The sequence below is a fragment of the Tubulanus polymorphus genome, chromosome 4, assembly GCF_964204645.1.
Source record: "Tubulanus polymorphus chromosome 4, tnTubPoly1.2, whole genome shotgun sequence".
NCBI classification, from domain to species: Eukaryota; Metazoa; Nemertea; class Palaeonemertea; order Tubulaniformes; family Tubulanidae; genus Tubulanus; species Tubulanus polymorphus.
The window spans coordinates 16,767,207-16,911,385 of record NC_134028.1 but is presented as its reverse complement, the minus strand read 5'-3'; the positions used below and the strand labels follow the sequence as shown (position 1 = coordinate 16,911,385).

The 144,179-nt window shown below is 33.2% G+C and overlaps 2 protein-coding genes and 2 long non-coding RNA genes across 4 annotated transcripts; 2 read left to right on the top strand and 2 right to left on the bottom strand.

The window, feature by feature from the left end:
• The first annotated feature begins 3,637 nt into the window (after positions 1-3,637).
• Positions 3,638-4,622, top strand: LOC141904720 (uncharacterized). The gene is made up of 3 exons (XR_012619184.1): positions 3,638-3,881; positions 4,261-4,429; positions 4,514-4,622. It is a non-coding gene; the product is annotated as an uncharacterized LOC141904720 (long non-coding RNA).
• A 28,571-nt stretch (positions 4,623-33,193) lies between these two features.
• Positions 33,194-67,439, bottom strand: LOC141904195 (pre-mRNA-splicing factor RBM22-like). Its single transcript, XM_074792745.1, has 9 exons — positions 67,297-67,439; positions 63,907-63,960; positions 63,216-63,378; positions 62,784-62,884; positions 61,360-61,529; positions 45,935-46,132; positions 44,778-45,019; positions 34,385-34,597; positions 33,194-33,496 (listed from the first exon to the last, which is right to left on the bottom strand). Exons 1-9 carry the CDS (start codon positions 67,426-67,428, stop codon positions 33,288-33,290), a joined length of 1,482 nt encoding a protein of 493 aa, XP_074648846.1. The 5' UTR covers positions 67,429-67,439; the 3' UTR covers positions 33,194-33,287.
• Positions 67,440-71,546: 4,107 nt separating this feature from the next.
• On the bottom strand, positions 71,547-77,894 carry LOC141904662 (uncharacterized). The gene is made up of 4 exons (XR_012619170.1): positions 77,833-77,894; positions 76,281-76,445; positions 72,154-72,319; positions 71,547-71,611 (listed from the first exon to the last, which is right to left on the bottom strand). It is a non-coding gene; the product is annotated as an uncharacterized LOC141904662 (long non-coding RNA).
• A 46,899-nt stretch (positions 77,895-124,793) lies between these two features.
• LOC141904343 (uncharacterized) lies at positions 124,794-125,954 on the top strand. Its single transcript, XM_074792928.1, has one exon. The coding sequence runs from the start codon at positions 124,794-124,796 to the stop codon at positions 125,952-125,954; it is 1,161 nt and encodes a 386-aa protein (XP_074649029.1).
• Positions 125,955-144,179: the final 18,225 nt, after the last annotated feature.

Below are 144,179 nucleotides of genomic sequence, written 5' to 3'. Positions count from 1 at the left end.
TATGAATATATATAAAATTATGTACCGTACAGTAATATCAGGATACACAGCCGACATCGGGGATTGGTGATTAAATATTCACATCTTAGATGAATTCTAGAGGCCATAAGAGCTAATTTTGACCACTTTGACCAATTTTCTAGAGGCCATAAGAGCTAATTTTTTAAAAAATACATTTTCTTTTCTTCCAAATTTCCTAGATCCGCCTGGTTATGAAAATGTCATCTTAGGTACCGGGTATACGATTGATACTATTGAGTCAAAACTTCATCAAAATCGAAAACAAATGGTTCAATTGGATCGAAGATTTAGATTTGTTTGAATCCGTTTACTGGGCAACTTTCATGAAAAAACCTGCCTGGTTCAGTGCGGCCGCCTACCGTAAACACTTGTTTTTCTGGTCATTCCACCTGATGATGGCTGTGGTTTCATAGTAATAAATTTGATCGTATAATTTTAAATTTGAAGTGTGGGATTTCTTCATTTATCTACAGTATACACGGATTATAGTGTTTATTCGACAACTATTAAGCAATCCTTTAGCTAAGACTATCTCAGTGGTTATTATTGTGGCATTTCACTGTCAAAGGGCTATGCTTACAACAACTTAAATTGGACAGCTCATATATGACCAAACTCAAACTTGTTCTTGTTGCAAATGGCCCGTACACAGAAAATCACAACTGCTTTAATATCACCGTATTTGTGCCTCAGAACAAAATGCTGCTGTTTGCAATTCGGACTAATTAGATACTCCCCCCCCCCCCTTAAATGCAGAATAACATTTATTATGGCGTCTTGGGTTATTCAATTATTGGTGCGGCATGTCGCTTTACGGTCGCAGGTGGCACGTCCCTGATCGAGTAGCTAGGCGTTCGCGTTCGGTATTTTTGAAAAGCGTCGGCTGTTTGCGAGGCCCGTGGTGTATCGGAGGGTACGAGGCTGGTGGTGTATCGGGGGTGTATGGAGATGACTATTACAAAGGAAACACACCGTTCTGTTGGTCTCGAAATCATATACCGGGTACCCGATATACCGGTATGCTATTTAAGTTTATACAAGACCCAATAAGGACTGTCGTGCCCCGAATTCTCTGCTGGTGCTTGAGTCCCAGGTCTCAAATGGTCGTTCTATCTATCATGTGGAATGGCATGCAATGGGCTATAGCACATTGAAAACCCAATATTCGAGGGACTGTGTGTGTATGTGTGTGTGTGTGTGTGCGTGTGCGTGTGCGTGTGCGGGCGCGTGCGCGTGCGTGTGTGGATCAGTTTCGTATAAAAACATGACCCACTAATACTGTATCAGATTAGTGTGGAGTATATATTTGTTACGAAAGCGTCGACTTATTTCGCAATATCCGAGTCTAAATTCATTTATTTGTCTATCCATTAATAAATCAGCCATACCTTTTTCATCAAAATGAAGAATACATGAAACAGCATATTTGTATAACAAAATCGTCAACCGGTCGCATAACGAAGGCCCCCTTATGAAAATGGTACACGTGTATTTAGCTAAATACACGTGTAATATGAAATTACACGTGTACTTTTGACGTGTATTTTGAAATACACGTGTAACTTAGGACGTGTATTTTAAAAACACGTGTAAATTCATATGTGGCTTCTGAAATACACGTGCAATCTGGATGCATGTACTAGGCTAAAAAATTATACATGTACCTTGTTTCTCATAATTGGTCACTTTTGTAAACTGCAATAAAATTTGTAATTACATCATTTAGCTTCACATGATTTTATAAAAAGTAAGATTGTGCATGTAATGTTCGAGGATTTGAATGAATCTCCTGTCTTTTTAATTGTTTGATCCTCATTTAGTAGTTTTTTCCAGGATGCCGTGTCAAAAAAGTCATGTTGTTTGTCCTGTATTGACTAGATTGGATCCTGTATGAATGAAGCACATGTCTTTGTTGCCCCTTGAATAAATCCAAAAACTGTTTCACAAAAATCATGATCTGAACAAAAAATTTTGGATATTTTTCATTTATTATCAAGATAACTAGAGGCTTAGGGGACTGCCCAAGCCCCGAATTACAATGTTATTTATGAAAAATGTTGAATATATTGCTGTCACCAGCTCGAAGTGTTCTGCTTTCCTTGTAGGCCCATTCATTAATGTTGCTAGCTAGCTCTTCTTAGCCGAGGAGTCTTTTCAGTTGTTCATTAATGGGCATGTACACAAAAAAATGTCCTTTTTCCTCTAATGTTGCCTTATCATACTGTATATCACATAATGAACATTTGTATCATACCTGCAGTTTTTTGAATAATGTCTTATATACAGGGCAGTAATATTTGTTCACCTCCGGACATAGAGAAAATCTTTTGAAAATAGGCTAATTAGAACTGCGTAGAACCGCTTCTCAGTAACAGTAAATTCAACTGATCCAACAATCCAGTCAAAACAGTTGATGTGGATCCAGCTTTGAGGGAGAACGCCATAATAGTAGTAACAGCCCCACGATGGTTCACCTCAGCATTTGTGTGGAGAGGATCATCTATTTCCATCAATGAGCTGTGGCTGCAAAACAGATTAAACATTTTTGTGATTGGTCAAGTTCATATCGGATGAGTAGATTGGCAATTAAGATTGCATTTTTAGTCATAAGGCACTGTATTACTAACTTAAGTTGTCATAACCATTGTCTGCATTATTGGTGGATTGTGGCCATTTTCAATTCTTAAATCTTCCAGATTCTCAAAATCCACTTCTTGAAAAATCGAAATGTCCATCATTTAGCAACATATTACCATCTACAAGACAAAAAGTAATTTGAGATTAAATTATTCCCAAATAGAACAGAACTTAAGGCTACAGTAGGCCTATACGACGTAGGTTGATTTCCAGCTAGCGATTTTGTAGCCTATTGTTGCGATGAACAGTAAACCTCATGCATAACATACCAGATCGGACCTGGATTAAAAGATTAACTAACAACATTAACATTAAACTAAACAATTGACCTATGCAATTGACCTATACATTTAAAATGATCTTACCTTCAAATGTTTAACATGTAGGCCTACTCGCGTATTTTAACTGGCCTTTTTACTTGCAATTTCTTTTTCAAACTCCATGCTTACAAAAGACGAATTCGGTTGGTGTATATCGATATTTACGGGTAATTTTCCACTAAAAAGCGCATCTTTGTGTTAGGCCTATTTGTCTTCCATTTTGGAACACTACCAAAATGAAAACCTCACTGACGAACTGACGAGCTCTAGATAAATGGTTTTCATGAACAGAAAAACAACCTAGACAAAATAATCTCATCTAAATGTTGAATTAAATAGTTAGAGGCCTTATTCATGCACCTTTTTGTGTATTTTTATAATACAGCGTATATTAAAATGATCGTCATTTCTTCACTGAATCGTTATTTTCAATTTACTTAATTGATTTTGCCTTAGCTTCATAATAACCCTTAGTATAAGTAATTTTTGCTAATTAAATATCACTTAACACGATTATTTTTTAATTCTAATAGAACTAAAATGCAGACATAAAACTTATTAATAATTAAATAATTTATTTCAATTAAACTCCCAAGCACCCCTGCGCGGTGGCAGCCATATTGCCATTGTTAAGCAACACGTTTTCACGATCTATTCTATTCTCATAATGATTGCAAAACGCAATAATGGATGACAATCAGTCCATAAAAGGGGATCATTGACAACTGGGCCGAAAGTGACACTGCTTCTTTGTTTGAGGTCAAACACATAGTGGATCATTGAATGGATCATTGAATTAGATTCATTAGAATGGATTGGAATGGAATGGAAGTGGAAGAACAAAAAAGTCGAAGGCCATTTATTATTATCCCGCGTATAAAGGACGCGTTGTGGATTGTTCAGGTATGATTATTGTTATGTAGTAAAGTAAAGGTTTATAGGTCACTAAAAGAATATGTTTATTGGAATGAAAAGCAACATGACCTAGCATTGAATTGAATTTGAATTAGTTAGCATAGTATTAGTAGGCCTTAAATGATTGAATGTCCAGTGAAAAAATTGTAAATGATCATTTCAATTGTGAGGGATAAAAACGGAGTGTCTTTGGTGTTTATGCATCCAATCTAAAAACTGCAGGGTCATTTAGATTTTGTTGTGCGCCCATCATCGCCATTAAACTTGTATGCTGGACATGAAATTAGGTCGCTGTCGGAGTTTCGACTGGGGGCAAAAACGACGTTAGTGCAATCAATTCTTGACCATTTTTTTTCAAACTTTATAGGGTCTACACCAATAAGAATTGATCCAAGGACAGACACTATAAAATTGGAATTCCTGTTTTTTTGGCTTAAAAATGTGTCCACTGGGGGATTGTTGGAAAACGATGTTAGCGCGAGAGAGCCTTCAATTCTCCACTGATTTCTCAACAACGACAGCGTGATGAAAATCAGGTATTTACATTATATATTATATGAGCGTCGGAATGGTTTTAGTAAAGATTATAGCGTAAGCATTGTAAATTCTTCTCATTTTAGGATGCCTACTCACTATTGGATGATACAACAGCTGCTGCCATACGCTGATTAGTCGGAAAACCTAATACTGTTGGGTGCATGCATGCTGCTGTCCACTCATTTTAAAGAAATTGGGCCAATTTTACACGTGTATTTTCATTTACAATTACACGTGTACCATTTTCGTAAGATGAATCTGGCTCGATGATATCGATATTATATTGATATTGATGATATTGCACTTATTTTAAGGGATTTCTGCCACTTTTATCTAATTTAAAGCTATCGCGACTACGGATACATGATCCTATCAACAAATCATATTATTAGAGAGCATTACTTCAATATTTGCACTTTTTGCACTTATCCAGATGTTAAAATTTAACGAAAAATGAAAGGCAATAATGTACTCACAATAATTGTTGCATTTCTCCATTGCACACAGTAAAATTTTGTAAATTTGTTGGAAAAAATAATGTTTAATCATTATATGTTTATACACTACCCATGGTTACTGGTTTTAAACTGACAAGTCTGTGGTCCCCTTGAATCAGTAAAAAGTATCAACTGTGAGCACTGTTAGTACTGTGAGCATTTGGCCTCTAGAATTGTTCCAGACTGTATTACAAAATCAGCGATGAATGAATCAAAACTGCAATGGAATCACGTTGCAGCCAATTCGGTACCGTCACAAAAATAGAGGCTACCCAGATTTCCTGGATCCAGATACCTGCACGTTCGATATAGTCAAATTTTCTTAAAATGGGTGAAAAAACAAATTAATCCGACTGAACCAGCATCTATTTTGGCTTCAAGCTGGGATAGACCGATTCGAATTGAGCAAGCTTTGATACGAACGATGACCAATGAAAAACGAAATAGAAGAAAAAGAAAGCAGAAAAGTTACGATCTATATAATTATCACTCCATTTAATTGCAAAATAATATTTCCGTATAAAATATGGCCTCAAACAATGAAACAGCATCAGGATAAAAGGGTAACACTAAAGTATATAGGCTACATATATCTGCATGACACAACTCCAAAATGAGATACAATTGGGATGCAGATTGTCGGATGCAGTTCCGGCCGCACCTTTAAAGCATTTGCGTGACGGAACGGCCAATCGGCGCGCACCATTGTATGCCAACGTCACGATATGATTTTTCTTACGTGACAAATTTAGCCTCTACTAACAATTTGTGAATTCTCAGCAATCTTGCATTATGTGTCAGCGGCATTTTATTTAGATTACCCAAGCCCAAAATTAACTAGTTCATCATTAATCATTTCGTTGGTCTAAGGATCTCTAAGGCTAAGATAATGATACCATCTTTCCTTTTAAATTGGCCGAGTAATTTTGTAAACTGCAATAGAATATGTAATCTGTTCATTTCTATAGCTGCCGGGGGTGTTATGGTTAGCTTGATGATGATTTAACGGAAATTTAATATTTTTTTTTAATAAAAAATTTTAGGTGTGAAAGGGTTAAAGACCCAAAGGGATTACGGGGACAGGCCCAAAAAATCGCTCATAAAAAATAAAAAATAAATTCTCGCAAACTCGAATTTATTTTTTATTTTTTACTCACTCGCCACTTCAACCTTTGATATGAAACAACTTATTCCCTATTACTCTTAAAATATTCATATATATATGAATAAAATATAAATGAATAACTTCTAAAATCAATTTTAATAAAAAATTTAGTATTAAAATGGAAGCAAATAAGTACTACTGTCCAACATGTAATATCAATATAGATAAATCCCAAAAAGCAAGACACAATAAAACTAAAACACATTTAGAGAATAAATTGAAATTAGAATATGAAGATGATATATTAGAAACTAAATTAGATGAATTAAAGAATGAAAAAGAAACATACAAATGTGATACATGTAATCAATCATTCAGTGATAAAAGATATTATAATGAACATTTAAAATCTAAAAGCCATATTAGAAATATGAATAATGATATTTTAGGTGAGGATTATTTTGATAATGATAACGATACGAAACAGAAGACAATTAAAAGCATAAAAAATAAATTAAACAATAAAAGACCATACATGGAAGATGTAAGAAATTATATTAATTCATTAGATAATAAAAAAGATATAGAGATAACCGAAGCATTTAAAAGTGATATTGGTCCAGCAGCTATTGAGTTTAAATTTCATAAAGGAAAAACATTAGAAGAAAATAAAAAACATTCAGAAAATATGAAAGAAATAATAAAAATAACTGATGTTGAATATCCTAAAATTAGTATATCAGTTAAAGTAAACTTTAGAAAATCTGAAGATAAACCAATATATAATATAAATTCTCATTCACAACATATTATATCTAAACAACATATAGATGATAAATTAGATAAATGTTATAATGAAGTAAAAACTAAAATAGAAGATAAATATTTTGAAGGATCTGGTTTAATATTTGATGAAATAATATTTATGACTTTACACGTTTATAACACAAAATATAATAAGTTAACTAAATCAAAACCAATTGATGAAAATAATGTATCATATTATAAAGAACCAGATATTGAAGCATCAAAAGATTATGATTCAAATGGTGTTATAGATATACTATATTATGGGAATCATTATATGTGGATTAAAAGAATCGATTAATTTTTCAAATCAGAAAATGATTTTGATAATAAAATATACCTATGTAGAAAATGTTTACATAAATTCAGAACTGAAAGTGCATTATTAAATCATAAACAATTATGTGAAAATCATGATTATTGTAAATTAGTTTTACCAAATGAAAAGGATAAAATATTAGAATTCAAAAAATATGATTACAAAAATAAAGTTCCATTTGTTATATATGGAGATTTTGAATCATTAAATAAAGAATTAACTGATCAAGATAGAAAAGAAATATATTATAAGAGAAAGAAATTAAATTCTATTGAAAATGATTATTCTGAAGAACCACCAAAAACAAATACTATTAAAAAGATTCATCAATCAGCTGCTGCTTTCGGGTTATATATAAAATCTGATTATCCAGAACTAATTAAAAGTGAATATTATCATTATAGAAATGAAAATGTTATCAATCATTTTTGTGACTTATTAATTGAATATGAAATCAGATTTAGTAAATTATTGAATACAAATATAGAAATTATAATGACAGAAGAAGATAAAGAAGCATTTGAGTTTGCAGATAAATATTATTATTGTGAAATGATATTTAATTATAAAGATAAAAAAGTAAGAGACCATGATCATTTGAATGGAAAGTTTAGAGGCGCAGCGCATGAGAATTGTAACTTACAAGCTAAGAAAATTAACTTTGTACCAGTTATATTTCATAATCTATCAGGATATGATGCACATTTATTCATCAAACAGTTATGCCATAAAATAGAAGAAATTAATAATGAAATAGAAATATTAAATTCAAATAGATCAAAAGATAAAATACCAACTTATAAATTTAGAATGTTAGCTAAAACATCTGAGAATTATATATCATTCCAATTTGGGTGTTTAAGATTTATAGATTCATATAGATTTTTAAATAGTTCATTAGATAACTTATCAAAATCATTAGTTGATGATGAATTAAAAATATTAAAACAACACTACCCAAATAATGATGATTTCCAATTAATGAGATATAAAGGAGCAATTCCATATTCTTTCTATAAAAATCATAATGATTTTAACATAACTGAATTATCAAAAGAACAATTTTATGATGAATTAAAAAATGAATATGTTAAAGATGAAGTATATAATAGAACATTGAATATTTGGAATCATTTCAAAGTAGAAAATCATGGGCAATTAGTAGATATATATTTAAAATCAGATGTATTATTATTGACCGATATATTTGAAAGGTTTAGAGATGTAAACCTAAAATATTTTAATATTGATCCATGTCATTGTTATTCAAGTCCAGGTTTAACATGGGATTGTGGATTAAAATTTACAGATATAAAAATGGATTTGTTAACAGATATAGATCAATTATTATTATTTGAAAAATCTATAAGAGGAGGAGTTTCTGGTGTATTAGGTGATAGATATTTCAATGTAAATGATAACCCTAGATATAAGTTATTATATATAGATGCAAATAATTTGTATGGTTGGGCAATGATGGAACCACAACCTTATGGAGTATTTGAAATAAGTGAAGTTTTACCGCATGAAAATGTAGATAAATTTGATTGGAAGAAAAGAATTCTAGATATTGCAGATGATTCAGATACTGGTTACTTCTTTGTTGTAGATTTAGAATATCCTGAAGATAAAAAATTTAAATCTAGAAATCTAGCTTACTGTCCCGAACATAAAACTGTGACACATGAAGAATTATCAAATTACCAAAAAAGAATCAAACCCGAAAATCATATTCATACAGAAAAGTTAATGGTAACTCAAGAAGATAAATATAATTATGTAGTACATTATAGAATGTTAAAGTTTTATCTAAAACAAGGAATGGTTCTAAAAAAAGTACATAGATATATTTCATTTAGTCAATCTAAATGGTTAGAAAAATATATAGATTTTAACACCAAACAGAGAACTGATACTAAAACTGATTTTGAGAAAGATTTCTTCAAGTTAATGAATAATGCATTCTATGGTAAGACTTGTGAAAATATTAGAAATAGAAATGATATTGAGTTAGTTAGTAATGGTAAAAGAATTAGACATTTACAAACATATCCTAAATTTATAGGTAACAAAATATTTGATGAAAATTTAGCCGCAGTTAAAATGAGAAGAACATCAATGAAATTTAATAAACCAATCTATGTTGGCGCTTCAGTTTTAGAATTATCAAAATTACTAATGTATGAATTCTATTATAATGTATTACAACCACTTTTTGGAGAAAAACATAAAGAAATATTATATTTTGATACCGACAGTTACATATTAAAGATAAAAACTGATAACATAACTGATGATTTAAAAACATTAAGACATCATTTTGATTTCAGTAATTATCCTAAAGATCATGAATTGTTTAGCAATGATAATAAAAAAGTTCCCGGTAAATTCAAAGATGGATAAGGTGGTGAAGAAATGATTGAATTCATCGGTATTAGATCTAAAATGTATTCATAAAAAAACTAAAGAACATGAAGCTAAAAAGTTAAAAGGAATAACCAAAAGTGTAGTAGAAAAGAATATTCATTTCAAAGATTACATCAATTGTATATTCAATGAAGAAGTTAGAAAACATAAGATGAGATGTTTAAGAGCTGAGTACCACGAAATGTTTATTGAAGAAATAGAGAAGACAAGTTTGAATCCATTGATGATAAACGATATATATTAGATGATGGTATACACACAGTCGCGTATGGTTGCAATTTAGATGAATACTTAAAATTTAAAAGGGAAGAAGAGAAAGAAAAGGAAATAATGAACAGGATTATAACGTGTTAATTCAGTTTTAATAAAAATATGTATTATAAATGGAGCCGGAACAATCACAAACTATCAATATTACAAATAGTGTTATAAATATATATCATAAAACATGTTGCAAATGTAAAATAAGTAAGCCATTTACAGATTATTATAAACGTAAGATTGGTAAAGATGGTTTACGCCATAATTGTAAAAGCTGTTATAATCAGAATAATCAACAATATTATAGAGATAATATTGAAGCACGCAACGATAAAATTAAGCAATGGAAGGGAAATAATCCAGAACGCGTTAAAGCGTATCAAAATAAATATCATAAAGAAAGATATCAAACAGATTTTAATTTTAAAATGAAACAATGTCTAGGTAATAGATTATCACAATTATTCAGTAAAGAAGCGCATTCAGTTACACTATCTAATTTATTGGGTTGTTCAGATGAATTTCTCAAATCGTGGATTGTATATCAATTCAACGATAAAATGAATGAAAAAAACTATGGTGAATACTTTCATATTGATCATGTGTTACCGATATCTAAATTTAACATGAATGATGAACACAATCAGAAATTAATTTGGAATTGGAAGAATCTAAGACTTCTTGAAAAGAAAGAAAATCAAATCAAATCTAATAAACTAGATTTTCAGTTATATTTGGATCAATTAGATAAAGCAACGAAATTCATTGAATTATGGAACAATGAACCAAATAATGAACAATATGTTGAAGAAATTGAAAAGATAAGTCTAAACCCATTTGATGATAAAAGATATATTTTAGATGATGGAATTCATACAGTTGCTTATGGTTGCAATTTAGATGAATACTTAAAATTTAAAAGAGAAGAAACAAAAGAGAACGAGATAAGGAAAAGAATTCTAACGCGTTAATCAAATTTTAATAAAAATATGTATTATAAATGGAGAGTAAACAAACGCACAGTGAGAACAACAAATTATTTCTAGATAGAATAAAAGATACTACTAATGTCAAATCAGTAGATTATAAATTTAAGAAGTTAAAAGAATTAATAATCCATAAGAAATATCTAATTACAAATATTGATAGAGTTACTAACAAATATGGAGATAAATTAGTTATACACTTAGAATATGAAGGATTAAAAGGAAATACACATAAATTCAGAACATATTTACCAGATAGATTTCATAGATTATCAAGTGAAGATTTAGAAGAATTATGTTCTGGAGATTTCTATTTCGTATACAAAGGTAAGAATGAAAAGGGGCACCATGAAATAGATTTCGAATAAGAAAATATGTAAAATAAATGGTAGAATTAAAAGAATACAGAATATTTGTTGATTCAAGAAAACTTACAAATTATAAATCACATAATTTACTAGTACAATTAGATAGAGAATTCAAGAATTTTGTTGATTTTAAATTAGTAAATATAAGTTTATGTAATTCTTTTTATAATATATCGGATAAAACTTTTGAACATAGAGGGTTTATGATTTATATGAGAAATAAAGATAAATGGTTTCATATATTTTTAAAACCAGGATTATATAATTTAGAATCATTAGCGCAGGAAATTAATAGAAGAGCTCGGTTGAAAATTGGGGGCACTTCTGTATTTGAAATTAAATTTAATAAAATTGATAGTACTAATAAAATAAGAATAAAGATATCTAATGAACAACATAAATTTATGGTAAACAAACCACTGGCTAAAATGTTAGGAATTAAACCGCTTACAGTTACTGGAAACGCAGAAGGCATCTCAAATATAATACCTTTTACGCACTTTTATATTTATTGCAATTTAATCAATCCTACAAAAACTTTCGAAGCAACTAAAGAAACAATTTGTAGTTCTAGTATACTAAATATTTTACCGCTAAAAATGTTAAACAATTTGGAACTCAAATAAATTATAATTTAACAGAATGTGATTTTAAACCTTGCATTCCTAAATTTAATAATTTTAGATTAGAAGTAAGAAATCATAATGGATACTTAATTGATTTGAATAACTTTCCTGTAATTTATGAATTAGTTATAAGATGTAAAGAGTAATTTTTTCATTATATAAATGAATATAACTGTTGGACCGAGAATATGTTTTGGGTTTGATTTTAAACATGAGAAAGAAATGAAATTTAACGTTAATGATGTAATTACACATATCAAAAATATTGCATTTTCTAATGAAACAACATTTGAGTATGAAACAACAATAGATAAAGAAAATTTAAATGTAGAAAAGATTACTAATTTAATTTGAGAATCTTTAAGATTTTATGAATTAGATGAAGATTTTATCATCGATGATATTAAAAAAATAATAATTGAAATATATACAAATGAAACTAGTAATGAAATAAATGTTGAATTAATCATAAATAAGTTAACTAAATATTTTGAAGATAGTAATTTTTTTGATAAATATATGAGTGATAATAAGTGGATAATAACTGGATTATATAATGGAGCATTTCTATCAGTTGGAACTGTTGGTTATTCAATGGTATTAAAAAAAGTATTTAAAATGGGAAGTGTTAATTTTGATAGATTTGATATAAATGATATCTTAAAATTAACATTAGCAATTACTTTATCTAATTTAACTATTGATTATTTAGAAAAACAAAAATATATTCCTCCCATATAAATGCATAATTTTTTTGCTAAATAAATGGCTTCTGCAATTATAACTATTATAGGATCGGCAATTGTTTACGCTTTAGTATTTACTGGTGGTGGATATTTATTTAAGCATATTGATAAAAATGGATCATTAACAGAACAAAAAAGACATAACTTAGCATTAGAGAAATACAATAAAGCAGCAGAAGAATACAGAGAAAAGAAACAAAACTATATGGATTATATTAACAAGGAATTATATGATCAGAAGATTTCACGCAGAGATTTTCAATCAGTTGATGATGCAATGAGTTTATATAACGCATTAACCAATAAAGAAAAATTACATCTATACAAACCTAAATTATCAGATTATTATACCCCAAGTAAAGAACAACAGAAATATGAAATCATTTGGATTTTAGGTGGAACTGTTATTGTTATATTTGTAGCGTATAGATTTACTAATTAGTAATTTTTTTTGCTAAATAAATGGAAGATAAAGTTGATAATATTGATATTATTCCTCATGATATAAATAAAACTAAATTAAAAATATATTTAGAAAAACAAATATTAGAATTTGAAAATGACTTAAAGATAAAAAAGAAAAAATATTTAAAAAGTAAAATTATATATTATCTTATTATTAGTGGTTCGGTTACAATTAGTTCTGTAATAACATTTCTAGCAATATTCAGTCCATTAACACCTTTAGCTATATCAATTGGTGTGTTAGGATTATCATCAAGTGTATTAACCGGTATAAGTTCAAAATTAAATATAAAAAGTAATAAAGAAAAAATTATAACTAATATAAAATAAATTAATAAATTAAAAAATACACTAGATTATATAATAAGTTTAAATGGCCATATAACAGTTGAAGAACAAGATAAATTATTAAAATAATTAGTTAATTATTAATTTTTTAATTATATAAATGGAAGATAGTTTTCCAAAAGCTTTCCAATATATAAAATCAATTAAATATAATATTCCAGCAATAGATTTTAATAAAGATATCACATATAGAAATGAAGTTTTAGATTCATTAACTAATTTAGAAATTTATGTTACTGAAACTAATAATTTTAATGCAAAGATGGAAAATATATTTCATGTATATTTAATTGATTTTAAAAAATTGAAAGATGAAAAACAATGGTTATTAAAATCTAATATGAAGTATTGGCAGAACCAATTAAATTTTGCTGTTTATTGTGCAACAACAGGATGTGGAATTAGTTGGAATGATCATTTGAATAATTTTAAATATAAATTAATTCAAAGTTTATTTAGATTTCATACATACTTTCAAATCAGAAATATATTAAATGAATTAGAGTGCACTTTACCAGGATCTAGGTATTTTAAAGAATTAGATAATAATATTAATTTATCAAAGTTTTATAAAATTTTTAATGAATTTAATATAGATATAAATAATTCTGATTTTAGAACAAAAATTGGAACAATAAGATCACTTCTTTGCCCTAAAAAGATTGCAGAATATTGTGCACTTCCCATACCATCTTATAGTTTGTATAATATCTATAGTAATAAATTAGGTTATGGTAAAATAGAAACTAAGGATTTAGAAACATTAAATTTCAATAAATTACCGACATTTTATGATAATTTAAAACAAGAAAACAATAATGGTTGGGTTTATTTCATTTTAGAAAATAATGAAGGTTTTACAAAATCAGGTATACAAAGAATATATCAATCTATTAGAACTTATTTGATATGTATTTTAGGCGCGCAAGTTGAAACAAGATCCCCAATAATTGGAAATTTAAATACATCATTTGATACACAGAAACAATTCAAAGTATTATTTGAAGATTCTATTCATAATGATAAAAATAGATCGATTCCAGAAAACATTGTAAGATATCAAAATTATTTAGATAAATCACATATTAGATTAAATTATTGTGTAGGCCCTAATCTATTTATTATTTCTAATGATTTAGTATTAAAGATGGGAAATATAATTGGTTATAATAATCTAATTAAAACTGCAACAATAAATAATTCATTTGGATTGAATGATATAAATAAAGATAATTACTGCTCCAAAATTAATGGAAGGTGAAAAAAATAAAAAACATATTCAATCAACAGAAACTAAAACTAAGAATATTAAATTAAATAATGATTCTAAAATAAAAGATTACAATACATCAGAAAATATTAGAACTGATAATATTCAACATGATATAATTAAACTAAATGATGATAATAAATCCCATGAAAATGCTAAATTAGCTATAACTTGTATAGGAATTGTAATCGGAGGAATATTATATTTTAAATTTTAATTTTTTTATAATGTAAATGGCAGAAGGTGGAGAAGATATTCCATTGGATGACATGGGAAATAATAATGAGGGATATATTGATGATGATTATGATGATGCAGAAACTAATATTGATGATGGTAATGAATCAGCATATAATTCTAATTTAGCAGATAGTGGTTCTAAAGGCCAATCAACAGATGAATTTGATAGAAGAACTAGATCGAAAATAAATCCTGAAAATGAAAATCAAGGTTTAGAAAAGAAAAATTTAGAATATAATGAATATATCTATAATTTTAAACCTATATTTGAAAAATCTGGATATAATATAAATGCCAGAGGCGCCAGACTTTTAGTACAAGACTTAAAGTTTTTAGATGGTGAATATTATTATCGTTTGAAAGATGATTATTATATTGATATCTCTCATAAAAAACAAAACAAAATATTAGCAGAATCAACTTTGCTTAATTTAAAACCAGATAGAATTAAGAGAATAAGAAATAGTAATGAACCAGAAGATGTAACACAAGAAGAAATTATTAACAAGAAAATTAATTTTAGAAAATTATTTGACGCCTGCGAAAAAATTGTATAATTTCTGGGCTAAGCTAATGTGGAATTGCAAATTTGAAATCGAAGTTTTAAGAAATTTGGGGAATGATGAGATTTGGCGATTGGGTAGATGATACAGCGGGTCTTCGACTCTAGTAGTGGTTTAAATTTTTTTATTGAAAATTCTCAATAATTGATCGCGAACTTGCGACCGACTTCATTTACTTATGCCTCTAAGCTGGTCTGCAACTTCATTGCCTCCATGGTTGAAGAACGAGCTCTTCTGATGTCTGCTTCATCATGACTTCGAGCATATCGTGTGGCTAGCCAGCCGGCCCGGGCCACGGGTTTGGCTGTCACTCGATATCCTAGAGTCTTGAGTCTGGGTGGGTTGAAGTAGACATTGTCATTTAAAATAACATGCTTATGTTGTTCTGTATGAATTACCCGTGTGTCATGTATGTTGTATTAATTTATTTTAAAATTTGTATTTATTGAATTTGGGAATTTTATCCCGAAATTTCAATGTAATAAGGATCAATAAAGAATTGAATTGAATTGTCACCTAATACACATGCCATCAGAGGACGCGGAGCCGTATATGGATAGCTATGCTATTATAAATTGCTAATCTCACGAAACCTGCATACTCCTAATATCAAACATATTTTCTAAAACGTTTGAATATTGAAATTATATGTTTACACATTTTCATATTGACCGCTTTTAGCCGCTGATGAAATTCACGCCGGCCCTACACACATCGTAGATAGCTTCGTCATTCCACCGGCATGCCCACGTCAGGGTCTGACTTTTATATCAGACTTCCAAATCGAGTATACATCCGCCATTTAACCGAATAATCCGATTTACTTATCATTTCTATTTATGCCTGCCGCTTCTGATATAATCATACATCCTTTACTATTACAATACGTCTTCTAATGATATTCAATGCAATATAACATTTCGACGTTCAAATATAGGTCATTATATAATCACAGGAAGCCATTCTACATCTATGTCAATAATATTTTGCCAGATAGCTTGTTTGTGTACACATAGACCTGTGACGTTTTGCACATCGATTTACGGCTGTCGTTTGTAAAATGACGCTGAATGGTTAACATTGTTTAGGTTTCATAATGGTAACGTTTTATAAGGCGTCAAAAAATGAAAGAGTATTTAAACAAAGAATCAATAAATTTTTTGAAACAATCGATAATTATTTAGAACCAGAAACAACTTCTGAACAGAATATAACTTCCAAAACTAGTAGACCTAATTCAAGAGAAGTTCAAACTGAAAAACTTTTACCGAAGGGATTACTTGATGCAACAGATCAACAATTAGAAGATTTAGATATATTTTCTAATAAAGCAATAAGAGAAATTATTAGTATAAGACTTGCATCTGATAAAATTATGCATGATAAAAGTATAAGAGATTTTAAAATTAGAACTTTAGAAAAAGAATTAACTGATAAAAATGAAGAAATAGAACAACTAAAGTCTGATCTTGATCGTAAAGCAATTGATGAAAATGAATTTAGAAAAAGAAATGCATATTTAGAAAAAGAAAAAGATGATTTTGAATATAACATAGAATTACAAAAAGAAGAAATTAAATTATTATTAAAATCATATGATTATAATATTGATAGATTAAAAGATGTTTTTAGAAGATATCTAATAAAACCAAATTCTAAAATATCATTGAAAGATAGAATAAAATTATTATTTAAGTTTGAAGGAATAACAATTCTTTCAATTCTAACAGCTGTAACTATGGTATTTACAACAATAGGTTTAGCAATATCAAATGCTTTGAAATCTACTCCTACTCCCAATAAACCAGATAAACCCCCAGATAATAATTCAATACAAGATAAAGTTAAGGATGGTTTAAAGAAATTAGCAAAATATTTATGGGAACTATCAAAGAAATCTGCTGCAGCATTGCCAGGAGTTATTGCATCCATTGTTGGTTTTATATTGAAATCTGCAGGATACATTATTAACTTTGCTGCTGAACATATTATTTTATTTTTAATTACAGTTGTAAGTGCTATTATTTTTGGGTTAGTGAATATGATATCAGAAAGATATCAAGAAAAAAATAATAAAAAATAAATAAATAATTTTTTTGTTAAATAAATGAGTGGGAGTTATATAAGTCCTTCTAAGATTTCTAGAATATCTAATGCTATTTAAGCAGAAAGATCACATCATATAATTACACATAATCCTTCAAATATTAATCCCGATGAAACTTTATATGTTAGAATTCCTAGATTAACACAAAATACTTTTTATGTTCCAAATAGTATTTATTCATCAGCCGATATAAAAGTAATCGGTAATAATAATAATTATGTTGTCGATAATGTTGGGAGGTATTTGATTAAAAAACTAACAATAAAGATTGGTCCAGAAACAGTTTTCTCATTAGATGATTATAATTTATTTATGCATTATAAAGATTTATGGTTAACTAAAGAAAATAGAAATAATATGATATTTCAAGGAATCCAATCAGAAAACCAAAACAAATAAAGATCAGAAGCTAATAGCGCAATATTAACTAATGCTGTAGATAAATTGATAAAAAGTATATATGGAAGCAAATATAAAATTCCATTAGACTTTGAATTGATAAATAACAATGCACCTTTATATAAATACGCAATTCAAGAAGACATTATATTTGAGATAACATTTGCTCCTGTAAATGAAATTGTAATATCTAGCGTTAATAAAGATATAAGTTATAAATTATCGAATATATGTTTAGAATATGATACAGTTACTGATGAAAATATTTCAAGTATAATTCAAACTAAATACAATCAAGGATTTTCATTATTATATGATTATATTGATAAATTTAAAACCGTAACTATTAATGCAAATGATGAAATTATTAATGAGAATATTAACTTCCCAAGAAGATCTATTAAAGGTATATTAATATTTTTTACCATTGCAACATATACTAATGGTGCAATAAATGTTGATAATTATTATAATCCTGAAATAACAAAAGTAGAAATAACTATCGAAGGAATAGCAAATAAAATATTTTGTCAAGGAATGAGAATGATTGATCAATGGCCAGAAATTAGAAAACATTTTATGAATGAAAAAGTGAAATCATCTGAAAATTGTAACATTAATCAAATTGATTATTATACCGGCAATAAATATGCATTATGGTTAGATTTTAGAACAACAGAGGATAATTCATTACATGGTTCTGGAAAAAAATTACAAAACACTAAAGATTGAATACAATTATTCATGACAAAGAATAAAGGAATCAAAAATTTTAAAATGCACATTTATATTATATCTGACGCGCAATTAAATATTGTAAATTCTCAATTAGATAGTGTTATGTATTAAAATTTTAACTTTAATAAAAATATATATAATAAATGGAAGGAGGTAAAGTATATAAACATATTCCATACATCGATACACATGAAAATAATGATGGTTTGTATTATGTTATACCTTGTAATATAGCTTTGATATTTGATCCTATTTTCAAAATTTATAAAACTAAACTTATAGAAATCGATAATAATAAAAGTAGTGTTGTTGATAATTTAAGTAATGTAATACCTACTACATCTAATAATGTAATACCTACTACATCTAATAATGTAATACCTACTACATCTAATAATGTAATACCTACTACATCTAATAATGTAATACCTTCTACATCTAATAATGTTATACCTTCTACATCTAATAATGCAATAATATTAAATGTTAGTGAAAATAGAAATTATTGTGATTATTGTAAAGGTGAATTTTCAAACGCTCCATCAAATTGGAATAAACATATGAATACAAGGGTACATATAAATAATGTAATAGATCGTGTTGGTTTAAAAGAATTTATAGAACACCCATTTAGATATGTTACAAAATTTGTTTCAAATAAAAAAGTAAATGGTAAAGAATTATATGAAGATTTTTTATTAGCAACACCTAATAAAGATGAATTAGATTTAACCGATGCTAATGAAATATTAGGATCAAACACTGTAAATGAAATATTAGGAGCAAACACTAATAAAGATTCTATGAAACATAAAGTAGAAAATAATGATAAATTTGATTGGATGAATAAGCATAACAATGAAACAACTATTGATGATTCGGTAAAAAAGGTGAAAAATAAGTATAAAAATAATAGAGAATTTGAAGAAGAAAATTCGGTAGAGAATTTGAATAAATTGTTAGGGCCTGATAATGAATTGGAGAGTGATGATGAAAGTGATTCAGAAATTAATTATCTAACAATCAAATAATAATAAAGGTTGAAAATTGTATAAAATAATAGTACATAAAAAGGGGGTTTTAAGTATTTAAGGTATTTAAGGTATCTAATACATATCTAATACAATCTAATACATAAAATATCTTATTTTATAAACTTATATTCATATGGAAATTGAAACCTCAGTAATAATAAATAACCTTTATTATTTTCAAACTTATTCATATATTTGTTGAAAAAATAAAAATAAATTGGTTGAAAATTGTATAAATAATATTTATTTCAAAAAAGGGGGTTTTAAGTATTTAAGGTATCTAATAGGGTATCAGGTATTAGGGTATCTAATGGGGGTATCAGGTATTAGGGTATCTAATAGGGTATCTAATACATAGATATACAAATAGTTATTTTATAAACTTATATTCATAGGGAAATTGTAGTCTCAGTAATAATTTTGAACCTTTATTATTCTTTAATTTATTCATATATTCATCATGTTATTCAGTTGGTATAATTTGATTTTCTTCCAATGATTGTTGCATAGATTTTTTATCTTTGTTATAAAATAAAACTAGAAATCTTATATTCTCCCTAAAGTCTTTAACAATTGAATAATATTTTTGATTTAAAACCCATGTTGTTATCCCGAAATGTCTTCCAGAGAAAGCTAGATGACATAACTCACTTTCTCTCACTTTTGAATCATGTAAATTTGCGCAATCATCTATAATGAATAATGTATTTGATTCTTTATAAGTATCAATTGCTATTTTATACAATTATCTAAATTTTCTTTTACTGTTTTAGGGTCTAATATAATAAACTTTTTCATCTTAACTATATCTCTATTATATGTTTTATTCATTTCATAAGTAGGACAGAATAATATTATATTATCAAAATGATTCTTATAAATAGTTTCTAACAAGTCTAATATGAAATGTGTTTTACCACAGTTGGTTACTCCAGTAACTAACATATTATGCGGTCCAAATATAAATAAATCTTTATTCATTTATTCTTTTAATTTTACTAGATAAAATCCATTCATTAAATTTATCATCATACCCTTTATATTTCACTAAAGAATACTTTTTTCCTTTTAGAGTTTTTGTTTTCAATACTTTTTCTATTTTGTATTCTATTTCATCTGGATTTGGTACAAGTGATAATTCTTGTTCATAGAAATAACCTAATATTTCTTCATCTTTTAGATCTTCTAATTTATAAACAAATGGTTTAGTTAATATTATCTTTTTAATTTTAAATATTTCTTCAGTAAAATTTGGGGTATAACCTTTATAAAAGGTATTTCTATATTTAGATGTGCAATTTTAAATTTAGGTTCTCCAAAATCATGTGTAACAAACACACCATACAAATTATTCCAAACTATTTCTGAATTATCTTCTTTTCTAGCTTGTATTGGTTTCATATTTATAGAACTATGTTTAGAATTATTATAACCTTTCACTAAATCATCTAATATATTTATAGACTCATCGATATATTTATATATTTCATTAGCAGTAAAATATTTCCACATTCTAGTTTTCAATGTTTTATTAAATCTTTCTATAATAGATGCTTTTTTATCTGAGTGTGTTGAAAAATATTCTACATCGTTATCAGATAATAGTTTTTAAAAATGTTTGTTATAGAATTCCTTACCTTCATCAAATTGTATCTTATCTGGAATAGCTTCTTTAAATATAGATTTAAAAGCATTTGTCACTTCTATTCCAGTTTTATTTTTGATTGGAATTGACCATGCGTATCTACTGAATATGTCTATAACATTTAATATCCAGAAATATCCTTTGTTGTGTTCTTCTAAGTTCTTCATGTCAATTAAATCTGCTTGCCATTGTTGATCGATATATGAAACCATAACTTTTCTTGTTAAATAAGTTTTATCCATTTTCTTGTGAATTTGATATGTTGGTTGATTTTGTAACCATGATCTTAATTCACTATATTTTATATTACCATTTTCTTTATCAGATTTAATTTTACCCCATAATTCTGAAACGTTAGAATATGATACTTCACTTTCTGGGTTATAATATAAATCTCTTAAATATTGTTCTTTTTTCATCTTATTTTAATCCATTAATAATAATTTAAGATTTAGTTTCAATGACTTGATTTGACTTATTTTCTGGTATGATAGGTTTATTGTCATTGGAATCATCTTTATCATCAGATTTGAATTTTGATTTATATATTACACCGGACAATATAATAACTGTTACTAATCCAATTGTAATATATAATTTATAATTACTTCCAGCATTAGAAGAATTAGATGGATTATTATTTGAATCAATATCAGGTGATTCATTTATATCAGTTAATTTCTTTTTCTTAGCTTTTTTTAATTCTGAAGATCTTTTACCTAATTCTCTTGCCCATTTAATTTGTTTTTCAGATCTAGGCTTTTTCTTAACTCCATCACTCATTTATTTTAGTTAATTTTTGTTCTGATTCATTTTCTGTTTCGACGTTTGGTTGTAGTACAGCGTCATCTGTTTCGTTCTTACCTGATTTATATTCCATAGGTTTGATGTTCGAAAATGTTATGACACCAGTAGAAATTAATGTCATAACCGATCCTAATTGAAATGAAGCATAACCAACCCATTTTTGTAATTCAGTCATAACTAAGTAGTCATTTTTCAAATCACTATATAATTTATTTTCATCATCAATTGGTATTAACTGGTTACATAACTTAGAATAACATTTGACAATGCCATCTGAAATAGAATCATTTATTCTAGCTAATCTTCCTTCTTCAAAAATCTTAAAATATTTTATTACTTTATCTGGTTTCATAACATCTAATTCTTGAAAAGTAATGATTCTATTTAAAAACTCCTTAGTTTTTCCACCGGCAATCAATAGTTCTAGATGATGCTTACAATATAAATAGTATTCATAATCTATATTACAATTAACTTGAATATTATTTTCAATTTTGGCCGGAATATCCTTATTATCACTAATTCCCAAATCATCTAATGTTTTTTCAATATCAATACTATTCTTATTAGATTTCTTTGACATTTATATTAGAGAAATTTAATAAGAAAAATATTATAAGTATTCTTCAAATGATACTAGCTAGTTAAAGCTAAAGAATTTTAGTATTAGTTATCGTTTTTTTAGTATTTTTTATTTGTGATATAAAGTATTCTTTTTTGAAAAGAAAATATTAAAAATTAAAATAGAAATAATAGATAGTTGAAGGTATGTATTTTTATAATATTTTATTTAAATTCTATTATTCTTCAACCACTCAATAAAGATTCAACATATTGTTCATTATTTGGATCATTGTTCCATAATTCAATGAATTTCTTTGCTTTATCTAATTGATCCAAATATAACTGTAAATCTAGTTTATTAAATTTAATTTTATTTTCCTTCTTTTCTAAAGGTCTAAAATTCTTCCAATTCCAAATTAACTTTTTATCATATTCATCATTCATGTCAAATTTAGAAATAGGCAACACATGATCAATATGAAAATAATTGCCATAATTATTTATATTCATTTTATCATCGAATTGAAATATTATCCATGATTTGAAGAATTCATCCGAACAATCTAGTAAATTAGATAGTGTGTATGAGTGACTGTCTTTACTGAATAATTGTGTTAATCTATTTATCAAACATTTTTTCATTTTAAAATTTAGATCTGTTTGATATTTTTCATTTTGATAATTGTTAATATTCTCTCTATTATTTTCCCTCCATTCTCTCATATATTCTGGGTGATTCTCTCTCCATTCTCTCATATATTCTGGGTGATTTTCTCTCCATTGTTTATTATAAACTTTCCACTTTTCTGGATTATTTTCTCTCCATTGTTTATCTTTTTCTTTATATTTTTCTGGATTATTTGCTCGATATTGTTTATTATATAGTTTATTACAAGTTTTGCAATAACAACTTTTACCATCTTTAGTTCTTTTATGTTGTTAATGATTTATTCAATTCACACTTATTACATTTCTTATAGCATATATTTATTACACCATTATTGTTTATATATTTATAGCTTGTGATTGTTCCTCCATTTATAATATATATTTTTATTAAAATTGATTAACATTTTAGAATCCTCTTCCATTTCTTCGACTAACGTCATCCTTTTTCATTCCTTAAAATATCATTATTCATATTTCTAATATGACTTTTAGATTTTAAATGTTCATTATAATATCTTTTATCACTGAATGATTGATTACATGTATCACATTTGTATGTTTCTTTTTCATTCTTTAATTCATCTAATTTAGTTTCTAATATATCATCTTCATATTCTAATTTCAATTTATTCTCTAAATGTGTTTTAGTTTTATTGTGTCTTGCTTTTTGGGATTTATCTATATTGATATTACATGTTGGACAGTAGTACTTATTTGCTTCCATTTTAATACTAAATTTTTTATTAAAATTGATTTTAGAAGTTATTCATTTATATTTTATTCATATATATGAATATTTTAAGAGTAATAGGGAATAAGTTGTTTCATATCAAAGGTTGAAGGGGCGAGTGAGTAAAAAAAAAAAATAAATTAGAGTTTGCGAGAATTTATTTTTTATTTTTCATGAGCTCGACCCTTCGACCTTTGGTATGAAACAACTTATTCCCTATTACTGACCGATGAAACAATGGCCTGTAGAGATACATCATATCAAAAGTTCATTTCTGATCATATGGGCAGTAATGATGAGAAACAAGCGCCATTCACTCACAAGGACGTTTTAATCGTCGAAAAGTGATCTGTACTTGGTTTTTGATTAATCAACAATTAGTATATTACCGGTATATATCACCAAAAACTGTGACAAACAATTTTCAGATGGCTTTCAAGTCAAACAGTAGCACTTTTGTGAAAAGCAAGCACAAATCTCAAGGTACCATGTACTTACAAGCTTCTCCCAAAAAGTAGCACTTAATAGGCTCGCTGCAAACAACGCAAGGCTTAGTCTGCCAGGGGCGGATTAAGGGGGGTCCTGGAATATCGTCGAGCTTTGTCTGCGCCCCTTGGAGAAGGAGATGCCCCTTTAATCAATGGATTTGAGGTAAAAGTTCCCTCGTTTTGGCATGATTTGGCGTAGTAACTGCCCCTGAAAACCACTTCGATGTTAAGTGCCCCTTTGCCGCGGTTTGGCATAGTAAGTGCCCTGCCCATTAGAGTGTGAGTGCCCTTATACAATTCGGAACCCCCTCGAGATAGGGCCCTGCATCCGCCCCTGTCTGCGTTACATTTCAAAGCTATGACTGCGCAACTGGATGCTGGAGATAAAAAAACACATTATGAGAATGCCGGTTGGCTAGCGTATCTATTTAACACCCGTATTGCTCGGGTTAGTTTTACTACCAACGGGTGGCGCTGTATGTAAATTTCAGATAAATCAACGACTTTCGGCTATTAGCGGTACTTAAGACCACTTGAAAAACATCATAGTCAATTACGGTAGTAGTGAAAATAAAAAGTTACATTTCGGTGTACAGCACCATAGCACCCATATAATACCACATACATTTTATTCAGACTAAGGACTATTGGTTAACACCGATCTTCATTTCCATTAACTATCGAACCAGGGCTGACCACAAATTGCCGAACAGATAAATTTTTGGAAACATCACAATCATGTTTAGTATCAAATAACTCGTGGCGTGGACCTTGGTCTAACCAATGCATGACCAGTACTGGCTATATAGTAAATTATCTGTTTTGCAAACAATTAAGTTGTTTGGTGTCAAATAACTAGATATGATGTGGACATTAAACTAAAAATTGTTTAACTGACCAATGCTTGACCAGTACTGACCAGTTACCACTAACTAGAACCCACCATAAGTAATTTATATGTTTAGTAAAGCAATAAAATGGTGTTTGGGCGTCCAGCTACTAGATACGGTGCGGGCTATGATCTAACAACTATCTAACTGACCAATTTTTGACCAATACTGACCTTAAAGTAATTTGTCTATTCTAGAAGCAACACAGTCGTGTTTGGTGTCAAATAATTAGAAATGGTGTGGGCTTTCATCTAACAACTATTCAACTGACCAAATCTTGACCAATACTGACCACATAGCTATATTTATCTGTTTCGGAAACAACTTAGTCGTGTCTCGTATCAAATAATTTCATTCGGCCTGAACGTAAATATAACAACTCTTTCACCTGTACAAGCTACACCAGTACTGTCTACCGGTTATATGTTTTTAGAAATAACACGGGGTATTGCCTGAATCCTTCGTTAGTACTACTCTTGTTAAATTTGTCGCTTAAAAAGTCTTGTCTGATTTTTATCGTAGGAAGCGAGCTAACTTTGAAATTTCCCACTAAATGCAAAACATTTTCACGTGGGGTTTTGAACGAACAACGTTTCGATTTGTAATTGTAACGTGCGCATTTGAGCCTGTAACGTGCACATTTCAGTCGCGTGAACGGGCGTATCGTTGTTACCATTATGCGAAACTTGTCAAACTTTTGCGTTCAAGACGTTTAAACTGTACATTAAAGAAGATATCATATCATATCATATATATGAATAATGAATAGATGGAAGATAATGTAGTAGTTTTAAATGTTTCGTAGCTGCTGTCCACTGACCACAGATCAAAGTTAATCGCCTAATATGAAATATATATTTGTTATAAGGGATGTAGTAGTTCAGTGAGAGTTCAAACTTATGGGTAATTTTGAGTGATCACAACGCTGACCAATAGAGAAAGCTGTATCACAACAAAAGTGCGACTTATGTTATTGAAGCAATTGTAAAATACCGGAGAGTCAATGGGAGAACCCTGAATTCGAAACGATTCCACATTCGAATCGTTTACTTTGAAAACACAATTTGCAATTTATGGACATGCATTATTTCTGCACCAAAAGCATGAAGTATATTATCTTTGCTTGTAAAAATTTGAAATTTTGAGGAAGATTTTTGGCCTCGTTAACCTGCGAACACGTCCTTCATATATTTTCTAAGACCGACCTTGAAATAATGCTGAGAGTTTAGAGAAAATTATGGTAGGATGTAGGAACTTAGGCAGCTTCGTATCCGTGGAAGGTTGGTAATTATTGATCTTATACACAATAATCATAAGTACGTAACATGAGACTCCATAGAATATCGTTTTTCAATCATACGTACACAACTTATTGCGATATAAAGATAAATAGTACTTTAATATACTTTTTACTTCTTATACTGTATATTTCTTTAGTAGTATTAATAAAGAGTGGATCAGCAGGCCACCTGAGCCCATTCCATGATCTAAGGTCAGTTGCCAAAAGTTAGTAAGTTTATTTACCAGTGGATAGTTATCATTTAAAATGACAATTAAAACTTCATTGCTAAAATAACTTTGTATTTGTAGAAAAGTCACACTCAAATGCGGAGAATTGATAATACGATAATACGATACGAAAACCCACTGTGTACAAATTCAAAAAGATGATCTCTAGTGAGAGATCGAACGTTGTGTCGTAATTTTCTAATGATAAAACTTGGTTTGAGATTTGAAATGTGTACATAGTGGATCTTTTTCATATTAACAGTGTATTTGGTCATGTATCATATTGTATAATGGTTAATTTAATCTAACTGGTCCCAGAGTTGTATCCTTAATTCCTGTAATAGAGGATGCAATCTTTTTGCGGCAAACAGTACAAATAGCTAGAAAAAGCAACGATAGTACATTGGATGTTTAGGTATTTCGTTGGGAAAATTAATGTTTAATCATTATTGAAATATCCGAGGCGAGCTTTTCCAGGAATTAACAAAGCTGAGCTTTGGAATTTTTTTGCAGTCCGATATCCGTGATTACCTCTGCCGCGGAGAGATACAATCTAAAACCAACCGTAGAGATTAGTAAAAAGATTAAGTAATAGACATAGACATGCAAACAGTAATATCTGAAGTCCACTCCATTTCAAACTCATTCATCTTTAGACAAACTCCAACTTGTTGAACAGTTCAATATCGCGTGGCTTGAATTATTACCATAACTAAAATCAGGGACCACGATACTTGCTCATCTACACTGGCTACCAATTTAACAAAGGATTGAATTTGAGTGTTTGATGTTGTAACAATAGGCCTACCATACTGAATTATTGATTCAATTTCTACTTTTTGATTGAACATTTATATCACATACTGGGTCATTTCATTTTTAACCAGTATATATGGAAGAACATATCCGTATACAAGGCATTACAATAGACCAATGAAGGGTTTGTGGTAAGGGTTTGTGTTGCGCTTTGGCGGGAGACAATCAAACCCTGGCAAGCGAGGATGACCTCCGCTGTGATAACTCCATTATTCTTAACTGTAACTCCATAACACTAAAAGATAACTATATTAACTCCATAAAACATCCATTACCCAACTTGATGGTGATCTGAAAAACACTGTTTTAACACTAGTAGCAAGTCAGAAATACCAGCCTAATCCCTAGGGCACCCCTGTCTACTTGGCCTGTGTTTTGAAATACTGAACAATCTGACAATTTCAATATTCAATGCCCCTAGGTGAACATTTAAAGAAAACAATGACCATGATGAAGGTCCTAACTGTACTGGTTAAGGCGGAGTCTACTGTACTTTCAAGTGGCGTTAGAAACGCTGTATTTCCATATCATGTTGGCATATTTTGTTACTACAATCAATTGTTGTAGTTCATGACACATGTTCACTATGTTTGTGGTTTCAAGGTCATTGGTTTCAGTATGGGCGTTGAATATTGAAATAGTTAGATTGTTGAGCATTTCAAACCATTTCCCAAGTGGGCATGGTGTCCCTAGACCCCTAGTTTTTGAGTTGAATCTCCTAGATACATACCATAATTCACAAACTGGTCCCATACAGTTTTCAAATTCTGCTATCAACAACAACCTATCATTCAAACAACTTCCAGGTACATGAGTGTTAGAAAGACTTCACCACTCAGATTCATCTCCATACAACTCACTGTAACATAAGATTCAATGACAGCTGAATATTATCACACAACATACTATCAATGCCAACAGGCTTGGAACCAGGAGGTCGCACCTGCGGGACGAGCAATAGCCAAGGTTTTGAAATGCCATTGAAATTATCCAATCATGTGGCATACTTACTCAAAAGGAGCAACTTTCGTATCCAGGATTTTTGAAGGGCTGGCCCAGACCTTTGAAAAAGGGCACTTAATTGTCCATTGAATTGCTCTGAATAGGGCACCATTTTGCTCCAGAGGGAAATTTTTGATCCAACTGCTCAGCTTTATAACAAGGGCATATAATAATGGAATTTTGTTGTAAATATTTTGTGCGATTCTATGCCAAAAAGGCATAGATGATTCTAAATGGTCAATATCATATGGTCTCACTCAACTGTTTGAAAATTGCATCTATCTCACACACTAAAATCTTAAAAATATTTGGGTGGTGATGTATTTTTGCTTCTGACTGTTAGCGCTGGCTATGCTTGCATAATAGACTTTTGGTAAGATATAAAACTTTTTATTTAGGTGCTATAGTCATCGTTTATTCCTCCAATGTGATTCATGGTACAGTTCAGAAATGCTTCAACTTTAAGATGTGGCTATCTGCTACACTGGTTGTATGGTAAAAACCATGAATTCAGTCGGTTCACTCTCACTTGATGATATCAACAGTATACGGTAATCGGTAAATACTTCAACCGTTTTGCAAGGGCCGTCTGCCTTGTCTTATTAAGCATGACCAACAAAAATCCGTAGATCAGCATCGTGAGAACAGCAAAATCTACAAATAAAGATAAGCTTATAAAGTTGATTCCCAGTCAAATAAAACAATACCATCGACAACCGATAATCCATATCATTATCAAGAATATAACTTTCTTTAACGCTTCTGCTTTAACGCAGGTATCGGGCTACTGTCCTAATGCGGGTTCCAGGCTACTACCGTAATGCGGGTATCAGGCTACTGCTCTTACGCGGGTACTAACCCGGGTATTAAACTACTGTCATTATGAGGGTAACAGCTACTCCTCTAACGCAGGTATCAGGCAACTGCCCTAACGCGGGTATCGAGCTACAGCTTTAACATGGGCATTAGGCTACCGCCGTAACGCGGGTATCAGGCTACTGCCCTAATGCGGGTACCAAGCTACTGCTTTAACGTGGGCATAAGGCTACTGCCCTAATGCGGGTATCGAGCTACAGCTTTAACGTGGGCATTAGGCTACTACCGTAACGCGGGTATCAGGCTACTGCCCTAATGCGGATATCAGGTTACTGCCCTTATGGGGTATCAAGCTTCTGCTTTGACGCAGGCATTAGGCTACCACCGTAACGCGGGTATCAGGCTACTGCCCTAATGCGGGTATCAGGCTACCATCGTAACACGGGTATCAAGCTAATGCTCTTACGCGGGTACTAATGCAGGTATCAGGCTACTGCCGTAACACGGGTATCAAGTCACTGCCCTAATGCGGGTATCAAGTTACTGCTTTTATGTTGGCATCAGGCGACCACCGTAACGCGGGTACTAGCGCGGGTATCAGGCTACTGCCCTAATGCGGGTATTGAGCTACAGCTTAAATGTGGGCATTAGGCTACCACCGTAAAGCAGGTATCAGGCTACTGCCCTAATGCCGGTATCGAGCTACAGCTTTAACGTGGGCATTAGGCTACCACCTTAACCGGGTAATAGCGCGGGTATCAGGCTACTGCCCTAACGCGGGATCAGGCTACCATCATAATGCGGGTATCTAGCTATTTCTCTTACGCGGGTACTAATGCAGGTATCAGGCTATTGCTCTTACGCGGATACTAATGCAGGTATCCGGCTACTGCTTTAAGGCCGGTACTAGCGCGGGTATCAGGCTACTGCTTCAACGCGGGTACTAACGCGGGTATCAGGCTACTGCCCTAATGCGGGTATTGGGCTACAGCTTTAACGCGGGCATTAGGCTACCACCGTAAAGCAGATATCAGGCTACTGCCCTAATACGGGTATCGAGCTACTGTTTTAACGTGGGCATCAGGCTACCACCGTAACCCGGGTATCAAGCTACAGCTCTTATGCTCTTACTACTCATGCAGATATCTGGCTATTTCCGTAACGCGGGTATCAGGCTACTTCCGTAACGCGGATATCAGGCAACTGCCCTAATGTGGGTATCAAGCTTCTGCTTTAATATGCGCATCAGGCTTTCACCGTAACGTGGGCATCAGGTTACTGCCCTAATGCGGGTACCAGGCTACTGCCCTAATACGGGTATCGAGCTACTGCTCTTACGTGGGCATCAGGATACCACCGTAATGCAGGTATCAGGTTACCACCATAACGTGGGTTTTGCAACTGCAACTGTACTATTTCTAGTATACTTTAATCTATGTTAGTGTTATATTTTTTCACAAAATATTAGCAAAAAAGAGACTAATGCTCCTTTATAATCGAGTAAACAAAAAAGCAATTACACGGGCAGAAATAATTATTCATTAATATGGGATCATTTAGATATAGCCATGGACTTTAGATCTATGATAAGCAGATGCATTCGCATACAAAGGCCATGAAACATGAATGGAATTTAAAGCCACTTATTTCTTCTCTGATTATTAAACACATTGAAGTATTTTTATGCACACAAGCATGCATGAATATCCCTTGGTTTTAAATGACATTCAAATATAATAAAGGTTCTACGGTTTACACGTATACCGCATTTCAGTTATATCATATAAATTATCTGGTCCCAACTGCTACGTTACATCCGAGGTAAACTGTAATTAATGAAGTCCTGATGCTAATTGTGCTTTCCAAGAAATTTACTGCTACGTTTCATCCGAGGTAGACTATAATTAATGAAGTCCTGATGCAAATTGTGCTTTCCAAGAAATTTACTGCATCAAGATGTAGTTTCAAGGCAATAATGACTAAATCCTGAAGAATGGTGAATCTTCTTGAAAAATATCTGCCTCGTCCTGTAAAATATGCACCTTCCTACTTTTGGGATTGATTAAAAAGGACTAAAAGTGCCCTTTCTTGTTTATTCAGTATTGATGGACGAATGAATGCCCTTTTACTCTGAAATTATCTGCCTCGTCTTGTAAAATGTGCCCTTTTCTACATCTGTGATTAATAGAATTCTAAGGACTTGTTTGTCTCGTTTACCATAAGCTATTGTGTTCGAATCCCACTATAACTTTTGTGCAGCATACAAATAAAGTGTCAGGGTGGATGGGCTTGAGGGATAACTGTTAAATCCTGCTATTTCCATTAAAATTACATAGCAAAATAAGAAACCAATATATCCAATACTCGGCACTAGTAAAGCTAAGTTTCCTCAAATCAATCGTGCGGGTTATCTCATTGAAATTATCAACAATTCCACCTGAACTGACACTACTCAGCAAGCTGTCATAATTTCACCACTTTCCTGAGGATTTTTCAAAATTTTCTAAACATCTCGAGCTCCCCCACCCGGACTTTGTCGCTGCACTGCTCACTGGACTTGATTTCTTGTCAGCCACCCAAATCGTAAATCCATCCCAATATACATGTTATAAATACATAAAGCAAGAATAAGTTGCATATCCTTCAAATGACAATCTACTTTGATCATTTGATAGTCTGATGCCACCATACTGTAGCGCCTGGCTTGCTAAAGACAGGGAACCAGTCAATTCAATCCAGAATCTATTTCGCAGAAATGCGGTTTAAAAAAAACATGCGGTTTACAAGATAAATAGGAAGATTATAAATGATCATACAATGAGTGCTTTTCAAATGGCCGCAAATGCAAGCACCAAATGAAAGTAAATGAAAATTAAAAGAATTTTCAAAATGCAAAAGTAAATGTTTTATTGTAAAATCTTCATGGTGTCAACAAGAAATGAATGGAATTATCGTCATAGCACGCATGAATACCAATATCAAGAATGGTCACGCATACTCAACCAAGGTTGGTGTGCGCTGCTGAAAAGCCCAACCTGAATAAACAAAATCATAAAATTTTAACACCACACAGACAGATAATCATTTCAATTGCAATATGTTAGACAGACATTCGCCATCCTGACCTAGTGGTGAAATGCTAGACATTCAACATCCAAAAGATGCAACCTTACACATGTTACCGACAGGCTATCCCCATCCTAACATGAACTGATCCTGAAGTCATTGGCAAGACCTACGTTGATTGTCTGAGGGGGTAGGGTACAGACACAAAATTGACAGCTACATAGAACCTATGTGGATATACAATTATGCATTGCAATATACGGGTAACTCATGCACATATTGAACTCCTTCTGAAATATTTTGCTTATGTTTTTTTTTGTATGATAATTTCCTCATTTCTGGGTGATCAGTTTACATGTATTACTGAAGTGTCACTATCCTCTTTTAAATCGCCTACAGCAAATAATCGAGAGAATAAAACCAATGATCCAATACCAATAACACTCTCATGAACATTTGAGTTGGTAATTCATAATTTATTTTTCACAAATGCAATTCAATGCAGTTTTACAGCATGAATTTAGAAGTTGCTGCTTGGTCATTGATTCATTAAGAAGGAGTTGGTGTTTGTTGAAGAGTCGATGCTGGTTCAAGATTCTGTGGAGTAGCCAATGTTCCAGGTGGAGCTACTGCTCCCATACGTGTCGGGTCTTGAGAAGGGTAATGTATCTGCGATGTTGTACTAGGGCCAAAAAGAGGAGGTCTTGGTGGAGGTCTCATAGGCATCATACCAGGTGGTGGTGGTGGTAGACGTAATCCTGCAACATACAAAATTCACACTTCATACAGATTAAGTGGGTTTTACTGTAGTCGTATAAAACATGTGTTCAAATAACGCATGTTTTTTACGATAGTAAAACCAATGTTACATGTATAATTTGATCAAATAAGTATTTTTTTCTCATTGTGGCTAATACTCCACAGGAATAATTTTATTTCACTGCAGTCATATAAACCCCATCTGACTTCGCTAGAATAAGTTTTATTGTTACCCAGATAAACAAATCATTGATGAATGCAGCTAGGCTTCAGTCAGATCCTGGTTCTATACATTTTAGACGAGTACAGCACCGATAAAATATGCAGTTGGATTCCCAAAGTGTGATGACAGTCCATCCCAGGGGTAGAATGGCTACATTTCCACAAGGCATCAATTCCAATAACCCCCGAAGAAAGCATTCATGATTCGACAATAACTATATGTCCAATTAGGGAATGATTGGAAAATCTCATAATTCATAGTCAGTCAGTACATTTCTTGATAGCGGTATATGGAAAGGGGTAAATAAAGACGATGTGAAAAGAAGAACGTTTCACATGTGGTGGTCCATATTCCAGCTATACGATCTGAAGGAACATTCTCATGCCATTTTTAAGATTTCAATTTGATTGAGAGATAAGCCATGAATTTGCTTATCATTTCCACGATGCAATTTTAAAATCCAAAAAATCAACAAGTGCACGGAGACAAGTGACAACTTCAAAGTAAAAAATGAAGATTAGGGCCAGTGAGATTTGTAGGAGTATTTTAGCAATAAGCTAAAGGGATTCCATGAGGGCTTTTCACCTTTTTTGGGCTTTTCATTAAAATTTTCAGGAGATGGGTTATCTAGTTCATGCATAATAATTGCAGCTGCATCACTTACCTGGTGGCGGAGGTCCATGACTCATAAATTGATATGGAGGAGGCATACGTTGTGGTGCTCCAGCTCCCATTGCCGCTTGTGTGGCTGTGGTCGTTCCTAACATTCCAGGGGGCATCATTCTAGGTCCACCCAGATTGAAGAAATTATTCCCCATCATTGATGGGGGTGGTGGTAGACCCATAGCATTTATATCTTCCGGAGGCAATGGCAATGCTGTAAATAAAGATTATACAACTAAGGACTAGGTACACCATTAATTTGGTGGAATGCTTGGCAAATCAATTCCCCTGGTCAACAAATATAGAAATAAATCCTTATGGGCAAAGTGGTTCACCTTGAAAGGCTGGAGCTCATTTGCCAAAATCTTCTTTTTCAAAGAATTTTCAAAGAATTATTTTGTAGTCGAATAGGCCAAAAATATACATTTGTTTATTGTATTGCCAAGAATTAGGAAGGGAACATGTAGGTAGGTAGGTAGGGAAAAAATTCTTTTTCGAAAACACTATTTTCTCCAATATTAAAATATTTTTCACGATATGAAAGTTTTTTTTTCAAAAAAAAAAAATCAAAATGTATCACCAATCACTCAAGATAGTAAGTGAGTACTGAAAAAGTATTGACCTGGCCGAGCTGAACTCACCAAACGAGTTTGGACAAGCAACGCAATGCCTACCGACGCAACTGGGTTTATTGCAGAAAGAATTATTTTGTAGTCAAATAGGCCAAAAATATACATTTATGGTCTTTGCATAAAATTAGCATTTGGTATTTCAGGTTACCAGAGATATTCATCAACAATGTTTTGGTTTATAACAAATTCTACAACAGAAAACACACACACACACTGCTAATTTTCTGCCATAATAGTTAATCAATGATTATTCACGATAAATTATCCCTTTCATTAAGTGGGACACGGTCTTCGGTGACTTTTGTACCACAGCTTCACTATGCAGTTGACAGTCACTGGGGACTCACATTTTCATAATACCCATGCGCCTATCTATCGCAAACCCTTCTTATTACTTCAGCTACTTTGTACAGGGCTGCCAACCTTTCAAAATTCCATTTAGGGATGAATGGCAGATTAATTAGGAATATTGAAGGTTTCAATAGGAATATATCGAAACCGAAGAAATTGTGACTTTTCCAAGTAGGAATATTTTGCTTTCAATTAGGAATACCTTTCACGTGTAATATATGAAAGCTGGATATGAAAATATGGAATTATTAGCAAAATAAAAAATCAGCAAATTCTACAGAATGTATTTTTTCTTTATTATTTTATGAAAGATAAAAATCAACAGTGTTTATCAAAAATATACAGTAGACTAAAAAATAAGAACATAAAACTGGCATAAATTGTCAAACGAATTACATAACACTATACAGCTGTCATGCGAATATATCCATTTCCAGCATCAATTCCACGATACTGTCCAAGAGAGACTCCACGTACAGAACTGAAAGATACAAACAGTAAAAAGTCTCTAAATCTACATGCTACTCGATGGTGCTGCCATCTGCCAAATATGCGAACTAGAAGTTTACTTTGAGATGCACTGCTCAAAAGCATCTTAAATTATCTTTTTAAATCAAACTAACACAAGAGTGACAACATTAAGGTTCAAACTAGCAAAGCAATTGCTTACCGAAACATTTCAAAGAGTCCACACGTTGAAATCTAACCCGGATCTTCGAATGCTAATCGCGCTGCGAAAACGAGCTAATTACCGCAGTAAACTGATTCTTCTCCGAAACGATGCGGAGCAATTTGACAATAACAATCACATTTTGCCACATGTCATAATATTGTCACAAAAATGATTGAAAACAACGTATTTTAAAACGAATGAACTTTATTTTTATTCTTGAAACAAATTAAAAAGCTGCTCTCCTACTACGAAATAATCGTACGCCATGCGTAGGTAAAATCAATAACACAGCTACTCTCATACACACACACGCACGCACGCGCGCGCTAGTAAGCGCTGTTTATCGCCTGACCCACGTACACAGTATATAGCCACGCACTCATCCACCGCGGGCGTGCATATAAATTCCCCACCTATTCAATTCTGTTCTACCAAATCATTTTATTGTGTTACAACGCGCTGGCGGGTGGAAAATCGGACATCGCCGAAAAAGAAAAAAAAAGTCGGAATTTTGTATACCCGATCGTATCGTCGGAATTTCTTCACGCAAATCGGGAGGATTCCGAATAATTCGGGAGGGTTGGCAGCCCTGTTAGTACAAAGTTGTTTCGAAATATATTCAGTGGATCGATATTATTTAATGTATTTCTCTTATTGTGCTGACTACCTTGCTTCACTAAAACAGCCATAATTTTTTTATCCATGGGAATTTTACCATTAAATTCTCAGATAATAATCAGAACATAATGCAGAATTGAAAAGCCGGCTTTGTTTAGTATTTGGTAGGAAATCTGAATTTCATTTGAGATTTTTCTGTAAAACTATATAAATTACGCTAATTAGGTCACGTGACGCACATTATTAGGATAAAAATTAATTTTTTATCACCGAAATGTAAGGCCACAACGTTTCCCTCTGTGGGTACAGTACCTTTTTCATAACACTTACATGGTATCATTATCCCAGGGATCGTAGTAAAATCACCAAAATTTCTCTATTTCAAAGCTCAGTACAATGGGTCGGTATATTAAGTACTGAAAGGGTTAAATTACATTATCAAGAAAAAAACTTTCATTTGCATTCATACGCACTATAGCCAGCAGGCTAAAATAGCATGCATGATTCTCTTTATCACTATATACCGTAACCAGTGTAGCCAGCACCTAGCTATATTTCCAGATATCAAAATTCAAGATCATTCCCCATACCGTTGCACAGCAGGCTTGGGTTTGGAGCGTTTAATAATTGGCAAGAAAATGTTTAAAAATTGTTTGTGATACTCCATTTAATGCCCTCTGAATCATCGCCAACCTCGCCTTCCGCCTACATTTCATAAAACCCAAAAAACCTCCAGAAACGCGCACACAGTGATGGAACTCTTCGATTTACGGTGTCGTTGAGCCAACAAAAACGTTATCGCGCTACGTGAACGTCATCTGCCCGCGCGTAAAAATAGCACGACAAGCGAGATTCGATCAGGAGACGTTGTACTTGTACACGACGGCCAAAAACGTAAAATTAACTGGAAGCTTGTGAACGTAACGAAACTAAATTATGGGAATGACGGCGAATTTCGTTTCATCGTTCATTGATTCCATAAGCTTTATTTACTTAATCAATTGTAATAACTAGTCATATATCTCTCCGTTCTTACTATCTACTTGTTTACCATTTGTTGCCCGGAGAAATGTCGAGAACGGAATGTTTCTGTTAAGTAACCATATAGTGATTACTCCCCCTTAACCCTTTCAGTGCGTCTATACTGCAGTGCAGTGTATGAATCGGTGATGAATTTTGCTAGTACACCGCACTACGGTGTATTGATGTAATTAGTAATTAGTTTTTATCTCTATTGAAAGATGGCAGCACTTGTCAAACATAGTGAAATATTAGTAACTAACAATATACCGCGCCGCGGTGTATATGCACTATAGTGGTATCCCCGTTATGCAACACACTAGGGTGGAATTTTTCAAAATTTTCAAATTATCTCCAGCACTATAGGGTTTTGATTAGTCAGCACTGAAAGGGTTGAGTCTATCCCAGTAATTATGACCACTGTGCATCAAAGAGTTGTCACACTAACATATCTGGATCCCTGTTGTTTCTATCACTCAGCCTTATGAGTAATTGATGTCAAGCGACTACTGCATTCAGAAGTGAATAATATTCCATCAACCGACCATTCATTAAAGGATATAGCAAACCAACTTTAATCATTTTTACTAAATCCTTTCTTGAGTTTTCAGTTTCATTTTGGGAATAATCATGTCATGTGGCAAATTCAATCCGATTGATTTCGTACACCTATAAACTCTTCAGAGTCTGTAGATGTATTATTTTTAGTCATCTGGAATAATCTCATGAGTCCAGTGTTGTTGTTTTGCGTGAAACACTGTCTAAATATAATCTTTCAACTTGTAAATTGGTTTTGACACTTCATTATGTAAACACTGACTTCAGCATCCAGCGAAAATATTCACTCTTGAATGCAACAAGAGATCCACGGATCTTAATAGCTCGGGCGCAGAATGTTATCTTTGTCATGTATAGGCGCCACCTGATTGATGCATCTGTAAGGTTTTCCTTGAACACTTCATGGATGTGTAAAATCTGCTGATTTCGGTGAACAACATCATCAAATCTAATCAGCAATCATCGCGGCAATACGGGATATCGACAAATTCAAGTTTTTGAATTACTCGTTTGATGGCGCTAGTCAGAACCGGAAATTGGAACCTAAATCTGCCATGTTCTAGTTCATTTGCAATAAAAATCTCTCGCTTCAAGTTTTTAGTTAGCAATATTTTACTTACAATGCAACGGCACGCATAATCCTTTGAGTATGATATCCTGACAATGTGTTGAATTCGATAAAACCTCACGTCGAACGCTAAAGGTTACTAGAAATGTCAAAAAACGACCAAAAATAACTAATTTAGCGATGACGCTCGAAGCAGATAATTGAAGTAATGACTGGTGCCGGGTGTCATCACTTTGTTGTTGAGTTCAAGACTCTTAGGTAAATTTATTGCAGGCAACACTGATAAATATGAAATAATAATATGAAATAAAATTGATTTTAGAAGGACTAAACTCCGGAGATGAGAACGCCGACCTGTATAATCCGCGGGTTATTTTTCTTGAGTGACATACGCGAACCAGCTGACGGCCTAGCCGTCAGCACTAGCGAGCGCCGAAGGCGCGAAGCTATTTCGGGGGGTTTGGGGGTCCTCCCCCAAGAAAATTCTAGAAATTAAATACGTTTTCCGAGCACTTAGAGCGATCTCGAACCCATGAACGACTATTATATTTTGGAAGGTAATGGCTAGTTCCAATGTGGTACATCCTCATTTGATGACATTCAGCATCTCATGCATTACGGGTCGAGCCCTGAATTATTGCAGTAAAAATGCGCCGATGAATGCTCACTAAAAATCATCACCAAGTAGTGTATAATATCCGAAAGCGTTCGCCACACACACGCAGCAACAGTAAGTAGACCTATATACGTTACTACTGTTGCTGTGCGTGCGTGTCTGCAGCCGATCGATAAAATACATACAAACTCATCGTAGTACAAATGTACATACAAAATCACTGTGTTGCAATGAATATGCATTGAAATGCGATACTTTTACGTGACGATAAGTAAAACAGGCACTGAACGCTTTTACGGTTCACCTGATTACCGATCGCGCCGGACCAATTGAGTGAGATCATCACCCCCCCCCCCCCCCATTACTTTTACATCATTTTTGGACTATTTGGAAAATTGATATTTTTCAATACTGAAATCCGCGGGAAACCGCGGATCCGCGGGGAATTCTCATCTCTGAAACTCGTAGATTCATAATAAAAATATGAAAAATACCAGGACTCGAACCAACAATCTTAATTGGGCCGTCAAGTGCTGCCACCAGGCAACCAGTCTTTTCATCGTCAGCCGTTGCAAAATGTTTTTTGATAATTTTAGGACATTTATAGTGATTTCTAGCCTAGCAGTGAAGGTTTATCATATCCAACGTAGCGGTAGGATAACATATTTCAAGGATTACGTGTGACGATAAGTAGTAAGTAAAATATCGCTCATTGAAAACTTGAAGCGAGAGATTTTCTTTGCAAATGAACTAGAGCATGGCGGATTTAGGTTCCAATTTACAGTTTTGACTAGCGCCATCAAACGAGTAATTCAAGAACTTGAATTTGTCGATATCCCGTATACACGAGGTTTGGGCCTATTTGATTGTGCGCGCATAATCTTCCGTGAAGTAGCGTATCGATTGAATCTTCGGTTATTTGCATAATGAAATAGATATGGGGAGACGGAATCGATACTACAGCTATCAAATTAAAAATGAACATGTAAGACTCTCCCATGACTGGGAAATGAGAAACTAGAACCGAGCAGATTAATAGATGAGAAGATTAAAAGACCGGTTTGTCTGCGTCAATCGAATATGCCCTTACATTGATTGACAGCAGGAGCTCAGCCAACCACAGGGAGCAGTTATTTTACTTCAATGTAACGTTGTACATCGGCCTTCTAGCCGTTTTATGAAACAAAATGCTCCTTGAAATTTCTTTAAAAATCGCCACAAATTCGTCGATTTCTCTTAAATGAACGCGATATTCAAAATCCAACAGATTTTAGCTGCATGATGAAGCTACATTTTGCACATAAACATAGTAGATTGCATGACTTCGTGTCAAAGTTATAACCTCATTTGTTAGCAAAAATTCGATTTTTGGACCCATTCAACATCTCGGGCTTAGCCCGAGATAACAAGACTTCAAAACTGAAATTTTCATTGCTTATTACTTCATTTTCTTGGGTAAAGTCTGGAAAAGTTTGGCTTTTTATTCACGAAGTGATGCTCAGTGTGAGTTTGACCACTTACAGCTGTCAATATCAATTAAATTGTTGTTGATACTGGCTCTTTGAGAGTGAAAAGCCGCGGTCATAACCACTGGGATAGACTCAAGTCTATGCAGCGAATCATCATATATAAGCATGCGCATGTGCAGTTGGGACAGGTGGTTAGCCTGCGTGTGACGGAAATAAAGCAGTTATCTTATCTGTAGATCGAACTCATTGTTTTCTATTCATTCTCTTCCTTCTCATTGAACCTGGTCTTCTCGTTGCTGTTTTCACATCCTCCCCCGGCAGGGATTCGAACCTGATGGCATCGAGATTGCCACGGCACGAAACCCTGCCATAATCGACCGTGTGCGCAGATACATGCGCAGTTCAGATGATGTGATTTTGAGCCAATCAGAAATCCCGTTTTATTTTATCCCGGGTTTTCCCATTTATAGTTCTTCCTTGAAATTTGCCTCAACGATTATACAACGAGCAATCTGATTGGTGCCGCCAGTTTACGTTCAGAAAGCTGCGCATGTACCTGCGCACCCGGTCTACTGATGCAGGGGTTCGTGCCGTGGCTGAGTGTAGCGATGCCATCAGGTTCGAGTCCCTGCAGAGGGAGGATGCTGTTTTCACTAACCATCTCAAAAAAATTGATTTTTCACAAATGGCATTTGAAAATCGGAAAATGTTTGGTAGCTCGATCGGTATAGATATTCATGTCATCTCAACCTTATATTTGGCCAAAATGGAAAGGTTTATCATACGGTGTTATTGTTTTTAGTCAAGCTCAAAGAATTTTCCAAATTTAGGGGGCCAAAGTTGTGCGTCGGTTTAAAAAATATCTGATTTTCACCAGATATGACACCTTAAGTTAGATACGCCAGTTATTGAAAAAAAAAAACTGCCTGTTTTTGTAGATACGTCTCTCTATCAAACACACAATTGTATGCATTTAGATATGAATAATGACTCATCCTTCGAATTTTTAAGCAAATTATAACTCAATGAGTCTAAAATTCAACAATATTTGATAGCAATTGTTCACATATATTAACAATCTTTAGCAATTTTGTTTAGCAATGATAAGGTAAACTACAAGAATTACAACTTAGGAACGGCGACACAATAAATCATGTTCCAAAATAACGCCATTTGAACCTATTTGGCAATTTTTCCACTGTTGCAATTACGATAGATAAGATACGTCGTTAGTGAAATATGATTAAGATCATGATTTCATATATTCTTGTTTCACAAAACTTACGTTGGTTAGTGAAAAAATGATTTTGCAAAAAATATGAGATACGTCATACAGGGTTCTATATACATCAGAAACCAAAAGAGGTAGAATCCTATTTTTTTGGTATGTATAAAATATGCACTTCCCCGATCTTCCTAATGGATAAAACTCAAAAATCAATTTTTAGACGCCTTATAAAACGTTACCATTATGAAACCTAAACAATGTTAACCATTCAGCGTCATTTTACAAACGACAGCCGTAAATCGATGTGCAAAACGTCACAGGTCTATGTGTACACAAACAAGCTATCTGGCAAAATATTATTGACATAGATGTAGAATGGCTTCCTGTGATTATATAATGACCTATATTTGAACGTCGAAATGTTATATTGCATTGAATATCATTAGAAGACGTATTGTAATAGTAAAGGATGTATGATTATATCAGAAGCGGCAGGTATAAATAGAAATGATAAGTAAATCGGATTATTCGGTTAAACGGCGGATGTATACACGATTTGGAAGTCTGATATAAAAGTCAGACCCTGACGTGGGCATGCCGGTGGAATGACGAAGCTATCTACGATGTGTGTAGGGCCGGCGTGAATTTCATCAGCGACTAAAAGCGGTCAATATGAAAATGTGTAAACATATAATTTCAATATTCAAACGTTTTAGAAAATATGTTTGATATTAGGAGTATGCAGGTTTCGTGAGATTAGCAATTTATAATAGCATAGCTATCATATACGGCTCCGCGTCCTCTGATGGCATGTGTATTAGGTGACAATTCAATTCTTTATTGATCCTTATGACATTGAAATTTCGGGATAAAATTCCCAAATTCAATAAATACAAATTTTAAAATAAATTAATACAACATACATGACACACGGGTAATTCATACAGAACAACATAAGCATGTTATTTTAAATGACAATGTCTACTTCAACCCACCCAGACTCAAGACTCTAGGATATCGAGTGACAGCCAAACCCGTGGCCCGGGCCGGCTGGCTAGGCCACACAATATGCTCGAAGTCATGATGAAGCAGACATCAGAAGAGCTCGTTCTTCAACCATGGAGGCAATGAAGTTGCAGACCAGCTTAGAGGCATAAGTAAATGAAGTCGGTCGCAAGTTCGCGATCAATTATTGAGAATTTTCAATAAAAAAATTTAAACCACTACTAGAGTCGAAGACCCGCTGTATCATCTACCCAATCGCCAAATCTCATCATTCCCCAAATTTCTTAAAACTTCGATTTCAAATTTGCAATTCCACATTAGCTTAGCCCAGAAATTATACATTTTTTTCGCAGGCGTCAAATAATTTTCTAAAATTAATTTTCTTGTTTCGAGATACGTCGGTTAGTGAAAACAGCGACGTTCTTAGCGATTCGCAACGTCACAAAAAACATGTTTTCCAGAAAACGTTCAACCGACATGGCATAACGAAAACGCGCAGAAAATATTTCTTGCACCATGGAATCCATGGAGACAACAATAAACTCAGGTATTCATATCAATTTTTGTTATTCCATGTGAGACATTGTTGCTTGCTGATTGGTTATTCAGCCTACTGCTTAACAAAAAACATTCATCGCACACGGGACAAAATATTTCGCAAATCAAGCAGTACTTGTTTTGCGAAAAACGTTTTTCTGTTTCGGCATAACATAATACATCAAAAATATTTTTTTCACTAGGAAAAAACTTTTTTCGGTGCCATATGTGGCGGGCTTTAGAGGAAGGAGGATGGCAAAAAATTTCCCGAATTTTTTGTTGTTGAAAGTTTCAATTTCCGGAATCGGCAACACTGTAGGCCTATAATACTATAATACACAATTAACTTCACGCGGAGCGCACTATTTCAACGCATAATGAACTTGAGCCTAATTGTGTATACTGCGAGCATGAATATAGAAGGTAATCAAAACAAACTATTCAATGAAAAAATACTGACGCTGGGTACATACCGGTATGTGAAATATTTTTACCATCCTATATTTCCAAAAGCTGAAACGGTCAGAATTTGCTAAAAATTCCCGAATAGCTGTATAATGTGCATACCGGTAGCCCACAATTTGAAGGTGACAAAAACAGCAGCAGGTTTGTTTCATTTACCTCATTTCAAGTAAGGGTGAAAATGATTGTCTCAGTTTCAATTAAATTTGACAATATAATGCGATTTTATAGGCTTAGGGAGCTTCTTGATTTTAACTAAGTTTTTTTTGCACATCTTCAACTTGCATTACTAGAATTTGTTCATCGCATTGGTAAAAACAAACTTCCCTCCTACGTCTCTTCTATTAGTCTCTGGTTGAGCGTTATATCTCAATCTTTTTTTTAAAAGCAATGAAATAAAATTAGCCTGCCCTCGTCCCTTTCCAGAAAATAATGTGATGAGAAACTAGGGTATTTCTTTGTGGGGGTCTTATGCGTGTACTTTGGCAAAAAAGTGGTAGAACCTGTTCATTAGATTTTGAGATTTCAGTCACATCTTTGGCAATTTTTTCCAATGTAGCTTAGTAATAGCTTCGGCTACTAAGAAGCTGCAGCTATAATTATTTGACAACCCTTCATGGGAGTAGATTAACAGATGATTTTACATTGATTACGTACCTCCAGGTAATCCCGGTACAGGCTCCAAATTCATTTCATCATCCTCATATCCTTTACCAGGAGTTGCCGCTTGTGATCTGCCCCATTTGATATTCAAACGACGTCCATCGATAATGAGTTTATTGAATGATTTTTCAGCTGCATTTTCAGCAGAGGTTCTTGATGTAAACTGCACAAAAGCGCACTGTTGTTTTGGAACCATAGTGATGGAGCGCACTTCTCCAAATTGATAAAAATGATCCCTAAAACACAAAACAACATTCTAGAAATATAAACAAGAAAAATATTCCTTAAAATGGACTTGATTTTGGTCAGTGTCAACTTTTCATGAAACTGTCTTTTATCAGAACAACATTCTTGAATGATAACTTCGACACTTTGATGATGGGAATCTACAAATGTTAATATTTGTAACAGAATGACATGAAACAACTAAAACTAACAGAAATCATACGCCAACCAGATAAAACCAATAAAATTTGATTGAAATTTGCAGTTCGATCACATGGCTAATAAGCATATCAAGGACATCCATCCAATTTGAGAAAAAGCTATTTTCCTATTTTCCTTGACTTAGCATATGTCGATGATATTTTCTGTAGTGCAAATAGAAACATTCCTCCAAAAAACCGACAAAATCAACTGAAAATTACACAGAAATCGATCCTGAAATAAAATTTTAAATCTTAGAATAAAACCCGGAAGTAAAACAGTAGATGATTTCTGCGGCTAAGCTAATCATAGTCTTTGCTTTCTGATTGGCTTTTTAAAACCAATATTTTTGCGTTCAGATTTTGGTGAAAAAGCTCATATAAAATCTAATTAGGCCCTTCAAAATTCAGCTCCCTAGGATTGGAGAATGGATAATGCTTTAATGAATGATGTATAAATATATGCTCAGTTGCACAGTCAAAGGGTCTTAGCTCTGGAAACCATGTCATTTAAATTCGCTCCATTTCTGTAGTAATAGGCTCAGCCTGTTATTCAGTAATAGGCTGTTATTCAGCGCCCCAGGTAAAGAAATTTGTCAGGGACACTCACATATTATTACGATTTCAGGAACAAGCCATACACTCCCAGGGACAATTTAAATGAGGCGATAACAGGCAGCGACACAACTGAGAAAGACTAAGTTTTTAATTACAAAAGTAGCCTACCTGAGTTCTTTTTCGACAATTTCACCAAGATTTCCGATATATAAAGTTGTAATAGTTTTATCTTCAGGTGGTTCGAGTTTCGGCATATGCGAGTAACGTTTCAACAGTTTATCAGCGACAGGATCATTCATTCCATAGAAACGATCTTTAATGTTCTGATCAGCAAGAGGATCTTCAGGATCTGTTGGTTTCTCATGTCTGCAAAAGAACCAATTTGTCACATAATTCTTAAACCTACAGTTGGTTGTTTTCATTCAATTATGCAATGTAATTTGTATCTTTGGGGGTGGTCCATTAATTATTTTCGAATTTATTGAATAAGTATGTTTGCCATATACAAACTCTCAACTATGTTCAATATATACTATAAGTAAGATCAACTAGCTTACTGAATGCATGTATGGCAATTCTACCCTCCAGAATTAACAATTTGAGTACTAGGCATTTCAGTACCATCTTCCTATTAAGGTTATTTTGGGCTTAAATGGCACTTACATAACCTTTGCCCAGGATGACTAAATGGTATCAGATACAATTATCATACCATAGGGGGTGTATACATTATCCAGGGCTACCTATTCATGTAAAGATATTCAACTTTGGTTGACCTAATTTTTGGTCATATGATCCAATATAGCCGTCGCAAATGAAACAAGAAAGAAATTCTAAAAATGGGCTTGCTGACATGGTTGTACTGAAAGCTGGCTTGGTGGTTTTGTATTTCTGTAATAGAATTAATCGAACTTTGAACTGATTACTTTTTAAAGAGCTAAGAGATCGGTGTTGTCTTACATCTCTTCATGAAATGTAACACACAGGGACTGGGCATCGGAATGGTTTTATTGTAGACGTAGACCAAGTTAGTACAAGCTTTTGGATAGTTGTTATTTGGATATTGTAGTGTCTTAACGGAATCTATCATCATGTTGATAATTGCTGGATTACTTATCGGATTGTGTTGAAATGATTTTGCATAAACATTTACAACTGAAAGAAAAAACGTGACTTACTCGAGTGACTTCAGGTGAAGAGAAGCGAACACGAAAATAGATAGGAGCCACGATTTTTCTTTTTAAAATAATCAAGACATTAAGCAAGATTTCCTTCAAATGACAATCCACTACGTTCATCCGATAAAGTTTATTGCCACCATAGACTACCGCCCCCTGTCTCTTTGGAGACAGGGAACCAGTCTTCGATTCAATTCAGAATTTATTCTACAGAAAAGCGGTTTAAGTTTTAGATATTTAAACTGAAAAATAAAAATGTTCATACAGAGATTTTTTTTTAAATGGCTGCTAACGCAAGCACCCAATGAAAGTAAAAGAAAATTTAAAGAATTTGTTTAAAAACGTAAAAGTTTATGTTTTATTATGAGATTTTAATTGTGTCAATAAAGAATGAATTGAATTGTCGGCAGCACTATGCCGCGCATGAATACCAATTTCAAGACGGATCACGCACGCTCAACCAAGGTCGGTATGCGCTGCTGAAATAACAAAAACGATTAAATAAAATCATAAAAGAATGAAAATGACAACCGTTTTAGCCAATATACGAAAGGAGCCTAGTTGATTTTATTACTGCATTAAATGTGTGTAAATATCAGAGCCCAAGAAAGTTTCTAACGAAAGTTATCGACTCCCCAAGCAAGTTATCAATCCGTGTAATTGCAATATGGGCTTGCAAACCTGCAAGCCCATGAAAAAGGGCAAAAGACTGCAAGAAAAAAATTACTACGGCTATAAAACCAACTCATCTGCTTAACTATGGATGTTTTCATGAGGTGAAAATACGGGGGAAAATCTGAAAACGCAATTATGATAATATCTATACATGCTTGATCAGACGAGACATCAGTGCTTTTGGTGTGAAAAAATCAGTTGTCACAAAATGCTGTTTGATAACTTTCATTCCAGTTACCAAAGTATGGGAACCTCTATATTCACCATTTTGAACACTCTTTAGTCAAAATAAGTTACATAAGAGCCAAACAAGATTCATCTAGTGGGGCCAAGAAATCTAAAATTAAAAGCGTTTTCCGAGTTCTAAGACCCATGAACAACATTCATATTTTGGAGGGCAACGGCTATTTCCAATGTGGCACACCCTCATTCGATGACAATCAGCATATCACGCATTACACGTCGAGCCCTGAATTATTGCAGTTAAAATGCACAAATGAATGCTCACTAAAAATAATCACAGTGTATAATATCTGAAGGCGTTCACCACGTGTTTGTGCGGAAACAGTAGTACGCCTAAATACATACATTACTACTGTTGCTGTGTGCGCGTGTCTGCAACCAATGAAATACATACAGTCTACTTTGGATGTAACGTCATTGGATTTACCCTAGAATCACTTTTATCATATTATTTTCCAGGTCCCAATTTTTTCCTCCTATTAGGTCTTAAAAAAACCTCAAACGTACTGTATTTTTTATAACGTAGATCACATCGTATAAATTGTTTGGTCCCAATTAGTCAAATCAACTTAATTATCCTCAGAAATAACACATCGCAAAAATCAAATAAAGGTCCAATGGCCCTGTGGCTCGCCATAAAATCATTGTGTACATGGTCAAAAATATTATACTAACCATAGATTAATTTGGATTGCAATCGAATGTAGAATAGATTACCGAACCATCAACTGATGATATGCTGAACAAACTCTTCAAACAACAATCTTTTATTCTAAATCTAATCACTTCATTTATGTTAGCTCCTTATTACACGATTAATACATACAAGATATTATTATACTCACAATTTCCATATTTCATCATACTTGAATTAAATTAAAATGAGCGCCCAACGCACGACTTCTCTCAGTCTCATCTGTGTTTGTTTTTAACAGCACGCGTGTGATAACTATGCTGTACGTTCTCTATTGATCGCTTCACACGGATTTCCGTAGTACGATAGCGATATATATATATATATATATATAAGGGTATATGTGTGTAGACTAGCTACCACCCCTAAATCAGTTGAAAAATCTGACTGTTGATTAGATTAAAAGCTGAGAGCATTCCACTGCCCGCTATTGTCTACGGACTATTTAGTCAATTATCAATTTATCACCGCTCACAATTCTACCTAAGAGTGTACTAAAATTGAATTGAGTAGAGCAGTAACACGGTTCACAAAAAGCCGACGGCCGCGGTTAAACCGTACGGGTTAGCAGGTCTTTAAGGCATTGAAAAGACAAATCTAAGCCAAAATTCCATTGGTATCGCTATACTTGCTAGTTTGGATTATGAATTGAATAGCCTACTAGGTTATATTTGTAACACCGAAAAAATTATGAGCAAACATACAATACCTAGTCGAATGAAATGCTCGCCATTTTGGTTTGGGTTCATCATTGGGTTTTCCCCATGGGCTCTTCCCAATTACATCAGAAGATCCCGGAATTTCCTGTATATCCAACAAACAGCCAATCACAATCGATATAACTCAGGCAACAAGGTCAACTCAGATAAATAGAAGCGAGAAAATGTAGGGGGTTTATAGGTGAGGGCCTGTAGGTCGAAAAGCACATCTAGATGAGTCGCACAAAAAATGGCAACACTTCCAGGAAGGATTGCACTTTTATATATTTCGATTCCAAGTATGCAAATTCTCAAATGTGAAAACGTGCTATTACTTAGTGCTTAAAAGCAGGGTTTTTTAGGTTTTTCAAGTCCCCTAAAAATAAATCGATCACTATGAAATTTTTGTGGGCTCGAGTCAATACCTAAAAATTAACACAATACAATCGTAGATTACGAAAGTAGCACAGACAACGACTGGATCTGGCAGGAACAAGTTGCTCGGATAAATTTTTTCCCTTGGTCTTATTGATTTTAATGCGGAATAGAATTCAATTTTTTGAAAGTTGCTCAATAAAACAAAATTGAATTGAATTTGATGTTTTTATTCGTTCAATAAAGTAAAATTGAATTGGATTTGATATTTTTTCACAGAATAAAATTAGATTGAATTTGCAGTTTTAGCACATGGCTAATTAGCATATCAAGGTCATCTTTCCGATTTGAGAAAAAGCTATTTTTTTCCTGGAGTTTGCACAATTGCCAATGACATTTTCTGTAGTGCTAATAAACATATTCCTCCCAAAAACCAAATCAACTAAAGCTTTCACAGAAATCGATCTCGAAAGACAATTTTAGATCTTAAAATAAAACCTGGAAGTAAAACGGTAGATGATACCACGGGCTCACGTGAACACCTGCTGATCTCTGCGGCTAAGCAAATCATAGAGGAGTTTTTGCTTTCTGATTGGCTTTTCAAAACCAATATTTTTGCGATCAGATTTTCGCGAAAAAGCTCATATAAATTCTAACTCTTTCAAAATTCAACTACGTAGAGTTTGGAGAATGGATAATGCTTTAATGAATGATTTGTACGAATACATGCTCAGTTGCACAGTCAAAGAGCCTTTACTCTGGAAACCATGTCATTTAAATTCGCTCCATTTGTTTAGTAATAGGCTCAGCCTATGGCTGGCCTAAAAATCAACGCTATTGGTTCAACAGCCAATGTTTGTGCCTTGTTGACACACCGATACTCTATTCATTTTCAATGAAAACTGCTTCACCAGACCGTTTGCACATGCAAACCTACGGTTCGCCAAAAATGAGGAAACAAGAAAATTAACTTGATAAATTATTTGACGCCTGCGAAAAAAATGTAGAATTTCTGGGATAAGCTAATGTGGAATTGCAAATTTGAAATCGAAGTTCTAAGAAATTTGGGAATTATGAGATTTGGCGATTGGGTAGATGATACAGTCTTCGACTGGTCTAATTTTAAAAAAATTGTCAACTTGAAACCGACTTCGATTCATTTTTGCCTCTAAGTTGGTCTGCAACTTCATTGCCTCCATGGTTGAAGAAAAAGCTCTTCTGATGTCTGCTTCATCATGACTTTGAGCATATCGTGTAGCCAGCCGGCCTGGTCCCGGGGCCCGGTTTGGCTGTCACTCGATATCCTAGACTTGAGTCTGGGTTCAAGTAGACATTGTCATTTAAATAACTTATTCATGTTATTCTGTATGAATTACCCGTGTGTCTTGTATTTTGTATTTTCTTATTTTAAAATGTGTAACTTTATTGAATTTGGGAATTTTATCCCGGAATTTCAATGTAATATGGATCAATAAAGTATTGAATTGAATTGTCACCTAATACACATGCCATCAGTGGACGCGGAGCCGTATATGACAGCTATGCTATTATAAATTGCTAATCTCATGAAACCTGCATACCCCTAATATCGAACATATTTTCTAAAACATTTGAATATTGAAATTATTTGTTTACACATTTTTATATAGACCGCTTGTAGCCGCCGATGAAATTCACGCCGGCCCTACTCAGATCGTAGATAGCTTCGTCATTCCACTAGCATCCCCATGTCAGGGTCTGACTTTTATATCAGACTTCCAAATCGTGTATACATCCGCCATTTAACCAAATTATCCGATTTACTTATCATTTCTATTTATGCCTGCCGCTCCTGATATAATCATACATCCTTTACTATTACAATACGTATTCTCATGATATTCAATGCAATATAACATTTCGACGTTCAAATAGAGGTCATTATATAATCACAGGGAGCCATTCTACATCTTTATCAATAATATTTTGCCAAATAGCTTGTATGTGTACACATATACCTGTGACGTTTTGCACATCGATTTACGGTTGTCGTTTGTAAAATGACGCTGAATGGTTAACATTGTTTAGGTTTCATAATGGTAACGTTTTATAAGGCGTCAAAAAAGTAACAGTTAAAAACGAAGGTTTAAATACAGTGCCATAGCCCTACTACTGTATGCACACACACGTGTCATGTCTGAATTATCGATAGTTTCCATAACAACATTTACATATAGGCATATCATTGCCCTACACAGTACGCCAACAGTAGTCTGTAGCGCGTTTTAACCCTTACTACCGTATGGCATACGGTACAAAGAGGCAAGCTAGCATACCCGTACCGTATGTTATACGGTATGGCTTAACCCTTCGACTAGGAGGGCATATCTATCTATATCAGCCGGTGCTGCCATCTGCATAAAATCCAAGATGGCAGTAGCCAGGAAAAAACAATTTGGCTGGATGAAACGGTTCAGCAGCTCGTAAATGATGCTCACAGTGATGCTGGTGACTTGGAATTTGGTAGTGACCATAATGAGAGTGACAAAGAATATGACAGCGGTAGTTCAGATGATGAGACTTAGTCAGAAAAAAGGTATAGTGTCGGCAATGATTTCGATGATGATGATGATGAAAATGAAATCAGTGACAATTTTTCAGACCCGGCTGATCCCGTTGTCATGGCAATGGATACCAATAATAGTAATGAGGAACCAGAAACTGTCCATCCTCAAGGTCACATATATGCAAATTATTTGTCTAATTTGTAGACCCAATAGTTGTCAACACCATGGTATTATAATATATCAGTGTCACATACATAGGTAACAATTTTCTGATGCCTGAATTATACCCCAATGAAACCCCTCACATAGGCTACGGCCTTCTGACATTTCGGTGGAAATATGGGTAAATGATTAGAAAAAACTTTTGAGTTGTTTTATTGCTATGAAATTTTTACTACATAAAGTAAGGATATATGGCATACAATTTCAGTTAAAATGGAATAGATCAGTGTATTTTCCTGGGAGACGGAGCAGTTTATCTGAAACTTTTTCATGAATTTTTTTCATGGCGGCCATCTTGGATTATGTGACTTTGACCTCAAGTTCACTTATATCCAAATTATTTATGTCTACTTTATAGGACAAAAAGTTATCCACAACATACTATATAATTTTTCTGTGTCAGATACCTTGGTAACAATTTTAATAAAATAGTTCATAAATCATGAAGCCTCAAATATACCCCTATAAACCCCTAAATTCCCTCCGGTACAGCAGGAGAAACACTGCGGTATTGAAAGGGTTAAAGCAGCACGATGAAAAACAGAGTTTATCTAACTACTATTTCTAGTATACTTTAATCTAATTTAGTGTTTTATTTTTTTATCAAATATTAACAGAAAAGAGAGACTAATGCTCCTTGATAACCGAGTAAACAAAAAAGAAATTACAAGAGCAGAAAAAATTATTCATTAATATTGGATCCTTTAGATATAGCCATGGACTTAAGATCCATGATAAGCAGATCTCATTTGCAAACATCGGCATGAAACTTGAATGGAATTTCCAGCCACCAGATTTTTCTTTATTCATGTTAGAACAATGTGTACTTAAAAAGAAAGTTTGCTCCAGTTTTTCAATAAGATGGTAACGGAATAACATATACACATTCTTTTTAATGAAATATGAATTTATTTGCAAATTATTGCAACTTATTCACTATAATAAGATGATGAGTCTCATGCCTTGAAACAAAATTAAATTGTAGTTCTGTTTAACTATTTCATTGATGTACAGGATAATGCAAAACCTAAAAATAGTCCGGAATTATTTCACGAATGCAAACTATCAGTGAGAGAATGATGCTAGCTGCCTGAGAGTATTCCCTGGTATTCCCTAAACAACCAATCAGAGCGCAGCTTCTCACCACGACTGTGTTTGGTATCTTGATTTCAAATCTAACTTGCCATAAGAATTGATTGAAGGGTCTGAACTATAATTCTGTTACCGGGGAAATGCCCTTTTACTGTTCACCTGATTACCAATCTCACCGGACCAGATGAGTGAGACCATCATCAACCCCCCTATACTTTTAGATAATTTTTGGACTATTTGAAACAATGATGGCCGCCAATTGCATGATAATTGGGTGATAAAAAATACCTGTCCTAGGTATTAGATCCCTTTTCATAGAAAAGCCATCGGAAATTTCAATGAAAAATAGCAAATAAGTAGGAAGAAGGATATGGAACGCAATTCATGCAATAAACATGACCATTGTTACTTCGTCTAAATCACCGTGGTATATTGGCGTTGGTGTATATTTTCTCCGACGTAGGATAATTGCTACACCGTACTTGTATATTTGCGACGTGTCTATTTTTCATCGCATTTATTTAGCTGCGCCGTGGGTAGTTTGAAAGGACGTAGCTCATTTACATGAATGTTCCATAGATCACCGTTGGGTGGCGCCACGGTATCATATATTATACCTTCATGACGCAGTAGATGAGGGATGATTCAGTACTCAAAGTTTTACAGAGATTTACATTGTAACGATGTACCAAGTGTTAAAATAGTTAAGATGGTATAGGCTATGTGGCGATAATGTTCATTTTCTGTAAATATATCCTTACATGAAAAGACAAGCCCATTTTAGATGCCCCAAAGATCACACTACAAGAATTGGTGTAGGCATCGTGCTGTAAAGAAATTCAGGATGGATGGCAACCCTGGTGGCCATACTTGAACTAAATTATCAATAAGGAGTAGACATTTCACCTACCAAAAATTCTTACACCTAGTATCATGAAAATGCATCAAGAATTGCAGGCTGTTTCTTGCTAGAAATTCAAGATGGCTGACCTGGCGGCCATATTTGAAAGCCGATGACCTCCATATACAAAAGGCATGGACAGCTTACCTACCCTGATCCTCACACCAAATTTTGTGGAAATCCATCAAGAATTGTGGGCTGCATCGTGCTAACAAGAAATTCAAGATGGCCACACCAATGGCAGCCATATTTGATCACCAATGACAATTTTTTACAATAGGGATGGACATCTCGCCAAACCCAATCTTCAAGCTAATTTTCAAAGAGATTCATCACAAATTACAAGTGAATTACTGTGTCGAATTCAATTCAATTCCAGAGAGCCTGGCTTAGGCCTATGCAATAGGAGTCAATTAAGATTCGACTTTCGAAAAACCAGCACAACTGCCTGTTCAAATCATATGTAATTAAAAAATTCAGTGCTTCTTAGTTTGATGTCCCCGTTTTCATCGCACACGTGGTTAAAATTATAGTTTACATCGAACGTCTTCAACAGCTGATACAACCGCACCCGCGTTTGTCAAACATCTTAATTGATTCAGATACTAAAATACTCACTATGAAAAAACTATGCGGTGAATCAATCCGGAATTTTTCAGTAGAATATCAGACACTAGGTACCCTTCTTTAAAGGTTTATTTGTTGTATGTCATTAACAATCAGTTATATAATACTTTATTCATAACTTTGAAGCGGAGCAAACAATTTGAAAAACGAATGCATTTCTGAGCTCCTGAACACAACTTTTCTTGAAAATTATTACAAGAATTGGCTAAAATAGAATGTTACTGGTTGTTTCTGGTTGGTTTTGAAAATCTGGGGTCGATAGGACCCCAGGGTATGAAAAATATTATCTTACCTTCGACCGGGGCCGCCTGGGGCCCCCTCCAGAACGTTTATTTCCGTGTATTTATTTCGTAATATCCGCTGTGTATAGTAGATGGCATCGCGATTGCCACGGCACGAAACCCTGCCATAATCGACCGTGTGCGCAGACACATGCGCAGTTCAGATGATGTGATTTTTAGCCAATCAGAAATCCCGTTTTATTTTAGCCCGGGTTTTCCCATTTATAGTTCCTTGAAATTTGCCTCAACGATTATACAACGAGCAATCTGATTGGTGCCGCCAGTTTTCGTTCGGAAAGCCGCGCATGTACCTGCGCACCCGGTCTACTGATGCAGGGGTTCGTGCCGTGGCTGAGTGTAGCGATGCCATCAGGTTCGAGTCCCTGCAGAGGGAGGATGAGCTGGTGAATCATCACGAAATAAAAAGGTCAAGTGTTGCCAAGGCTACCAGGTATCGACGCGTGACCTCATTCGCTTGTAGATGAAAACATACATAGGCCTAATAGTTAAACGGGACTAATGTATAAAGATACACGCAGCAGGAAAAAACATTTTCTTAATTTCTTGATAGCGCGGTACATTGGGAATGTCAGATGGGACAATTATTATATCAGACGGGACACTCGAGAAATCTCCAGGATTTTTCTCAATATACTAAAAACCGGGACAATTTAATACTGTCAGGGACAACGCCGTGGCAAGTGCCGTGTCCACGGAACAAGTCCCGGCAAAACAGGATGGTTGGCAGCTCTGTGAAGTCCCAATTGGGCTAAAAAACCCTTCCCAAAGTAAACCTCAAACTAGGGGCCCAGGGACACCATGCCCACTTGGGAAGTGGTTTCAAATGCTCAACAATCTAACAATTTCAATACATAACGCCCCCTAGTGACCATATACAAAAACCAATGACCTTGAAACCTACCACAATCATAGAACATGTCAGCAGCTTTGATTTTGTAATTGATTGTGATAACAAAATATGCCTCGTTACTAATTTAACTTTCTAATTTTACTAATCTAATTTAATTTTACTGACACCATGCCCACTTGGGAAGTGGTTTCAAATGCACAACAATCTAACAATTTCAATACATAACGCCCCCTAGTGACCATATACAAAAACCAGTGACCTTGAAACCTACCACAATCATAGAACATGTCAGCAGCTATGATTTTGTAATTGATTGTGATAACAAAATATGCCTCGTTACTAATTTGATACGGAAATACTGAGTTATTCTACTATTCAATGCCCCCTGGTGACCATATGCAAAACCCAATGACCTTAAAACTCACCACAATCATAGTACATGTCATGAAATACAACTTGCAATTGATCATGGTAACAAAATATGCCTAGGTACCAATCTAATAAGGAAACACTAAGCGATTCTACTATTCAACGCCCCCTGGTGACTATATGGAATAACTAATGTCCTTAACTAGGGGTCCAGGGACACCATGCCCACTTGGGAAGTGGTTCCAAATGCTCAACAATCTAACAATTTCAATATTCAACGCCCCTGGTGACCATATACAAAAACCAATGACCTTGAAACTCGCCACAATCATAGAACATGTCAGCAGCTACGATTTTGTAATTGATTGTGATAACAAAATATGCCTCGTTACCACTTAATTATGGAAATACTAAGTTATTCTACTATTCAACGCCCCCTGGTGACCATATTCAAAACCCAATGACCTTGAAACTCACCACAATCATAGAACATGTCACGAACTATAACTTTGTAATTGATCATGGTAACAAAATATGCCTAGGTACCAATATAATAAGGAAATACTAAGTTATTCTACTATTCAACGCCCCCTGGTGACCATATAGAATAACTAATGGCCTTAAAAAATGCCACAATCATAGATGATGTCATGAGCTACAACTTTGCAATTGATTGTGGTTACAAAATATGCACTGATACGAATATAACATAGAAATACTAAGATATTGTATTATTCAACGCCCCCTGGTGGCCATATACAAAAACCAATGACCCTGAAACTCACTTCAATCATAGAACACGTTATGAGCTTCTAATTGATGAAGTTTCTAATTGATTGTGGTAACACAATACGCTTAGGTATCAATACAATGTGGAAAAACTTTTTCCCAACTACGAATGATTACTGGTGACACCAAGATGGCCGCCAATTGCGTCATAATTGGCTGATCAAAAATACCTGTCTCAGGTATAAAACATCCCTTTTCAAAGAATACTCATCACAAATTGCAATGAGTAATGGCATACCAGTAAGGAGCTACAGGACTCAGGTTCGGGCCAAAATTGACCTTTTTGGGCACTAAAAAAGGTCATAGGACGGTCATCTTGAGTCCGATCGACCCAATTTTTGTTCAGCTGATGGGCCCTGGGGGGATTCACATACACCGAAAGATCAAGGTAATTGATCAAAGCGTCTTCAAAATTTCCCTCAAAAAGTGTAAAAAGTGTTGATTTTGGCGAACAACAATGGCTGCCAGTTGGCCATCTTGATTCTGACAGGGCCAGTTTTTGGGCTGAAGATGTGTCTAGGGTAGATACATGTGTAACCCAAATATCAACCCATTACATTGAAGCGTCTTCAAAACTTCCCAAAATAACTGGATTCCGTCTCGAACGGACGACGGACGAAAAGTGAACGCAATAGCCCGCTGGGACTTAAGTCCCAAGTGGGCTAAAAACTCACCACAATCATAGACGATGTCATGAACTACAACTTTGCAATTGATCATGGTAACAAAATATGCCTAGGTACCAATCTAATAAGGAAATACTAAGTTATTCTACAATTCAACGCCCCCTAGTGACCATATAGAAAAACTAATGTCCTTAAAACTCACCAAAATCATGGAAGTTGTCATGAGCTACAACTTTGCAATTGATTGTAGTAACAAAATATGCATAGGTACAAATATAATATAGAAATACTAAGTTATTGTATTATTCAACGCCCCCTCGTGGCCACATACAAAACCAATGACCTTGAAACTCACCAAAATCATAGAAAACTTTATGGGCTACAACTTTCCAATTGAATATAGTGACACAATATGCTTAGGTATGAATTTAATGTGGAAAAACTTTTTCCCACCTACGAATGAGTACTGATGACACCAAGATGGCTGCCAATTGTGTCATAATTGGCTGATCAAAAATACCTGTCTCGAGGTATAAAACATCCCTTTCCAAAGAATACCTCACAAATTGCAATGAGAAATGGCAAACCTGGAAGCTACAGGACCTAGAATTCTGGCCAAAATTGACATTTTTGGCCACTAAAAAGGTCATAGGACGGCCATCTTGAGTCAGGTCGATTTTTCTTATGCTGATGGGCCCTTGGTAGATTCAAATATAAACCAAAGATCAAGGTAATTGATCAAAGCGTCTTCAAAATTTCCCTCGAAAACTTTGAAAATGTGTAAAAAGTGCTCATTTTGACGAACAACAATGTCCGCCAGTTGGCCATCTTGATTCTGACAGGGCCAGTTTTTGGGCTGAAGATGTGTCTAGGGTAGATACATGTATAAACCAAATATCATGGCATTACCTTGAAGCGTCATCAAAACTTCCCAAAATAACTGGATTCCGTCTATGGACGGACAACGGACGAAAGGTGAACGCAATAGCCCGCTGGGACTAAAGTCCCAATTGGGCTAAAAAGAGAAATCTTGTAAAAATCTAGTGCCTGATTGACCGAATTTTGCTTTGGATACAATACAACATGAAAGATAAAGACAATTGATCAAGACGTTCATAAAATCTCCCTGGAAAACATCAATTCAGGACCATGGGTCCAGTAGGATCAACTGAGAAGTTGAGAACGTTAAACTTTACGGCATAAAATTGATTTGTTCTTGGATTTGCAACAATGTATACAGGTGAAGTAGTAAGCATGTTCAACTTTGATGAAGCACATGGCAATGAATGGGTTTTCCCAATGACTCACTAGTACACGGCAGAACTTTTTATATTTTGTATGTTCTTGATAATGATGGAACTGGGAATGCCCTTTAGCGCCCAATAGTGAATATGGATGCTGTAAGTCTTTCCCAGTGATTGAATTTCGACTTTATTTTGGATACGCTATCGGAAATCAGTGAATCGACGACACTATTGACTTTTGCCAACGCAAAAATCCATAATAACTAAGAGGACTATACGGTACTGTAAGCACGCTTAGTTTAGGTCAGTGAACCTGCTGATATTGATTCAACATTTATGTGCATATACTAATTGACTAGATAAGTCTTTGAACATTAAAATTTGTGAAGATGTAGTGGGAATCGATAACTATCCGATTTATTGAATTTGCTTATAAAATATCTATAATAGAATTGATTATAAAATATTCATATTCGATTTTGATTATAAAATATTTAGAATTTTATTATAAAATATTCATAAGGGCCTATTAGAATTTTATTATAAATATTTATCTTAGAATTTGATTATAAAATATTTATATTAGAAACATATAATTTATTAGTGAACTTGATTTCTTTTCAATATATAATTGTTACTATTCTCATAGTTTTTATGTTTAATTCCTGATATTTTGATTTATGTGATTTTGAATATACCGTATTTTCCGGTGTATAAGTCGAGTTTTTGAGACCAAAAATCATGTCCAAAAAACTTAGGTCGACTTATACACCGGCTACACTTTCGATATCGTTTTCCTTAACTGACGATGTTTAGAGTTCAAGGTCGCCATGATGAAATGGAATATTAATTGTTAGGCTACACTCATATACCAATCAGAATTTAGGATGTTGATAAAAATAGTTTCTTATAGTTCGGAAATGTTTCAAAATTAACTAATGTTAAAAATCAAAAGAGAAAGAAAACCCCGTATATTCATTGTACAGTGTTTATATAAGCCGCGATGCTGTGGCAGCGTGCCAATAATCAATACACAGTCAGTCTAATAATAGACTACAGGTGCGCGGCATTCAACATATACACTATACATTCAACATGTGGATACAAACAATGAGCACTAATCCGGTAATTTAATATTAGAAACAACAGATCCCAATGATTTAATATTGCAATTAGTGGTAAATACTCTCAACTACTATGAGAATGACATCGGCACTGTTTTCAATGTGACATATGTAAACTTATGAAGAAGCGACTCGACTTATACACCGACTATAGCCCTAGCACAACTTATTAAACTGAAAATTTGACCTCGACTTATACACTGGGTCGACTTGTACACCGGAAAATACGGTAAGGATAATAATATTTTAATTAGGTTTTTTAATAAGGATTTTTAACACCATTATCTATAGTATCTATTAGTTCAGTAATTAAATATGTTTCATTTAATAATATTTGATTAATCGCAGTAATATTATTGATTTTATATTGTCTTCCATACACTAAATTTGTTGCCGAGATATAATTTTTAACATTAAATAGTGAAAATAAGTTATTAATTTCTTTTATTTCAATTTTGAATTCGGTTTATTCTTTCATTCTTTTTCTTTAAATACATTTACTAAATCATTTTTACTTTTCTAATCAAGGATTTTACAATTTCACTATATTCTATGTTAAAAATCAAAATTATTTCAACTTATTAATTAGAAATTTAACTATTTTTCTATATTTTATGTTAAAAATCTAAATTATTTCACCTTTTTAATCAGAAATTTAACTATTTTTCTATATTCTGTATCAAAAATATACAGAAACAGAAAAAATGTGACAAAAAGTCTTTCGGACCCAGGCATGCACGACAGACTGAGGGTATGACACTATGCACATCCATTGTGGATCTACATAAAAAGCAGGGGCAATTAGCTTGTCCTAATTGATGATGCCACAATAGCCCACCACATGCTTTATGCTCCTGTCATTGCTCATATGTCATACAATGGGATTTTAGCTCTGAGCTAATCAGAGATAAGTTCAGGAGAATGCGAATGAAAACATAGCGTTAGCTAAAAAACTGAATATACTTGCAGGCTGAATTGTACCAAGGGCACAACGTCGGGGGGGGGAGGGTTATATAATTAGAAGGATAGAATATTCACCTATAGGGACATTCCTCTCCTCTCTTACATTCACCTTTCACCCAGAATGAACAAATATGCGGTCGATTTCGTTTATAATAGGGCGTTGTTCGAGCTAGTTTGAGAAGCATGTCGCTGGGTGTCTGTGCTTTACCTAATAAACCAACAGATCCTTCTTCTTGATTCGCTAACTGCAACCAGAGAAAGGAACTTTTTATGATCAAACTGCCATTACACACATATTGTAGTTCAATCATACCAATGGCAATGGGAAACAGTAAACCTTCACTTTACAAAGGCAAATGTTGATGATTTAAATTTCAGTCACCGAACCATTCTCAACTATGCACGCCACAAAAATGACACAATTCCATAAATTCATTTCAGTCACAGTGCTTCATCTAGCATTAAAAAAGGGCAGGGTGCTGATTTCAAATAAGGGCATTTTTGTGCGTGATTCCATTGGAGCAAGGGCATATAATAACGCACTCACGAGTCACGTCTGTTTTAGGGGCAAACTGCAATGTTCCCTATTGCATAGAATCGAGGTACCCCCTACTACGATTGAGGACTAGAAACTATGTTTAACTCTGATTTTGCCATGAGTGACACACTTGACCACAGTACATCCTTACACCTATGCCTGTCAATGAACAAAACCAGTTAGACAAAAAAATAGCAGAAAAAAGCAATCTCACAAACCAAATGATACAGCGAAAAAGAGCCAGCAATAGTGTATAGGCCTACATGAAATTGCATATTTTTTATCTTAGAAATATCAAATTAATTGATTTAAATTGATAGTGTTAGTGATTGGCAAGTAACTGTTGATAATTGGTAATGAGCCAGCTTAAGATCACATCATTGATATTAGGCTACTCAAACTAATTGTCTCTGCGAGTCTCTCTGTTAGTTCACCGAACAAAGTTTTTCACCTTGAATATATAAAATTTGTCTAATAGTCTAGATAAAAAGATCCAGAGCATCACGATGTGTTCAAAAGGAATCGAATATTAACTACCAGCTTTACAACGGCAGTCGCTAGAATGATTGGCAGTAGTTTGGAAGTCAGCCAATTTCCTGGAAACTTAAACTAGGCCACGCATCTAAGGCACGTTTTCACACGATGCACACTGACTGCAGTACATTTAAATATAACCACCGATCACATGAGCTACTATCGTTGATATCATACAAGATATTTCATAGCCGTCGCAGGATACTTACTAACAGTCGGGTGCGACGGCTTATTTTGAAAGCCCTGACTCATTACTTGTGACTGACAAGGGAAGGAGGGTGGAAGTGATGAGGGCACAAGGGCGAGCATGGGACACATCTGAAGGGCACAAGGGCGGCTATTTTCGGGGGCGGGGCTGACCGCCCCTCTATTTTTGGCTAGATGAAGCACTGAGTCAATTATTCTGATCAGGAAGCCCATAGTTTACCTGCGTTTCGATATTTTGCGTGTAAAATTCTTTATTAACATCAGATTTTGGCATTTCATCAGCTATCCTCAGAGCAGCATCACGAACCTGTACAGGTAAACCTGTTGAGACATACAAGATCAAGGAACTATCGATCATAAACAGTTATCATTAAGCATTTTCAATAGGGGTGGAAATCTTATGTGCCCCAATCCCCACCAGGGGGACATAATGAAATATGTTTTGTTTATAATGTGATCTGAAGTCGTCACTTTTTCATGTATTGAACACTCCCTGGTGGCCACATGGAATATCATAGGCCTATTGATTTTTCCGCAGATTACCGCAAATTTTTGTTATCAACTTATCAACAGTTAACAAGACAAACTATTATTAAGCTATTTCAGATATTGTCAGGGTTTGCAATGGCCTTATTCAAAGGACTTAACTTACCATATTCTAAATCTAGCAAACAAGTTTGACAAATATTCTTGATTTTTGAACACGTTTGACAGACTTCAGTTTTCTTGAATCTCATTCTTGCACCAGGACACCACCTGAATACAGTGAATGGACGAGCACATATCTTACATTCACGTCCATATTTCTCCTTAGTCTAGAAAGTAAGAAAATATAAATGTACTTCATGCATAGTTAAAATTTCAATTGCTCTTAGTGTTCTCAATGGGTAAAACCTTTTGGCAGAACAACCAAAATTAAAATTTTTTCTTAAAGACTGAGCAAGCACTGAAGCATCACTGAGGCACTTGGATGGGAGGCAACTACAACAAAGTTTGTGAAAAGTTACCAATTTTCTAAATGATGCAAGCCACAATGACACAATAAAATGGTCTTGGTGCATCAATAGAGTACATTGTATTAGTCTACAGTAGTATCTTGGCACTGTGAGGAATGCTGGGTCAGCGGCACATAGGCCTAAAGGTTGTCATATATTTGACAACAGAAGCATGGGAAAGAATGGTTGCATTGATTGTGTTTAATTCAAGAAATTTCACAAAATTGGAGATAATTGATAATATTTGAAAACCGTTAAATTGTTCTGCTGACCCAATGATGAGGGATTTCTTTCAAATTGAAAATAATTGCTTTGATGGATGGATGTAGCCGATTGACAAGAACTTACCATTCTTATATAAGGATTGTCTCCCAAACATGTCTGACACAGCGATGGAAAATCCTGAAAACAGATCATTCTGACATTAGCCTCATCAGTTTGCAAGGAATCATTCATTTGGATAATGACCTTATGTAGGGTTTTCAAGTGAAAGCGTTTTTAAGTATCTGGTTCAAGAATCAAATACCGTATTTTCTGGCCAATAAGCCGACTCGGCCAATAAGCCGAGGGCAGTTTTTTAGCCTAAAATACATGGATTTCATAACGCTTCGCCCAATAAGCCGAGGCCCTGCATCAGAGATTTTAATTCACTGATTTGTCAATTATTTCGTCTTAATTGACGATTTAAGAGGCTGACAGTAGCGCCCGCCGATGTGTGAGAGTGCTGTGTATACTATCATCGCCGAGTGACTGTGCTATATATAGACTCACTCAGCTGATTACTATACACACAGCCATACACGCAGTACGCGGGTCACTGCTGATTTGCATATATACTAATGTATGAACTGACACGTGGTAGTACGTTGAACTCGCGCGTTATATAAATGTATACCATTGCCGCTGTGCGGTGATGGAACAATCAAAGTAAAAATAAAATAGTTCAAAATAGATTATAATTGGTAGTAAATAATGACCTCAAATAAATATCGACCACTTTTCTTGATTTTGACGATCATTGAGAGCATTAGAGTGGCATAGATCGGGAAGTGATTTTTTACGTCAGATCGTATCCGCCCAATAAGCCGATCACGATATTTTGGGTAAAAATCTGAGGCTAGAAAATCGGCATATTGGCCGGAAAATACGGTAGGCCTAAATCCGATAGCCCCACATATAAAACTGCTTAGCCTGCTGGGACTTAAGTTTTGCGGGTAGATTTAAGCATTGCTATAGGAGAATTGCCTGCCTGACTGAAGAATTATTTTGTAGTCAAACAAGACCAAAGATAAAAATTTGTTTATGGTCATCGTTGTAGAGTTGGAATTTGTCGGGTGACCATCAACCATATTGCCAGTGGTAGTCCGGGTCCGAAAGATCAAGGTAATTGATCAAAGCGTCTTCAAAATTTCCCTCAAAAAGTTCAAAAATGTGTAAAAAGTGCTGATTTTGGCGAACAACAATGGCTGCTAGTCTTGATTCTGCCAGGGCCAGTTTTCGGGCTGAAGATGTGTCTAGGGTAGATACATGTGTAACCCAAATATCAAGACGTTACCTTGAAGCGTCTTCAAAACTTCCCAAAATAACTGGATTCCGTCTATGGACGGACGCGGACGAAAAGTGAACGCAATAGCCCGCTGGGACTAAAGTCCCAAGTGGGCAAATAACTTATAAAGAATAAATTATGACCCGGTGATATCATCCACTGTCTGTCACTCTGTCACACCTGCTCTCCATGCGACGCTTTGGTCCGTAATTTCTAATTTCGTTAATAATCAGTTATCTCTAAATATTATGCATCAATTTGTTCAGTAAGGAATTTACATCCAGAAATAAATCATGGAGTGGCATAGATTTGGGCGCTATTGCACTTTCGTACCCCCTCCCAAAAATTTTGATTTCTGTATATTATTAATCAGGGAGGTCTGTAGAGTCAAAATAAATTACTTTTGACAAAAAAATAATTTTTTCCTAGCCAAAATTCTGATAATTTGGGGCCGATTTCCTCGATTCAAACCGACGGGTCAGCCATGTTTCCGCACTAATTACCACCTAAAAACATCTGAATAAATGTATCTCAATAAATTTAATTGATAAAACTTCGTTTTTGGGCATTTAACTTTTCTTCATCAGAACATCTTTAGATCAATAGCTAAGTATGAAAATAATGCAAACATACCGGTACACATCATTTTCAGAGATGGTTATGTTTGAAAACATGGTTTTTGCAAAGTTTTAATGTCATGACATTTCAGTAGAGGGTTAGAAACTTTGATTGACATCCAATATGGCGTTGTTGACGTCGCGAATCAACGATTTTACATGCGATTTAGGGCCCAAAATATCAATATATTAACCAAGTAAAAGTAAGTTTTTTTGGGTCAAAAGTTACTGATTTTGAATCCCTAGACCTCCCTGATAATAAATATGCTGAAATAAACATTTTTGGGAGGGGGGCACAAAAGTGCAATAGCGCCATAGATTTGTTTGTATTTTCATCTATCCGCGGGTTTACCTAAACTTGTTGTTTATTTCTGAATGCGGTGCGATTTAAGAATAGGGGACTATAGCGGGTGGTAGCTCCCGTAAATTGTCTATAGATGGTACCTGGCGATACTTAGCAATCCAAAAGGGACTGGTGGATAGATGGCGGTGTGACATAGCCTACATGATGATAAAGAGAGAACGTGGCTTTTATGACTGACAACTCTACAGTTTGCCACCTCAACAACTGACAAAGATATAGAGAGAATGTGGCTTTGGTACAGACAACTCTACAGCTCTACACCTCGACACCTCAACAACTGACAGAGATATAGAGAGAATGTGGTTTTGGTACAGACAACTCTACACCTCGACACCTCGACACCTCAACAACTGACAAAGATATAGGGCCTAGAGAGAATGTGGTTTTGGTACAGACAACTCTACAGCTCTACACCTCGACACCTCAACAACTGAAAAAAAAAATATATATAGAACGTGGTACATGTACAGACAACTCTGCAGCACTACGACTACACCTCAAAAAATGTTGAACAGATTCAGATAAAAGATGAGTGAGTGTACTGTGTACAGTGTACTGTGAGTGTGAGAGTGTGTACGGTGAGTGTGAATGAGAGTGGGTGTGTACTGTGAGTGTCAGTGAGTGACAGTGTTTGAGTGAGAGTGAGACTGTGAGTGACTGTGAGCGTGCACGGTGAGTGAGAGTGTGTACTGTGAGTGTCAGTGAGTGAAAGTGTTTGAGTGAGAGTGTAATGTGAGTGTCAGTGACTGTAAGCGTGTACGGTACTGTGAGAGTGAGTGTACTGTGAAAGCTACGAGCAATTATCTAAACTAAATAATTGCTCGTAGGTGAGAGTGAGTGTGTAGTTTGAGTACGAGTGAGAATGAGAGTGTCTAATAATTTAGTGTAAGCGTTACTGTGAGTGAGAGTGAGTGTGTACGGTACTGGAATGTGTAGGTTTGATTGCTTATTTAACCTGATGCATTAAATTTGAGGATTGTATTAATTTTGTTTTATGTACCGTACATAAATAAAATTAGTTGTTATGAATTAGTAATTGATGAGTTGTTTCATGAAAATTGGGGGGGGGGGGGGGATACACCAAGTCCTTGTTCTTTGGGATGTGAATTGTGAATATAGAGGTGCCCCCTTATTTGTTGTCTCTTCATTTTTGTGTGGTGTCTGTTTTTGTCACCGTGATGTCATACATCATTAAATAAATTCGAACTTACAGAATCTTCCCAATTTTGTCGATTATAGGTATTCGCTCCCTTAGACGTCGCCATTGCGTTAAATCTACAGAGGGTTATTATCCGATTTAGTTTGGAGCATAACCAGATGGCGTCTCCGTTAGAGGGCGCCATAAAAAGAAAGCATCAACGTTCTATATAGCGGAGCGCTCCGTTAAAAGCAGAAGCTCCTGTTTCTCATCCATATTATGGGTTGTCTGGGTTCGCTTACCCGCTTGCTCGGCTACTCGAACTCATCATGAGAATGCCGGTTTGCTAGCGTATCTATTTAACACCCGAATTGCTCGGGTTAGTTTTACTACTAACGGGTGGCACTGTATGTTAATTTCACATAATCAATGACTTTCGGCTATTAGCGGTACTTAAGACCACTTCATTATGAGTTTTCCGGTTTGCTCGGCTACATTATGAGTTTTCCAGTTTGCTCGGCTACCCGAACTGGCGGGGTAGTCTAGAGAGGCCGATGAAAACTCCGGTTTGCTGAACTACCCTTCTTTGCGGGGATGCAGTATGATGTTTGATCTGACAGATCCAAGTGGTTAATGGGTGTTTCAAGTGCTTACAACGATGCTTATTACTTTATGTCGTACATGGTGGTTTAAAAAAAGATTTCATAATAATACGCTAAATGTGTACCGCGTGGGCTTCTAGAAAGCGTGTGGCCTTCCCAAATTTTAATTGTCCTGTCCGATTTGGTGTTGTCCAATTGAGAGACTGCCTTTTCCAGTTAGGGCATTTTTGGATCACGTCACTCAGGAAATGACTTACGCTTTTGGGACCCTTCGTCGGTTCCACATGTTTCATTTGAGCTATAGACCACAATGGTGACACCATGATGGTCAGAAACTGACCAATTGAGATATCCCCGAGTCTCGAACACTTGACTTCGAATTTCGATTTTTTCAAGTCATGTTTGTTTTCAAACTACTATCATTGCAAATTCGATAAACTGACCATCACTGACCACCACTGACCAATTCAAACTTCTCGAATAGGAAAACGATATACCGCATGATGGTGTCAAACTAGAAAGGATTTGCCATTGAGAAATTAATAAATTGACCATCGCTGACCACCACTGACCAATTCAAACTTCTCGAATATGAGAACGATATACGGCGTTATGGTGTCAAACTAGAAAGGATTCGCCATTGGAAATTCATGAATTGGCCATCACTGACCACCACTGACCAATTTAAATTTCTCAAATATATGGACGATATACCGGTACCGCATTTTGTGTGAAACTAGAAAGGATTCGCCATTGAAAATTCATAAATTTACCATCACTGACCACCACTGACCAATTTGAACTTCTCGAATATAAGAACGATATACCGGTACCGCATTTTGTGTGAAACTAGAAAGGATTCGCCATTGAAATTCAAAAATTGACCATCACTGTCCACCACTGCCCAAGTGAAACTTCTCGAATATCATGGTCGAATTCGAAAATGCTTGTCGTCGTATTGATAATTCTAGAGACCAGCAGTATGTTTTGCTACTGTTTGTGAATAGCGTCGACATGATGGAAATTTATTACCCATAAATGTTACACATCTGGATCACAGCACCTCACTTGCCGCAGTGCGTTATTTTCACTGAGCATAGTAATGCTAATACATAAACTTTTCTACTACTTGACTCGAAGCTTGAATCATCTGAACAGTACTGCGTTTGAAAACTCAACGAATAGAAAATGTTTGCGGGAAGCGCCTTCAAATAAGATATGATAAGATTAAAATCTATGGTTAATCAATGCTTAAAAAACCATTAAATCACAAGGTGACTAGCACCCGTCTTTCGACCAATCAGCGCGATACCAATTGATTAAATCATTAAACGCATTGGGCAAACTAATATTTGAAATCATTTGTTACAATAGTTGTTCTTTAGACTTGGCCACTTTTGTTTCAGAAAACTGCCTAATAGACCAGTGGTCACCAAGGCATTAACCCATTCCTTAAAGTTTTTAAAATTCGATGGTGACGATGTTTCCGTCAAAAAAATGTTTCGTTAATATTTCAAGTTGACGTTATTTGAGGGTCTCATGAAACACTATCATGGGTTTTTTTTTAAATCTAAAATAGCATAATAACATGTATGTTTCGTTATAAACAAGGTTAAATTCCAAACGCACATGAAATATGGAGCCTGTATCACACGATCTAGCATTTTCTCTAACTAGGCCCTTTCCAAATGGCAATTGTTCAGTTTTTTAAAATTCAAAGGTACCTAAAAACCGGCGGTAGCACTTGAGATTTTCAGTGTAGGCCACATCTCACATCGACTCGGCTCGCGGTCGGTTGTTTAATGGGAACACATCTGGTTGACACTAGTTTCACAGTTGACGAATTCAGAAAACTTTCTTCAAATGTTATTGATAACATTTTAAACATAGTATTCTTCTTAATTAAATTTCGCTGATTCCGATATTTTTTTAATGAAAACTGCTCCAGTTTTTACGGATTTAAGCATAAAATCATTATTTTCAAAATATTCAATTTTCTTCGATTTTGAAGTAATTCTGATACAATATCATCTCCACTCGACACATGATTTTACTTCGGCGCCTTTTAAAAGGGAGTGTCCCATAAAGTTGAGTTCATACTTAGTCAAACAAGGAGATATGCCTGATCCCTTTTCAAAATTTAAATTTAGAGAGATATCATCAAATTACTAGAAAGGGACAGCAGCTTTCGGCCATCCGCGAAAAGATACCTAAAATGCAGTCTTAGAAAAATGCTTTGTTTGGTAGACTGAAATGATTGAACTCTTAAATAGCAACATTCAGAGAAACAAAAACATAAGTATATATTCTCGCCCACTTTAAAAAATATAACATAATGATATGAGGCATCGTGTCATCTTTAATTGAAATCACATGATTTCAATTAAAGATGAAACGTAGCCTCATATCAAATGATATGAACGCAACAGAGCCTATTCATTCTCTTACGAGGATAGGTCTCCACATTCATAGGATACGAGATTCGTAGGTTCGAATGATGAATACAACTGATAAAGCCCCAATTTCACTGATTCTTGCACATAAATGTTCAAAGGCGCTTCAGAGTAATTGAGTAAACCGGTGTGTTTTAGGAGTCTTTTGAATTTAAATTCAAATCGGGGTCCATGACGAATATTGAGCATTCTAGGACAGGAGCAAGAAACGCGTGGGATCGTCCGCCAAAGGTATCGCCAAGGAAATAATAAGGAGCCAGTCCGTGGTGGCTATTGAATGCGACGACCGCAATATGAATGCATTGATTGAATCTCAAAAGTCAGATTATATAAAATTGAACATGATATATGGATAGGTTATTCCATATATACTGGTAAATATAATGCCCAATATGTGATATAAATGTTCAATCAAAAAGTAGCAACTGAATCCATAATTCAGTATGGTATTGTTACAACATCAAACACTCAAATGCAATCCTGTTTGTAGCCAGCGTAGATGAGCAAGTATCGCGGTCCCTAATTTTTGTTATCGTAATAATTCAAGCCACGCGATTTTGAACAGTTCAACAAGTTGGAGTTTGTGTAAAGATGAATGAGTTAAAATCGAGTGGAATGTCTATTAATCTTTTTATTGATCATGAAAAATTGTAGTAAAATATTTGACTCTACGGTTGGTTTTAGATTGTATCTCTCCACGCCAGAGGTAATCACGGATATCGGACTATAAACAAATTCCTTGTGTACAGCTCAACTATATCTCAATGATGATTAAACATTAATTTTCCCAAAAATTCTCCCCTTCGAAAAACCTAAACAACCAATGTACGCTTGCTTTAAGTTTGCCAATGGACTATTGTCGCCTTTTCTGGCTATTTGTACTGTTTGCCGCAAAAAGATTGCGGCCTCTATTACAGGAATTAAGGCTACAGCTGCTCTGGGACCGGTTTCTCAAAAGTTAGTTTAAATTAACCATTATACATGACCAAATACACAATTAATATGAAAAAGATCCACTATGTACACAAATTTAATCATCAGAAACCAAGTTTTATCATCAGAAAATTACGGCACAACGTTCGATCTCTCACTAGAGATCATCTTTTTGAATTTGTACACTGTGAGTTTTCGTATCGTATTATCGTATTATCAATTCTCCGCATTCGAGTGTGACTATTCTACAAGTATAAAGTTATTTTAGCAATGTTTAGCAAGTTTTAATTGTCATTATAAATGTTAACTATCCACTGGTAAACTTACTAACTTTTGGCAGCTGACCTTAGATCGTGGAATGGTCTCAGGTGGCCTGCAGATCCACTCTTTATTTACACTGCTAAATAGATATACAGCATAAGACGTAAAAAGTATAGAATATAGAAATATAGAAGTACTATTTATCTTTATATCGCGATAATTCGTGTATGATTGAAAAACGATATTCTATGGAGTCTCATGGTACTTATAATTATTGTGTATAAAATCAATAATTAGCAACCTTCCACTGATACGAGGCAGCCTAAGAAGAGATCCTACCATAATTTTCCTCGAAACTCTCAGCATTATTTCAAGGGTCGGTCTTATATGAAGAAAATATATGAAAGACGTGTTCACAGGTTAACGAGGCCAAAAATCTTCCCCAAAATTTCAAATTTTTACAAGCAAAGATAATATACTTCATGCTTTTGGTGCAAAAAATGCATGTTCACAAATTGCAAATTGTGTTTTCAAAATATCGATTGAGTGTGGAATCGTTTCGAATTCAGGGATCTCCCATTAACTCTCCGATATCTTTCAATAAGATAAGTCAAACTATTGTTGTGATCAGATGGCCAGTTGAATACTTCTTCATTATATTGAGCGATATGTTATACTTACGTAATGCATCTTTTCTTAGGCCTTACAGCTTTCTCTATTGGTCAGCGTTGTGATCACTCAAAATTAACCATAAGTTTGAATTCTCACTGAACTACTATATCACTATAACCAATATATATATTTCATATCAGGGGATTAACTTTGATCTGTGGTCAGTGGACAGCAGCTACGAAAAATTCAAAACTACTACATTATCATTCCATCTATATTCAGATATATGATATGATATGATATCTTCTTTGATGTTCAGTCTAAACGTCTTGAACGCAAGTTTGACAAGTTTCGCATGTTGGTACCGATACGCACGTTCACGCGAGTGAAATGTGCGCGTTACAGGCTCAAATGCGCACGTTACAATTACAAATCAAAACGTTGTTCGTTCAAAACCCCACGTGAAAATATTTTGCATTTAGTGGGAAATTTCGCTCGGGGAAGTTAGCTCGCTACCTACAATAAAAACAATTCTGACAAGACTTTTCAAGCGACATATTTAAATGTAAGAGCTAGTAGTACTAACGGAGGATTCAGGCAATACCCCGTGTCATTTCTAAAAACATTTTACCGGAAATTAGACAGTGCTTGTGTAGCTTTTACAGGTAAAAGAGTTGTTATATTTACGTTCAGGCCAAATGAAATTATTTGATACCAGACACGACTAAGTTGTTACCGAAACAGACAAATGTATGTGGTCAGTATTGGTCAAGATTTGGTCAGTTGAATAGTTGTTAGATTAAAGCCCACACCATATCTAATTATTTGACACCACACACGACTGTGTTGCTTCTAAAATAGACTAATTACTTTAGGGTCATTATTGGTCAAAAATTGGTCAGTTAGATAGTTGTTAGATCATAGCCCGCGCCATATTTAGTCGCTCGACGTCCAAACACGATTTTATTGCTTTACTAAACATATAAATTACTTATGGTGGGTTCTGGTTAGCACTGGTAACTGGTCAGTACTGGTCAAGCATTGGTCAGTTAAACAATTTTTAGCATAATGCCCACATCATATCTAGTTATTTGACACCAAACAACTTAATTGTTTGCAAAACAGATAATTTACTATATAGCCAGTACTGGTCATGCATTGGTTAGACCAAGGTCCATGCCACGAGTTATTTGATACTAAACATGATTGTGACGTTTCCAAAAATTTATCTGTTCGGCAATTTGTGGTCAGCCCTGGTTCGATAGTTCTTATTTTGCGGGCATTTTATCTCGAACACCGAAAGACTGGATTACTTATTAATTCAACAGATCATTAATTAATGGAAATGAAGATCGGTGTTAACCAATAGTCCTTAGTCTGAATAAAATGTATGTGGTATTATATGGGTGCTATGGTGCTGTACACCGAAATGTAACTTTTTATTTTCACTACTACCGTAATTGACTATGATGTTTTTCAAGTGGTCTTAAGTACCGCTAATAGCCGAAAGTCGTTGATTTATCTGAAATTTACATACAGCGCCACCCGTTGGTAGTAAAACTAACTGTATGGTACTGGTCATGCATTGGTCAGTTAATAGACCAAGGTTCAGGCCACGAGTTATTTGATACCAAACATGATAGGATTGTGTCGTTTCGGAAAATTTATCGTTAGGGCAATTTGTGGTCAGCCCTGGTTCGTTAGGTTTTTATTTTGCGGGCATTTTATCTCAGTAATAGGGAATAAGTTGTTTCATACGAAAGGTCGAACGGTCGAAAAATAAATTCTCGCACACTCGAATTTATTTTTCGACCGTTCGACCTTTGATATGAAACAACTTATTCCCTATTACTCTTAAAATATTCATATATATGAATATGATTCATATATATGAATATGAATAACTTCTAAAATGAACTTTAATAAAAAATTTGATATTAAAATGGAAGCAAATAAGAAGTACTACTGTCCGACATGTAAAATCAATATAGATAAATCTCAAAAAGCAAGACATAATAAAACTAAAACACACTTAGAAAATAAATTAAAGTTAGAATATAAAGATGATATATTAGAAACTAATCAATCATTCAGTGATAAAAGATATTATAAAGAACATTTAAAATCTAAAAATCATATTAGAAATATCAATAATGATATTTTAGGTTTATTGAAGATTATTTTGATAAGAAACAGAAGACAATTAAAAGAATAAAAAAGGAATTAAACAATAAAAGACCATACATGGAAAATGTTAGAAATTATATTAATTCATTAGATAATAAAAAAGAAATAGAAATAACTGAGGCATTTAAAAGTGATATTCGTCCAGCTGCTATCGAGTTTAGATTTCATAAAGGTAAAACATTAGAAGAAAATAAAAAACATTTAGAAAATATGAAAAGTATAATATAAATAATTACTGGTGTTGAATACCCTAAAATTAGTATATCGGCTAAAGTTAAGTTTATAAAATCTGAAGATAAACCAATATAAAATATAAATTGCCATTCACAACATATTATTTCAAAACAGCGTATAGATGAAAAATTAGATAAATGTTATAATGAAGTAAAAAACTAAAATAGAAGAGAAATATTTTGAAGGATCTGGTTTAATATTTGATGAAATAATATTTATGACTTAACATGACACAACACAAAATATAATAAATTAACTAATTCGAAACCAATTGATGAAAATAATTTATCATATTATAAAGATAATATAAATGGATCAAGTTATAACAAATTATCAGTTAAAACTAATGCTGTTATAAATGTACAAAATTCTGATGATAAATGTTTTCTGTGGACAATTATAAGTTGTTTACATCCAACAGAAGATATTACACATAGTTTTAGATTAACACATTATAAACCATTTGAAAATAAGATAGATAATAGATATAGGTATAAGATAGATAATTATCCTGTTAGAATTAAAAATATCCCAAAAATAGAAAGAGATAATAATATAAAGATAAATGTGTTTGATTGAGTCAAATTACCAAAAACAAAAGGTAATAATATTAAACATTTTACATTAGAACCTCTATACCTATCAATAGATTATGATTCAAATGGTGTTATAGATATATTATATTAAGAAAATCATTATATGTGAATAAAACAAATCGATTTATTTTTCAAATAAGAAAATGATTTTGATAATAAAATATCTCTATGTAGAAAATGTATAACTAAATTCAGAACTGAAAGTGCATTATTAAATCATAAACAATTATGTGATAATCATGATTATTGTCAAATGATTTTACCAAATGAAAAAGATAAAGTATTAGAATTCAAAAAAATATGATTACAAGAATAAAGTACCATTTGTAATAAAGCCATTCAGAAAGATGGGAATTGTAGTAAATTGAAATATCGATACATAGAATAAAATGCATTGACAGATTCGAACCTAATATGCAACCACTGTGTAAACGTCAAATATGATCAGCTTTGAAACCGAACATACGAGGACGTACAATCAACAAATATTAATTCATTTGACCAGGCATTTATTTTGGCATTCAAACATCATGATACTGTATTATCACCAAGCTTAAAAATGGATCTGTCCTATTAAGAACTCTTTTGAAGCACCTGCTGAGTAGATAGATTGAGTGAATCTACAGATAAGAACGTATTATGATTTAGAATAGATTTAAGAAGTTCATGTTTTTATTGAAATATTTGAATAAATACATATATTGTAGTTTAGATTCAATCAATAAATTATGAATTGATCTGGGTTTTCGGCTGATGTTGATTTTGGCTTTCATGGATTACAAATTCTATAGTGATAAACAATTGATACCTGCAACATGTGTGTAAATCAAACATATTCCACTAGTTGCGTGTGTTTCCTAATAAACGGGAAAGTCACTCTTGATCTGAGTTATTAGAAAAATAATGTTCATTTAGTTATAGAAATTCATTGCCTTTTTGGAAATTCTGTAATAATATTTGTTCTGTCCTAATTTTTATTACTGTATGAACCAACGATATGCTTTGTAAATATGATGTAATAAAATAAATTTGAATTTCAATTAAATTTGAACATGAGAATCAAGCATAACTTGTGTTTTTTCAACTTGTCTTTTGTTCCAGAGTTTCAATTACAATCAAATCCAAATTGGCTAAAAAGTACATAGGACTAAATGAAATGAACCGTTAGTTACTGCAAACCTATTCCAGTGTTATGTCGATCGTGTTGAATCACTTTCCTTGAGTTGAAAGAATCAGATCTTCTATGGTGCAACATCGATCGAAGAGAGATATCTTGGTGTTGACTGTCCTTGACCATCTAACTGCATGCATTCGACATTGGAATCAGCATCATACCCATTTGAACTGCAAAATATTCATACAACATGAAAACCTACAGTACATGTATACAGTAATCAGACTTTCACCGATGTTGGATATTTGAATGAACGTTGGGCTTATTTCAGTATTCTAAAGCAGGAAATAATAAGCCCAATCAATAGGCCCTATTCCCATTGGAACAATTGTATAATGCGTACAGCTGTACCGTACACTTATCAGTCAAGAATGGAGAAATCGGTATACCAAACCTACGAACAGCAAAATGTACAGGCCTACAATGATTTCTGGTATACAAGCCGTGACCACATTGACTATTAATGTCAGCAAGTCAGAGAAGGCCTGGCCAAATTTAATCACATGGCTCAAATCAATTAGCCTTTCTGTGTGTGAATACTTCACTGTATTGTGGGATCATTCATTTATAACGTACGCATTAGGGGAGGGGGGTCAGGGCAATTACGTACTGTAATGCTTAATGTACATGAAAAAATGGCAGATTTTGCGTACAGAGGGGGAGGGGGGTTGAAATAATCAAATTTTATGCGTATGTAATAAATGAATGATCCCTGTTTTAAAAATAGGCCTATCGAGTGAATTAGTACATAGACTGAATTAGACTTTAGGCTAGTCCTGGCCAAATCCTATCCATGTTATAATTGCACCAGTTATAGTAACATCACTGTAGGGCCGACGAGAGGGAAAAAGTTGTGTTTGTAGTACATAGGCATGGTAGGCTTGTCGTACTCACTTAATACTTAAAACGCTGTTGTTACCTGTACGTGACTGTACGGTGATTTCTACAGGTTAGCCGTATGAGTATGTTGACGCTCAGACTTGCAATATTGGGATTTGAAACCAAACGAAAAAAAAATCCAGTATAGTAGTCGAGTGATTTACCCACTGTGCCACAGAACGTAACTGCAGGGTGAATGAAATTTGATTTACAAATAGCCTAGCCTCACCTAACCCAAACTCTATTCTTTCACGCATGCACGTTTGCAGATTATAGGAACTCACTTACGGCCTTTTTAGGGAATTCACATACGGTTAAACTGTGGATATCACCGTACAGTCACTGGCACGTACGGGTAACAACTTCGTACTTAAAAAATGGTATTGGCTACTAGAGGAACTCACGTACGGCGTCAGTAGGGAACTCACGTACGGTTAACCTGTGGAGATCACCGTACAGTCACGTACGAGTAACAACTACGTACTTACTGGTATTGGCTACTATATAATAGGCCTATAGACAAATAAATACCGGTACTGCGGTAGGCTTTCTTAGCTTCCACACTTCACAACCGAACCAACTGACCAACCAGTATATTTATTCCCAGTACGCACCAACCGGCACAGGCCTAACACTGTTTGTCAACTGTGTGTACCGTAGTAGCCTATCGATAATCACCTGATACTTTTCTGTCGTTTGTTTTCTCTCTGAGACGAACGTAATTCTAGCAGCCCTCCGCGACTCAACGACCTTGAACTTTTTAAACTTGATCAATTCAAAATCTGTTTATTGACGCTTTTGGTTACATGAACTGATCAGCAATATACTTAAATGAAATAACCGGAATAACAAGAAATCAAAAATATTAAAGTGGTAACAAACAAATGCCCGTAAACCTGTCAGACACGCGAACGCCGGACTCGTAAACTCTAGGACTCGGACCCGCTGAGCAATAAATTTATAAAATTGACTTTGAAATTGATTGTGGAGAAGAGAGGGAATTATTCGATAGCTCTTCCTCGAAAAGAAGAGAGAAATATCGGTAAGAAAACACAACATGGCTACTAATTGAACGGAGCCAAATTTCCGATGTTTACGGCTCGACAGTGCCTTTATAACGTGGATTTATCAAAATTCCCATGCAGTATCTAGAGATTGAAGTGAGCTGAAGGACGTCATACGGATTGTATCGGCGACAGCGGTAAGGTAAGGAAGCCTTTACACTTTTAACAAAAACTATGTGGAAAAGGGAAGAAAAAAAACAATAATAATCATGCGAATTTCAATAGGGTTTTCTGTGAAGAAACAGAAAACCCTAATGATGTAATTGATTATTCAGATCCTCAGATAACAAATAGTATTAAAAAGATCAAATTGCTGCAGCTTTTGGATTATATATAAAATCTGATTATCCAGAACTAATTGAAGTTATCAATCATTTTTGTGACTTATTAATTGAGTATGAAATAAAATTTAATGAAAAGTTAAATGAAAATAAAGAAATCATAATGACAGAAGAAGATAAAGAAGAATTTGATTTAGCAGATAAATGTTATTATTGTAATCCAGTATTCTATTCATCTGATAAAAAAGTAAGAGACCATGATCATTTGAATGGTAAATTTAAAGACGCAGCACATGAGAATTGTAACTTACAAGCTAGAAGAATTAACTGTGTTCCAGTAATATTTGATAATCTATCAGGGTATGATGCTCATTTATTTATCAAACAGCTATGTCATAAAATAGAAGAAATCAATAATGAAATAGAAAGATTAAATTCAAATAGATCAAAAGATAAAATACCAACTCATAAATTTAAAATGTTAGCTAAAACATCTGAGAATTATATATCTTTCCAATTTGGGTGTCTAAGGTTTATAGATTCGTATAGATTTTTAAGCATTTCATTAGATGATTTATCAAAATCATTAGTTGATGATGAATTAAAAATATTAAAACAACATTATCCAAATAATGAGGATTTTCAATTAATGAGATATAAAGGCGCAATTCCATATTCATTTTATAAGAATCATAATGATTTTAACATAACTGAATTATTAAAATGATGATTATTAAAATGATTATTATGATGAATTAAAAAATGAATATGTTAAAGATGAAGTTTATAATAGAACATTGAATATTTGGAATGATAGTGAGAAAACCATTAGCTAAAATTCTAGAATTTACACCAAAGAAACTTCATTCAAATGTTGATAGTATAGCTAATATAATACCTTTTACACATTTTTATATTTATTGCAATTTAATTGACCCTACAAAAACATTCGAAGCAACTAAAGATACAACTTGTAATTCTAGTATATTAAATATTTTACCATTAAAAAATGTTAAACAATTTGGAACGCAAATAAATTATAATTTAGCTGAATGTGATAGTATTCCAAAATTTAATAATTTTAAGTTAGAAATAAGAAATCATAATGGATACTTAATTGATTTGAATAACTTTCCTGTGATATATGAATTAGTTATAAGATGTAAAGAGTAATTTTTCACTATATAAATGAATATGACTGTTGGACCGAGTATATGTTTTGGATTTGATTTTAAACGTGAGAAAAAAATTAAATTTAACATTAATGATGTAATAACTCATATCAAAAATATTACATTTTTTAATGAAACAACATTTGAGTATGAAAAAACAATAAATAAAGAAACTTATAATGTAGAAAAGATTACTGATTTAATTAGAGAGAATTTAAGATTTTATGAATTAGATGAAGATTTTATTATCGATGATATTAGAAAAATAATAACTGAAATATAGCTGCAAAGCAGCGATAACGGGTTTTCTACACAGTCTTAGAATCCTGTTCAACGGTGGATTTCGACAAAGCATTTGATAAGGCACAACATCAGCCATTATTTAACAGGCTATTAGGAAACAGTATCAATGATAGGTCGCCCAAATGGCTCAGCAGTTATCTCTGAACGAAAACTTGTAGCCGAAATCAACGGAATGCCTCATCTTGGAACAAGTCAGTCTAACTAGTGGAGTCACGCAAGGTAGTATCCTAAGTCGTCTTCTGTTTAATGTCCTGACAAATGACATACACAGTAATCCAAAATATACCAGACCGAGTAAATTTCCAAAAAACGAACTTAACACGCTGTTCGACCAAAAAACTTAATGTTCCGACAAGAAAATCTTGTTCAAGTAAAAACAATTCAGTTTGATCGAACAATACGCTTTTTGTTTGAATCAAAACTTACTTCATTCTGACAAAAACATGTGATCGAATGAAAAGGTATGTTATTGTTGAAATGAAAAACATTTTGTCCCGTCAAAAATATTTGGTTGAGTGAAAACAATTTTTTCGAACGAATTTTTGAATGAAAACAATTCTGTTTGATTGAATGAAATACTTAATACTTTTGGTTCGGAGAAAAAACTTTTTACAATATGCTTGTTTGAATAAAAAACTTAATGTTCTAACAAGAAAATTTTGTTCAAATTAAAACGATTCTGTTCGATCGAACGATTGTTCGAACGAAAAACATTTCGTTTGGACAAAAAAAAAATTTGTTCAACTTTGTTCTAACGATTTTTTCAAATTTGTTCAATCGAAAAGAATATTATTGGTTGGAACGAAATAAATTTTGTTCCGACGAAAGAATTTTCAAGCGAAAAAGGTCTTTTGAACGAAAAAAAAAAGATATTTCTTGGGCTCCGCAGTAACTTATCGCTGGACGTAGGTCGGCCTTGTGACACGATGCGATCCTCGCGATGCATCGCAAGTTTCGGTGCAAGTCGGTTTCGATACGATTGTCAGTGACTGTGTGCGACTAGTTTCTGCCAGTCGCAAGACCGCGTCGGTTGGTTGTGACAGACGTGTCGCGTCGCAGAATGTTGAATACGTGCGACTCCTTGTGACTGGCGTTGCTGAAAGTCGCAACCCGTCGCAAGGGAGCGTAGGTCGATGAGTCGTTGCGACACAATTGTCGCTGGCGGTCGCAGTGATTGGCGTCGCAGTGAGTCACAAGCCATCGCAAGGCCGAACTACGCCCTGCTTAAGTCATTAGGAATCAATGAAATACCAGTTTCATTTATGATGAAAAAGCTCAAATGAAAAGTCTGGCTTATAAAGCTGTCTGCTGAGACGAAATTTTCAAAAAAATCTACATTTTTGTCAATAAAATTGATAATTGTGATTGATCGTTACAAGTCAGAACCAGTAAATCACTAATTAACATACACTTTAATAAATCTGATTCCTCATTAACAGTGAACTTAGCTTTAACCTAGTAGAGGCTACTAGCCTATGTAGGCCTATGTATATGCGTAGGCCTAACATCCGGACAGATTGGTCGTGGGCCTATTGAATAACAACCCTCCTAAATGTCGAAAATTTTGTTTTGAAGTTCAATCCAATGAGTCCGTTAATAAACGCAACAATTATACTGTGTTTGTTTGAGACAGTAAAGCTCAATACCGGTAGGCCTAAAGCCACGTAAAACTCGATAAACACTTCAAGCGACACAGCGAACGATCTCCTTTCCCCCACAGCGAACGCTTACTCCAAATTTCAATCGTGAGTCCAGCATACGGAAAGGAGTGTGTTATATACTTGTATTTAGTAAATACCTTGTGCATTTGACAATGATCGGTATGTGCTGTAGGAAATATAGAGTATCGATGGTATTGATATAGAGGTTGAAGCCCGCGGCCGAATAAAGTAATATATTATTTTATTTTGATACCTCGTCGACATAACAGCTTTTCTCCGCTATATCTCTTCGGCGTGTTTACTTTAGGCCTGCCACTCCCCGGTACACTTATGATTTATCTTAGTAAAAACACGGTAAATTTGGTAAAGAAAAATAGGTATTGCTAAATTAACTGCTTAACGCCCGCAGCCAAATCACTGGTAGTAATAAATTAATTTGTACTCGATTTGATTCTCAGTGCTTTTGAAATCTAAAGTAGTAAATTTCCTGTGTATCAGTAATATAATTTGATGAGGAAAATGGGTAACTGTTAAAATTAGTTTTTAATGTCCTGACAAATGACATACACAGTAATCCAAAATATACCAGACCGAGTAAATTTCCAAAACGACCTTAACACGCTGTTCGACCAAAAAACTTAATGATCCGACAAGAAAATCTTGTACGCTTTTTGTTTGAACCAAAACTTTTCTTCATTCTGAAAGCTTTGTTATTGTTGAAATGAAAAACTTTTTGTCCCGGCAAAAAAATTTGGTTGAGCGAAAACAATTTTTTCGAACGAATGTTTGAATGAAAACAATTCTGTTCGGTTGAACGAAATACTTAATACTTATGGTTCGGAGAAAAAACTTTTTACAATATACTTGTTCGAACGAAAAACTTAATGTTCTGACAAGAAAATTCTGATCAAATTCAAACGATTCTGTTCAATCGAACAATTGTTCGAACAAAAAACCTTTCGTTTGGACAAAAAAAAGTTTGTTCTAACGTTTTTTTCGAATTGGTTCAATCGAACAGAATATTATTGGTTGGAACGAAATAAATTTTGTTCCGACAAAAGAATTTTCAAGCGAAAGGTCTTTTGAACGAAAAAAAAGATATTTCTGGGGCTCCGCAGTAACTTAAAGCCGGACGTATGTCGCCTTGTGACGCGATGCGATCCTCGCGTTGCATTGCAAGTTTTGGTGCAAGTCGGTTGCGATACGATTGTCAGCGACTGTGTGCGACTAGTTTCTGCCAGTCGCAAGAGCGCGTCGGTTGGTTGTGACAGTCGTGTCGCGTCGCAGAAAGTAGAACACGTGCGACTCCTTGTGACTGGCGTTGCTGAAAGTCGCAACCCGTCGCAAGGGAGCGTAGGTCGATGAGTCGTTGCGACACAATCGTCACTGGCGGTAGCAGTGATTGGCGTCGCAGTGAGTCACTAGCCTTCGCAAGGCCGACCTACGCCCTGCTTAAATCATAAGAAATTAATGAAATACCAGTTTCATTTATGATGAAAAAACTCAAATGAAAAGTCTGGCTTATAAAGCTGTCTGCTCAGACGAAATTTTCAAAAAAATCTTCATTTTTGGCAATAAAATTGATAATTGTGTTTGATCGTTGCAAGTCACAACCAGTTAATCACTAATTAACATGCATTTTAATAAATCTTGATTCCTCCTTTACAGTGAACTTAGCTTTAACCTAGTAGAGGCTACTAGCCTATGTAAGCCTACGTATATGCGTAGGCCTAAAATCTGGACAGATTGGTCGTAGGCCTATTGAATAACAACCCACCTAAATATCATAAATTTTGTTTTGAAGTTCAATCCAATGAGTCCGTTAATAAACGCAACAATTATACTGTGTTTGTTTAGTAAAGCTCAGTACCGGTAGGCCTAAAGCCGCGTAAAACTCGATAAACATTTCAAGCGACACAGCGAACGATCCCCTTTCAGCGAACGCTTACTCTGAATGTCAGGTGTGATTCCAGCATACGGAAAGGAGTGTGTTATATACTTGTTTTCAGTAAAAACCTTGTGCATTTGACAATGATCGGTATGTACTGTAGGAAATATAGAGTATTGATGGTATTGATATAGAGTTTGAAGCCCGCGGCCGAATAAATAATATATTCTTTTATTTTGATACCTCGTCGACATAACAGCTTTTCTCCGCTATATCTCTTCGGCGTGTTTAGTTTAGGCCTACGATTCCCCGGTACACTAAAGATTTATCTTAGTAAATACACGGTTAATTCGGTATCGATATTAAAGAAAAATAGGTATTGTTAAACTAACTCCTTGAAACCCGCAGCCAAATCACTGGTAGTAATAAATTAATTTGTACTCGATTTGATTCTCATGATGAGGAGAAACTCGCAGCTGATCCCCGGAACGACGATGTAGTAACACACGTCGATTCGTCGATGTTTACGGCTCGACAGTGCTTTTAAAATCTAAAGTAGTAAATTTCCAGTGTATCGGTAATATGATTTGATGAGGAAAAATGGGCTATTGTTAAAATCACTGTTTGAAGACCGCGACTGAATGTGAAGTCTGCGGCAATAAATTAGTTCATTTATACTTGAATTGATAATCGAAGTGACAGTCGGCCTGCGGGTTGATTTCGGGATGACGACTCGAAAAACATGTCGCCCCATTGAATGGGGCTAAATTTTCGATGTTTACGGCCCGACAGCGCTTTTGTAACGATGATTCGTGAAAAAACACGCGGGCTATTTGTAGATCTCAGTGAGCTGAACGATATTATATGGATTGTATATGAAATTGCGGTAAGGTAACAAAGCCTATGTTCTTTTGGTAAAAATAGTGTGGAAGAAAATAATAATAAATATAGCTGCAAAACAGCGATAACGGGTTTTCTGCACAGTCTTAGAATCCTATTCAACGGTGGATTTCAACAAAGCATTTGATAAGGCTCAACATCAGCCATTACTAAACAGGCTATTAGGAAACAGTATCAATGATAGGTCGCCCAAATGGCTCAGCAGTTATCTCTGAACGGAAACTTGTAACCGAAATCAACGGAACGCCTCATCTTGGAATGAGACGGTCTAACTAGTGGAGTAACGCAAGTTAGTATCCTACGTCGTCTTCTGTTTAATGTCCTGACAAATGACATACACAGTAATCCAAAATATACCAGACCGAGTAAATTTCCAAAACGACCTTAACACACTGTTCGACCAAAAAACTTAATGTTCCGACAAAACCACGGGCGACAAAACCAAAATATTGAATTGTCACGGGCGATAAAACCAAAATAATGAATTTTCGCGGGCGATAAAACCACAATAATGAATTGTCGCGGTTGTTAAAACCAAAATATTGAATTGTCGCGGGCGATAAAACCAAAATAATGAATTGTCGCGGACGGTAAAAACAAAATATTGAATTGTTGCGTGCGACAAAACCAAAATAATGAATTGTCGGGGGCGACAAAACCAAACTAGGGGTCCAGGGACACCATGCTCACTTGGGAAGTGGTTTCAAATGCTCAACAATCTAACAATTCCAATACTTAACGCCCTCTAGCGACCATATACAAAAACCAATGACCTTACAACCCACCACAATCATAGAACATGTGAGCAGCTTTGATTTTGTAATCGATTGTGATAACAAAATATGCCTCGTTACCAATTTAATATGGAAATACTAAGTTATTCTACTATTCAAAGCCCCCTGGTGACCATATGCAAAACCCAATGACCTTAAAACTCACCACAATCGTAGTACATGTCATGAAATACAACTTTGCAATTGATCATAGTAACAAAATATGCCTAGGTACCAATCTAATAAGGAAATACTAAGCCGTTCTACTATTCAGCGCCCCCTGGTGACTATATGGAATAACTAATGTCCTTAAAAACTCACCACCATCATAGACGATGTCATGAACTACAACTTTGCAATGGATCATGGTAACAAACTATGCCTAGGTACCAATCTAATAAGGAAAAACTAAGCTTTTCTACTATTCAACGCCCCCTGGTGTCTATATGGAATAACTAATGTCCTTAAAAACTCACCACAATCATAGAAGATGTCATGAAGTACAACTTTGCAATTGATCATGGTAACAAAATATGCCTTGGTACAAATATAATATAGCGTTACTAAGTTATTGTATTATTCAACGCCCACTGATGGCCACATACAAAAACCAATGACCTTGAAACTCACCAAAATCATAGAACACGTTATGGGCTACAACTTTCCAATTGAATATAGTAACACAATATGCTTAGGTATCAATTTAATGTGGAAAAACTTTTTCCCACCTACGAATGAGTACTGATGACACCAAGATGGCCGCCAATTGCGTCATAATTGGCTGATCAAAATACCTGTCCCAGGTATAAAACATCCCTCTCTAAAGAATACCCATCAGCAATTGCAATGAGAAATGGCAAACCAAATTGACATTTTTCGGCACTAAAAAGGTCATAGGACGGCCATCTTGAGTCAGATCGACCCAATTTTCTTATGCTGATGGGCCTTTGGTAGATTCAAATATAAACGAAAGATCAAGGTAATTGATCAAAGCGTCTTCAAAATTTCCCACGAAAACTTCGAAAATGTTTAAAAAGTGCTGATTTTGGCAAACAACAATGGCTGCCAGTCGACCATCTTGAATCTGACAGGGCCAGTTTTTGGGCTGACGATGTGTCTAGGGTAGATACATGTATAAACCAAATATCAAGACATTACCTTGAAGCGTCTTCAAAACTTCCCGAATAACTGGATTCCGTCTATGGATGGACGGATGGACGAAAAGTGAACGCAATAGCCCGCTGGGACTAAAGTCCCAAGTGGACTGAAAAAGAATTGTCACGGGCGACAAAACCAAACTAATGAATTGTCGCGGGTGATAAAACCAAAATATTGAATTGTCACAGGCGACAAAACCAAACTAACGAATTGTCGGGGGCGATAAAACCAAACTATGAATTGTCGCGGGCGATAAAACAAAAATATTGAATTGTCGCGGGTGATAAAACCAAAATATTGAATTGTCACATGCGATAAAACCAAACTATGAATTGTTGCGGGCGATAAAACCAAAATATTGAATTGTCGCGGGCGATAAAACCAAAATAATAAATTGTTTCGGGCGATAAAACCAAAATATTGAATTTTCGTGGGCGACAAAACCCCAAAAAAAATTGTCGCGGGCGACAAAAACAAAATATAAAACCAAAATAATGAATTGTCGCGGGCAACAAAACTAAAAAGAAGGATTGTCGCGGGCGACAAAACCAAAATAATGAATTATCGCGGGCGATAAAACCAAAATATTGAATTGTCGCGGGCGACAAAACCAAAAAAAAATTTGTCGCAGGCGACAAAACCAAAAAAAAAATTGTCGCGGGCGACAAAAACAAAATATAAAACCAAAATAATGAATTGTCGCGGGCGATAAAACCGTAATAATGAATTGTCGCGGGCGATAAAACCAAAATAATGAATTATCGCGGGCGACAAAACCAAAATAATGAATTATCGCGGGCGATAAAACCAAAATATTGAATTTTCACGGGCGACAAAACCCAAAAAAAAATTGTCGCGGGCGACAAAAACAAAATATAAAACCAAAATAATGAATTGTCGCGGGCAGCAAAACTAAAAAGAAGGATTGTCGCGGGCGACAAAACCAAAATAATGAATTGTCGCTGGCGATAAAACCAAAAACATTGAATTGTCACGTGGGACAAAACCAAGATATTGAATTGTCGCGGGCGACAAAACCAAACTAATGAATTTTCGCGGGCGATAAAACCAAAATAATGAATTGTCGCGGGCGATAAAACCAAAATAATGAATTGTCGCTGGCGATAAAACCAAAATATTGAATTGTCACAGGTGTTAAAAACAAAACATTGAAGTGTCGCAGGCGATAAAACCGGGACAAAAAAAAAATTGTCGCGGGTGACAAAACCAAATTAAAGAATTGTCGCGGGCGATAAAACCAAAATAATCAATTGTTCCGGGCGATAAAACCAAAATAATCAATTGTTCCGGGGGACAAAACCAAAATATTGATTTGTCGCAGGTGACAAAACCAAATTAATGAATTGTCGCGGGCGATAAAACCAAAACAATGAATTGTCGCGGGCGATAATACCAAAAAATTGAATTGTCGTGGGCGACAAAACCAAAATACTGATTTGTCGCGGGTGACAAAACCAAATTAATGAATTGTCGCGGGCGATAAAACCAAAATATTTAATTGTCGCGGGCGATAAAACCAAAATCTTGAATTGTCGCTGGCGACAAAACCAAAATATTGAATTGTCGCGGGCGACAAAACCAAACTAATGAATTGTCGCGGGCGATAAAACCGCGACCAAAAAAAAATTGTCGCGGGCGATAAAACCAAAATAATGAATTGTCGCGTGCGACCATACCAAAATAATGAATTGTCGCGGGCGATAAAACCAAAATAATGAATTGTCACGTGCGAAAAAACCAAAATAATGAATTGTCGCTGGAGATAAAACCAAAGTAATAAATTGTCGCGGGCGATAAAACCAAAATATTGAATTGTCGTGGGCGACAAAAACAAAATATTGAATTGTCGCGGGCGACAAAAACAAAATATTGAATTGTCGCGGGCGACAAAACCAAACTAATGAATTGTCGCGGGCGACAAAACCAAAAAAAGAATTGTCGCGGGCGACAAAACCAAAATGGTGAATTGTCGCGGGCAACAAAACCAAAAAAAAATTGTCGCGGACGTCAAAAACAAAATATTAAAAAAAAATAATGAATTGTCTCGGGCGACAAAACCAAAAAGAAGAATTGTCGCGGGGACAAAACCAAAAAGTAGAATTGTCGCGGGCGACAAACCAAAATAATGAATTGTCGCGGGCGACAAAACCAAAATAATGAATTGTCGCGGGCGACAAAAACCAAACTAATGAATTGTCGCGGGCGACAAAACCAAACTAATGAATTGTCGCGGGCGACAAAACCAAAAAAAGAATTGTCGGGGCGACAAAACCAAAATAATGAATTGTCGCGGTTGATAAAACCAAAATAATGAATTGTCGCGGGCGACAAAACCAAAATGGTGAATTGTCGCGGGCGACGAAACCAAAATGGTGAATTGTCACGGGCGACAAAACCAAAATGATGAATTGTCGCGGGCGATAAAACCGTAATAATGAATTGTCGCGGGCGATAAAACCAAAATAATGAATTATCGCGGGCGACAAAACCAAAATAATGAATTATCGCGGGCGATAAAACCAAAATATTGAATTGTCGCGGGCGACAAAACCAAAAAAAAATTTGTCGCGGGCGACAAAACCAAAAAAAAATTGTCGCGGGCGACAAAAACAAAATATAAAACCAAAATAATGAATTTTCACGGGCGATAAAACCGTAATAATGAATTGTCGCGGGCGATAAATCCAAAATAATGAATTATCGCGGGCGACAAAACCAAAATAATGAATTATCGCGGGCGATAAAACCAAAATATTGAATTTTCGTGGGCGACAAAACCCCAAAAAAAATTGTCGCGGGCGACAAAAACAAAATATAGAACCAAAATAATGAATTGTCGCAGGCAACAAAACTAAAAAGAAGGATTGACGCGGGCGACAAATCCAAAATAATGAATTGTCGCTGGCGATAAAACCAAAAACATTGAATTGTCACGTGGGACAAAACCAAGATATTGAATTGTCGCGGGCGACAAAACCAAACTAATGAATTGTCGCGGGCGATAAAACCAAAATAATGAATTGTCGCTGGCGATAAAACCAAAATATTGAATTGTCACAGGTGATAAAAACAAAACATTGAAGTGTCGCAGGCGATAAAACCGGGACAAAAAAAAAATTGTCGCGGGTGACAAAACCAAATTAAAGAATTGTCGCGGGCGATAAAACCAAAATAATCAATTGTTCCGGGCGACAAAACCAAAATATTGATTTGTCGCAGGTGACAAAACCAAATTAATGAATTGTCGCGGGCGATAAAACCAAAACAATGAATTGTCGCGGGCGATAATACCAAAAAAATGAATTGTCGTGGGCGACAAAACCAAAATACTGATTTGTCGCGGGTGACAAAACCAAATTAATGAATTGTCGCGGGCGATAAAACCAAAATATTTAATTGTCGCGGGCGATAAAACCAAAATCTTGAATTGTCGCGGGCGACAAAACCAAAATATTGAATTGTCGCGGGCGACAAAACCAAACTAATGAATTGTTGCGGGCGATAAAACCAAAATAATGAATTGTCGCGGGCGATAAAACCGCGACCAAAAAAAAATTGTCGCGGGCGATAAAACCAAAATAATGAATTGTCGCGTGCGACCATACCAAAATAATGAATTGTCGCGGGCGATAAAACCAAAATAATGAATTATCGCGGGCAACAAAACCAAAATAATGAATTATCGCGGGCGATAAAACCAAAATATTGAATTTTCGTGGGCGACAAAACCCCAAAAAAAATTGTCGCGGGCGACAAAAACAAAATATAGAACCAAAATAATGAATTGTCGCAGGCAACAAAACTAAAAAGAAGGATTGACGCGGGCGACAAATCCAAAATAATGAATTGTCGCTGGCGATAAAACCAAAAACATTGAATTGTCACGTGGGACAAAACCAAGATATTGAATTGTCGCGGGCGACAAAACCAAACTAATGAATTGTCGCGGGCGATAAAACCAAAATAATGAATTGTCGCTGGCGATAAAACCAAAATATTGAATTGTCACAGGTGATAAAAACAAAACATTGAAGTGTCGCAGGCGATAAAACCGGGACAAAAAAAAAATTGTCGCGGGTGACAAAACCAAATTAAAGAATTGTCGCGGGCGATAAAACCAAAATAATCAATTGTTCCGGGCGACAAAACCAAAATATTGATTTGTCGCAGGTGACAAAACCAAATTAATGAATTGTCGCGGGCGATAAAACCAAAACAATGAATTGTCGCGGGCGATAATACCAAAAAAATGAATTGTCGTGGGCGACAAAACCAAAATACTGATTTGTCGCGGGTGACAAAACCAAATTAATGAATTGTCGCGGGCGATAAAACCAAAATATTTAATTGTCGCGGGCGATAAAACCAAAATCTTGAATTGTCGCGGGCGACAAAACCAAAATATTGAATTGTCGCGGGCGACAAAACCAAACTAATGAATTGTTGCGGGCGATAAAACCAAAATAATGAATTGTCGCGGGCGATAAAACCGCGACCAAAAAAAAATTGTCGCGGGCGATAAAACCAAAATAATGAATTGTCGCGTGCGACCATACCAAAATAATGAATTGTCGCGGGCGATAAAACCAAAATAATGAATTATCGCGGGCAACAAAACCAAAATAATGAATTATCGCGGGCGATAAAACCAAAATATTGAATTTTCGTGGGCGACAAAACCCCAAAAAAAATTGTCGCGGGCGACAAAAACAAAATATAGAACCAAAATAATGAATTGTCGCAGGCAACAAAACTAAAAAGAAGGATTGACGCGGGCGACAAATCCAAAATAATGAATTGTCGCTGGCGATAAAACCAAAAACATTGAATTGTCACGTGGGACAAAACCAAGATATTGAATTGTCGCGGGCGACAAAACCAAACTAATGAATTGTCGCGGGCGATAAAACCAAAATAATGAATTGTCGCTGGCGATAAAACCAAAATATTGAATTGTCACAGGTGATAAAAACAAAACATTGAAGTGTCGCAGGCGATAAAACCGGGACAAAAAAAAAATTGTCGCGGGTGACAAAACCAAATTAAAGAATTGTCGCGGGCGATAAAACCAAAATAATCAATTGTTCCGGGCGACAAAACCAAAATATTGATTTGTCGCAGGTGACAAAACCAAATTAATGAATTGTCGCGGGCGATAAAACCAAAACAATGAATTGTCGCGGGCGATAATACCAAAAAAATGAATTGTCGTGGGCGACAAAACCAAAATACTGATTTGTCGCGGGTGACAAAACCAAATTAATGAATTGTCGCGGGCGATAAAACCAAAATATTTAATTGTCGCGGGCGATAAAACCAAAATCTTGAATTGTCGCGGGCGACAAAACCAAAATATTGAATTGTCGCGGGCGACAAAACCAAACTAATGAATTGTTGCGGGCGATAAAACCAAAATAATGAATTGTCGCGGGCGATAAAACCGCGACCAAAAAAAAATTGTCGCGGGCGATAAAACCAAAATAATGAATTGTCGCGTGCGACCATACCAAAATAATGAATTGTCGCGGGCGACAAAACCAAAATAATGAATTGTCGCGGGCGATAAAACCTAAATATTGAATGGTTGTGGGCGACAAAACCAAAATATTGATTTGTCGCGGGTGACAAAACCAAATTAATGAATTGTCGCGGGCGATAAAATCAAAATAATGAGTTGTCGCGGGCGATAAAACCGAAATAATGAATTGTCGCGGGCGACAAAACCAAAATTATTGTTTGGTCGCGTTATTTTAGTTTGTCGTTTTGTCATAATGTCGCCCTCATTTGCATATACGTGGTTTTTTACGCATGGCCCTTATCAGCCACCATACTAAAGCCTTAAGGTCGCGTAAAACTCGATAAACACTTCAAGCGACACAGCGAACGATCTCCTTTCCCCTACAGCGAACGCTTAACCTAGTGAGGCTACTAGCCTATGTAGGCCTATGTATATGCGTAGGCCTAACATCCGGACAGATACCGGGTTGTAGGCCTATTGAATTTAACAACCCTCCTAAATATCGTAAATTTTGTTTTGAAGTTCAATCTAATGAGTCCGTTAATAAACGCAACAATTGTACTGCGTTTGTTTGATACAGTAAAGCTCAGTACCGGTAGGCCTAAAGCCGCGTCAAACTCGATAAACACTTCAAGCGACACAGCGAACGATCCCTTTCCCCCACAGCGAACGCTTACTCCGAATGTCAAGTGTGAGTCCAGCATACGGATAGGAGTGTGTTATATACTTGTATTTAGTAAATACCTTGTGCATTTTGACAATGATCGGTATGTACTGTAGGAAATATAGAGTATACATATGATTTATCTTAGTAAAAACACAGTAAATTTGGTAAAGTAAAATAGGTATTGCTAAATTAACTGCTTGACGCCCGCAGCCAAATCACTGGTAGTAATAAATTAATTTGTACTCGATTTGATTCTCATGATGAGGAGAAACTCGCAGCTGATCCCCGGAACGACGATGTAGTAACACACGTCGATTCGTCGATGTTTACGGCTCGACAGTGCTTTTAAAATCTAAAGTAGTAAATTTCCAGTGTATCGGTAATATGATTTGATGAGGAAAATGGGCTATTGTTAAAATCACTTTTTGAAGACCGCGACTGAATTTGAAGTCTGCGGCAATAAATTAGTTCATTTATACTTGAATTGATAATCGAAGTGACAGTCGGCCTGCGGGTTGATTTCGGGATGACGACTCGAAAAACATGTCGCCCCATTGAATGGGGCTAAATTTTCGATGTTTACGGCCCGACAGCGCTTTTGTAACGATGATTCGTGAAAAAACACGCGGGCTATTTGTAGATCTCAGTGAGCTGAACGATATTATATGGATTGTATATGAAACAGTGGTAAGGTAACAAAGCCTATGTTCTTTTGGTAAAAATAGTGTGGAAGAAAATAATAATAATAATAATCACGCGGATAACAATAGGGTTTTCTGTGAAATAACAGAAAACCCTAATAATAATCACGCGGATATCAATAGGGTTTTCTGTGAAATAACAGAAAACCCTAAATATATGATAATCATAAAAGTAGTAATGAAATAAATGTTGAAATAATTATAACTAAGTTAACTAAATATTTTGAAGAAGGTGATTTCTTTTATTAATGAATGAGTGATAATAAGTGGATAATAACTGGTTTATATAATGGAGCATTACTATCAGTTAGAACTGTTGGATATACAATGGTATTAAAATTGTATTCAAAATGGGAAGTATTAATGTTGATAGATTTGATATAAATGATATTTCAAAATTAACGTTAGCAGTTACTTTATCTAATTTAACAATTGATTATTTGGAAAAACAAAAATATATTCCTCCTATATAGATGCATAATTTCGCATAATGCATAATAAAATAAATGGCGTCTGCAGTTATAACTATTATAGGATCGGCAATTGTTAACGCTTTTAGCATTTACAGGTGGAGGGTATTTATTTAAACATATTGATTAAAAATGGTTCATTAGCAGAACAAAAAAGAAATAACTGAGTATTAGAGAAACATAATAAAGCTGCAGAAGAATATAGAGAAAAAAGACAAAATTATATGGATTATATTAACAAAGAATTATATGATCAGAAAATTTCACATAGAGATTTTCAATCAGTCGATGATGCAATGAGTTTATATAACGCAGTAACAAATAAAGAAAAATTACATTTACATAAACCTACAATATCAGATTATTATATCCCAAGTAATGAAGAGAAGAAATATGAAGTAATTTGGATTTTAGGTGGAACAGTTATTGTTATATTTGTAGCATATAAATTTACTAATTAGTAATTTCTTTTCTAAATAAATAGATGATAAAGTTGATAATGTTGATATTATTCCTCATGATATGAATAAAACTAAATTAACATTATATTTGGAAAAACATATATTAGAATTTGAAAATGATTTAAAAGTTAAAAAGGAAAAATATTTAAAAAGCAAAATTATATATTATTTTATTATTAGTGGTTCAGTTACAATTATTTCGGTGATAACATTTTTAGCAATATTCTCACCATTAACACCTTTAGCTATCACAATTGGTGCGCTATGATTATCATCAAGTGTTTAAACCGGAATAAGTTCAAAATATAAAACGTAATAAAGAAAAAATAAAATCTAATATAAAAGAAATTAATAAATTGAAAAATACACTGGATTTTATAATAAGTTTAAATGGTAATATAATAATTCAAGAGCAGGATAAATTATTAAAAGAATTAATAGATTATTAATTTTTTTATTATATAAATGGCAATTAGTTTTCCAAAAGCTTTTCAATATAATAAATCAATTGAATATAATATTCCTGCAATAGATTTTAATAAAGATATTTCATATAGAAATGAAGTTTTAGATTCATAGATTAATTTAGATATTTATGTTAAACTAATAATTTTAATGCAAAGATGGAAAATATATTTCATGTATATTTAATTAATTTTAAAAAATTGAAAGATGAAAAACAATGGTTATTAAAATCTAATATGAAGTATTGGCAGAACCAATTAAATTTTGCTGTTTATTGTGCAACAACGGGTTGTGGAATTAGTTGGAATGATCATTTAAATAATTCAAAATACAAAATTAATTCAAAGTTTATTTAGATTCCATACATACTTTCAAATAAGATTAATATTAAATGAATTAGAGACTCCTTTACCAGGATCTAGATATCTTAAAGAATTAGATAATTATGTTAATTTATCAAAGTTTTATTAAATTTGTAATGAATTTAATATAGATATAAATAATTCTGATTTTAGAACAAAAATTGGAACAATAAGATCAATTCCTTGTCCGGATAATATTTTACAATATTGCATACCATCTAATAGTTTTTATAATATCGATAATAATAAATTAGGTTATGGTAAAATAGAAAACATGGATTTAGAAACATTAAATTTCAATAAATTACCGAAATTGTATGATCATCTAAAACAAGAAAACAATAATGGTTGGGTTTATTTTATTTTAGATAATAGTGAAGGTTTTACTAACTCAGGTATACAAAGAATAAATCTCAATCAATTATAACTTATTTGATATGTATTCTAGGTGCACAAGTTGAAACAAGATCGCCAATAATTGGAAATTTAAATACATCATTTGATACACAAAAACAATTTAAAGTATCATTTGAAGATTCAATTCATAATGATAAAAAAAGATCGATTCCAGAAAATATAGTTAGGTACCAAAATTATTTAGATAAATCACATGTAAGATTAAATTATTGTATAGGTCCTAATTTATTAATGATTTCTAATGATTTAGTATTGAAAATTGGAAATATAATTGGTTATAATAATTTAATTAAGACTGAGTAATTAGAAAAGTGGGGTTTCAGATCAGAGGTCGAGAGGTCGACACGTCACTCATCAACGCGAGGCACTAACGAGAACGGTCGGCAGCGTTGCGCTATTACAGCTGCGCTCGGATAGTCGGTCGATGCGCCAGCGCACTAACGAGAAAGTAACCGCGCCCCACTCATCACCACAAGTAATTTTTTTCTCATAAATGGGAGACAGTGAGTACCAGACAGAAAACAATGATGTTAATAAAAATCAATATTGTCCATATTGTAAAACATTCATCGATAAATCTCAAAAATCGCGTCATGGAAAAACTGCAAATCATACAAAAAATGTTATAGGTTTTGAGACACCAGAAAATTCCAATGATAGAAAAGAACAATTAGAAAATATGAAAAAAGATGATATTAAATGTAATGTTTGTAATGAATTTATAGCAAAAAGGAATTATAAAAGACATCTCGAATCACAAAAACACAAACAAAATTTAAATAAAAATGTTTTAGGATCAGAATATTTTGATGATAAACCTCAACAAGTAAAAAAACCAGTTTCAAAAACTAAATCTATTTCAAATAAACCTTACATGGAAAATTTTAGAAAGTATATTGATACTCTAGAAATAAAAGATACAATTGAAATTTTAGAAACATTACGTAGTAAAATTGGTCCTGCAGCTATATTTAGATTTTTTAAAGGAGCAACAATAGAAGATTATTATTATTATTAAATTTATTGAAATAATGGAAAAATAATGGACTTTATTACAGATATTGAATATCCAAAAATTAGTATCTCTGGGAAAGTAAGTTTTGTACAATCAGAAGAAAAAATGGATTATAATATTCAAACACACTCTGAAGAAATGATTTCAAAAACACAAATAAAAGAGAAATTAGAAAAAATATTTAATGAATTTAAACGTCATATTGAGAAAAGAGATTTTGAGGGTTCTGGTTTAACATTGAATGAAATTATATTTTTGGATTTGAATATTTATAATACAAAAAGGAATAACGCATCACAAAGTAATACAATGTTTAAAAATTATTCAAACTTTACAACAGAAAAGGATATTAAAGGATATTATCTTATATCAAATTACCATTTACAACAAAAGCAGTAATAAATGTTCAAAATGAAGATAATAAATGTTTTCTATGGTCAATTATTATTTGTTTACATCCAACTCAGGAAAATGTTTGTAGAATAACAGATTACCGGAAATATGAAACATGATAAATTGATCAATATCCAGTAACTACAAAGATGATTCCTAAAATAGAAAAAAATAATAATTTAAAAATAAATGTATTCGAATTAATGCAATTACCAGTGACAAAAGGTGAAAATATTAAAGATTATACATTGGAAGCTTTATATTTAACAGAATATTATGATGATGAAAATGTTATAGATTTGTTATATTACAAAAAAGATGAAAATGAACATTATATGTGGTTAAAACAAATAGATTTATTCTTTAGAACAATAGAAAGTGATCACCATCGTAAAATTTATCTATGTAGAAAATGTTTATCTAAATTTATGGCTGAGAATACATTATCAAAACATAAATAATTATGCGATAATAAAGGTTTATGCAAATTAATAATGCCAACAGAAAAAGATTATAAATTGAAATTTACTAATCATAAATTTAAGAATATAGTGCCGTTTGTAATTTATGGGGATTTTGAATCGTTGCATAAAGTATTAACTGATCAAGATAGAAAAGAAATATATAACAAAAAGCAATTTTTAAAATCAATGGATAAAGGAAGTGAACTAAATGAAGATATAATTCAAGACCCACCAATTATAAATACAATTAAAAAAGTTCATCAAAGAGCTGCTGCTTATGGAATTTATATAAAATCAAATTACCCTGAATTATATCAAAGTCAATGTATTTCTTTTAGAGGTGAAGATGTAGTAAATGAATTCTGTAATAAAATAATTGAATTAGAAAGTGATTTTGCACAATTATTAAACAAAAATTAAAGAATAGTTATGACAAAAGAAGATGAAATTGATTTTAATTATGCAACTAATTGTTGTAACTGTGAAAAACGTTTTTATTCATTTGATAAAAAAGTTAGAGATCATGATCATTTAAATTCAAAATATCGTGGAGCTGCTCATGAAGATTGCAATTTACAAGCTAAGAAAGTTAATTTCGTACCAATATTATTTCATAATTTATCAGGCTACGATACCCACTTATTTATAAAACAATTATCAGGAAAGTTAGGTGCAATTAATCAAGAAATAGAAGAATATAATGCTATGAATGGTACAAATGTAAGAAAATATGATTTTAAACTATTAGCTAAGACATCTGAAAATTATATTTCATTTCAATTTGGTTGCATTAGATGTTTAGATTCTTATAGATTTTTAGCAAGTTCATTAGATAATTTAGCAAAAAGTTTAGTTTTATAATAACTCGACATTATTATCCAAATGAACAAGATTTTAAATTATTGAGATTTAAAGGTGCAATTCCTTATTCATTTTATAAAACACATAATGATTTTTATGTAACAGAATTATTAAGAGAACAATTTTATGATCAATTAAAGAGGAGTATGTGAAAGATGAAGTTTTTAATAGAACATTAAATATTTGGAATCATTTTAAGATAGAAAATCATGGTGAATTAGTAGATTTATACTTTTCCCAGTCATGGGAGAGTCTTATATGTTCATTTTTAATTTGATAGCCGAAGTATCGATTCGGTCTCCCCATATCTATTTTATTATGCAAATAACCGAAGATTCAATCGATACGCTACTTCACGGAAGATTATGCGCGCACAAATGAATCTGGCCCAAACCCCTAGCCGCGATGATTGCTGATTAGATTCGATGATGTTGTTCGCCGAAATCAGCAGATTTTACACATCCATGAATCGTCAAGGAAAACCTTACAGATGCATCAATCAGGTGGCGCCTATACATTACAAAGATAACGTTCTGCGCCCGAGATATTAAGATCCGTGGATCTCTTGTAAAGCTCTCCTCTAGCTTGACTCTCTTTGAGCCAGGGGTCGCCCGTTTTCCGCCTCGGTCCTTCTCATAGAGATATGTCCCGTTTGACCACTCGACGAACGCTCTGTTGGGATTGTAGGCCTACTAACCGCTTGACCATCGTCGTCAACTCGGTCACCTGAGATCTCAATGTCTCAATTTGGTCATTCTCTTCTACTTTCGTTGCTCTTGCAAACCCATGGGAGCCACGCTCTCTATCTTCCTCCAATCTAATATACCCCTCTAGCTCTACGGCTAAACGGACTAACTCGTCGAGCGATTTACAATGACTCTGATACAATTGCATACGCAGCTCTCTATCATCGATCGCGTCTATAAAATGAGTTCAGACCAAACGGTCTCTCTGAAACGGGTCTAAATCAGGATAAGCCCGTACTGCAAGGGAAAGTAGCTCTTGACCCAGTTCTCTTAGGGTTTCTCTTACGCCTTCTGTTCTTAATTTCAGCGAAGAAGAGTTCAGATTGATAGCCGAAACCAAATCTCGAGTCGAGTATACTGACTAACTCTCCATAATCGAGCCGACTTTGATGCGACAAAATACAAGCTAATTGGTGGGTGGGGCCTCGAAGGTGTGCGAAAAGAAAATCTACTTTGGATTCGTCGTCCCAGCGGTTGATACGTGATACTGTCTCAAAAACTTGAATATAATCTCGCCAAGGACCATTACCGTCGAAGGTTTCGGGCTTGATTCTACATGCCGGGTTACGATCTTGAGCGAGGCGCTGACTCTCAAAACCAACATTTGACCCCAACGGAATTCGGTCAAGACGCTCACTCGTTTCAAGATTTCGCTCGACGTAGTAATCATCATTCGGTCGCGAATAAATGTAGAAATATATACATATTTATATACAATCGAAGTGAAATCGTCCGAACTAGAGGAAATCAATACAGTCGTTGTTGAAAATGATGTGACGATCGATACGCCCGGCAAATAGTTTTACGTATGTACAAAAGTCGGCTCGACTAAGCTAAACAAAATTGATCATGACTGTCCATCGTAGTGACGCTCTCGGTCGGTTGGTTTCTCTAAGATAGGAGACCGGAAAATCAAACTCGGTCGAAATCAAACTTTGCCAGAATCAAACTTGGCCAAAATCAAACTTGGCCAGACGATCAAAGTGAATATATCTCGGGTTGGACAAGGCGGGATTGAGAGGCGTCTCTTATCGCTTACATCTTTATAATCCAATTCAATTACGAATTCAATTGCTGTAGGTTATTGATGCTTAGTAATGCTATGTACGTCGCGTGTGATTTGAAAATCAGAATGACCGTCATGCTTGAACGACCCGCCTTTTATAGAAATCTGGGGGCGCTCATTGGCCAGTAGTGATATCACTACGCGCGAATTAGGCCAAGAGCGCGCGCTAAATAGAACGCGAATAGAATAGTTAAACAGGAAGATTAATACTCCCAGAGATAAAATATTATCAATACACGCGCTAAAAATACCAAAAGAATAAATTTGAAAGGTTAAAATCGGACTTTGAAAATCAAACTCGAGTTTGATATCCGCGCGCAATAAAAGTGAGCCGCCTAGCGGTGCGACCAGGCTCAACTCGCCGAGTGGGGAACCGATGAAAACTACGGAAATATGATGAAAGTGGGATTATGACACCACAAAACGGCAGTTCAAAAGTGGAAAGAATATATATATATATATATATATATATATATATATATATATATATATATATATATATATATATATATATATATATATATATATACATATATATATCATTTTTAGCCTACTTTGGGGCTAATGTTGAAATTGTTACTTTGTTGAGCATTTGAAACCATTTCCCAAGTGGGCCGCATGGTGTCCCTGGTCCCCTAGTTCAAGTAACAGATAGTCAAGGTTCAGTTTAAAAAATTATCTGAACTTTGACAATCATATCATAGCAAGAAACAGTTTGTTTCCTTTAAACTGTACTGCATGAAAGTTTTTATTTATACCTGCAATTTCTTTTTGTATTTCTCTTAAGTGAATGCGTCCAGCAATAATCAGACAGCAGTTTCAGAAGTGGAAGATGAATCATCATCAGTGTTCAATGAAAATATTGGTAAGCACATGTATGCACATGTAAGCACATGTATTTAATATGGTAATTCGCATGTGGTTTTGGTAAAAAACAATAAGTTGTATTTTAGATTGTAAAAATGTTTTTTTCAGTGAGATATGATTGGACTGTTGTGTCAACAAGAAAACTTCTTGCAGTGATAAAAGACAATTTTGATTATCTCAACGCTGCACGCAACAAAACAAAGGTGTGGCGCAAAATTGCAGAGGAGATGAATATTCCAAAAATGTGTTGATAAATAGAAGAATTTAAAGAAAGCGTATAGGAATTATGTACAGTTAAATAATAAGACTGGGTCAAAACCGACAAAATTTGTCTTTGCCGATCAAATGCATGATATCATGGGGGACGACCCCAGTGTGGTACCAGAGTATGCAGCAGATTCATTCCGAAATGAATCTTCGTGTACAGAGGAGGAAAATAATAATCTTGTTAATGATGGCGATGATGATGGAGATTCAAATTCTGAAGGCTCTAGAAAGCGTAAAGCTCCTACTACATCTGGGGAGAAGCCATGCAAGAAAGGGAAACCTACTGTGTCTCAAATCCTTGAATACATGGAAATAAGAGACAAATCTATCCATGAAACTTTTGAACGGATGCATCAAGAAACCCTCGCAGTTATGAATGAAATTGCCGAAAAATTGTAGTTTTCAAAGTTTGTTGGCTTGATATAGTTTCATGTTACCTAAGTTTTACTTAGTTCAAAGTAATGTTTGTTATTTTAGAAATAATGTCTAATTTTATACACACTGCATTTGCATTTATTTGTTGAAGTTTAGAATAAATATTTTACATGTTGAAGTTAATAATAAACTTATAAATAACTTGAAAAACTGTAATATCGAAATATAGCTGCTAAGCAGCGATAACGGGTTTTCTGCAAATTCATTCTTGATGATGGTAATGGTAGTAAATTGAAATACCAAAAAATTGCATTTATAGATTCGAATTTCCTAATATGCAATCACTGTGTAAAATGTCAAAGGTGATAACCTTCATTCAATTATTATGAATTTATGAATTTATCTCATCTTAGGCACCTGTCGAGTCGATAGATTGAGTAGATTTATAGATAAGAATGTATTATGATTTGGAATAGATTTAAGTTAATATGCTAATAAATTCTGAATAGATTCGAAGACAAGAGTATTAGATAGAAGAGATATAACTGATATTTTGGGCCGACCTGCGTGTCGTGAGTGTTGGATGGATATCAGTGTAAAGGCCGACCTGAAGATAGTCTAAGAAAGGGATATACAAAATAATTATTCACATCACATCGAATCGAATGCATAGTATTTACGTTCTTTTCGTCGTCTGGAGTATTTAAAGAGACTTTTGACACAGGACTCTTCAGTTTTCCATAGTCTCCATACGGTATGAATGGGTCGATCAGTAGAAAATCGAAGGTTTCGGTTGATTGTGGAATCGCCTAAGGTTTGTGAAGTATTCGTTTCACTGTCGCTATAGTGCACACTATAGCTAAGGCTTGTGAAGTAATAAACCGATGCAAGGTGATTTATGCAAATTGATTTCAAATTAATGAGTCAATTGTAGAGGAATATCATCAATCTTTTCCAAAATGCTAATATTTGTAATAATCATTTGAGAAAAAATCAAAAATGAAAATGAAAAAAAGGAACATTTAGATGACTTTTACCACGAATAGTTATTTATTCCGGTTATGTATTAGTAGACATTGACTTTCACCCACCATGGCCCACATTCAAATACACGTATTGGAATCATTGATGATCAGGATTAGAAAATTGAGATTCATATCAGTGATGATTATAGATTTCCAGGAGAAAGAATGATTAGTCATGTTCATAATATGATCACTAGTTGTCATCAAAAATATATATAAGAATTCCTGAAGGAGGATAATGTAACTACTTGCCATCATTCATTTATTAAATACGCATGATAATTGACTTTTTAAATACTTACTTAAGACTTACCTCCTGTACGAAAAATTGCCATTTTTACATATACTTTAAGTGTTACAGAACTTAATTGTACAATGTATTACCTTTTCCCCTTTCGTTAATGCGTATGTAATAAATGAATGGTCCGTTAATTTAAAGTCAATATAAGTGACTTAAATAGGGCCTTGGTTATAAGTACCTATAATATATAAAAGGTAACTTTGATGCAGTTACTGTTCAAAAAGATTCTTTCACAAGTGTACAACACATCTGTTGGTAGATTAAACTGCAGAGCAGGCATGTCAGTTTCCAAGTTCGTATGATATTTGAGATGATACAAAATTGTTACATTGATAATAACAGTGTGATCTTCATTGTTGATATCAGTAAATGTGACGCAGTTGCTTTATAGCAAATAGCAGTAAAGAAATCATAACGCACAGGAAATGATTTGTTTACGGCTCCTAGTAGGGTTGTATGTCAGTATAGTGGGTGGAAGAGAATAAACAGTGGGTTTGACTTAGAGCCGGACCATTTCTCCTTCAGTTCTATACTGATAAGCAATCCTAAAAACATTAAAGAAATCATACTGAACAGAAAATAACTAGTTCATAAGGGTTGTATGTCAGTATAGTGGGTGTGAGAGAATAAATCATGGGTTTGACACAGAACGGAGTCATTTCCTTTCCACCGCTATACAGACAAACAATCTTAATAGGAGCAATAAGGACTAAACAGACTAGGGGTCCAGGGACACCATGACCACTTGGGAAGTGGTTTCAAATGTTCAACAATCTAACAATTTCAAAACATAACAACCCCTAGTAACCATATACAAAATCAATGACCTTGAAATTCACTACAATCATAGAACATGTCAACAGCTATGATCTTGTATATGATTGTGTTAACAAAATATGGTAGTTAACAGTTTAATAGGGATATACTAAGTTATTCTATTATTCAATGCCCTCTTGTTACCATATGCAAAACCCAATGACCTTAAAACTCACCACAATCGTAGTACATGTCATGAAATACAAATTTGTAATTGATCATGTTAACAAAATATGCCTAGGAACCAATCTTAATGAGGAAATACCAAGCTATTCTACAATTCAATGCCACCTGGTGACTATATGGAATAACTAATGTCCTTAAAAACTCACCACAATTATAGATCATATCTGACCGACGAACGGACGGACGGATGAAAAGTGAATGCAATAGCCCGCTGGGACCAAAGTCCCAAGTGGGCTAAAAATGAGTATTGTGGTGTAGTTATTAATCAGTCAAATCAATTTCTGTGATCATGTCTCCTTCACAAGTGTACATGACGTCTCGTGGTAAATTAAATTGTAGAGCTAAGATGTCAGTTTCTAACTTGGTATGATGTTTGAGAAGTTTCTTATCAATAATAACAGTGTGATCCTCATTGTCGATATTGGTTAATGTGTCACAGATGTCTTTGCAATTTTCAACCTATTAAAACAAAATTTGAAAAGATAAATTTCAATCATATATACATATGATTACAAAATAATGATTGTAATTTACTTATAATTTACTCTACAATTACGGTTTTATTTATGAGATGTATGTTTTGACACTAAAACAATGAGAAGTCAGTGGTAGAGACATATGTATAAGACATGTCTATTAATTAAATCTAGCATTGACATTAATTCAAATTAATGTAGGAAGTGTAAAGGTTGTTGGTGTTATGGTGGATGGTAAGAAGTGGTATAACGAGAGCAATTTACGTACTGTAGATATGAAATGTGTATTAGGTAGTATAGAATAGCATGGATGACTGTTAACGTACCTTCTCCACATTTGTCGAAACATGAGCTACTCTCATTTATATTATAGAGATACTTCATAGTCGTCGCAGGATTGTTACTAACAGTTGGATGTGACGGTTTATTTTGAAAGGCCTGACTCATTACTCATTGGTTAAAATGGCTATTTGCATTTCTCTTGTAGAATTAAGTGGGAATAAGACAAGGGATACTTAGGAACGTACCTTTTCCACATTTGCAGTAACACTAATACGTCGTCTTTTAGGAGCTGACAAAGCATCTAAGACCGAACAAATAGGTGGATTCTTAATACTGTCTATTCGATCCTGCTCAACTTTGAACGTTGAGCTATAAAAAAATCTGTAAGCAGAATTTTAAATGTAATATATTAGAAAAAATGATCAAACATTTTAATACCTGTAAATTGATTAAGACACACAGAATTTTCACAAATTTGATCAACTTTGAGCATTGCAATAGTAGCCATTCATTTTTATTATATCTCCATGAGGGGAAGAAGATCATGGTTATAATGTAGGCTTAGTAACTGTTCTAGTAGAGGGGGTTTTTAACATACCGAGTGTTATATTGTTAAGTCCTGTGTGTCCTAGATGATTTGCATATTGATGAAATTAGGAAGTGGTTATTTTGCTGGACGCAGTCATTGACTCTTTTAAACGATAGGGTCTATTTTGGTGGATATCATCTCTGATTGCCTGATTTATTTTATGCATGTGCAAAGAGGTGCATGACTTTGAAAATTAAATATCTAAATTTCGAAAAATGGGGTGCACTGGGTGGGTTGGGTCACATTTGGGGGTCCAATGCAAAAATTCTGCTCCTGTCCTATCGTTCATGCCAAAGTTGAAATACTTACACAATATCGTGTAAGATTGTCGATATCCAAATAAAGACAGTGGAGATTACTATACCCATTGTTAAAATCTCTGTTATACTTCTCATTACAATCTGAATGTCTGACTCTTCATCCAAATCCCAAAATATCAAATAAATGTGGCATTTTATGACAATATTTTGATGGTTACAGATGAGTAACTTCACAAATGTAGATATCAATGATGATGGATTTCGAAGGACTGGATAATGCAATGTACGATTAAAAGTTAGGTACAAGTAAGGCAATTAATAGATTTATTTGTCTCTTGGCATGAAACAGTTAATATAATATTTGAATAAGTAGGATGACTGTTTACTTTACCTCTAATCTTGGAGTAATCATCACTCCAAGTTCTAAAGTAGTGGTAGGAGTAGACTGTATTTCCGTTTCGTTATTATAGATATTTACTTCCATGCGCTTGACTGTAACTCTAGATCCAGCACTTACTTCAATACCATTCCAAAATTTTTGCGACTAATCTATTATTGTTGTCATCAGATAGATGAACATCGGTTCTCTTACCAAGGCTCTGAATTACCTTGATAAAAATTGAAAATAAATATTACAATACAGTTAAAACTGCCCTAGGACCAAGTGACTCTGTCCAAAAAGAATTATTGCTAAATTGTTAATATATATATAAAATATAAGATAATGGATTTGAATGTACATGTTTAGATATGGAGTATGGATATGGCTGGAGTTTAACTGAAATAAAGGTTTTAAAATGGATTATATTAGAAAGTATTTACAGAAATTTTAGATCTGTAGTTTGATCACCATTCTAGATGTCAGGCATAAATAGTTATTCTAATGAAGTGGATATTTAACTGTATACGGTCAAGTATTTACTTTCACTATTTTACTGTACATTGTATTACTATATATCATAGTATTAACTAATAAAAGTAACAATAAAATGATTTTATTTGGTTAAGGTTTTGATAGGGTTAGTGTGGAGAGGGTGAGAAGAGGGTTCTTTTTACCCCTAGGGATAGGATTAGGGTAAGGGGACGTACTGTAGATAGCTAAAACATTCGGGTGGATCACGATTGGTAGAACACTATATCCGTGTTGACGCGATGAGGAGAGAATCCCACAATGATAATAAAAAGTCCGAAAAAGAAACTTCGAGATAGTAGTTTATTTCAACGTTTCGACTATATCCTAATAGTCATCTTCAGGAATAATGAGATACTACAGAAATTATGAGATATATATACAATCCAGAGACAAAGAGACTAATTCAAGTAATCAGAGATGATACAAACTAAAGGAAAATTAACGTAGAAACAGTTACAAGCTAAAATAGATTAAAGGGAAGCAAACTAAGGGGTGATTATAAACAACAATAGTGAGTATAAATATAAATGAAACTTAAAGTCAGTAGTAAAAAGAAAGACAAACTAGGGGGCACTTAAATTAAAACAAAGGTGAATACAAGTTAAGTCAGAGACGAAATTGATGAGAGAACAAATAACAAATAATCAAAGGGGAAATCAAGTGTTGAGTTAAACCAGTTTACAGAGGAATTTTGATATAAGTTTATTATGGGGTGAAAAACCATTGTTAAGGTTTACAACGTTGTTCGAATTTTCAATAATTAATGCAGATTCCAAAATATGTCTTCTAGTTTTATCGCTGCAAGGGTAAATTAATTCAGCATTAGCAAAATCAAAATTGTGTGAAGTCTGAAAAACATGACTAGCAACTCCGCTTTCACGTTTAAAGTTTTTTACATCTAATTTATGCTCTTTTATGCGTTGATTAAGATTCCGACCTGTTTCTCCTATATATACTTTGTCGCAAACTTTACAAGGTATTTTATAAATTCCACAGTTTAGGGATTCGGTTTTCGGTTTGTTATTAATCAATATGTTACTAAGTTTATTATTGTATTTAAAGATAAGTTGTTTATTTAGTGACCGAAGAGAAACTTTAGAATTCTCGAGGAAAGGTACATACGGTACAATGATAGGCTGTTTATCGGTAGCCAACGTAGGAGTTCTAAGGTTGTTATTTCTAAAATGCGTAGTACGAGCTTTAAGTAGAGCTTTTTTCAATAGGAAATCGGGGTAGGCAAGTTTTTTGAGAGATTGGTTAATATGGTGAATTTCATCGGGTAGAAATGAGGGGTCGCAAATTCTCAAAGCGCGAAGAAATAATCCTTGAGCTAAACCGAGTTTAATATCCGGAGAAGTAAAAGAGAAGTAATGGAGGTAGGATTCAGCGTTGGTAGGTTTCCTATAAACCGCGAATTTCAAAAAGGATCATCAGTTAAAAATCAAAACATCCAGAAAAGGTATTTTACTATTAGATTCCCATTCATACGTAAAAGCCAGAGACGGGTAAAGGGAGTTTAAATATATAAGAAAGTTATCAACATTGAAGTCAAAGGGAACCAAAGCCAGAACATCGTCAACATATCTGAGCCAGATTTTAGGGTGAATATCAGTGTAAAGAGGCAACTTATCTTTAAATACAATAATAAACTTAGTAACATATTGATTAATAACAAACCGAAAACCGAATCCCTAAACTGTGGAATTTATAAAATACCTTGTAAAGTTTGCGACAAAGTATATATAGGAGAAACAGGTCGGAATCTTAATCAACGCATAAAAGAGCATAAATTAGATGTAAAAAACTTTAAACGTGAAAGCGGAGTTGCTAGTCATGTTTTTCAGACTTCACACAATTTTGATTTTGCTAATGCTGAATTAATTTACCCTTGCAGCGATAAAACTAGAAGACATATTTTGGAATCTGCATTAATTATTGAAAATTCGAACAACGTTGTAAACCTTAACAATGGTTTTTCACCCCATAATAAACTTATATCAAAATTCCTCTGTAAACTGGTTTAACTCAACACTTGATTTCCCCTTTGATTATTTGTTATTTGTTCTCTCATCAATTTCGTCTCTGACTTAACTTGTATTCACCTTTGTTTTAATTTAAGTGCCCCCTAGTTTGTCTTTCTTTTTACTACTGACTTTAAGTTTCATTTATATTTATACTCACTATTGTTGTTTATAATCACCCCTTAGTTTGCTTCCCTTTAATCTATTTTAGCTTGTAACTGTTTCTACGTTAATTTTCCTTTAGTTTGTATCATCTCTGATTACTTGAATTAGTCTCTTTGTCTCTGGATTGTATATATATCTCATAATTTCTGTAGTATCTCATTATTCCTGAAGATGACTATTAGGATATAGTCGAAACGTTGAAATAAACGACTATCTCGAAGTTTCTTTTTCGGATTTTTTATTATCATTGTGGGATTCTCTCCTCATTCGGGTGGAATTTAATGAGCTCGGTGGTCTAGTGCTATGACGGTCATCCTTATTACTGAGATGACGTATTTTACCGAGATGACATGAAATATAACATATTTATTTATTCCTTATCGGTTTAACACTTGAAATGTTATTATATCAGTAAGAAATGCCTGCTGGAGTCATATTTTGTTGGATATTTTTGTTGAAAAATAACTTAACTTTACCGAGATGAGATCATTGATCAATCAAATTTAATGAAATTTTATTGCTAACCGAGATTACGTATTCGAAGTCCACATTTTTGAAACCAAATGTCTGGAAAAATATGACTCTAGAAAGGTATTTATTACTGATATAACATGATATCAAGTGTTAAAATTGATAAGGAATAAACAATTATGCTATATTTCATCTCGGTTCATTTTGGTAAATTCACTGGTCCGGGTTCGAGTCTCGCTCGATCTGCTCTATTTTTTTCTAACCCTATTCTTGACACTCTCCTTGAATTTTCTAAGTTCGCACACCTCTGTGCGCATGTGCAGTGTAATTCAGCCAAGCAGTAATGATCTAGAGTAAAATAGTGGAAATCAACACTCAGACTGCGTTATAAAGCATGAAAACAAACCTTAGCAAAAGTTCCCACAGTGATATTGAAGATGTCGTCTTCTTCCTTTGCGTTGTGTCCCTTTATTTTGATATAGTTACCGGCTGACAATTTAGCAGCAACAGCCTCTCCGATTTTATAAGAGTAAATGTCAGTACGTTTAATGCTGGCAGTTATGCCGAGGGCATAAAGAAATTCGTTACTATGTAGATGTAGTATGCTGAATGCATATACAAAAAAATCACAATATATGTGATTTATTCAAATTTAGCAGAAACAGTCTCTCCAACTTTACAACGGTAAACATTATGAGAATGCCGGTTTGCTAGCGTATCTATTTAACACCCGTATTGCTCGGGTTAGTTTTACTATCAACGGGTGGCGCTGTATGTAAACTTCACATAAATCAACGACTTTCGGCTATTAGCGGTACTTAAGACCACTTGAAAACATCATAGTCAATTACGGTAGTAGTGAACATAAAAAGATACAGTACAAAGATACAGTACGGTGTACAGTTAAGGACATGATTCCATAGGACCCATACCAGAGACATTTTGTTCAGACAAGGACTATTAGTTAAACACTAATCTTCATTTTCAGCAATTAACGATCTGGTGAATTAATAAGTGATTCGGTCTTTCGGTGGTTCGAGATAAAATGCCCGCAAAATAAGAACCTAACGAACCAGGGCTAGCCACAAATTGCCCAACAGATAAATTTTCGAAACGACACAATCCAATCATGTTTGGTATCATGTGGCGTGGACCATGGTCTTTTAACTGACCAATGCATGACCAGTACTGACCATATAGTAAATTATTTGTTTGCAAACAATTAAGTTGTTTGGTGTCAAATAACTAGATATGATGTGGGCATTAATCTAAAAATTGTTTAACTGACCAATGCTTGACCAGTACAGACCAGTTGACAGTGCTAACCAGAACCCCCATAAGTAATTTATATGTTTAGTGAATCCTTCGTTAGTACTACTAGCTCTTACATTTAAATTTGTCGCTTGAAAAAGTCTTGTCCGATTTTTGTTGTAGATAGCGAGCTAACTTTGAAATTCCGCTAAAATGCATAAAATTTTTACGTAGGGTTTTGAACGAACAACGTTTCCATTTGTAATTGTAACGTGCGCATTTGAGCCTGTAACGTGCACATTTCACTCGCGTGAACGTGCGTATCGGTACGAACGTGCGAGACTTGTCAAACTTGGACGATCAAGACTTTTAAACTGAACAAAGAAGATATCATATCATATTATATATACATGAATAGATGGAATGGTAATGTAGTAGTTTGAAATGTTTCGTAGCTGCTGTCCACTGACCACGGATCAAAGCTAATTGCCTGATATGAAATATATTTTTGTTATAGAGATGTAGTAGATCAGTGAGAATTCAAACTTATGGTTAATTTTGAGTGATCACAACGCTAACCAATAGAGAAAGCTGTAAGGCCTAAGAAAAGATGCATTAAGTATAACATATCTTTCAATATAATGATGAAGTATTCAACTGGCCATCACAACAATAGTTTGACTTATCTTATTGAAAAATAGACTTATTTTATTGAAAAATACCGGAGTGTTAATGGGAAAACCTTGAATTCGAAACAATTCCACACTCAATTGTTTACTTTGAAAACACAATTTGCATTTTGTGGACATGTATTTTTTTTTGCACCAAAAGCATGAAGAATATTATCTTTGTAAATATTTGAAATTTTGGGGAAGATTTTTGGCCTCGTTAACCTGTGAACACGTCCTTCATATATTTTCTAAGACGGACCCTTGAAATAATGCTGAGAGTTTCGAGGGAAATTTTGGTAGGATGTAAACTTCCTTCGTATCAGTGGAGGGTTGCTAATTATTGATTCTATACACAATAATCATAAGTACCATGAGATTCGATAGAATATCGTTTTTCAATCATACGTACACGAATTATCGCGATATAAAGATAAATTATATGTTCATATACTTTTTACGTCTTATACTGTATATTTCTTTAGTAGTATAAATAAAGAGTGGATCAGCAGGCCACCTGAGACCATTTCACGATCTAAGGTCAGTTGCCAAAAGTTAGTAAGTTTACCAGTGGATAGTTAACATTTATAATGACAATTAAATTTTCATTGCTAAAATAACTTTGTACTTGTTGACTCAAAAGCAGAGAATTGAAAATACGATAATACGATACGAAAACTCAGTGTACAAATTCAAAAAGATTATCTCTAGTGGGAGATCGAACGTTGTGTCGTAATTTTCTAATGATAAGACTTGGTTTGAAATTTGAAATGTGTACATAGTTGATCTTTTTCAGTGTATTTAGTCATGTATCATATTGGATGATGGTTAATTTAAACTATCTTTTGAGAAACGGGTCCCAGAGCTGTATCCTTTACTCCTGTAATAGAGGATGCAATCTATTTGCTACAAACAGCTAGTACAAATAGCTAGAAAAGGTAACAATAGTGCATTGGCAAACTTAGAGCAAGCGTACATTGGTTGTTTAGGTTTTTCGAAGGGGGGACTTTTTGGGAAAATTAATCATTACTGAGATATATCCGTGGCGAGCTTTTCCAGGGATTTAAAAAGCTGAGCTGTACACAAGGAATTTTGTGTAGCCCAATATCCGTGATTACCTCCGGCGTGGAGAGATACAATCTAAAACCAACCCTAGAGTCAAATATTTTACCACAATTTTTTATGATCAATAAAAAGATTGAGTAATAGACATTCAAAGAGTATTAAATTCCACTCCATTTTAAACTCATTCATCTCTACACAAACTCCAACTTGTTGAACAGTCCACATTAAAATTAGGGACCACTATTCTTGCTCATCTACACTGGCTACCAATCTAACAAAGGATTAAATTTGAGTGTTTGATGTTATAACAATACCAGACTAAAGTATGGATTCGGTTTCTACTTTTTAATTGAACATTTATATCACATATTGGGCATCATTTTTACCAGTATATATGGAATAACCTATCCATGTTCAATTTTATATAATCTGACTTTTGAGATGTCATTCAATCAATGCATTCGTATGCGGTCGTCGCTTTCAATAGCCACCACGGACTGGCTCCTTATTATTTCTTTGGCGATACCATTGGCGGACGATTCCACACGTTTCTTGCTCCAGCCCTAGAATGATCAATGTTCGTCATGAACCCCGATTTGAATTTAAATTCAAAATACTCCTAAAACACACCTGTTAACTAGATTACTCTAAAACACCTTTAATGTGCAAGAATCAGTGAAATTGGCGCTTAATCAGTTGTATTCATCATTCGTACCTGTAGTGTATGTTGTGGTAAAGCGGAACGTACATCAAAGAAGCTGTATCCATATGGGACTCGTCAACCACTGACAACCATCGGAAAATTTCGTTCGGAAATTTCAGTTGGTGATCGCTGCATCGAGGACGAGTTTATGGTGATTCGCGGTAAGGGACGTTCGCTTATCGGTAAAAGTACAGCTGAAAAGCTTGGTGTACTGAAGGTAGGGGTCGGTTCGCTAAACTCAGTTCAGGACTCCACCGCAGATGACCGAAAAATCGAATCAAAATATAAACACCTATTCGAAGGTGTCGGAAAATTAAAGGGTTATCAGGCGAAAATTCATATTGATGAATCTTTAACCCCGATTCAGCAGAAATCGAGGCGTATTCCGTTCGCGTTGCGAAAAAAAGTAGAAGATAAGTTAAATCAGTTAGAATCGTTGGATATCATCGAAAAAGTGGAAGGGCCAACTACATGGTCCAGTCCAGTGGTTGTGGTCCCGAAACCGAAACAAGATGACATTCGTCTATGCATCGATATGCGCGAGGCTAATAAAGCTGTCATACGAGAACAGGTTCAAATTCCGACCGTCGACGAAATTATTCAAGAACTGAATGGAAGTACTGTGTTCTCAAAACTTGACTTAAAGTGGGGATTTCATCAGATCGAGTTGCATCAGAAATCGCGAGACATTACGACATTTGTGACACATTGCGGCACATATCGATATAAACGTTTACTCTTCGGGGTAAGCTCCGCACCAGAATTATACCAGCGTATAATTGCGCAAGTCATTTCAGGCGTTAAAGGTGCTCGAAATATAGCGGACGATTTAATTATTCACGGTGTTAACGACGAAGAACACGACAAAGCGTTAGAGATGGTCTTGAAAAGACTCGAAGAGCATGGTTTAACGATAAACATGCCAAAGTGTTTGTTTAGATTGCCAAAACTCGAATTTTTTGGTCATGTACTCTCAGACAAGGGAATGAGTCCAGCGGCGGACAAAATTAAAGCGTTGTCTAATTTTCGAAGACCAACATGTGTAAGCGAAGTCAGGAGTTTTCTTGGCTTGGTAAATTTCGTAAGCAAATTTATACCTAATGTCGCCACATTATCAGAACCTCATAGAAGGTTAATTCGAAAAGAGGTCCCATTTTGTTGGGGTAAAGATCAAGATAGATCTTTTCAAAATCTTAAATCGGCTTTGTCTGACAAATGTATTCTGGGATATTTTGACCCCTGTGCCAAGACTCAGTTAGTAGTGGATGCAAGTCCAGTTGGTTTAGGGGCGGTTTTAACTCAGGAGCAAGCCGATGGGTTGAGACTGATATCCTGTGGTAGCAGAAGCTTGTCAGAGGTTGAGAAGAGGTACTCTCAAACAGAAAAGGAGGCATTAGGTATAGTTTGGGGATGCGAACATTTTTATATGTATTTATATGGTGTTCAATTTGAAATTTTGACGGATCATAAGCCATTAGAGTTTATATACTCATCTAGGTCGAAACCATGTGCGCGTATTGAACGATGGGTTCTACGCCTGCAACCATATAGATATGTTGTTAAACACATTCCGGGTATTAAAAACATAGCTGATGTTTTATCTCGATTATCTTGTTTTGATTCTAAGACTTGTATTAAAAGTGATGTTTTTGAAAATTGTGCTGAGGAATATGTTAATTTTGTGGTTCAGAATTCGTGACCATATGCTGTGAGTTTAGAAGAAATAGAATCAGAATCCCGTTTAGACCCTGAAATTGTAGATATTTGTAAACGGGTTACTAGGAATAATTGGGAAGGTAGTCCTCCGGCATATCGGCACGTACGTCAGGAACTATGTGTTGTAGGTAACGTTTTGTTACGTGGAACACGATTAGTGATTCCGAAAACTTTAAGAAAAAGAGTTGTAGATTTAGCACATGAAGGTCACCAAGGTGTGGTAAAATGTAAAGCGAGAATTCGTAGTAAGGTATGGTGGCCGAATATTGATCAGGCTGTAGAGAAGCGTTGCAATTGCTGTCATGGCTGTCAGTTAACAGGCAACTTGTCTTCTGTGGAACCTGTTGAATCAACAGAGTTTCCTACTGCTCCATGGATAAGTGTAGCAATTGATTTATTAGGTCCTATGCCTACTGGTGAAAACCTTCTTTGTATTGTAGATTATTACAGTAGATGGTTAGAAGTCGAAATTATGTATTCTACGAAATCAGATAAAATTTGTGAGCGATTAGACAGAGTATTTTCGGTACATGGGTTGCCTGAATCTATTAAAGCCGATAACGGGCCACAATTCATATCACAAGAGTTTAATAATTATTTAGAATGTATTAATATTGTGAGAAAAGGAACTACACCTCTGTGGCCACAAGCCAATGGCGAAATAGAGAGACAGAATAGATCGTTGTTAAAAGCTATGAAAATCGCTCAGGTGGAAAAGAAAGATTGGCGGAAAGAATTACAGAAATTTCTTTTAGCTTATCGTTCTACACCTCACTGTGTAACCGGACAGAGTCCGTCTAAATTATTGTTTAACAGGGAAATTCGTACTAAAATTCTAGTACCTAATTTAAGTACAGATCAGGTCATTGTAGATTACAGTGTTCGTGATAGAGATAGTTATTTTAAATCAAAAGGGAAAGAGTATACAGATATGAAACGAAATGCTTGTAAATCGAATATTGAGTGTGGAGACACTGTGTTGCTGAAACAGAATCCGTCAAATAAGTTGTCTACCAGATTTGAAAATATTCCTTATAAAGTTGTAGGGAAGACTGGTAGTCAGGTAACTAACTATTGAGTCACCTGAGGGTGTACAGTATAACAGAAACAGTTCATTTGTAAAACGGTACAATTATGATACTGACACTTCAGATAGTCTTGGAAATACAGACAGAGACGGCAGTTCTGGTGTTAGTTTGGATAAGTCTGTTTCAGAACAACCCGTGTCTAGCACAGATTATGAAGAACGGTCTGCAAATCAGCAGTATGTAAATCCAAGTGTAGAAGATCCTATCAGTCATTGTCCGGACAAGTTAGTAGAACCTAATTTGCGCAGAAGTATCAGGGTTAGCAAGCCTCCCCAATACTTAACAGATTATAATACTTAAAAGGTATAACTTGTTTGGATTAATACTGTATTGCTTGTATTATATTACTGGCTTACGTATGTATAGTGAGCTGTAGTTTGTAATTTTAAACAGAAAGTTTATTTGAATTATTTCTGGTTTGAATTTTGATTTAGATTAAGATAGGAAAATATTTGTATTTCTTGTTGGATTTATTATGTTGTTTATGTACATTCATTTGTCTAAGATGAGGAGGGATGTAGTGTATGTTGTGGTAATTAGTACGACCGGAAGTTGACGAATAAAGCATGGAGTTCAATTAAGCCGAATCGTTATTTCTTGTCATTTTAATCGGTCGTTATCTTGGCAGGATACTACAGTACCCACGAATCTCGTATCGTCTCCTATGAATGTGGAGACCCATCCTCGTAAAGAGAATGAATAGGCTCTGTTGCGTTCATATCATTTGATATGAGGCTACGTGTCATCTTCAATTGAAATCACGTTGTTTTTTTAAAGGGTGGGCGAGAATATATTCTTATGTTTTTGTTTCTCTGAATGTTGCTATTTAAGAGTTCAACGATTTCAGTCTACCAAACAAAGGATTTTCCGTATGTTTCGTGACATGTTTTTCCATAACCCTAGGAGAGCATTTTAGGTATTTTTTGCGGATGACCGAAAGCTGCTGTCCCTTTCTAGTAATTTGATGGTATCCGTCGAAATCTAAATTCTAAAAAGGAATCAGGCATATCTTCTTGTTTGACTAAATATGAACTCAACAACAAGTGACACTCCCTTCAAAGGCGCCGAAGTAAAATCATGTGTCGAGTGGAGATGATATTGTGTCAGAATTTCTTCAAAATCGGAGAAAATTGAATATTTTGAAAATAATCATTTTACATGTATGTTTAAATCCGTTATAACTGGAGCAATTTTCATGAAAAAATATCTATGGAATCAGCGAAATGTAACTAAGAAGAATACTTTGTTTAAAAAGTTATCAAAGACATTTGAAAAAAGTTTTCTGAATTCGTCAACTGTTAAACTAGTAACAACCAGATGTGTTCCCATTAAACCACCGACCGCGAGCCGAGTCGATGTGAGATGTGCCCTACACCGAAAATCTCAAGTGCTATACAACCGGTTTTTTAGGTGCCTCTTAATGTCGGCCGTTAAAAAACTGAACAATTCCCATTTGGAAAGGGCCTACGTAGTTAGAGAAAATTCAAGATGTGTATATCGTGTGATACAGGCTCCATATTTCATGTGCGTTTGGAATCTAACCTTGTTTATAACGAAATACGCATGTATTTATGCTATTTTAGATTTAAAAAGAGCGCACGAAAGTGTTTCATGAGACCCGCAAATAACGTCAAGTTATTCATGCATTTTTGATTTAGATGAATAAATTTCGCTTCGAAATCTTAAAATTTCTCAGGTGGATTATTCAATAAATTCACAACAGTCCATTATGGATTAGTTTGACGCCAATCGTTCTTTTAAAGATTTTCTTAAAAACTTTGATTATGGCGAATCTTTTATGTGTCCGATAGTTAAACCTTCGGGTATTATACTAGAACACAAATTTTTAAAGATATTCATAACATACTGAAGGATATCACAGTTTATACCCGAAGATATATATAGTTGGATGGATCTTTTTGTTTCGACTCGCATGCGACAGTAAAAACGGTACTTGATATAATAAGTGAACTTCATCATTGATATTTTCACTAATCTACTTGAATTCCAAAAAAGAACTGACAATGAAAAAGGGTTACAGCTGTGACTGATATCACTCCAAATTTCAATTCCTATGAACACTTTTCATATAAAGAAAACTATTAACGAAACAGTTTTTAGAGGCGAAGAATCCGCGTTACCATCGAATTTTCATAACTTGAAGGAATGGTTAATGCCTCGGTGATCACTGGTCTAGTACGCGGTTTTCTGAAATGAAAGTGGCCAAGTCTAAAGAACAATTATTGTATCACATGATTTCAAATATTAGGAACCCAAATGCGTTTAATGATTTAATTAATTGGTATCGCGCAGATTGGTTGAAAGATTTAATTGTGATTTAATTGTTTTTCATGCATCGATTAATTAATCTTATTATAACTTATTTGTAGGCGCTTCCCGCAAACATCTTCTATTCGTTGAGTTTTCAAACGCAGTACTGTTCAGATGATTCGAGTCAAGTAGTAAAAAAGTTTATGTATTAGCATTACTATGCAGTGAAAATAACGCACTGTGGCAAGTGAGGTGCTGTGATCCAGATGTGTAACCCATTTATGGGTAATAAATTTCCATCATGTCAACGCCATTCAAAAACAGTAGCAAAACTTTCTGCTGGTTTCTAGAAATAGCAATACGACGACAAGCACTTTCGAATTCGACCACGATATTTGAGAAGTTTCACTTGGGCAGTGGTGGTCAGTGATGGTCAATTTATGAATTTTAACGGCGAATCCTTTCTAGTTTCACATCAAATGCGGTACCGGTATATCGTTCTTTCAAGAAGTTTCAATTGGTCAGTGGTGGTCAGTGATGGTCAATTTATTAATTTTCAATGGCGAATCCTTTCTAGTTTCACATCAAATGCGGTACCGGTATATCGTTCTTTCAAGAAGTTTCAATTGGTCAGTGGTGGTCAGTGATGGTCAATTTATTAATTTTCAATGGCGAATCCTTTCTAGTTTCACATGTAATGCGGTACCGGTATATCGTTCTTTCAAGAAGTTTCAATTGGTCAGTGGTGGTCAGTGATGGCCAATTTATTAATTTTCAATGGCGAATCCTTTCTAGTTTGACACCATAACGCGGTATATCGCTTTCATATTCGAGAAGTTTGAATAGAGAATTTCGTTATCTCTAACGCCATTTTTCTCGGGGTTGCCAATGACCACTAGATGGCGCTTAACAATCACCTAGTAAAAGACGATTAAATCTTCATCTACGACTTAATGATCATTTGAGGTAAGTATCGAGCAACTGATTTATAATCAGTGTGTTATTATCATTCTTAGGGTGCTATAGACTTACCTTATCGCATCCGTAGGCCTGAGAAATATCCTATTTTTTCGCGAAATGTGCGTATATTTCGAGCGGCTGCCAACCATTTTAGTTCAAAGTTCATATGCAGTGGCGCTCCTAGGAGAGTGACTATGGGAAGCCGTAAAGGCCAAAATATATTCAATTCAATTTAACTTTAGTGTTATTAGTGATCTAAGTGCACCGCTGGCCCGAATGTCAATTTCATTTAGCTATTTTAGACATTTTTAAATGGATGTTTTTTGTTTAAATATTCATGCTCAATCTGTATACGACGACCCCGTGATTTTTTCGTTATCCTTTGTCTTGACACCAGCCAGTCCGCTCACAATCCCCGCCGGTCACTTAATCAGAAAACATCTTAACTCGTATTGGAAATGATATTGACGAATTTAATAATTTATCAAAACATTTACATATGATTAATAAAAGTTGATTGAAATAATTACAGATTGAAATATAAAAGAAATATATTATCTATTGAAATGCTTTATACATATTGTAGTATTTACTTTAGGCATACCAATTAAAATTATTATTAAAGGTATTTACAGTCGGGAAATATTAGCTACGTACATGTATGTACATAATAAATTAAAATATACACTGTACAACAAAATTGAAAAATACAGGTTCAAATAATCTGTTGGGCTGTACAAAATTATATTCTAGCTATATATATACATATAATTCCTACATTTGGCATCGTCGTAGCTAGTGATCGCTTCATCCGTACATGGCTTTTTCACTATCAGTCATTGATAAACGTATGTTTCGTGACATGTTTTTCCATTACCCTAGGAGAGCATTTTAGGTATTTTTTTGCGGATGACCGAAAGCTGCTGTCCCTTTCTAGTAATTTGATGGTATCCGTCGAAATCTAAATTCTAAAAAGGAATCAGGCATATCTTCTTGTTTGACTAAATATGAACTCAACAACAAGTGACACTCCCTTCAAAGGCGCCGAAGTAAAATCATGTGTCGAGTGGAGATGATATTGTGTCAGAATTTCTTCAAAATCGGAGAAAATTGAATATTTTGAAAATAATCATTTTACATGTATGTTTAAATCCGTTATAACTGGAGCAATTTTCATGAAAAAATATCTATGGAATCAGCGAAATGTAACTAAGAAGAATACTTTGTTTAAAAAGTTATCAAAGACATTTGAAAAAAGTTTTCTGAATTCGTCAACTGTTAAACTAGTAACAACCAGATGTGTTCCCATTAAACCACCGACCGCGAGCCGAGTCGATGTGAGATGTGCCCTACACCGAAAATCTCAAGTGCTATACAACCGGTTTTTTAGGTGCCTCTTAATGTCGGCCGTTAAAAAACTGAACAATTCCCATTTGGAAAGGGCCTACGTAGTTAGAGAAAATTCAAGATGTGTATATCGTGTGATACAGGCTCCATATTTCATGTGCGTTTGGAATCTAACCTTGTTTATAACGAAATACGCATGTATTTATGCTATTTTAGATTTAAAAAGAGCGCACGAAAGTGTTTCATGAGACCCGCAAATAACGTCAAGTTATTCATGCATTTTTGATTTATATGAATAAATTTCGCTTCGAAATCTTAAAATTTCTCAGGTGGATTATTCAATAAATTCACAACAGTCCATTATGGATTAGTTTGACGCCAATCGTTCTTTTAAAGATTTTCTTAAAAACTTTGATTATGGCGAATCTTTTATGTGTCCGATAGTTAAACCTTCGGGTATTATACTAGAACACAAATTTTTAAAGATATTCATAACATACTGAAGGATATCACAGTTTATACCCGAAGATATATATAGTTGGATGGATCTTTTTGTTTCGACTCGCATGCGACAGTAAAAACGGTACTTGATATAATAAGTGAACTTCATCATTGATATTTTCACTAATCTACTTGAATTCCAAAAAAGAACTGACAATGAAAAAGGGTTACAGCTGTGACTGATATCACTCCAAATTTCAATTCCTATGAACACTTTTCATATAAAGAAAACTATTAACGAAACAGTTTTTAGAGGCGAAGAATCCGCGTTACCATCGAATTTTCATAACTTGAAGGAATGGTTAATGCCTCGGTGATCACTGGTCTAGTACGCGGTTTTCTGAAATGAAAGTGGCCAAGTCTAAAGAACAATTATTGTATCACATGATTTCAAATATTAGGAACCCAAATGCGTTTAATGATTTAATTAATTGGTATCGCGCAGATTGGTTGAAAGATTTAATTGTGATTTAATTGTTTTTCATGCATCGATTAATTAATCTTATTATAACTTATTTGTAGGCGCTTCCCGCAAACATCTTCTATTCGTTGAGTTTTCAAACGCAGTACTGTTCAGATGATTCGAGTCAAGTAGTAAAAAAGTTTATGTATTAGCATTACTATGCAGTGAAAATAACGCACTGCGGCAAGTGAGGTGCTGTGATCCAGATGTGTAACCCATTTATGGGTAATAAATTTCCATCATGTCAACGCCATTCAAAAAAAGTAGCAAAACTTTCTGCTGGTTTCTAGAAATAGCAATACGACGACAAGCACTTTCGAATTCGACCACGATATTTGAGAAGTTTCACTTGGGCAGTGGTGGTCAGTGATGGTCAATTTATGAATTTTAACGGCGAATCCTTTCTAGTTTCACATCAAATGCGGTACCGGTATATCGTTCTTTCAAGAAGTTTCAATTGGTCAGTGGTGGTCAGTGATGGTCAATTTATTAATTTTCAATGGCGAATCCTTTCTAGTTTCACATCAAATGCGGTACCGGTATATCGTTCTTTCAAGAAGTTTCAATTGGTCAGTGGTGGTCAGTGATGGTCAATTTATTAATTTTCAATGGCGAATCCTTTCTAGTTTCACATGTAATGCGGTACCGGTATATCGTTCTTTCAAGAAGTTTCAATTGGTCAGTGGTGGTCAGTGATGGCCAATTTATTAATTTTCAATGGCGAATCCTTTCTAGTTTGACACCATAACGCGGTATATCGCTTTCATATTCGAGAAGTTTGAATAGAGAATTTCGTTATCTCTAACGCCATTTTTCTCGGGGTTGCCAATGACCACTAGATGGCGCTTAACAATCACCTAGTAAAAGACGATTAAATCTTCATCTACGACTTAATGATCATTTGAGGTAAGTATCGAGCAACTGATTTATAATCAGTGTGTTATTATCATTCTTAGGGTGCTATAGACTTACCTTATCGCATCCGTAGGCCTGAGAAATATCCTATTTTTTCGCGAAATGTGCGTATATTTCGAGCGGCTGCCAACCATTTTAGTTCAAAGTTCATATGCAGTGGCGCTCCTAGGAGAGTGACTATGGGAAGCCGTAAAGGCCAAAATATATTCAATTCAATTTAACTTTAGTGTTATTAGTGATCGAAGTGCACCGCTGGCCCGAATGTCAATTTCATTTAGCTATTTTAGACATTTTTAAATGGATGTTTTTTGTTTAAATATTCATGCTTAATCTGTATACGACGACCCCGTGATTTTTTCGTTATCCTTTGTCTTGACACCAGCCAGTCCGCTCACAATCCCCGCCGGTCACTTAATCAGAAACATCTTAACTCGTATTGGAAATGATATTGACGAATTTAATAATTTATCAAAACATTTACATATGATTAATAAAAGTTGATTGAAATAATTACAGATTGAAATATAAAAGAAATATATTATCTATTGAAATGCTTTATACATATTGTAGTATTTACTTTAGGCATACCAATTAAAATTATTATTAAAGGTATTTACAGTCGGGAAATATTAGCTACGTACATGTATGTACATAATAAATTAAAATATACACTGTACAACAAAATTGAAAAATACAGGTTCAAATAATCTGTTGGGCTGTACAAAATTATATTCTAGCTATATATATACATATAATTCCTACATTTGGCATCGTCGTAGCTAGTGATCGCTTCATCCGTACATGGCTTTTTCACTTCCTTTTGAGATATTGTATGATCTTGTCTTTGAAAAATATTGCCGAATTCGTTTCGATTCTCTCCCATAAATCATTGTCAAATGAAATTTGTTCAATGAACAGATCATGACCCGTCCACACAACGAAGAAACACGCCGATATACCCGTCTCTTTCATTTCGCAGTTGATTTGACTGTAGTAGTTACTGCTGCGATTCAGTTGAATTTGACCACCGTTCATAACCAGAAATGACGTCTGTTGATAGTTCTCTAGAATGTTTTTTCCTCTTATCGAATACGGGCATTTAATTTCCACGACAAACTTCCCACAACATTTGCACTCGAAAATCGCATCTGGGGACGCAGCAATATAGGGCTTCTGTTTGTCGCAAAACAGACCACATGTCGATATAGAACAATCGACATGGCCTCTATCTTTCATCGTCGAAAGGAACTTCGCTTTTGCTCCTTCCTCTTTTTCATTTCCCCAAATTACAGCCGGAACAGAAGCTAATGAAGGGCCAGCCGTACAAATTCGGAAGAGAAGATTTCGCAGTCGACATCTGCTGCCCTTGATCGCAACATTGTGTTGACCTTGAATGAAATGATAGTTTTTCATTATAATCAATGAGCCTATGATTGAGCAATGATGATAATCGTTCAAGTACGTACCTTGGTGTATACGTTATGGCACACGGAGCCAGTAATTCTGCCAATTCGATGAATTTTCCACATATTCGATGAAGATTGTCCTCTTGTTGCGCCCTCAAGTGCTTCAATTTGCGCATTAGATATTGAAATAATCGTTTCAATTATTTTACAATCCTCTTCATTATCAATTATTTCCCGAATAGTTGGTGGAAGTGCAGGTGCTATCTGTGAGTTGTTTCGCAATGACAATACCGAGACAAGTACTGATCTAGGTGCTGTAGTATGCAGATATTCATATAGTGACGCTAATCTTGTTTCGTCAATCACTCTATGTTGTGGTGTTCTCGGATCAAAGTTCTTTCTCGAAATAACTGGCGTAGTATCGTTTTCATCAATCTCATCATCGTCGTTTACATCATAATTCAAGGCTACCGCATCAGTTCTGAAATACATATCACTAACTCTCATTGGTTTGATCTGTTTTCTGGCTTGATTGTTCCACGCGCATCCTTCCTCCGTACATGATTTATCATTTAGAAAATTTTCAATAGCATGATTAAGTTTATAAAGTACTGCGATTACATGATTGCACGTCTCTCCATAACCTGCTGTGCAACTGCACCACGCTGCCTTTATATCACTAGTCTGGCGATCACAAGATATCCAAACGTTATGAGGACTATCGTTGATTTTCTGCGAAGGTGTTACTGTTGATTTATATACGATGATTGGAATAGATAAATTAATTAATTCATACATGATTGGTCCGACGTATCCGCTTGCAAAGTAGTAATAGGCCTTCATGGTTTTGTACTTTCCGATGTAATCGATATTGTAATCTCTGTGTTCAAGGATGAATTTGAATATCTGTCCTATGTTCAGCATGGTCCAATTTCTCATATCGGTGGACCAATTCGATGTTGATTTCGGATCGTGCTGGTTGTCGAGTCCTGCCTTTATTAGCGTAAGGTTGTAATTCATCGATTAGTTTTTTCCCGATTTGGACGTCGCTTATTTTAAGTGGAGTTTTATTTTCCCATGCACAAAAGCATCTTGCGACCAATTCAGCTTTCGTGCCCGTCGTCCTTAAACCGCGAGCGCATAAATACGATTTTAATTTGTCTACAGTCAATTTGACAAAATCATCGTATCCCTGGATCTCAGCCATTCTGAAATGGAAATAAAATCAATTTTTCAAATTAAGAAGCTTTCATAACAAACATGTGTATTACGTTTATTTACAGATGGGGAAATATGACAATTGCTGTTTTTGTGAAAACGCAAGAAATTATCCGTTCTCAGAGATAAAAAAAACCTCATGTAGATGGAAAATTGATATATTACGACATTGTTCGACGCAATGATCCAACATTTGTGAATCACTGTAAAACCGCACTAGAAAAAAATGGGTAAGCAGCTAACAGTGACGTCGAAGGTCTGCTCAAATCATTTCATCGATGGGAGGCCGACCGATATCAACCCTTATCCATACGTTACAAACGAGGAACAAAATATGCCAAAGAAGCGAAAAAATAGAGATTGTTCACGTTCGGTGATTAGTAAGAAGACCACAACGCAGCCGATATATACGGGTGTTGCGGTAGACGGTTCAGGTGATGGGAACACGATGAGCCTGACATCGTGCGTCGCATTTGATGAGATGACGCGGGATGTTGACGTAAAGTTCTTTACCGGTTTCGATAATCGGGCAACTTTGAAAACTATTTTTAATTTCTTGTCTGAAAAAGCTGCCTGTATGGTTTATTGGAGAGGTGGTCAAACAAGAGAAACTCTGTCGAACAATAAGATGGGTAGAAGGAGAAAACTAATCCTCGAAGATGAATATTTCATGGTTTTGATGCGTTTACGTCTGGGGTTATTGGTTCGTGATTTATCGCACCGTTTCAACGTATCAATTTCTGCCGTTAGCTCGATATTTTCAACGTGGATACATCTAATGAGGCTTGAATTATCATGTATCATTATCTGGCCTTCAAAGAATCAAACCAAAGCTCTTCTACCAGCTGCATTTGTTCAGTTTTATCCGCATACAAGGTGTATCGTGGACTGCACTGAAATTTCTATTGAAACGCCAACAGCGCTCGACCTACAAGCAGCTACTTGGAGCGACTACAAACATTCTAATACGATAAAGTTTTTGATTGCCATTACTCCAAGTGGATTGATATCGTACGTTTCGCCTTGCTACGGAGGTCGTGCTAGTGATAAATATATATTCACTGATTGCGGTATTCTCGACTTCATTGAACCACACGACGAAATAATGGCCGACCGAGGTTTCAAAGTTCAGGAAATTTTAATATCAAGACACGCAACGTTAGCAATCCCCCCGATTGTTTATCATAATGCACAGATGACCAAGGATTCAGTGAAAACTACATCCCGAATTGCAAACGTCCGGATATATGTTGAGCAAGCTATAGGGCGGATGAAGAATTTCAGAATTTTAAAGAATACGCTGGAGGTCAAAACCGTTCCTTTAATGGATGATGTAGTTATTGTTTGCGTGGAAATATCAAATGTCAAGCGCGCACTTTGCTCTTAAATTAAGGATCATGTTGTTATTAATTAATTTTTGAAACAATATCTGTGTGTACTAATTCAATAATTACTACGAATAATGATATGATAAACTGTGTTAATTTAATTCTACCTAAAATAAAGTTATTTAATAATAAATAATAACTTTATTTCGAATAGGCTTATTAATTAGGCCTGGCCTATTAACTGTTAGGCCCTACTGTAAATATTTATTAGCTGTGAATTGTATATCGAATTATAAATTTTAGCGTTGAAATTGGTTTTCAAAGGATTTGGTTTCCTTAACCTTAATTAAATAATAAAACATTTTTATTTTCAACACATTTGTTTGGTTTTATGGCCATAAGGAATCCCCTGTTTGATACATGTACCGTACACGTATGTCTACCCCGGATCCGGCTCGTATTGCCTTGCTCAAACTATAAGTTCAGATTAATCTAAAATCAGTCATGATTCAAAAGTTCCTAATTCTCTCTCTTGGAAATGGCTGGTTGAATACCCAGTGACGACATCGTAAAATAGAACTGTGGTACCGGTACCCGGCAGTTAAAACTGACCCCGCTGGGACGTTAGATCAGAGACTTGTGGTATCTTTTGTAGCCCTAATCTATTGAGCCATGGCTCTTAGCCATATGTTTCATTGTTATTTCAGTAATTTATTTGATTACATTCGGGTCTTGAAAAATAACAGTAAAGTTAAATTGAATTAAATATATTTTGGCCTTTACGGCTTCCCATAGTCACTCTCCTAGGAGCGCCACTGCATATGAACTTTGAACTAAAATGGTTGGCAGCCGCTCGAAATATACGCACATTTCGCGAAACAATAGGATATTTCTCAGGCCTACGGATGCGATAAGGTAAGTCTATAGCACCCTAAGAATGATAATAACACACTGATTATAAATCAGTTGCTCGATACTTACCTCAAATGATCATTAAGTCGTAGATGAAGATTCAATCGTCTTTTACTAGGTGATCATTAAGCGCCATCTAGTGGTCATTGGCAACCCCGAGAAAAATGGCGTAAGAGATAACGAAATTCTCTATTGGTCATTGGTGGTCAGTGATGGTCAGTGATGAATTTGCAAAGATGATTCCTTAGTAGTTTGAAAACAAACATTACATGATAAATTTCCGAAATTCGAAGTCAAGTGTTCAGACTCGGGGATATCTCAATTGGTCAGTTACTGACCATCATGGTGTCACCATTGTAGTCTATAGCTCAAATGAAACATGTGGAACCGACGAAGGGGCCCAAAAGCGTTAAGTCATTTCCTGGAGTGACGTGATCCAAAAATGCCCTAACTGGAAAAGGCAGTCTCTCAATTGGATGAAACCAAATCGGACAGGACAAAGTAATAGGGGTAATGGGCTTTCAAGCCAAAGGTCGAACGGTCGAGCTCATTAAAAAACAAAACATTAAAAGTAATTTAAAACTATAATATATTTTCATAACCGTGTGCATTTTATATTATAACTAAATATTTATTCTAAGATATCAATAATTTGAATTTAAAAACCATATTGTATTAAATCAATTGGTCGCTCCACTTCGCTACCGCTCCGCTCCGCGACCAATTGATTTATTTACAATACACAAATTCATATAATCAAATATATTTTAATAATAATAATTATTCTATTATTCAACTGAAATACACACGGTTATGAAAATATATTATAGTTTTAAATTACTTTTAATATTTGTTTTTAATGAACTTGACCATTCAACCTTTAACCTGAAAGCCCATTACCCCTATTACTCTTAAAATAATCATGTACATGAATATCATTTAAATTGACAGATTATTCAATATAAAAGTATATATTTACAACATTATTTCAATATTCATATTTGTGTGAGTTAGATTTTTAAACATTAAAAGTGTTAGTTAGTAAAGTGTGATTGAAATAATACATGATATAAATCATTGAACTTCTAAAATCAATTTTAATAAAAAATTTAGTATTAAAATGGAAGCAAATAAGTACTACTGCCCAACATGTGATATCAATATAGATAAATCCCAAAAAGCAAGACACAATAAAACTAAAACACATTTAGAGAATAAATTGAAATTAGAATATGAAGATGATATATTAGAAACTAAATTAGATGAATTAAAGAATGAAAAAGAAACATACAAATGTGATACATGTAATCAATCATTCAGTGATAAAAGATATTATAAAGAACATTTAAAATCTAAAAGTCATATTAGAAATATGAATAATGATATTTTAGGTGAAGATTATTTTGATAAAGATAATGATAAGAAACAGAAGACAATTAAAAGCATAAAAAATAAATTAAACAATAAAAGACCGTACATGGAAGATGTAAGAAAATATATTAATTCATTAGATAATAAAAAAGATATAGAGATAACCGAAGCATTTAAAAGTGATATTGGTCCAACAGCTATCGAGTTTAAATTTCATAAAGGAAAAACATTAGAAGAAAATAAAAAACATTTAGAAAATATGAAAGAAATAATAAAAATAAGTAATTAAAATTAGTATATCTTCTAAAGTAAAGTTTATAAAATCTGAAGATAAACCAATATATAATATAAATTCTCATTCACAACATATTATATATAAACAACATATAGATGATAAATTAGATAAATGTTATAATGAAGTAAAAACTAAAATAGAAGAGAAATATTTTGAAGGATCTGGTTTAATATTTGATGAAATAATATTTATGACTTTACATGTTTAACACAAAATATAATTAGTTAACAAAATCAAAACCTATAGATGAAAATAATGTATCATATTATAAAGAACCAGATATTGAAGCATCGAGTTATATTAAACTACCATTTAAAACTAATGCTGTAATAAATGTACAAAATGATGATGATAAATGTTTTCTATGGGCTATAATAAGTTGTTTACACCCAGTTGAAGATTATAAACAACATAGTTTTAGATTAACTCATTATAAACCATTTGAAAATAATTATAAGATAGATAAGTATCCTGTTAGAATTAAAAACGTCCCAAAGATAGAAAGAGATAATAATTTAAGAATAAATGTATTTGATTTAATCAAATTACCAAATACAAAAGGTAACAATATAAAACATTATACATTAGAACCTTTATATCTATCAAAAGATTATGATTCAAATGATGTAATAGATATACTATATTATGAGAATCATTATATGTGGATTAAACAAATCGATTTATTTTTTAAATCAGAAAATGATCACCATAAAATATATCTTTGTAGAAAATGTTTACATAGATTCAGTAATGAAAGTACATTATTAAATCATAAACAATTATGTGAAAATCATGATTATTGTAAATTAGTTTTACCAAATGAAAAGGATAAAATATTAGAATTCAAAAAATATGATTACAAAAATAAAGTACCATTTGTAATATATGGAGATTTTGAATCATTAAATAAAGAAATAACTGATCAAGATAGAAAAGAAATATATTATAAGAGAAAGAAATTAAATTCTAATGAAAATGATTATTCTGAAGAACCACCAAAAACAAATACTATTAAAAAGATTCATCAATCAGCTGCTGCTTTCGGGTTATGTATAAAATCTGATTATCCAGAACTAATTGAAAGTGAATTTTATGATTATAGAAATGAAAATGTTATCAATCATTTTTGTGACTTATTAATTGAATATGAAATAAGATTTAGTAAATTATTGAATACAAATATAGAAATTATAATGACAGAAGAAGATAAAGAAGAATTTGCGTTTGCAGATAAATGTTATTATTGTGAAAAGATATTTAATTTTAAAGATAAAAAAGTAAGAGACCATAATCATTTGAACGGAAAGTTTAGAGGCGCTGCTACACATGATAATTGTAACTTACAAGCTAAGAAAATCAATTTTGTACCAGTTATATTTCATAATCTATCAGGATATGATGCACATTTATTCATCAAACAGTTATGCCATAAAATAGAAGAAATTAATAATGAAATAGAACGATTAAATTCAAATAGATCAAAAGATAAAATACCAACTTATAAATTTAGAATGTTAGCTAAAACATCTGAGAATTATATATCATTCCAATTTGGTTGCCTAAGATTTATAGATTCATATAGATTTTTAAATAGTTCATTAGATTACTTATCAAAATCATTAGTTGATGATGAATTAAAGATATTAAAAGAATATTACCCAAATAATGATGATTTTCAATTAATGAGATATAAAGGAGCAATTCCACATTCATTTTATAAATCACATAATGATTTCAATATAACTGAATTATTAAAAGAACAATTTTATGATGAATTAAAAAATGAATATGTTAAAGATGAAGTATATAATAGAACATTGAATATTTGGAATCATTTCAAAATAGAAAATCATGGGCAATTAGTAGATTTATATTTAAAATCAGATGTATTATTATTATCGGATATATTCGAAAGGTTTAGTGATGTAAACCTAAAATATTTTAATATTGATCCTTGTCATTGTTATTCATCACCAGGTTTAACATGGGATTGTGGCTTAAAATTTACAGATATAAAAATGGATTTGTCAACAAAAATAGATCAATTATTATTATTTGAAAAATCTATAAGAGGAGGTGTTTCAGGTGTATTAGGTGATAGATATTTCAATGTAAATGATAACCCTGGATATAAGTTATTATATATAGATGCAAATAATTTGTATGGTTGGGCAATGATGGAACCACAACCTTATGGAGTATTTGAATTAACTGAAGTTTTACAGAATGAAAATAATGATAAATTTGATTGGAAGAAAAGAATTCTAGATATTGCAGATGATTCAGATACTGGTTACTTCTTTGTTGTAGATTTAGAATATCCTGAACATATTAAATTTAAATCTAGAAATCTAGCTTACTGTCCCGAACATAAAACTGTAACTCATGAAGAATTATCAAATTATCAAAAAAGATTAAACCCGAAAATCATATTCATACAGAAAAGATAATGGTAACTCAGGAAGATAAATATAATTATGTAGTACATTATAGAATGTTAAAGTTTTATCTAAAACAAGGAATAATTCTAAAAAAAGTACATAGATATATTTCATTCAGCCAATCTAAGTGGTTAGAAAAGTATATAGAATTTAACGCCAAACAGAGAACTAAAGCTCAAACTGATTTCGAAAAAGATTTCTTCAAGTTAATGAATAATGCATTCTATGGTAAGACTTGTGAAAATATTAGAAATAGAAATGATATTGAGTTAGTTAGTAATGGTAAAAGAATTAGACATTTACAATCATATCCTAAGTTCATTGGTAACAGAATATTTGATGAAAATTTAGCTGCAGTTAAAATGAGAAGAACATCAATGAAATTTAATAAACCAATCTATGTTGGCGCTTCAGTTTTAGAATTATCAAAATTACTAATGTATGAATTCTATTATAATGTATTACAACCACTTTTTGGAGAAAAACATATAGAAATATTATATTTTGATACCGACAGTTACATATTAAAGATAAAAACTGATAACATAACAGATGATTTAAAAACATTAAAACATCATTTTGATTTTAGAAATTATCCTAAAAATCATGAATTGTTTAGCAATGATAATAAAAAAGTTCCCGGTAAATTCAAAGATGAATTAGGCGGTGAAGAAATGATTGAATTCATTGGTATTAGATCTAAAATGTATTCATATAAAACTTAAGACCACGAAGCTAAAAAGTTAAAAGGAATAACCAAAAGTGTAGTAGAAAAGAATATTCATTTCAAAGATTACATCAATTGTATATTCAATGAAGAAGTTAGAAAACATAAAATGAGATGTTTAAGATCTGAAGATCATGAAATGTTTATTGAAAAAATTGAAAAGATAAGTCCAAACCCATTTGATGATAAAAGATATATTTTAGATGATGGAATTCCTACAGTTGCTTATGGTTGTAATTTATATGAATACTTAAAATTTAAAAGAGAAGAAACAAAAGAGAACGAGATAATGAAAAGAATTCTAACGTGTTAATCAAATTTTAATAAAAATATGTATTATAAATGGAGAGTAAACAAACACACAGTGAGAACAACAAATTATTTCTATATAGAATAAAAGATACTACAAATGTAAAATCTGTAGATTATAAATTCAAAAAGTTAACAGAATTAACAATCCATAAGAAATATCTAATTACAGATATTGTTACATTTACTAATAACTATGGAGATAAATTAGTTATACACTTAGAATATGAAGGATTAAAAGGAAATACATATAAATTCAGAACATATTTACCGGATAGATTTCATAGATTATCAAGTGAAGATCTAGAAGAATTATGTTCTGGTGATTTCTATTTCGTATACAAAGGTAAGAATGAAAAAGGGCACCATGAAATAGATTTCGAATAAAATATGTAAAATAAATGGTAGAATTAAAAGAATACAGAATATTTGTTGATTCTAGAAGACTTACTAATTATAAATCACATAATTTACTAGTACAATTAGATAGAGAATTCAAGAATTGTGTTGATTTAAAATTAGTTAATATAAGTTTATGTAATTCTTTTTATAATATATCGAATAAAACTATTGAACATAGAGCCTTTTTAGTTTTTAATAGACACATAGATTCATGGGTCTATATATATTTAACACCGGGGTTATATAATTTAGATACATTAGCACAAGAAATTAATAGAAAAGCCTGGCACAAATTAGGTAGTAGTTCTGGGTTTAGTATTAGATTTTAAAAAGTGATAGTTCTGATAGAATAAAGATAAGGTTGTCTAATAGTGAAAAACATAAATTTATGGTAAAAAAACCTATAGCTAAACTGTTAGGAATTCTTCCAGATAGATCTTTTACAAATATTGATGTTGCTACACCAAACTTAATACCTTACACGCATTTTTATATTTATTGCAATTTAATCGATCCTACAAAATATTCGAAGCAACTAAAGATATAACTTGTAATTCTGGTTTACTAAACATTTTACCATTGAAGAATGTTAAAGAATTTGGAACGCAAATAAATTATAATTTAACAGAATGTGATTTCAAACCATGCATTCCTCGTTTTAATAATTTTAGATTAGAAATTAGAAATCACAATGGATATTTAATTGATTTGAATAACTTTCCTGTAATTTATGAATTAGTTATAAGATGTAAAGAGTAATTTTTTTCACTATATAAATGAATATAACTGTTGGACCGAGTATATGTTTTGGGTTTGATTTTAAACATGGTAAAGAAATGAGAATTAAACTAAATGATGTAATTACTGATATAAAAAGTAAATCATTTAACAATGCATCAATGATTAATAAAGAAAATTATAATATAGAAAAAGTAATTGATTTAATTAAATCACCTTTAGAATATTATGAATTAAATGAAGATGGAATTATTGATGATATTAAAAACATATTAACCAAAATATGTGATAATCATAAAAGTAGTAATGAAATAAATGTTGAAATAATCATAAATAAGTTAACTAAATATTTTGAAGATAGTAATTTTTTTGATAAATAAATGAGTGATTAATAAGTGGATAATAACTGGATTATATAATGGCGCATTACTATCAGTTGGAACTGTTGGTTATTCAATGGTATTAAAAAAAGTATTTAAAAGGGGAAGTGTTAATGTTGATAGATTTGATATAAATGATATTTTAAAATTAACGTTAGCAGTTACTTTATCTAATTTAACTATTGATTATTTGGAAAAACAAAAATATATTCCTCCCATATAAATGCGTAATTATTTTACTAAATAAATGGCTTCTGCAATTATAACTATCATAGGATCGGCAATTGTTAACGCTTTAGCATTTACTGGTGGTGGTTATTTATTCAAGCATATTGATAGAAATGGTTCATTAACAGAACAAAAAAGACATAACTTAGCATTAGAGATATACAATAAAGCAGCAGAAGAATATAGAGAAAAACGACAAAACTATATGGATTATATTAACAAAGAATTATATGATCAGAAGATTTCACATAGAGATTTTCAATCAGTTGATGATGCAATGAGTTTATATAACGCGGTAACAAATAAAGAAAAATTACATCCATACAAACCTAAATTATCAGATTATTATACCCCAAGTAAAGAACAGCAGAAATATGAAATAATATGGATTTTAAGTGGAACAGTTATTGTTATATTTGTTGCTTATAAGTTTACTAATAAGTAATTTTTTTGCTAAATAAATGGAAGATAAAGTTGATAATATTGATATTATTCCTCATGATATAAATAAAACTAAATTAAAAACATATTTAGAAAAACAAATATTAGAATTTGAAAGTGACTTAAAGATAAAAAAGAAAAAATATTTAAAAAGTAAAATTATATATTATTTGATTATAAGTGGTTCGGTTACAATTAGTTCTGTAATAACATTTCTAGCAATATTCAGTCCATTAACACCTTTAGCTATATCAATTGGTGTATTAGGATTAAGTTCAAGTGTATTAACTAGTATAAGTTCAAAATTAAATATAAAAAGTAATAAAGAAAAAATTAAAACTAATATAAAAGAAATTAATAAATTAAAGAATACACTAGATTATATAATAAGTTTAAATGGCTATATAACAGTTGAAGAACAAGATAAATTATTAAAAGAATTAATAAATTATTAATTTTTTAGTTATATAAATGGCAGATAGTTTTCCAAAAGCTTTCTTATATAATAAATCAATTAAATATAATATTCCTGCAATAGATTTTAATAAAGATATTACATACAGAAATGAAGTTTTAAATTCACTAATTGATTTATATATTTATGTTACTGAAAGTAATAATTTTCATGTAAAGATGGAAAATATATTTCATGTGTATACAATTAATTTCAAAAATTTAAATGAGGCAAAACAATGGTTATTAAAATCTAATATGAAGTATTGGCAGAACCAATTAAATTTTGCTGTTTATTGCGCAACAACAGGATGTGGAATTAGCTGGAATGATCATTTAAACAAACCAAGTTTACCATTGATGTTATCACTTTTTAGATTTCATACATATTTTTAAATAAAATTAATATTAGATGAATTAGAATGTCCTTTACCAGGTTCAAAATATTTTAAAGAATTGAATAATAATATTAATTTTTCTAAGTTTTATAAAATATGTAATGAATTTGATATTAATTCAAATAAAGATTTTAGAGCAAAAATTGGAACAATGGGTGGATTAGGAATATTGTATACTAAAGAATTTGGAAAAATAATGACAAATTCAGATATAAGAACACTAAATTGGAATGAATTACCAAAATATTATAATAATATAAACAACAAAATAATAATGGTTGGGTTAATTTCATTTTAGAAAATAGTGAAGGTTTTACTAAAGCTGGAATACAAAGAATAAATCAATCAATTAGAACTTATTTGATATGTATTTTAGGCGCGCAAGTTGAAACAAGATCCCCAATAATTGGAAATGATAACACTTCATTCGATGCGCAGAAACAATTCAAAGTATTATTTGAAGATTCAATTCATAATGATAAAAATAGATCGATTCCAGAAAAAATTGTAAGATATCAGATAGCAACAATGAATAATTCATTTGGTTTAAATGATATAAATAAAAAGATTATTACTGCTCCAAAATTAATGGAAGGTGAAAAAAATAAAAAGCACATTCAATCAACTGAAACTAAAACTAATAATATTAAATTAAATAATGATTCTAAAATAAAAGATTACAATACATCAGAAGATATAAAAACTGATAATATTCAACATGAAATAATTAAACTAAATGATGATAATAAATCCCATGAAAATGCTAAATTAGCTTTAACTTGTATAGGAATTGTAATCGGAGGAATATTATATTTTAGATTTTAATTTTTTGTTATGTAAATGGATGTAAAAGGTGGAGAAGATTATGAAATGGAAGGCATGGGAAATAATGATGATGCCAATACTAACAATGATGATTATATGACTGCTGATACTAATATTGATAATGATAATGATACAACATATAATTCTAATTTAGCAGATAGTGGTTCTAAAGCCCCATCAACAGATGAATTTGATAGAAGAACTAGATCGAGAATACCTACTGAAAATTTAGACCCAGGTTTATCAAAGGAAGATATTGAAAATATTGATTTTATGTATGATTTTCAACGTGTATTTAAAGAATCTGGATATAATATAAATGATAGAGGCGCCAGACTTTTAGTACAAAAATTAAAACTTTTTAAAGGTAAATATTATTATCGTTTGGATGGTGATTATTATATTGATATCACTGATCAAAGAACAAAACTAAATAAAATATTAGCGGAATCAACTTTGAGAAAATTAGGTCCAGATTAAATTAAGAGAATAAGTATTAGTAATGAAATAACCAATGTTACACAAGAAGAAAGAGATGATAATATAAGAGTATTTAGTCAAAGAATTGATGACTTATTTAAAATAATCGATGATAATCCAGAAACAGAAACAACTTCTGAACAGAATAAAACTTCCAAAACTAGTAAACCTAAATCAAACGAAGTTCAAACTGAAAAACTTTTACCGAAGGGATTACTTGATTTAACTGATGATGAATTAGAATTATATCCTGAACAAACACGTAGAGAAATTAAAGGTATGCAAGAATCGGCTGATAAAATTGCGAATGAAAAAAGTATAAGAGATATTAAAATTAACAATTTAGAAAAAGAATTAACTGATAAAAATAAAGAAATAGAAAAATTAAAGTCTGATTTAGACCATCAAGCAATTGATAAAATAGAATATAGGCAAAAAGAATTAGGTTTATAAAAAGAAATTAATAATTTAAAAGATAATTTAGAAGTACTGAAAGGTGAAAGAGATATATTATTAAAAGAATTTGGTTATAATTTTAAAAGATTAAAAGATGTTTTTAAAGATTTGTTGATTAAACCAAATTCTAAAATATCATTGAAAGATAGAATAAGATTATTTAAGTTAGAAGGTATTACAATTCTTTCAATTCTAACAGCTGTAACTATGGTATTTACAACAATTGGTTTAGCAATATCAAATGCTTTGAAATCTACTCCTACTCCCAATAACCCAGATAAACCCCCGAATGATAATAATTCTATACAAGATAAAGTTAAGGATGGTTTAAAGAAATTAGCAAAATATTTATGGGAACTATCTAAAAAATCTGCTGCAGCATTACCAGGAATTATTGCATCAATTGTTGGTTTTATATTGAAATCTGCAGGAAACATTATTAACTTTGCTGCTGAACATATTATTTTATTTTTAATTACAGTTGTAAGTGCTATTATTTTTGGGTTAGTAAACATGATCAAAAATAAATAATTAATTTTTTTGTTAAATAAATGAGTGGGAGTTATATCAATCCTTCTAAGAATCATAGAATATCTAATGCTATTAAAGCAGAAAGATCACATCATATAATTACTCATAACCCTTCTAATATTAATCCCGATGAAACTTTATATGTTAGAATTCCTCGATTAACACAAAATACTTTTTATGTTCCAAATAGTATTTATTTATCAGCCGATATAAAAGTAATCGGTAATAATAATAATTATGTTGTTGATAATGTTGGAAGGTATTTGATTAAAAAATTAACAATAAAGATTGGTCCAGAAACAGTTTTCTCATTAGATGATTATAATTTATTTATGCATTATAAAGATTTATGGTTAACTAAAGAAAATAGAAATAATATGATATTTCAAGGCATCCAATCAGAAAACCAAAATAAATTAAGATCAGAAGCTAATAGCGCAATATTAACTAATTCTATAGATAAATTGATAAAAATTATATATGGAAGCAAATATAAAATTCCATTAGACTTTGAATTAATAAATAATAATGCACCTTTATATAAATACGCAATTCAAGAAGACGTTATATTCGAAATAACATTTGCTCCTGTAAATGAAATTGTATTATCTAGCGTTAATAAAGATATGAGTTATAAATTATCGAATATATGTTTAGAATATGAAACAGTAACTGATGAAAATATTGCAAGTATAATTCAAACTCAATACAATCAAGGATTTTCATTATTATATGATTATATTGATAAATTTAAAACTGTAACTATTAATGCAAATGATGAAATTATTAATGAGAATATTAACTTCCCAAGAAGATCTATTAAAGGTATATTAATATTTTTTACCATTGCAACGTAGACTAATGGCGCAATAAATGTTGATAATTATTATAATCCTGAAATAACAAAAGTAGAAATAACTATCGAAGGAATAGCAAATAAAATATTTTGTCAAGGAATGAGAATGATTGATCAATGGCCAGAAATTAGAAAACATTTTATGAATGAAAAAGTAAAATCATCTGAAAATTGTAATATTAATCAAATTGATTATTATACCGGTAATAAATATGCATTATGGTTAGATTTTAGGACAACAGAGGATAATTCATTACATGGTTCTGGAAAAAAATTACAAAACACTAAAGATGGAATACAATTATTCATGACAAAGAATAAAGGAATCAAAAATTTTAAAATGCACATTTATATTATATCTGACGCACAATTAAATATTGTAAATTCACAATTAGATAGTGTTATGTATTAAAATTTTAACTTTAATAAAAATATATATAATAAATGGAAGGAGGTAAAGTATATAAACATATTCCATACATAGATACACATGAAAATAATGATGGTTTATATTATGTAATACCTTGTAATATAGCTTTGATATTTGATCCTATTTTCAAAATTTATAAAACTAAACTAATAGAAATCGATAATAATTAAAGTGGTGTTGTTGATAATTTAAGTAATGTAATTGATAATAATGTAATACCTTCTACATCTAATAATGTAATACCTTCTACATCTAATAATGTAATACCTTCTACATCTAATAATGTATTACCTTCTACATCTAATAATGTAATACCTTCTACATCTAATAATGAAATAATATTAAATGTTAGTGAAAATAGAAATTATTGTGATTATTATAAAGGCGAGTTTTCAAACGCTCCATCAAATTGGAATAATCATATGAATACAAATTCACATATTACTAATGTTATATTGTTATAATGTTATAACGTATTGGTTTAAGAGAATTTATAGAACACCCATTTAGATATGTTACAAAGTTTGTTTGAAATCAAAAAGTAAATGGTAAAGAATTATATAAAGATTTATTATTAGCAACGCCTAATAAAGATGAATTAGATTTAACCGATGCTATTAAATTAGAATCAAACATTGTAAATGAAATATTAGGAGCAAACACTAATAAAGATAATAATGAAAATACAGGAAAGCGCATTGATAATAAAGATTCTATGAAACTTAAATCAGAAAATAAAGATATAGTTGAGATGACTAATAAGTATATCAATAAACCAATTATTTATGAAGATACGGTAGCGCATTTGAATAAATTGTTAGGGTCTGATAGTGAAAGTGATTCAGAAAGTGATTACCTAACACTCAAAAAGTAATAAAGGTTGAAAATTGTATAAAATAATAGTAAATAAAAAAGGGGGTTTTAAGTATTAAGGTATCTAATACGTATTTAATACATATCTAATACGTATCTAATACGTATTATTTGAAAATACCTTAAATTATATTTTCAAATTTATATTGAAACCTCAGTAATAATAAATAACCTTTATTATTTTCAAACTTATTCATATATTAGTTGAAAAAAATAAAAATAAATTGGTTGAAAATTGTATGAATAATATTTATTTAAAAAAAGGGGGTTTTAAGTATTAATGTATTTAATACGTATTAGATAGATATATAAATAGTTATTTTATAAATTTATATTCATATGGAAATTGTAATCTCAGTAATAATTTTGAACCTTTATTATTCTTTAATTTATTCATATATTCATCATGTAATTCAGTAGGTATAATTTGATTTTCTTCCAATGATTGTTGCATAGATTTTTTATCTTTGTTATAAAATAAAACTAGAAATCTTATATTCTTCCTAAAGTCTTTAATAATTGAATTATATTTTTGATTTAAAGCCGATGTTGTTATCCCAAAATGTCTTCCAGAGAAAGCTAAATAACATAACTCACTTTCTCTAACTTTTGAATCATGTAAATTTGCGCAATCATCTATAATGAATAATGTATTTGATCCTTTATAAGTATCAATTGCTATTTTTATACAATTATCTAAATTTTCTTTTACTGTTTTAGGATCTAATATAATAAACTTTTTTATCTTAACTATGTCTCTATTATATGTTTCATTCATTTCATAAGTAGGACAGAATAATATTATATTATCAAAATGATTCTTATAAATAGTTTCTAACAAATCTAATATGAAATGTGTTTTACCACAATTGGTTACTCCAGTAACTAACATATTATACGGTTCAAATATAAATAAATCTTTATTCATTTATTCTTTTAATTTTACTAGATAAAATCCATTCATTAAATTTATCATCATATCCTTTATATTTCACCAAAGAATACTTTCTTCCTTTAAGAGTTTTTGTTTTCAATACTTTTTCTATTTAGTATTCTATTTCATCTGGATTTGGTACAAGTGATAATTCTTGTTCATAGAAATAACCTAATATTTTTTCATCTTTTAAATCTTCTAATTTATAAACAAAAGGTTTAGTTAATATTATCTTTTTAATCTTAAATATTTCTTCTGTAAAATTTGGAGTATAACCTTTATAAAATGTTTTTCTATATTTAGATATTCTTACGTGTTGTCCAATTTTAAATTTAGGTTCTCCGAAATCATGTGTAACAAATGCGCCATATAAATTATTCCAAACTATTTCTGAATTATCTTCTTTTCTAGCTTGTATAGGTTTCATATTTATAGAACTATGTTTAGAATTATTATAACCTTTCACTAAATCATCTAACACATCGATATATTTATATGTTTCATTAGCAGTAAAATATTTCCAGATTCTAGTTTTCAATGTTTTATTAAATCTTTCTATAATAGATGCTTTTTTATCTGAATGTGTTGGAAAATATTCTACATCGTTATCAGATAATAGTTTTTTAAAATGTTTGTTATAAAATTCTTTACCTTCATCAAATTGTATCTTATCTGGAATAGCTTCTTTAAATATATTCTTAAAAGCATTTGTTACTTCGATACCAGTTTTATTTTTGATTGGAATTGACCATGCGTATCGACTGAATATGTCTATAACATTCAGTATCCAGAAATATCCTTTGTTGTATTCTTCTAAGTTCTTCATGTCAATTAAATCTGCTTGCCATTGTTGATCAATATATGAAACCATAACTTTTCTTGTTAAATAAGTTTTATCCATTTTCTTGTGTATTTGATATGTTGGTTGATTTTGTAACCATGATTTCAATTCACTATATTTTATATCACCGTGTGGGTGCCGTATGGCGCCATTTTCCTTATCAGATTTAATTTTACCCCATAATTCTGTAACGTTAGAATATGATACTTCACTTTCTGGGTTATAACATAAATCTCTTAAATATTGTTCTTTTTTCATCTTATTTTAATCCATTAATAATAATCTTGGTAATAGGTTTATTGTCATTGGAATCATATTTATCATCAGATTTGAATTTTGATTTATATATTACGCCGGATAATATAATAACTGTTACTTATCCAATTGTAATATATAATTTATAATTACTTCCAGCATGAGAAGAATCAGATGGATTATTATTTGAATCAATATCAGATAAAGTCTGTGATTCATTTATATCAGTTAATTTCTTTTTCTTAGCTTTTTTTAATTCTGAAGATCTTTTACCTAATTCTCTTGCCCATTTAATTTGTTTCTCGGATCTAGCCTTTTTCTTAACGCTATCACTCATTTATTTTAGTTAATTTTTGTTCTGATTCATTTTCTGTTTCGCTGTTTGGTTGTAGTACAGCGTCATCTGTTTCATTCTTACCTGATTTATATTCCATAGGCTTGATGTTCGAAAATGTTATGACGCCAGTAGAAATTAATGTCATAACCGATCCTAATTGAAATGAAGCATAACCAACCCATTTTTGTAATTCAGTCATAACTAAGTAGTCATTTTTCAAATCACTATATAATTTATTTTCATCATCAATTGGTATTAACTGGTTACATAACTTAGAATAACATTTGACAATACCATCTGAAATAGAATCATTTATTCGGGCCAATCTTGCCTCTTCATAAATCTTAAAATATTTTATTACTTTATCTGGTTTCATAGCATCTAATTCTTGAAAAGTAATGATTCTATTTAAAAACTCCTTAGTTTTTCCACCGGCAATCAATAGTTCTAGATGATGCTTACAATATAAATAGTATTCATAATCTATATTACAATTAACTTGAGCACAATTAGTTACAACTGTATCTTTATTATCACTTATACCCAAATCAACTAATGTCTTTTCAATATCAATACTATTCTTACTCGATTTCTTTGACATTTATATTAGAGAAAAAAAGCAAAAAAATATTATAAGTATTCTTCAAATGATACTAGCTAGTTAAAGCTAAAGAATTCTAGTATTGACTACTGATACTAGCTATTTGAATTTAAAGAATTTATATTTGAATCTATTCAAAATATAAAGTATTCTCTTTTTGAAAAGAAAATATTAAAAATATAATAGAATTCACTAGCTAGTTGAAGTTATTGTTTTTTTATTATATTTTATTTAAATTCTATTTGATATCTCACTACTTTTGTTTATCTATTAGGAGCAGTAATTATAACTGTCCAGATAAGTCATTTCGGATCCTTGATATCAAATTCCTCAACGTATTGTTCATTATTTGGATCATTGTTCCATTGATCAATAAATTTCTTTGCCTTTGTTAACTGTTCTAAATATAACTGTAAATCTAGTTTATTAGATTTGATTTGATTTTCTTTCTTTTCAAGAGGTCTTAAATTTTTTCAACCCCAAATAAGTTTTTTTATTGTATTCATCATTCATGTTAAATTTAGAAATCGGTAACACGTGATCAATATGGTAATAATCCCCATAATTATCTATATTCATTTTATCATCGAATTGAAATATAATCCATGATTTGAGAAATTCATCTGAACAACCCAATAGATTAGATAGTGTTTCTGAATGTGTTTCTTTGTTGAATAATTGTGTTAATCTAGATCTTAAGCATTGTTTCAATCTAAAATTAAGATCTGTTTGATATCTTTCTCTCATATATTCTGCCATATAATAATTATAATGTTCTATATTATCTTCTCGGTATTGTTTGGTATATAGTTTAAAACAAGTTTTACAGCAATATTGAAAACCATCATGGCTAATCTTACGCTTACTAAATTCTGTTAAAGCTAATTTATCTAATTCACATTTAGAACACTTCTTGTAATATATATTTATAACACCAGCGTTATTTGTAATATTGATAGTTTGTGGTTGTTCTGGTTCCATTTATTATACGTATTTTTTTACTAAATTGGTTAATATTTTAGAATCCTCTTCCATTTCTTCGACCAACGTCATCCTTTTTCATTCCTCGCTGCTTTTGATAAGTCAGTTTCGATTCCTTGATATCTAAATCATACCAGTTACAATACCCGCGTCAAATGCGGACATACAGGAGCGCTTTTGCTTAATGCGCATGCGTTAATCATAATGATATATTCATTCTATAAATTCTGTAAAATAGAAACAACACATGCGTTACATGCGTCACATGCGGCCATTTATGGCCGGTTTGGATCAATGCACATGTGTTAATCATAATTATATATTCATTATGCAAATAGAAACAACTGAACATAGAAAATTCAAACGCATTCATGTCCTCGTCACATGCGTTACATGCGCCACATGCGGCCATTGATGTCCGCTTTTGCTTAATACACATGCGCTAATCATAATTATATATTCATTCTGTAAAATAGAAACAACTGAACATAGAAAATTCAAACGCGTTCATGTCCGCGTCACATGCGTTACATGTGTCACCAATCAGATTTACACAATACATTATACAAGTTGTTCAGTCGTTTCTTCCAATACATCATTTGATTTCTATAAATACAATTTATAATTACAAACATTTTTTCAATTGCTGGTAAATATTTAACTACATCAACAAATGTTAAACTTAATCATTGGAGTCTTAATGTTTTTGAAATTCTTATATAGTTTCTTCGTTGATCTTTTGGCGATTCTTGTGTTTCTTGTGCTAATTTCTATTGGTTCGATATCCAT

Bases quoted from the DNA above. Each gene is read 5' to 3' on its own strand.
- LOC141904195 (XM_074792745.1), bottom strand. From the start codon at position 67,428: ATGGCGCCCTCTAACGGAGACGCCATCTGGTTATGCTCCAAACTAAAT. The intron at 62,885-63,215 runs GTAAGTTAAGTC...ATGTCTCAACAG, and splicing joins TTTGCTAGATTTAGAATATG to GTTTACCTGTACAGGTTCGT. The intron at 61,530-62,783 runs GTAAACTATGGG...CTCTGGTTGCAG, and splicing joins CGCAAAATATCGAAACGCAG to TTAGCGAATCAAGAAGAAGG.
- LOC141904343 (XM_074792928.1), top strand. From the start codon at position 124,794: ATGGGTAAGCAGCTAACAGTGACGTCGAAGGTCTGCTCAAATCATTTC.